This window comes from Anarhichas minor, unplaced genomic scaffold, assembly GCF_050575085.1.
Source record: "Anarhichas minor isolate MPS153535 unplaced genomic scaffold, ASM5057508v1 ptg000012l, whole genome shotgun sequence".
Classification (NCBI taxonomy): Eukaryota; Metazoa; Chordata; class Actinopteri; order Perciformes; family Anarhichadidae; genus Anarhichas; species Anarhichas minor.
In genome coordinates, this window is record NW_027466458.1 from 7,326,027 (window position 1) to 7,470,205 (window position 144,179).

Below are 144,179 nucleotides of genomic sequence, written 5' to 3' on the forward strand. Positions count from 1 at the left end.
CATAAATTCACTGACATATTATTAAATGACGTCATTACATGCTCTGCTACATTGTCTTTGAGTCTATTCTGGCAGACCAACTCTGTTCTGTTCCATATCTTTAGCATTAAACTAATGGCTGCATGCAACACTGATTACTGATCTTTGGACTTTAGATCACCGACGGCCCAACGGCCAAAATAATGATCAAATAATGGCACATCCTCAAGCAGGGCTCACATAAGACAAGTTCAATGAAGCAGAAAGATGTGGAGCTTGTTTAATGTTCTTTTATTTTCAGTTTACCACATTAACGGGGAATTACAAATTAGTTCCAGCAGTGATTATTATCTTCACTCAAAGCTTCCAAATCTGTCTCTGTCTGTCTGTCTGTCTGTCTCTGTGTGTGTGTGTGTGTGTGTGAGAGAGTGTGTGTGTGTGTGTGTGTGTGCACCCGATCTGGTGGGCAAAGTCATCTATGCAGAAACATTGTTTTTCATGGAGTGGACACGTTTGAGATTTTGGGCTATTTTGCTTCCATAACATCTCGTCTTCTTTCAGACTCGGGAACTTCTAAATAACTTTTTATTGGAGGGACCTTCCTGAAAAAAATAAAAAGGTAAAAATATGGGAGAGACAGGTCAAATTCAAAATTCTTCTTATCAATGGATAATGTTTTAACCATCAAAAAAGGTATTGAAAATATATAACCTGTTAACTGAGGTATGCCTTAATGCAAAGGGGCAGCCCTGTTCATCTGGTAAATTACATTATCTCTATATGTGTGATTTCTATGGATGTAGAAATGACAGCTGTGCTTGCTGTTCTGTATCCACTAGATGGCAGCATGTCTATTTAGCGCCGCTGTGTGAGAGACGCCCTGTGGGGAAACACTGATCCCCTCCTGAACAGCCTCAGAAAGCTGATCCTCTCAGCAGATGTCTCTCATGAGTGGAAGCACAATTCACCTCCAGCCAAACCTCAAATTCCGCTCACAGAGTGACAACCTCTGCTCCTACATCCTTGACTCTGACAGTATTTTTATCAAGTGCTATATTAACAAATAAACTAAATTCTTGCCACGCACAACAGCAGTGCGTGTGCAGATGCGTGCAAGCTTGTGTTGTATAGAAGAGCATACATAGTATGTGAGAAGTATAGTGGGTGCAGTGTATGTGCAGGTATTGTTTGTACACATACATGCATATATGTACCCATGATGGATGCCTGAGTGCATTGAAATGTGATATTATGCATGTCTTATTGAGAATAAAAGATTGAACAATAGAGAAAGAAGTGGGAGCCATGAGTGTGTGACAGTTGGGAAGGACATCTTGAAGAGAGACAAATGACAAAGGAGCTCTTGAGGGACGGACAGAAGGTTTAGGACCTTGTTAATTATTGAAGCAACATTTGCTGATGTGCTTCAGTCAGCATGTGTCACTTTACTTCCCTGCCCCCTCACACACATAAACACAAACACACCAACTAAATAGTCAAAATAGATTGGTTGGTCCAGAGTGCGTCTTGTTCCGTACACAACGCTGAACTAAACGGGTTAGAGAATTAGTGATGCTGCTATGAATGATGCTATTGTTTAAAGGGTCAATCGTAAGCCGATGAGAAACAATAGATGTTGTGTAAAAACTATTGATTGTGTCCTTTGGCAACTGTGTTTTGACTGATTCTGTTACAAAAGGACAGCACAAGCAGATAGATTGCAACGGAGAGAGTGAAATGGAAATTGGACATGACATGTAGCCCGATACGCTTCTCTTATTCTGCTCTTTGTCAAATTCTACCTTTCCATTGTTTGTAAAGGTGATCATTTGGAAAAACACACTTTTTGAATGTGTAAAATGAGTTCCCTGTTGTTATTCTTATATTCTTTGCAGGAACATCTTTCAGTGTCTTTTTTTATTGTATTTGGTCGATCTATGCACGGTGGTGCAGCATGTTCTTTGATCTTTTCTTAGCACCGAGGCAGCTTTTATTCAGGTGGAGAACGGAGGTTAGACCTGACTGGACGGAGCACGGTGGGGAGGAGCAGGATGGGGGGGGGGATGGGGACATCTTTCCTGTTGAGGATTCTTGGTGGAAGTAGGTCAAAGGTAGGTCAGCTTCTCCCTTCGCTGTAAGACATTCCATCCAGTCGGCATTATCAAGAGTTATGATCCCTGTTTGTCCATCCATCACTTTTCTAAAGGTAGACTCTGGGTCTCCACCAGCTGAAGCTAATTTCCATGTTGACGGAAGCCAGTGTGCTATGATTCAAAAAGACTTTCACATAATGTATCCCGACATTTGGACTGTATTTGTGTAGGTGTGTGTGTGTGTGTGTGTGTGTGTGTGTGTTAAATTAAGACAGAGGGAGCAAAGGAGCACTTCCTCATTCATGTGTCTCTCATTGCTGAGCACTGGAGGAAGTTTTACTACTGAACGTATTACTGTGATCATGAAAGCAGGCTGTTTCATGTTCGAGGTGCTACTTATTGCGATGAGTGAGTGTTTTCAAGGCCAGATTGTGGACCCGTTAAATATACAGTCTCCTCTCTGTATCATTATCGTACTCTCTTTCCTTCTCTGTGAAACCTGCATGTGCAATGCTCAGGAAAACTGAGAACTTTGAATTATAAATCAGTTGTACTGATCAGGTAGAGAATGCATCGCCCCAAGCCCCGTAATCAAATCCAGTTGTTTACACGCTTGATATCAATCCTGTAGAACCAGTTGTATAATACTCCGACAACAAACTTAGACTTTGGGAGAAACAAAATGCAAAAGTCAGAAGCCTCTGTCTCATAAAATAAATTTTATATACGATTACGTTTTGATCACGTTGTGAGTGGCTTGTCGACACCAACAAGGGACTGTTAAAGACCACGCTGTTGTGTTACAGCTGTGCTGCACTTCCTTTCTCCTGATAAAAAAGGTAGGAATCATAAAGTTTGATGATTTCAATTATAAACTGGCAAGTATCTTGCTGGGTTTTGCTAAAGTCTCATTATTTTGCACATAAAAGTCTGATTTTGCACATTTTCTTCCTTTGGTAAAAAAGCAAGAGAGGCAGAGCTCCAGTGGAGTTATCAGCAGAGGGAGTCGACAGATGAAGAGTCAGAAAACACATTTACTTACAGTGTGAAACTGATGGAGACAAAAGAAGATTCCTCGTCTCCCGAGCTGACCTCGGTGGCAGCCGAGCTACGACTCGAGGGCGGAAACCCAAATAACCCGGCCATGAAAATAAAAATCAATGCAGGAAGCGGATCTGTTGCCAGAAGGTAGTCCTCCAAGGTCAACGGCCCTCGGCCGGCCGGCTATCACATCACACGGTTTCCACCCGGTCACACAAATGTAGACAAACAGCAGACATGGAAAGAGAAATGCCCGTAACAACATTCACTGCGCCTCACATCAGCACTTAGCTTGTCGCTAGAAAAAAACTTGCAGCATCGTGAATCCATTTCCTGCTCATGTTTGGATAAAAATAACCCAGCGGGATGCATCAATTTTCTGTTTGTTGTGTCGTGGTATAATAGAGGCGTAGTGGTCAAATATTAACTCTTACGTCAGTTTTTAGAGCTAACACTTAAAGCACAATTACCGATTTGTTTCCTGGCATTCCTGTATATTCTTCAGTTGGAAAGTCAGAAGTAAAGTGCATATTTGGAGGTTACTGATGTGCAGATACAACCATCAATGGTTATATTCTCAATCTTCTGTAGTTTAATCTGTCAGACAAGAGAAACAAATCTTGGCATGTATAATACTTTTTGCTAACAATGCAATGTGTTGCATTTTACAAACGTGAAAATTCTGTTTATTGTTGAGTGATGTGATGCAACAGCCGTCAGCGATGACGCAAAAAGATGATTATATCTAAAATCTTGATTTGCTGCTGACTATAGAGTAAACTATTGAATGTTTATCATGTTGGGAGTGAATGAGTTACTGTGGACATACGTTAGGCCTTCTTCACAGCACACAGCACAGGTGTAAATAATGAGATGAATGGTTCCATGTAGCTGCTTCAGTTTCATGCTGGCTCACTGTCACACTGCTATGACTCACTGGGTCACTGAACAGGGCCGTCGTTAGTGTCATTGGTAACACCTGTGCTTTCCCCACAGTGTCTGCTGTGATTAAGGCCTGTTTGATTCAGCTGAGTCCTGCAGTCCCATACTTAAATACACAAACCTCACCGGTCAAATGAACTGTTTCCTTGTTTCCTACACCAATCAACAGACTGTTCATTGTGATACAGGTATCTGATAATTAATGTATAGTGTGCTGCAGAGGAGACAGCTGTATGACTGAGTATATTCATTTTGGATCCAGACAATGAATAGTAGAGCATATAGAGAAGCAGGCCTCCTGTCCATCATTCCTCCAAAATTCCCTATTTAGGGTGATGACAACCTCATAACATATGTCAACGGACATTCTGAGCTTCATTCGAAAAACCTCGTGGCATAATATCTGGTATAGATAACATGAAGGCAGAATGACTCCGTCAGATTTCTCCATTGGCTTAGATTGTGTCACAGTTTTCTTGATTTGACATTTTGTTGTATCCCTGAAGGACTTTTATCGATGCTGGAACAGAAGACTTTAATTTGGTTGAATTGTCAGCAGTTAGATCTTACAGTAATGAACCAAATAAACCGAGCAGTTTAACAAAAGTACGCTCTGCTTTAATATCCTGCTTTGCTGAACCCGTCGTTTCTACTTTTTGGAGCAATAAACTCAGCGGCACACTTGTTCAGCCTCTCAGAGGAAACCTGTGGAAGACATAATGAGAGACAAGGATCTCTAACTTAATGTTTCAGTAATTACTTAAGGTCAGGCAAGTAATTAGTTGGGGCCGGGTTAGAGTAAAGTCAGGAAACAGAACAGTTAAGGTGAAAATGGGATAAAGGAGATTAAGAATGTGTTGGGACTGAAGTTTCAAGTAGATTTCAGCAAAAAATGTTAGACATGTCCATCAAATACACTCTAGAAATCCTGTTTGCTCTTCCGAAAAGGTGTCTCATAGAAACTGTTAATTTGTAAAGCTGTTTGTTGATGTATTTATAATGCACCGAGAACATGTGCCAGCTTGCTGAATGGAAATGTTGGCGAGAGAGTGGGAAAGGAAGAGGAAGAGATGCTGCAAGCACTCAATTTCTTCGGAGTGGCTTGAGAGACCAAATTTGACTCGTATTTATATCGTCTCTTAAAAAAAAGCAGATTCCAGTTTAATTGTTGCAATTTAGTTGCTTGCTTTGTCAGATGTTCCACATGTAAGGTCGAGAGTGAGAGAGTGTTACACAGTTATTGAGCTCATGCACCTCTGGAGAGGTCACAGCTTTCAGGGCAGAAATAGAAAAAGACATTTCTCTGCAGAGTCTCTTTTTCAAACAGCACAGGACAGTTAGTATTTCTTCTTCTTTCCTTTGTGTGTATCTAACTCTGGTACTATATATACTGTAAGTTTCCAATTCACACCATGAGTCATCATCAGTAATGATCTTAATTCTAACAAATGGAACAGTACGTGTAAATGTTAATGCCAGCCCAACATGTTTTAAGCTATGCAACCCCACTGACAACACACACAGTGTGATTTCTGGCTGGTGAGGTGGACAACTCGCTGACGGTCGAGTGCGACATCGTGCAGCACATCAGCACTCAGCTCTTTTCAGCGAGCTCACTCCCTCAATTACCGTGCAAAGGTCAAGGCACGGCAGACCCTGAATATGCTTATCTACCGGGATCTTTGAAGGCTGCACAGGTGAGCACTCCAAGCTGAAAATCAATCATAGGCCACATGGGAACACCCCCCCCCCCATATATGGGCCAACGTTCGCAGGAGAGTGCCAGCTACTGTGCCATGTAGTCTTAAAACAAATACTACTCTTGAATACGCTTGCACAGTTGTAAATGGTCTGTTGACGTTGACTGCAGTCCAGGTGTTATTGTGTGATTTAGTGTGGTACCCTAATTTACATTTGTGGTGTACCTACTGAACATGATTCACCTAGGAAAGCCAGGTGTTTTGGAAATAGCTGTTTATGAATGCTGCTGCTGTGCAGTGTGTTAGGATTGGACTTGTTCCTTTTAGCTGCTGGTTTGCTGCAATAGTTATTGTGAAAATGTCCAAATGCAGACATCAACGGCTTATCTTTGGAAGCAGGAATACTAAATTAGCTGGATAAAACTATTGAATGAAACCCATTTCTGGAATATGATACTTCAAATGACCCTTTCTGTGTTTTATTCTGTACAGTTATTCAGCTAATCTAGTTATCCAGATTCTTGAGACAGGTATAGACATGGCAGCTGTTTGACTGCTTTGGCAGCAGGATAATGTATCGTATCAATGCTTAACTTCAACCTTCCAAAAATCATGTGACTGAGAAACCAAACTTTATTTCATCACTGAGTTGATTCAAGATAAGTTAAAGACCATTTGATTGGTGGGTAACCAGACCAGTGCATTGTGGGGCTCACAGCTGGCTGCAGAGGACTCTTAGTGAAATGTGTATACTGTATATCTATATATACCTGTATCTATACCATCCAAACTTCCAAATGTGTTTAAATGATGACTTCATTCTGTTTGGTGTGCTAATAGCACATCATGGAGCCACAGATGTCTGGAAGATCATTTTTAAGTCATGGCAGTCTCTAGAATACTACTCCAGTGTTATTAGAGCAAGCTCACTCACTTCAGTTTAGAGCAGACCTTTGTTGACAGCAGCCGTGTGGGAGATCGGACCGTGGAACTGCTCAAACTGCAAGACAGCCGAGGAGAATTTCTGACACGGCAGATATCCAACCGGAGTGTTTGAGTGTCGCTAAAAAACTAAAACAAAAAATCTGGCAGACATTTGTAAAATGAGTCAGGGGCCAGCAATCCTGGGCTAAAATGTGGCTTAAATCCTTACAGTGTCTTTGTGTGTAAGTGTGCTAACGAGCTGATAGGAAACAGCTGTGTAGGCAGGTAACAGCTCACATGGCACAAAGGTAATATGAAGGGACTCAGAGGCAGAGAGAGAGAGAGAAAGAAAAAAGGTAACAGCAGCTCATTTTAATTCTGAGCACCAAGCCCTCGTAAAGGTAATGTGACGTGGTTTATTGCATCTGTTTCATGTTTGTTATGTTTCCAGCTCAGTATCACTTCAACAGAAAAGCTGCTTTAGGTTGAGCATCGGTCTTTAATGCTGTAATGTTGTACAACGGAGCAGTATGCGACGTGTTAACAGACAATACGATGCAAAGGTCAGAGTCTCTGTCAGCAGCTAAGGTTGCATCCCCGGAGAGATGTTTTCCAACTAGACAGAATGAACAATACCTCTTCGGGGGCTTGTAATCGTGACTCAGCGCCGCGTACGGATGCCGGCCTCGCTGCATGTAAATGTGACTGCTTCTGTCACCCTGACTGACATTCTGATTCAGCAAGACCTCTGGACAGCCGTGTGGGATGATGCAGTCAAAGCCACACATAAGAAGAGAACACAAGAAGCTTTCAGTTTGCTTTAGTTCCAGGGAAACAATATTGCTTTTTATGCAGACGTATTATACGACAGGCCCATTACTAAGTAAATGAATGGACTCACTCAGTGACTAAGTGTGGTGTCACTGCTGAATGCTGATTCGATCAACCTTTGGGTTTAAAAGGGTGGATGATTGTTGTCAACCTTTCAGGACAAATTACATGAATTTAAAATGATTGGGGCAGGATTTATAATAATAGAGCTGAAAATGGAACATTTATAACGTAACCTTATTAACATATCCTGTTTAGAAATCAAGAATATTTGAACTGCAAACTAGGAATGTCAGACTTTACAAAACATATGAAAGAAATATGATTTTGTAGCTGTAAACTCATGCATTAATGTACATTACTTGAGCTAAGAAAAGCATCGCCACATTTCGTTTGCTTGGAATTCCCCCCGGACATAACGATGTTATATATATAGAGCAAAGTTGGAGCACGCTGTCCGTCTGAATGGATGTTGTGGGGGGGGGGGACTCACAGAGGGTTAACTGACCTGACTGCTGGAATATGATTCACACTCTGCTGGGTTGAGGCTCCACATGCAACGGAGCAGAACTTTCCTCGGGGCTGGAGGCGCCCGCAGTGCACAGATTGCCTGTGTGTTAGTGTGTGCATTTCTACATGTTTGTGTCATAAAATATTTGCATGTGTCACATGTGTTATGTTAATGTCAGTTGATGAGATATTCTCTCCATTGTTCTTTGAGGTAAAAGCGACCCTACTGCAGCGGCATGTGCAAGCCGTCACGCATACACACACGCTAAACCTCCTGAACCAGCAGAGCAAGGATATGGCTTTATCCTGTTCTGATGAGCACACAGTATAGTTCTCCCAGGAGTGATGAGCTCATGTGATTTACCTTTTCCTCTAAAAGCCTTGCTCTCCAGGACTTGCGGTACAGTTCTAACATATTGACTGCATGGCAAAACCTCCTGGGAAGACACACAGCGACAATGACTTTCCATCTGAATGCTTTGACTTCTTTTCTTTTTGATTATCTGTTGCTCTGCTTCATCTGAGAAAAGCTAGAGAGAGAGAATCAGGGCCAGTGAGAGCAAATGAAAAACAACTGTGAGAGAGAGAGAGAGCACAAAAGATGAACAGACCAGAGGAAAGAGATAGAGAACAAGAGGAGAGCAAACGGAGGAGTAAATGGTAATTTATGGTCGCCATGCACCGCAGCTATATCCATTCCGAGGGCTATAACGAATGGCTGGTCCCTGGCACTGACACTCGGCTGGAGCCTGGGCTGATTGAGCTGTGATCACTCCAGCAGACTGCTGCTGCCAGCAATGCAACACTAACCTTAGCAGATGACATCTAAACACAACCATAAATTCACACCCGTGGTAAGTGCCGCCCTGCCCCGCACCTTTATTTATCTCAGTCTTCCTTAGTGACGCCCTGTCATGTGCTGAGCTTTCTCTGTGTTTGACTGTCTACACCTGCTCCACTATTGCTGTTTTCACCGTAGACTGTTAGGATTAGTGTGTCTGTCTCCATCTAAGTGTATACTGTCAAAATCACACCCTTAGCCTGGCCTAGGGAGTGGCCCTCGACTACTTCCGCTCTCTTTCGTCCTCTCTCAGGTGCCATCTTTTCTTCCTCTGTCCCTATCTTTCCTTCCCCGACTGTATATGATACCCAAGGTCAGGTTCCCTCTGCTGCGTCCACGTCACTCATACAGCACTGCTATAATTATCAGCTTGCACAGCAACTGCCGACCTCTATTCATACTCATTCTCTGTGCAAGTTAGATAAGCTCATAGCAGAGTATTATACAACACAACAGTCTAGTCATTCATCCATCTCATGGATTTAACAAGTAAAGCCAAAGCCAATGTTATGTGTTCTATGCTGAGGCCTGTATCACTCTGAGTTACCTTCATATTGGACAATTCTGCACCTCACAATTTACATCCAGTGCAGATGTTCACCTGTCAATGCAGGAAGTAGTGTGCTCTCTCTGTTGCAAAGTGGAGAGGAAGGCAATGTTCACACCACGAGCAACAAAAAGCAACAAAATGGCAAAGCCTGGCCAGCTACATTGTCGCCAAGTTGCCATTGAAGTGTTGATCGTTAGCGTAGTTATGTCGTTATTAATACAAGACTGGTAGTAGCACTGGGAACTGGCTACTGGCATTTTTTAGGAAAAAAAATTTGAGACCAGTTTATCTTTGATTTGTAGCATGTTATGCAGTGTCAGGCGTCAGTTTGTAGCTTAATGTCACCGTTTTCATATAAAACATCTTGTAGCGTTGCTGTGTTTCAGTCAGTAGCACATACAGCGACTATCTATAAATATATACGCAACTTTTTCTTACTTACAATAGTTACTACATCGATGACAAAGTAGCAACAGAAAAATGGCAACAAGCTGAGATTGGTGCAGCTGTACAAGTTGGTGTCGAAGCCTTTTCAAAGATGGAATACGTAACATTGCTGTTTTTGAGGCTGCATCGCTCATGAATTTTAAAACTTCTTTTGCCGTTGAAGTGGCATCAGGTGGTGATGTTACGGTTCAGATTGCAACCTACTATTCAACATGTTCAACTGTTGTCAGATTAACGTAAAGGGATGCATGTCGGAAAAGGCTTTAAGCCGACTGCAGGAATAACAACTTTTACATTTCATTGTATTTCACTTCATTATATGCAAAACACATTGAATTAACTACTCAGCCCCTGCACAGCTTCTTTGTCCACTAAGAATCACGTCAGAACAGATACGTCACAAAAACAAATACAAAATGGCAAAAAATATATAGTATCTGTATCTTGTCAGCCCTTTCAAAAGTGTTGAGCCCATGATGTTCATTTGTCTCCCACTGGATTTGGACATAAATGTCAGGGACTATCTTTCATCCTGGTCAGTGGCATTCAATGACGGAGCTTTAAGAGAGGAGGGCGCCAGAGGTTGGAGCAGGCACCTTGCTCTCCCCGGTCTGTCTGTCTCTTGTTTTATTTGTGTAATATGTGTTCTGGCCTTGGTCCAGAGCAGGGAGGTGCAGCAATAATAGGATTATGAGTGAGCCCAAAACTTCATCACCTGTCTGCTGCAGTGCCATGGGAGATAAATTGACGAGGTGATATATGGTTTGATGTGACACGGGGAGCATGGTAGTGTGTGAGAGAAAACTATAATAATACAGTTTATTAGGGAGATGGAAGCAAATCGTGCATAACCTTGCTGTCCTTTTAATGGTGCTACAGGGATTATGTGTGTGTCTGTACTTGTACAACTATCTTTGTGAGGACTAATTTGAGTTTTAGTGAGGACATTTTTGGAAAGTGAGGACATTTTGGCCAGTCCTTTAGGGTAGACCTTCAAAGGCCTGTTTAGAGTCAGACATTTTGTTGTGATGGTTAATGTTTGGGTACAGGGCTAAATAATGCAATACCTTCATGCACAAATACCAAATACCTTCCGTACAAAGGTAGTACATGTACATGGTTGTACGTGTGTGTTTGTATTTGTGTTTGTGTGTTTGAGCCATTGTACTTGTTACATAGTGAGGACGCAACACAATTTAACCAACAGAGGGAGGACATTTTGGTCGGTCCCCACTTCTTCAAAGGCATATTTCATAGTTTTAAGATTTTGGTTAGAATTAGTTTTAGGCTAAGGTTAGCGTTAGGGTTACAGTTGCGGTTCGGCATTTAGTTGGGATGGATGTGGTTAGGATCAGGGACTAGTGAATGCATTGTTTTAATGACGGTCCTCACAACGCGCGCGCGTGTGTGTGTGTGTGTGTGAGAGAGATAGAGAGAAGGAGGGGAGCAATTATTTCAACAAAAACAACACTAATTCATCTTCCTTATAATATAATTCAAGGGATATTGTTTTCTTTCATGAATACTGAAATTATTTTGCATGGTAGTTCAGATAAGCAAAAACAAATGATACTTAGCAAACATAAAAAATAATTCAAGTTATAATTGAGCAGCAGCTACACTCAGGGGCTGAACCTAATGATGTTTTTAATCTAAAACTAATCAGCACGATAAAACGGGGAGGACAAAAACAACAAGCATGACTGACTTTCAGGACTGATTGATTTGTTTTCAGTCATTCCACATCTTCAACATTGTTTTGAAGAAATACTTATACTGATATCATAGTACAGACATAGTGCAGAAGTGTAGATATAATACCAACATTCTATGTGTGTGTGTGTGTGTGTGTGTTAGATAAAAGTGTTTATTTATTTTTTTTACTTCTTGTCCACTAAAATGGTTTCCAATCCCTCTTTACGTCTACACGGTCATGATCATGTTCTGACTTCTAGTCTTCTTCCGGTAAATGTGAGAGGAATGTGTTTGAGCTGTGATGAACACGAGGAGTGATCACACAATACTCATGTCGATGATTTATTTTAATACATTAATATATGTATATGCTTTTAAGCTAACAAATAAAATATACCTAAATAATAAATATACCTTGCCACAAAAGGGGGAGAATATAATAATGAATGAGAGTGACTTAGATAGATGTAGATATTACAAAAACAAGTCACAGTTCAAATCTTAAACATTAAAGAAAATACGGCCACTAAATAATCAAATAAACTACTTGGATGTCCCGACAACAGACATTTCTAATGATGGAACCTCCAGTAACATCTTACATTCACTCAATTTGACCGGCAGAATGTGTCTCAGTCTTGCTTGAAGACATACCTCTTCACTTACTCACCTAACATCTTACTACGTCTATTTTTTTCCTCCTTCTCTCTCTAACTCTTTCAAAAATCTCAGATTAAGTTTATCAACCATAACTAAGCTCAAGCTTTGGATTTGTCCACACATACTGTACCATATTTCTTAAGTGATCCACGTTTAATGTGTCTTTGTGTATTTGTTCCTCCTTGGTGTGCACCTTCCAGTGGCTTATAGGCTGACTCAATACAGCAAGCAAATACAACGTCGTGCCAAAAACAATTACCTGACCTGAAGATCCCACTCATTCACCGAGCTGACGTCGCCTTTGAGGAGAAAGGAAGCTGACATCTGAATTTGCATCTGAGTGGAGTTACTGGCTGGTAGAGTGGAGGGTACAGCAGCTTCTCGCCCCTGTCAGAGTGGGACTGTGTTTGTGTGCGTGTCCGAACCGATCTGTGTGTTGCAGCTCTGAAGAATGCCCAATGTAGCCTCTACTTGAGTGTTAGCACTGGATGGCTGTGCTGGAGGAAGATAGAGAATAGAGATGAATAGGAACAGAAAGGTAGGAAAGAGAATCTGAGAGGAAAAACAGTACCGGAGAAACGTTAACCAGAACATTGGATCTTATTCGTCCACTTTTTTTATAATGTGCTTCATCCATATGGAATAGCATAAAAAAATGTGATATATATGCTTGGAATATATGATGTCATGGCCTTATTTTGTGCTTTGAAGAACACGGTTTTCCATGCATGTGGGAAACCAGCATGCTCCAACAGGACACGTCCCTCTCTGATGTATCCTTGTTACTGCTGGTGTTGCTTTCCTGCTCACGGTCGTTTCTATTAAAGGATTAATTTCCAAGCTCAAATTGCAATAAGATACTTGTAAACCATTTATACTTGTACTGCTATAGAAATGCTCAAATGTAAAAGAATCAAGCACAATAGTGTTAAATTGCGAGGGCTCAGTGCCGACACAGCATTTTTTATGTCTGTATATCAGGGTGGGAATGCATCTTTGGGCCGCGTTGTGGATTAATTTCTTATTGAACAGGACGCTCTGCTTTCGTTGAGCTGCACCACCGCAGCGTTAAGGCCAATCTCTCTCGGCCTTAATCAGCCTTCTACCTCAAAACACCGTATTCTTTTCTATTGGTCGTTCATTTCGTGGGAGTTCACTCTCGCCCACAGGAGCAAAAAATCAATACAGCCCGAGCCGAGCTCAGTGGGTGGACAGAAAATGGCTGTTTCTTTTTCACTGACCACAGATGATGTTGGAGAAAAGAAAGTTCTGCAGTCACAAATGTTCCTCGTCATTAACCTTTTCTACACATTTCAGTGACTGAAACCCGTCTAATTCACACCAAAAAGAGAAAGAAACCTCTGAGACACACTCTCATTACATCTTTTCTTTCTCTCATCATTAAAGATGTCACAGCAAATGCACAAACAATTGTATATTATCTAATTCATGAATATAAGTTTAATAGATATCTAAAAATTATTTTTTACAACTTATTCACCTCAGATTTGTGATTGCATGATAGCGTATAGCTGTAAAATGCTAACTGAAACGACACCCTCATTAAGTGGGACCTTCCTGTCGGGGTGAAGCCCTGTGGTGAGTGTGTCTTGTTGTAATAAGAGCTGGCTGTGTGATGAGGAAGAGGAGAAGAAGAGATCAGGACACAGAGATCAGTCTTAGACACAAAGGGCAGAGGACTGACTCCAAACAGCCAGTTAAAGGCACGGAGGAAATGAAATGTAAATAATTCAACTGAACTTAAACATGACCTTTCGTAATATTTAGTCAGAATTAGGTCAGGATCTTTTGAATAGGTCAGTTAAACTTTTGCTCCAAAAGTCATGAGATGAGGGGAATGACAGGAATGTATTTAAATGATGAAACGCTTAAAGCTGCAATCTTTAAGATGTCAGTCCTGATTATGAATTGCTATTTGAGTGAGTCTGAAGTCTTCTGTTGATACATGAGCTTCAAGTTTGCAGAACAGTTTTGTGTATACAAAGGAGAAAAACTGTAGTTCAACATGTTTTCCTGTGCATGTGGCCACAGACACCCAGTTTGTATTGCTGCAAAGTTATAAATATCGCAATACTTTCACCAGTGGGCCGTAGGCTCCATCCACCATTGTGTTAGCTTATTTGGCTGTAGTGATTTAACAGACATTTTTCTCAATCCGGTCTCAAATCTTAGAGACTGCTGATTAAGGAAGTTACTGCGCCCAGACAAGAAGTAGTGCCATAAAACTACAACTTCTTGTTTTTACACTTTGGTTTTTGTAAAAATAAACAAACAAGAATAAAGTGTTAATTGATCTTTGGAGGTGCTGGTTTGGTTACCTTTAGACAAAGCCAGGCTAGCTGTTAACAAGATGAAGTAAAGGTTTCAAAAGGTAACGGGCATTTACTGTAATAGGACAAGACATTCACTTTGAACACTATAGCAACGTTCAGACATACAGTACAATAAACAATTTTTGCTGGCTTACCAAAAACAACCTCTTCCCCTCTTTCCTCAATTGCTCTTTAGGCTACAACAGGTAAATAGGATGTGAAGGGATTCGCTTCAGCAGGGGGTGGAGGATGGGGGGGGGAGGGTGTAGTGTCAGGACCCTTATTATAGCAGACAGGCTATCTATGTGCATCCTCAACCCAACCTGATCTGTGACTGAATGGCTGGTGCAGATGGGGTCATCCTACATCCTCCTGTTGTCACCAAGAGGACAACATCCTCCTCAGTAACTAACATCCCATGAGAAGACAGAGAGCAGCAGAGAGAAGCAGAAAGGAACAGGGGGGGAGATATCAGAGGTCAGAACAAATGTTGTTCAGAGAACAAGATTACCATGAACATCCATGGAGAGAGAGAGGGTGGAAGTAATTGTGATAATAACAAAGTGCTTTACAGTGACGAACATACAAATACAAGAAATAAAGAAGCTGAGAAACAGTTAAAATAGAACACATCACAAATCGACTAGTTTAAAAAAACAAAAGGGATCTATCAAGTTACAAAATGTTCACGTCTGGGCTAAATGAACAAACATTTAAAACGTTGTTGGGGTTCAAACAGGGCCCAAGGATTATTTGTGGTAGTCGAGCCTTTTGATTACTGTGGGGCATTGTGAGATAATAAACATGGATAAACTGCTAGGATTTGAGGATGTTGAGTAAAACTAAGTGTCATCAGCATACAACTTGATCTCACATAAATACGTGAAATAACCACCATCTTTAAACAGCACATTGCATGGCAGCGTTATGTAATGGTTTAACAATGATACAGAATATTGTGGTTTTGGACAACCTGAGCTATAGAAGGAAAATAAAAGAGGATCATAATGGATAGTTACACCGCAGCTGTCAAGAGTAGATTAGCAACCTTGATAAGAGCAGTCTGATTGCAACGTAGTGCCCAAAAAACAGCAGTAAACTGTGGGACACATGGTCCACATGGTGAGGTGGTCGGGCTAAATTCATTGGTCAACAACATGTGGGAATGTAACGCGGAAGACTGCAATTTGTTTCCCATTTGCTACTGACAGTCAACGTTTTGTAACAAACAATTGGACCAACAATTTATTTTGTTGTTTAACTTGAAGGACTTGCTATTAGTGGCTGAGGGATGAGAGATCTACTTTGGATCTACTTTGATCAATCAAGGGCGAACAATACTGAGCCAGATGTCAAATTAGTAGTACAAATACAGTAGCAAGAACTTTTGCAATTTTGTGGAGACAAACAAAGTGTTGTGGGATGAAATGTGTTTGGAGAAAAAGAGGTTGAGGTTCAGACAAAATGAAATGAGAGAATGGAGAGAACAATAACAAATGTCCCTTCCTCAGGTTATTAATCGTCCTTCCCTATAATAGTAGTTACAATTTAGATTGCAATCCATTTATCATTCCTAAATACATTTTGGAATTGTCAAAAGATTTCCTTTTAGTACGAATGCATTTCACATTGGACTAGATTGCGCCCACATGTATACAGCAGTTCAAATACTTTTCTACTAAACTTAAACTTAGATTGTTTATTTATTTCAGTGAAAATATTTTCCTCTCCACCTGAAAAGACCTGTCGGTGTTTGCCAGGCAATTATTTTTAACAATTTGTTACCAATTAACTTGCGTGGTTAGAAAAAAGGACAAATAAATATCAGTGTCCTTGGTTGAGCAGATATCCCCCCCACCACAAAGTCAGCTCCAAACCATGTATGATAAGGGCAGTATTAAAGCTTAATAAGGTTATATGTAAATGACTGCATTATAAGGTCAAGCATCATTCTCATGAGAGGGAAGCCAGTCTCGTGGGTTTTTAATATGGAGGAGACATCTTTTATATTGGCTCTGTAGTGTAATTATCGAGCTTTACCATCATTTTATAAAGACAGCATCACAGGTTCATTTGTATGTTCACGTCATACATTGTACAGTGTTTAAACGTTGGTGTCTGCAACATTTTCCCAATAATGTCTCTGCAGCTCTCAAGCTGCAAAGTGCTCTCCTTTTAAAATGCAGTTTAAAAATGTGTGCCAAGTGCAGACAGCAGGTGTATATCATTTCAATAAATCTGAGTGAAGGAGACAAATTCATAGCTCTCTATCACGACTCTGATGGATGCAGAGGAGGAGGCAGAGAGCACTCAGAAGTCTGTCTGCAAGCCCTTTAACTCACCGGCTGTCTGCACTGTAGGTGTGGTGATGCTGCAGGAAGAGACAGAACACACACACACACACACACACACACACACACACACGGAGACGAGGCGAGTGCAAACACACGGGCATCCACACACATACATGCGCTTAAGTGCATTTGTGCAGACAGGGCATGTATATTGAACATAACTGCTTTGTTAAGCACACAACTAACACTCGCACATCCTAACACAGACAGTGTGGAAGCCGGGGCTCAATTGGAACCCTCTGGATGACAAGAGGAGATGATGTGTGGAATATTCCTAACGGTTGTCATCAGCTCAGGACGCCAGCGTGGTGGTGGGGGTGGAGAGACAAATGTAACGGTGGCAGGTGGTATTATATTACAGTGCCGAGGAAGACAGTTGAGAATGTAATCATTAGATATTACTACTTAAAAAAGAAATTCCATTTCTTTACTAATTATTCCACAGCAAGAGTAATATTGTGACTCAGCGGTGCCATTAAAGGTATCTTTAAATAACTGCAAACTGCCGCACCCTCACACGACACCCTCTGAATTTAACAGAAATGGAAATAGAAAACGAAACTCTGTGTTTTAACAAGCAGCTATAGCCAATTCCTTTGAGCCAGGTTAACCCCTGCTAACTCTAGAGCTCAGCTAGCTCGGCTGTGATTGGATCACTGAGTAAAGCTTACGAAGAAACAATGAAAGCCAAGAAAAGATTCATGATGTGATAACTCTGTTGCCGATAAGTTGCTACTTTATTAACAGTGCTCACCGGCCTTGTTTCATAACTAGGTATCAGTTTTAACTAATAATAAACTGGACATACTACTGAGGTGAAGACCTTCGCAATCAGTGCAGAACGCCATGAAAAAAGAGAGCTTGAAAGAGAAGTTCAAACCCAGCTTACTTTCTCACCTCTGCACGCCTGGCCAATCACGGTTTCAAAGGATCCATTTACTGCCCCACAGAGTGTTTGAGGTTGTGGTTATAATCAGTGGAATATTACATTTGACAGGAGCAGACATGTGCTTGTGTATGAGGGTACATGCTGAGAAGAGACAGAGGTGTTGCAGAGTAATAGAGACTGTGCTGGAAACAAGGACAGGGGAGAAGTCTTCGTTTTGCATTTGCTTTCTAATGGATTATGGATTTATGATATTATAGCCCAAGCAAAACAAACATCACCAGAGGTAAGTCAGCCTACTTCACCAACTCTTAAAATGATACCCCAATAAATGGCATGTTATGTCCCAGCTTTAGGGGTAAATAGATACCAATAAAACTAAAGCAGGTCCCAGGGGTATCCAGGCCTGCGATAAACTAATGGAAACCAATCGCGTCTCTCTCATTAAAGCGATAATCAATTATGTCTGCTGAAGTTGTATTGATTGGAAAACAGTTTGATTGACAGCCATGCTAAGCTCAGGGGCAGCTAGCGATGAGTCATGGTGAGTGGGACTTCTGAGGCGTCCTCGGTGTCACTTGTCATATCCTGCCTCCTCGCTTTGATCCGGTGGGACACTGCAGGTCACATGTCGTGACACTGTCTGAATGATCCACAGAATGATGACTGGATTCACACGCTTACTTACTGCACTGTGGATTTATCGGAAGTAATTTGATGACTATATGAGCAGGGGAAGTAGGTGCACAGACATACAGGTTTACAGATTTTTAAGCTTATTTAAAAAAATATATGATGTTCCTGCACTTCATGTGTGATGTTTGATCAGCACTCTTTCACCCAGATAATTCTTGCTTACATTTCCCTTGATCTATTGCCACATCATCCGCGGTCTCTCCACCTCTCTCCTCCCTCCATCTGTGTGGAAGCTTAATGACACCGATGTCTCCGCCCACGGTTTACTCTTGAGAAAGTTGCTTCCGCCCACCTGCGGAGACACTTTCCCTCAGTAAGTTATTAAACACAACTCCCCCAGTCATGACGATATTGGCTCATCGCCTGTGTGTTTGGTTTCATTTCCCTTTAATAAAACCAAACAGAATTCCCCGAGGTGCGGAAAATATCTGTACACCTTTGGAGTGTTTGTGTGTGTGTGTGTGTGTGTGTGCGCATTTGGGTCATTGCCCACTGGCCCTCCATATTGTCTTGTGTGGGTGTAAATACATAGTGATGAGTGGAGGAGAGAAGCGGAGTAAAGGCACAGCAGTGGCTCAGGTCAGGTGGAGGCATCGCAGAAAGCTAAACAGCAAACAAAAACATACAAATCTGGATATTTTCGTGTCAGTGCAAAGCTCGTCCCTGTAAAAAAGTTAGGTTCTAAAAGCAAACGTTGGCAAAAGTCCAACACCTAAGACAAACAGCCTCCTATTTTAAGCAGCAGCACATTAACAAGCCGTGAGCTGTGTCAGAGCACAATAGCGTTTATCGAAGCCGTCCTAAATGTTCTCCTCTCAGCCAAATGAAACCAGACTGCAGTCTGCCATTGATTTCCCATCCTGGATGGTGACTAACTACCTGAGGGCTGATGTTATTGCTGAGCGAGGATGTAAAGTTTGCATTAACCGTTGCTGTTGTTTAGCACTTCGCAATTTACAGTATTTAACGGGATGTTTGTTTCCTGAGTTCAGTAGGAACTGACCTCAAAATGTTTTCCTCTTTCTGTTGGCGTGTGGAGACAAGCTTGTTTATGGACAGGGGAGGAGAACGTGTGGTTACTCTCTGCAACAAGGTAGAGAAAACCCTGAGTCACTCACAGTCCAAAAGTCTGTCCAATTTCTTCTTAAGTACAATAGTCTCTGATTGAGTTTTTTTGGGAGCTTATTGTAAGCTACACTCATTTTCTGTTAGTGATTGGTTCTTTGTTCATTCATTAGTTCATCCCACAGACTGCAGCCACAGGTGGGTCACATGGGATTTCATTAGTTCCAATTACATTTGAATTTCTTCCATCATCTTTTATTTAACATTTATATCTGTGCTACACGTTTTAGCCTCATGAGGGAGCCTGAATGTTCGTATTGTTCTGATAATTGTATAACATTGAATCCAATATGAACGGCTAGCGTACATTTTGTTTGCTTTACTGATGAGAGGAAAAACACGAGAGGTTGTTAACTCCGATTTGTTAAGTATTTACCATGTTTCTGTTTTCAATAATTAGCATGAAGCAAAGTTGTGATTTATCAAAATTAAGCATCGCGTTAGTTCATCCACCCCCAGCTGTAACCAGTTGACAGCCGGCCGATTGAATCGTAGCTTCCAATCGGCCACGCACCAATCACAGCCCAGCCTCACTTCAAGGAGTTTCATTTAAACATGACTCCCTCCTCACTGATCCTTTCTACATCGATGCTGTTACAGACCGTAGTGCTGGCAAAGCTTTGCCTCCTCCACCCTTTAGTTCAGAGTTCATCTTGCATAGCAAATGTTTGAAATGTATTTAAACTTTTTTTAAAAAGCTTGGTGCTCCCCGTTTTGCCTTGATAGCTGCTGGCTAATCCGGGGAGCGTTTAAAGAGCGGAGCAATCAGCGCCAAGTTTAACTGTATTTCCATTTGTTGCAATAAATGGTTAAACAATCTATGACAAGAGTGTTCCTGACTGATCTCTTGGAAATGGCTAGTTTACCTATTCTAGATAATATCAGGTGATGTGGAGATGTCAGTAAAAATGGTCACGCACGTTAATTTACGAATAAATCTGCCTCTTGTGAATCGGGTCGCAATGGTTTGTCATTTTTACAAAGTGGGTCCACAGAAACAAGTTTGATAAATAAATGTCTCTTGTGCATTTCCTGCAATTACCACAATTTCCTTTAAATGTAATAGATATGACATGTTATCATGAATAAAGTATTTTCCTTGATTTGCATACTTGAATCTCTGTGTTCATGGGAGACATATGCAAAGAGACAAAGAGGGAGAGAAACTCTGTGTCAGATGCTTTGTGTATCCCATCACCACTAGTACTCCCCTGTTCCCAAAGGCCCAGCGGTGGCTCTCAGTAGCCGCCCCTGCAGGTGCCAGTCTGAATATTCTCATTAAAGGGTTTAATGTTGTGCATTCCCCGAGTCCCAGTACAGAGTTGCGGCAAGCGTAGCAGGTGCAGAGTCAGACGCTTATCCTTTGAGCTAGGTAGGGAGCTGGTTAGGCAGGTAGAGGGCCAGACAATCAGCAAGCTAACGGTCGCCAAGCCAGCAAGAGCAAAGTTTAGCCAACAGATTGTTGCTGTAACTTCTCTTAGCAACGAGAGAGGTAAGCCAGTCTGCCAGACAATTAGGGGGTTCAATAGTGTGCAAGGCAGCTATCCGAATATGCGAGGAAGCCAAGCAGACAGGGACAGGAAAAAAACTGTCGAGGCAGGTGTAGAAGATGTCAGAACGTCTGTCCACTGACTTGTCAGCCTAACTGTCTGATGTTAGTGTGTGTGTGTGTGTGTGTGTGTGCGTGTGTGCGCGTGTGCGTGTGTGTGTGTGTGTGAAGATGGAATGGGGGCGCACTGCATAACAACACTTGAGGGAAATCACTGTCAGAGTGCTGGAGACATGTGTCAGCCCTGACCCCGGAGGATGACCATTCGGATTAGCAGGGATGCATCATGTTGTTGCACTCTGTGGTGCTTGTGGGCGTGGAAATGTGGAGGGCAGCACTGCTTTGGTATCTCGTCCTGTGAGCTGGATATAATTATCAGCCTGCCACTACAATGACAGAGCGAAAGCTTACTCCCAAATTATCTTCATGTGCATTGGTGATCACGCACATGTGTGGGCTCGTGACAACAACAGATCCATGTCCATTCCATGTTTGTTTGTTTTGTGAACGGCTTCTAATATTTCGTACAAACATCACACACACAAGCAGGTAATTGGCTTTGTTCATCCATATCCTCCACTTTGCTGCTATATGGATGTTTGCTGTCAGTGCAGCGATCTCCTCCACCTCTCATGTGAGGTCAATGCAGTATGTCAACAAAATGTTTCACACCTGAAATCATGTCTGTGGTTAAAGCCAGCTTGAGAGATTTTAGCCTTGTTGTCTACGATATAAAGTACGTAGATACACCCGTTATGAATTTTGAAGCTTCTACAAAACATCATCACGCCAAATATTAGTCAGCCTTTAACTTCATGGTGACCTGAAGTCCAGCGACGGTGGCGTGGTTCATTTATAGCTCAACATCAGCTTTTTACTTCTGGCCATTGCATTTATATTTAAATAAATCATAAAATTAGTGTTCATTTGTGAAGTTTATCTTGTTGAACAAAACCTCTAAGTATCATAAATGTTTGTTAGCCACAGAGCTGTCTGATAGGAGAGCTTATGTATTGTCAGACGTCAAATGACAAGCTGTCAACGTCATCCACGTTCCCTAGAAATAAGAACATTTGGCGCGGTTGAATCTTGATGAAAGAAAGACATAAAAATAGATAAGTCAGGCTAGATTTAAGGTCAAGTGCAAATGGTATAATGTTGAAATGCTTGAAGTCCCGGCAGCCTGAGCTGGTGTTTCAGTATGCTGCCAGAGCACTGCGTCTGAATCTCCATAGACGAGGTGTCAAATGGCCTCTGCAGTAGTTACTACCCAGCCTGCACTGTTACTGTTACTGTTACTGGATATCTGCTGCTGTCACAGTGCGCTCTGTACGTGTGTGTGCATGTGTGTATGCAGGGAGGCTTGTGTTGGTGCCTTATTGTGTACCTGCCTGTGCTTGTATTGATGCTATATTTCATGTGCATGACAATATTTCTCTGTTGTGTGTTGTGTGTAAGACAGAGCTGTGTTTGTGTCTTCATTAACAATGTTTTTATCTTGTGAAATGTTCTTATAGTAGGTGGAAAATGTGTCATTTGTCCTTGGAATACACTTTCATGTGTATGTGTGTCGCCTGAACCTGCCTGTCGCAAAACCCTTCCTCTGAAGGACCATCAAATATCTATGCTCTCTTCATGTGCTTACTGGGAAATATGTTTGAGTTTATGGACTTCATTTCCCCCTCCCTTTGAGAGAGGCAACACGTCATAGAAGTACATCAACTGTGGCAGACTGTGTTGGCCCTGATGGTGAAACAGACAATAGCCGAGCCTCTTATAGCTCCTCTAGAGGGAAATACCCTCAAAGGTTAACAAAGGTCACCTCTTAGACGGCTCTCACAGTCTATTAATCACGTTAAGATGATTACGTAAAGGGAATTATCTATCAAAGCAGGCTCAGGCGGGTCACAAGAGTAATTTAGGCTTCTTTTAGAACGGGAACTTTGCTGGAAACGCTTTTCATGGGTTCAAATAAGCCCGGCTTCTCTGACAAAACAGAAGCTGCTAGAACATCACAGAAACCAGATGTTCAAGGGTGGAAATACCAGCTATGGTTTCTGCTATAGGTCCCTACAGTTACATTCTATGTCTTTAGAGTCACAGACCTTTGTCTCTGTGGGAATAGATCAATACAAGTATAGTAAGTACAGCAGACTTTATTTTATTTGGCATTTAAAGCTATTAACGCTCAGTAATTCCAGATTCAGATTGTGCAAACAAATCATGGCTCACTAGTAAACTGGCGATATGATGTCTTGTCTTTCTTGTTTGTCACACTCTGTTAGGATATTGATGATGAGAATGCCTTCAGAGTTCAGGACGATGTGTCCCAAAACCTGCCTCTCCTCACCCGGAGCCATCAAAAGCGGGGAACAGGTTGGGGGGCAGTGCTGTCATGGATGAACCGGGGAACCCACCTCAGGCAACGTGCGTCCCGGAGGGCCCACTGAACCTGAAGTGCATCAAAGACATTTAAACGGTGTTCAGGTGATGCTGAGCCTCCCTCTGGACGTGAGCTGATTTTGAAACCAAATCAAAATCTTAAAGATGAGTTTTCAAGTGGCTCAGATATTTGAATGTAAAGACAACTTGTCCGGGGTTAACAGTGGTGTGCTTGGTATTGCTAGCTAATGTAGCTTGTCCAAGTTTCGGTTTATTTCTCTCAAATGCTAATATTTGTGTCGGTGTTGATGGTTCCAGGTATACGGTGTCTTCCTATGTTAACATGTGTGTCTGTCTCACAGCACAGGAGACCAACTCTGTCCTCACCTGGGGGTGCACCCCGTCTGTGGGAGACAGCCGGCTGTTCCTGCTGCTTCACTGATGTCATCACCACCCCCCAGAGCGGGGCTGCATGCATCCGTCTGCACGGGGCTGATTGTCGGGGCATCCTCCCTTTCTCATCTTCCTCCTCCACCTCTGTGCTTCCTCCACACCATCCTTGCTCCATCTTTGAGTCCCTGTGGTGACAGTTTGAGTTGACATTCCCAGACCTCCAGAGGGCTGTCAGCAGGACATTGTGTTCCTCTTTCATACAGGAGGAACTGATGAAAAGGGAGACCACCCACTGTGCTGCATTTGATTGAACCCACAGTGTGGTTAAGTCAACAAGTAGAACAGTACAAGTAGAAATAAGCAACGTTGTGATTTTGTGTGTTATTGTCACAGTTAGATCATTTAAATCAGATTAAATTGAAATGAGAGATGCTCTGATGTCATACTTAGCACAGGATTACAAAACAATCTGAAACAGAAGCATGTTTACAATATGAACCTAAAAATCATCAGCTGTGGCTTCTTTGCCTTCCTGCCTGCGGATTTCAGACACACAAACCATGCCCCCTCTGTGTTTATTTCCCTTTTTTCCATCCCCCTCTTCCATCCCCTCTTTCTGTCCCATGGGTTGTTTGCCTGATTGATATAAAATGCATTGCTTCTGAATCTTTAATTCTCATTAAACCAAAGTGTTCAAGGCCTATATAATGGCTAGCAAATTTAAAATTGTCATCAATTATCTATCTAGACCTCTCATTAGAGATTCTGGCCACAGTGTTGGGCTGCTGCTGTCCCCGGCAGGACGCTGGCAGGACCGCCTCCACTAATGAGGAGAAAAGTGCAAAGTCATGGAGAGGGGGAGAGGGAGCGCCACACATTTCCTCTCTTTTTCTCTCATTTGTTCATTTTTATCTCTCTCTCCGTTGGTGTTAAAGTTGTTACATTACGCAGGCAGAAGATAATGGCGGTTATGAGCTATTAAACGTACTGGATGTAGCAACTGGCCCATCTTGACATGAACTGCAGATTTTTTTGATATTTAAAACCATGTTTTCTTTTCTCTTAGATTAGCTATTGTCTATTGAGTGAAGTGATTCTTGTTGCCTGGTCGCCTCTTTACTTGTTTCACAGTATTTCACTCCTCAGCGTGAAAGTTTTGAAGATGCGTCAAAGTCATTCTGAATCACAACAAATTACCAGATCAATCGGATACATCAGCTGTCGGCTGTTTCCTCTGCTGACTGTCACCGACTTCTGGATTAGGTCGAGCTGCCAGTTTTGGACTTTCTGTGCAGCGGTTCGCCATGATGGGTGGACAATGTTTTGTCTTGATTTTTGCTCCGGGGACTGGAGGGTCCTCTCAAAATGCCGATCAGCGGCCCTACTTCGCTTTGTGTCCAATGAGAGAAACACACATTTATGCTCTCTCTGTTACAGACACACTCACAAGATTGCGTTTGCCAAGCCCAATCAACAGGACCCCTGGGGAGCAAGAAGGAGAGAACCAAATTCAATCAGACTATTGATTTGAGGGTGTGTTTGAAAATGGAGAGGGTGTGTGTGTGTGTGTGTGTGTGTGTGTGTGTCTGTATCCTCACACCCATCACCATGTCAAGGCCCACTTTTGTCTAAAACAACCCTACAAGTACTTCTATTTAAAGGTCTATCAGCAGCTGGTGCGGCTGCAGCTGGAGAACTCTCTTGTCTTCAGCCGCACAGCGATTGTTACATCCTCCAGGATACCATGTGAGTTAAACTGAGGCTGACACGCTTCAACCCAAGCTTTGCTGAATATCAGCGTTACTGCAAAACATCGCGGCGAGGGCCTCATTTACAAAAGTCCACCCTGGTGTCTTAGACACTAACGGGTACGTGTGGACAAACCTGGACAGACAGCTGGTATCTAGACCTGAAGGAGCGGTATTGTGATACGCTCTGTGTTCTTTTGATACAGCCTGTCTACTGCTATTTGTTTCGGAGATAGAACAGTTGCTTGATCCGTTTGTTGCTTTGGAGCCTCCGAGCCTGAGCATGTTTTCAAATTCACCTCACCTCTTTGACCCCAGATCAGCACAAAGCTTACCTGAGTGCATTTATGTAAATGTGACGCTAACCTCAACTGACAATATACAATAATCCATCACTGTGATTGATCTGTACTGATTTCCTTGTTACCCCTTGTCAGGGTATATGAGGTAGGATGAAGAGGCAAAAAGTGTGCCACGATAAATGTTATGCCCCCCCCCCCTCGGAATGAGACAGCAGCTTACGTATGGAGGAAGGGGAGCGAATGATCTCTTTCTACTGGTGTGCAGGTGGTGTGATACATCTCAGACCCCAGTGGCCTTTTTAAGAGCAGCTTGGCCTGTTTCTGCAGACCCTCCAGACTTTCTGAGTCTCTCTCAGGGAGAAATCGGCAGGCACCATCCTGAGATGCACTCCTTATATTCTTAGGCTTAAGCTGTACTGTATATTCAAACATTACGTTCATATCCGAGGCTTTGTTAGTTATCATGTTACTTCGCTATATTTTCTACATAAATATACCAAACTGCTGTTCAGGCCTTGCTCTACAGTGTGGCACTTTTTCCTTCCCGAAAGATGGGATGCTTACTGTTCAGAACAATAGCAGGGTATGCATGATGTTTTTGGGTCCAGTTTCCTCTATAGAAATAAGATTATATACATAGAATAAACTAAGAGTAGCAACTCAGAGAGGCCACAGGATGGAATACTGAGAGTTCTTTTGATCATTCAATCAACAACCAGCCTGGCTCTGTGCCCTGCAGCACCTCTGACGCTGATAGATGCTGGATTTTGGAACTTTGGAGAGCCAGGCTAGCTGTTTGCCCCTGCCTCCAGTCTTTATGCTAAACTAAGCTAAGATAATTGCAATGCAAATACACAAGAGTGGTTTCGATCTTCTGAATATGTGGATTTACCAAATGTAAATACTATTTATGTTTTTCGTGGTTTGGGGGATGAGATGCGAGCCATGAATCGGTTATATAGTCAAGGTTCAAATCCTGATGGAGACCTTTTTTTTACATCTCTTTCTTTTATTTACTCTCATCTCCCCACTGTTGCTATCTAATTACAATTAGAATATAAAGAGGACTCAAACACAATGTACAATAGTGGCATAGTGCTGTGATAGCAGTAATATTCAAGACAAAGGAAGATGGTGCACTGATTTATTTTCACAAATGCTCGTGCTCACCTCTCAAGGCTGATGCATTTCAAGAGTTAAAGCCCTTAATGGGCTGCTCTATCATTGTCTAAAACAGAGGTCTAGGGGGTCCGCGGAGGTACTGCAGGGGGTCCGTGAAATTGTCGGTTAATTAGACAATTTAAAAAAAAGATTTTTTATTTTTATTTTTTTCCAAACATGAATCTGTCCATTATTTTAATAGTTTTGTATATGCAAGATAAGATGTATCTTTATGCATGGCAGTGGCACTAATAGGCCATCGCTCATTTTTGTTTCCACATTTATGTTTAAAATGAAAACATCAATTTGAATAGCTTCTATGCATGATTATCATGCAATTGACAGACAATGTTGATGTTGGCATTGGTATCAGCTGACGAGATATGTTTCTAAATGGCAGTGGCACGGCCCCCCTACTCACTGTACCTTGCACATGTTTAAAATAAAAACATGAATATATGAACCTGTGTATTATTTGAATAGCTTAGTATTGAATGCATAATAAAGAGGTATGTTTATACATGGCACTAGGCCCATTTAATATAAAACACAATTTTATACAATATATATAGTCGGGGGTCCCTGGCCTGAAAAACGTTGAAGACCCCTGCTCTGTGAGCATGTGCTGTCATGATGACATAATGTGACCCCTGAGGTGAAGGTCACATCATGGTTTCCAATGCTGTTCATTCCAATTGGTTCCTTGCTGATGCTTATATGGCAACATCTTCATTTTGACAAAAGACGGTGGCATAGATGTCCCAATGAAACAGTCGTCATCCACATGAGTTACAGGTCAGACAAGAACAATGTACTTTGCCCGCATGCATTGATTCACAAGGACTCGTAGGCATGGCACTGCATGTTCATCCTATTCTCTTGTTTACCTCTTAAGACTGGACACAAGGGGAAATCAATACTGCTCTCTGACAGGTCCGTAAGTATTTACTGGTGTCGAGGTTCAGTGGTCCTCCTCTTGCTACTGTCTCCATCTACCCCACACAAGTTTAGATTTTTGCCCGGGCCGAGTCACTCCATCACTGGGCCTCCTCTCTGACATACACCCCCCCCCCCCCCCCCCCCCCCCCCTTCTCCTCCCGCTGCTATTAAACATCAGGGTGGCAGGGTCTTTAATCGATGTAGAGCCAAATGGGGCCTGGAAAAGGCCATTTAGCCGGGGTTGTTGACACTGCTGCTCAGACAAAATGATAAAGCTTCTTGTTGGAGATAAGTGGAGGCAGCGAGGCTAGCAGAGAAAAGGACTGGGGGATCTGGGGGATCTGGGGCAGGGCCCACGTACTTTATGTATGTAGTGTGTACATGTATGCATGTGTGTGCCACCTTATGCTTTCAAAGCTTGACTGAATGAATACTCAAAGTGTCCAAGAGTCACTCTGGTAGTCTGGCTAAAAGGAAGACCGTGAAGCTCCTGAAGGAAAGAGCAAATCAAGATGAGTGAACTGTCCAAACAAATACACAGCAGCTTAACAATGTCTGAATGCTGAACTTTTAAAAATAGCACCTTGCCTCTTGTCGACTGCATGACCACACACATTGAGCCGATCGGGTCACTGTGGTGTCAGGGCAGCTTGTATAAGGCCAGAGATCATCACAGTTTTGGCTCTGCTTGGGAGCACGGCCATGTTATCGTGGGTCAGCGCCGTATGACCCTCTGCGGTGAGGATCCAGGGGAAATACAGATGAGCACAGCATGCAATGCTGCACGCCACGGCACACCATGGAATTGCTTTTTTTGTAATAATAAAAAGCAAGAAAGTGTAAAGAAACAAACAATTTACTTCAGAATTTGTCAATGCTTGAAATTGTTATCGTAAAGTCAGCCATCAGTAGTCTCTGTGTATCATAAATGAAGAAAAGCATTAGAGACGACGTATGGTCACAATTTCTTCATGTTTATTTCTACCACAAACACCATTGTTCAGACAGGAAGGAAAATATGATCTCAGTGCTGTAGGAAGAAAGAACGATACGATCTCAGTGTCAAAGGTTGAAAGGCCAAGTGTGAGGGAGACACAGAAAGACGAGGCAAGCAAAAAGCCAAACTCAGACACAGATAGCCCACTCGATTGGGGGGGTTTGAGTGTGAGGATGGAGCATCTGCTCCTGCCCAGTGGGCCTCCCAGCTCGTGCAAGCAAACACGCACACACGCTCAGAACCAAACTGCTGCTGATTCTAATGAGGCCAAGGCCTGCCGGGCAGCAGGGCGGCTGTTCCAGTGTGTCTCCGGCTCTCTGATTCTTGTCCCAAAGCTCCTCACACGTCATCCACTGTTTCACACCATCCACACTGTTTTACACTCAACCTAGTCCCCCCCCCCAGCGTTAGAGTAGCTTCACATTTACAGACTTGACAAGACTGGACAAGAATAGAGAAAGACCTGGATTGAAGACGATAGAATACAAAAGAAGAAAGTCGTTAATTGCGTTGCTTTAACTTCCTCCATTGTGTGTCATCCAGGGCTGTAGCCTCACAGAGCAGCTAGCGTGCTTGTAAACTCTTAGTCTTGTTACGCCAGTTGTAAGAAATCAAGATTTTGCCCTGGCAGATTGATTTGTTTGTTGCTACCGAATTTCCCTGAATTATTGTTTATATTGTTTGCAGTGTCATTCCAGAAGTTGGAGTGATGGAGGTATAGCAGCTGGCTGAAGTATGAGGAAAACAAACCGCCAAAATGATTAAATGAGTAAATGAATCTTGTGGGTTATTTTCTACTTTAGTATCCATGCAGGCTCACTGATGTGTTCCAATGTTTGCCACCCACGTTATCTCATCCAAACTCCAGGTTATTCAGTCGCTTCGAGTCATTCACTCCAACTCTATTTTCTTTTCTGTCTCAGAGTCTCTCCATCATCAGGAGGGATAAGCCCAAACAAATCTGTCTAAAGCCTTTGCCGGGCTGATGCTCTCGTAGGGATGATACCTATTCCCTCTCATTTCAAACGACACTAATGGAATATCGACGTGTGTGCAGATTAACAGATTATTGTATTTGTGTGTGTATGCTGGGTGGGTAGTGCACACTCATATCAGTGCATTTTTTAATCCAACTTCAGAGCATCTTTTATCATTTCTGATCACTCAGAATGAATCCTGTCCTTTTGCCCTCCTACCTTAAACTGGTAAACATTAGCATGACCTGCATGCTGCATGAGCTGCATCATAGCCGCTTTGTTAAGTCCCCTTGATTCCTTGTGGACCGACTCAGATCATAATCCATTACAGCTCTGGGAAAAAATACAGTAATATACAGCACTTTAACCATTTGTTATTTTATTTATGTATTCATTATAATTTAAATATGATATTTCTGTCAAATGCATAGATGTATAGTCCCTTCTCACTCACCATATTTGCTCCAGTAAATTCATCTCCTTTGTCAGACATCACGGCAGCAGTCTTTTGCAGATGGTTGTTGGGGTTTGGCTATTTCTAAAGTGATAATAAAACCACAGAAAAGGGGGACTTGTGGGGAAGGTGAGTGTGGTGTGAACGAGGGGACAAAGTCATCAAAAATATCCCCAAGGAGCCGTCTCAGCCTTTATTTCAAGCCTCGTAGCTAAACTAATATAGTGAAACGATCTAAGATGGCCCTTTATTTCTCACCGCCGTCTTCTGGGTGTGTGCGTTTGTGTGTGCCTGCACCCTTGTGGCTGATCATTGTGAGGAGATGGTACCCCACTGGTTTTAGCATTTTGTCCATAGACTCCCTTTCTGCTGAAGATTAAACTTTACTGACCTCACAAAATGGCACCACCATGGAAACGTTATAGCAAGTTACGCTCTGGCATCATTTTGTGTTGCTTAACCATCAAATGCTGAATTCCTTAGATTGAAATCTTAAGAGATCATTTAAATTCAAGCTGATCATTAATCAGAGAGACAGGTACCGACATCAGAAGCCAACTAAAGTATCTGTCGTCTCTTTGAAGTGAAACTGGACACATGGAGCTGCAGCTTGGTTGTCCAATCTTCTTGTTAAATTGGGTCAAATGATAATGAAATTGCGCATATGTGCGGCTGGGTTGGATGGCTTATTGCTGGCGTCATTGCTCTGGTAGGGACAGTCTTCCATTCATTTGATCCTTGACAGAGACAGATTGAAAGTCATAACGTCCGTCATTAGAAATTCACATCTGCTGATGATTTTTTTTGCTACAATATCTGAAAGATCAGCAGGCGATTAAGCAGTAAATCATCAACCAGAAGCACTCTTCCTTCGCCGGTGGATACTGTCTTGTCATTGTACCAGGTGCTGTTCGTGCATCCAATACATGGTATGCCTTCCAGCAAATCAAATCCACATCCTTCAGTAGCTCTGAGTCCAGCTGAGGCCTCCTCTGTCCTAGTTAGCGTCTTGAAATGTATTTCTCACCAGCAATGATATAGTTTGCATGTTGGTTTCTCTCTGGTGCCTCAGTTTTCTCTCAAATTCTATACTGACATGTACATCAGCTGGAGAGGAGATTCTGTTCGGAGGTGTGAATGTCTGTCTAATTGTGTGTTGGCCATGACAACGTACAAGATTGTATTCTGCCTTCAGTGTGTGTTGAGATACACAAGATATTAAACGGTTCTTAATTCATGCTTGAGTTATTGGATGGTGGGGGATGGGATAAATTAGGAAACAAACTACCTTGCCATGATCTGGGTAGTTCGCTGCCAGGTTATATATATATTTATTTATGTGTGGGTTCTTTAAAGAACCGTTTAAGGAAATGGTTCTCTAAAGAACCCTGGTCTGGAAGGTTATTTGTGGAACCAGAAATGGTTCTTCTAGGGCATCACACCGAAGAACCATTTTTGGTTCCAGATGGCACCTTTTTTGTTTCTGTGTGTATCCTGAAAACACACATCATTAAATTGTTAAAATTTTAAGTTAGAATTTGAAATTAAATGTGTGGATTGCAACTTATGAAAACACGAAGGCAGAAAAGATCATGAGGCAGTTTTGATCTTTCAAAATGAATGAAATATTTGGTTATATTTGGCCCATTGGGAGAAACAGGCTATAATCCAAACATTGGCATGTTATACAGAGCAACATTGTATTGGAGTTGTTCTTGTACACACCTGCTAAATGTAAGATCTAATTACTCTTAGCGCCATCACTATGTGTTAAGAGCGCTAAGGCAGCAAATAGGTTTGCTGTGGAAATGGCTTCACTATGTTCCTTTATCCTGCATTACTGAAAATGATTGTTTTCTTTAAGCTGCTCCATGTTGTATTCATTACCATCAAATACTAGAAATAGTAGGAGAAAAGACAAGCAGACTGACAGAACGTCTTTCATGTGTCTGCACAGCCTGTATTGGCCATTAGCTACATTAACTACAATAGAGCTGTCATATCGACAGAGTAATCCGATTTGAGTGGGTAATATCCACTTACTCTGTTAAAGAAATGAATGATTAGTGGCAGACACACACACACATATCACTTCCTAGCTAGCAAGGTAGAACAAATGAAAACAAGGCAGCAGTAGAAAGGATGTGGTCAAGAGGTCACAGAAGTCGAGGCAGTTTCATGTGGGAGGTTGGCGTCCGGCCGCTTGTTCTCACCCCTGTTTTGATGAGTCAGTCCTGGGTCTCTCTCTCTCTCTCTCTCTCTCTCTCTCTCTCTCTCTCTCTCTCTCTCTCTCTCTCTCTCTCTCTCTCTCTCTCTCTCTCTCTCTCTCTCTCAGCTCCCACCTCTGCCTGCCTCCACTGCTGTCACTGCATATCAGCATTGTGTTACTGCTAAAATCTCACTTCACCATTCCTGACTCTGCTCACCCACTCAGGAGACAGAAACAAAGAGATACAAAGAAACAAAGAAATGAAGAATGAAGGGAGAAACAAAGCCAGAAAATATCAACAGTGACCGGATGAACACAGATGAACTAAGATTACAACAAAATAACAAAACGTTGGTCCAAATGTAAGAGAATGCATTATTTACATCGTGTTTGCTAAAAGAGAATCTACGAAGCTTCACCCTATTTGCGAGGGCCATGCTGTGCGGGACATTCTCCACCTCCAAAAAGCATTGTACATATTGTGCAGGCATATTGGTGTGGAGGAGAAAATGTAATTAACTTTTATTCTACACCAAAATCTCCCTGACAGCAGACAGAGTGAGCACATCACCAAAAGTCTCGGGGGAAATTGGAAGAAAGAAGCAGTTTTCACATAAGATCCAGCACTGAACTGCAGCCATTAAGCTCTCCTTCACTGGCAGGGTGCACATAGAAGGCAGGCAGTAACAGGAGCTGATTGCATCATTAGCTGCTGCCTTTAGTAAATCAGATGCTAATTACACACAGATTGCGACTGCAAATAGAAGGAATGCTCTCTGGCGCTGAGTCTTTGCACATCAATCAACTCATCCGTCCATCAGTCAGCATGATCAAGTCATCAAAGCCCATAACATGAGTTAGTGTGCTGCCTCATTGCCTATATGCTTTATTGGTTGGATAGTTTTATTGAACGTTAGACAGTTATACTTCCTGCAGCTTGGCACCCTGAAGCTCTGCCTATAGAAGACATTTTACACTTAATGTAAGATGTATGGAAGGTCCACGGCATTTCTATTTCGGGCAGTCTGAATGTGCCAACAACTGGGGACAGAGCTTCCTTACAGCTGTAGAAATGGGTCCTTTACCTACACTGAGAGTTGGATGAACCATACAGAGCAAACTGCAGAATGATTTGCATGGTGGAGCAAAATTTAGGGTTTTTTTTCAGTCTGAACTTTTGAAATATGGGTCCTAAGAACAAGAACATAACAATAACTAGCAGCCATCGTGCGATGGGATCACACCAGCCACGACGCCATATCGGACCTGGGGCAATTTGGGGAAATATACATATTTTCATTCTTGTCCACCAAATGTTCTTCTATTTTCACCTAATTCGTGCTTAATATACATTTGGAATTTCATAAACAAAACGTATTCATTTGTTTTGTGGTATATGTGGCACTTACTACCATGAGTATTAAATGCATTGTGGAATTGCAATGAAATTAAGATGACAGGTGAACACATCTAGGTGCAGCAATCATGCAAAAATATGTCTGCATTATAGTGATGCTGTAGAAATGACTGATTTTCCCGGACAGTTGCTTGGCTGTCTCATGTAACCCCATTGCAGCGCTGATCACATTATCATAACAATGTGTGTTTTAATGGCGCCAGCACTGCATGACAGATTTAAACCGTGTCCCTTTCTAACAGTACCCATCATACACAAAAGTGTCTCCACAATGAAGTTTGTTTAATAAGTCCTCCATCCCAGCTAAGATATGGGACGAGTAATGACAGATCTGTTATCTCTTTTGGCCATTAGCCTGAGTGTGTGAGGTTATTAGAGGATGTAATTAACTCCTATTGTACTAGAGACGGGTCATTAGCAAACCAGTCGAAGGCGCGTGTAGCATCGACGCAATTTGGTGGTGACCTACATGGGGTGAGAAGTTAAACGGGCTTTTGTGGTGAGACTGCCAGGCTGTGTCGATGCTGCGTTTACAGCAACGTGTGATCACAAAGCAGCTGTGTTTCTCTGATCGCCTACAGAATGCAGTTGAGGTGCATTGTTTCCTCACTTCGTATGCAGATGCAGCATTGGCAAAGACATTCATCACTTTACAGAAATGTTTGTACTGAGAGAACACGCTGCTTTTGTGAGTCACAGATATGGAAAACAATGAAACAAAAAGCCTGTCCAGATCGCATTCTTGTGTGCTTTTATTTAAATCAGCGTCGTTTAAGGATGCTCCTCGTTTCTTTCTGTCTCCAGAGAACCAACTGTCAGCGTGCAGGGAGAGTATCATGAGTGATATTCCTGTTCCTGTACTGGCCTGTCTGCTGTGGTTTATGTTTTACACCAGAGAGCTCACTGGGACGCCACCCATTTACTTAAATATTCAGGTTCTTTCATAGAAGGGATATTTGACACTTTGCTGTGTTACAGTAAATCTTAGGGAGGATCTATTTGTTTGTTTCCGTTGTATCTACTGTAGATGATGAATCATTGAAAACCCCATTGAAATCCTCCTGCCGCGTGAATGTAATAAAACCCCAAACATCCTGGCAGATGAGCTGAGGCTGAGTATTTGTACAACAAGCCAATCCTTGTCAAACAGATCCCTGAAGCCACATTGGGCAAGAGACATGGTCAGAAGGCAAGGCAGGCAGCTGTCACAAACTGCATTTCCCAAGGTGCTCTTTGTTTGATTCATGCCCAAATCTCACTCTGTGCAAATGCACGTGTTTGTGGTGGTTTTTGCTGGGATTAGCAGATGTATTTCATGTGTGACAGAGGTATTAAATGTACTTCTGAAATCATGAACGTACTGACATACAGAACCAAGTCACAGGTGGACAAAGTCTACCCCTTTCATTTAAAGGATCATTTTTATCGTCACATATCGTACAATTTGGCCGTCACTCCTGTCGACAATAATAGCACTTACTCACCAAGAACTAATTGCTCACAGACAATCATACAGATGTTATACAACCCTCAAGTTAGCCAAACCTACTTGAAAGTTGGAGTGGGGTAAAGCTCAAGGAGCGCAGACAAAGGAGAGCGAGACTCTGAGTCGAGAGATATGAACTCTGAGGACGAAGTGGAAGCAAACCACTCTCTCTGGATCAGGAAGCATTGCCCATGTTCATGTAATACTCATTAGAGATACAAACTGATAAGACTGAACCCCAAACTCCTTCTTCCTCGTGTCAGATAAGCACCGGTTACGTGATTTTCGTCCACCGCTACTGACTGACGGACACCTTTTTGGGGTTTTCCTTCACATTGTTTTATGTTTGCGAGCTCTCAGGGCTTCTGTGATCGTACTGTCCAATAACTGAAACACATTTTATTTGTTTAATTCTCCCCTCGAACTACGATTTGTTGTTTAGAGTAAAACAGTAAATCCAACGAGTGTTTGTGTTTACTGTACTCACATGCATTTACACATTCTTGTTGTATGGTCTGTTTTTCTCCACGTGCTTGCTGATGGCTCCCATAAAAGTTCTCATCTTCCACCAGACTAACAGCTCCCAAGTCAAAGTGTCATATTTGACTTCAGCTGCACGCATTTGCATGTAGAATGTGTGTACTGCAGCAGTTCGTTGTGTTGGTGGTTTGGTTGATCGACCGGTCATCTGGCTAGATTACATGTCTCATCTCCGCGTTGATAGATTATTGTGAACTTGCAGTCTGGTTATCGTCGGCTCTGGTTTCTTCTGGTGTCCGTTGCGCGAACAGCCGACATATTTGGTGTGGTGTTTGTGGATTTACCCTTGCATCGGCTGGGTATGCAGATGGGGAGGATTGACCTGCTGCGACCTTGGAAGAGTGCCCTGGCGGAGGACGACGGCGACCTCAGGATGGGCAGGACATGCTGCAATGCAGCAGAGCAGATCAGTGGCGCTGCATGCTCTCACACGCACGCACACACACACACTCACACACTTTCAAACATAAACTGCAGCTCACAAACACACTTCACGCTCGCAAACACACCTAATTTACATAAATACCATTAAACAGCACAGTTGCACACAAATCAATAGAAACACACACACACACACACACACACACACACACACACACACACACACACACACACACACACTCTTTCTTTTCCTGGATAAGCAGTCGAGGGCGTGTCTTAATCAACCTGCCACTGTCTGGCTGGCTGAAATGCACACACCACCCACATGACTCTGCATATTGAGCAGCACGTAAACAGGCACATGCTCACACACATTTACTTCCACACCTCTTCATAGATGCACACATGTACACAGTCTGTGGGTGCACACACACACACACACACACACACACGAAGTACTTGGATGTGGAAGTAGCAAATGAGCGATCATATAAAGTATTGTATTACACTTCATTTACAGCACTATATAAACACAATTACACACTAAAAATAATGCACCGATTCCAACATTTTTACAACAGCACCAAAAATAACTTTCCTTTTTCTCTGCATGAGAGCAACATCCTTCTTATCACACAAATAGCCTATAAATCTCTAAGTTTTTTTTGTTTCTTCTTCGCACTGCAACAACAGTCACTGCTTTACAGATAAGGCGATCACTCAGTTCCAGCAGGGCGTCCCATAGGAGGACAATATGCAGCAGCAGTGCCAAGATGTCTGATTTAAATACCAGCACAGCACCGACCCTCATTAAAGAGACTTTCTGGGGCAAATAAGCAAACCCTCTAATTACTCTGAGCAATGACATCAAACCAGATCAGTGTGCTTTACTGAGTGCCCTGGTAATACTTAAACCCAGTGGACGACCTAATACACATTGGTGTTTGTTCTGGCGTACCCATACCCAACCAAAGCCATGACTAGATGCCTTACTTCAATGCAAATATTAAAGGACAAGTCTGCTGATGTTCTTTATGTTTTGTTGTCAACAAGTCCCATTGAAAGACCAAAACCAACAATGAATTAATCCCGCTGACAAGTATTGTCTGTGTAGAGCCTGATGTATCTGTTGCTAAGAGCTCCATGTTGTCTTAAAACTATTAAAAACACACCTGTGAGCCACACTGTTGGATGACATGTCCCTTTATTATGGTGAACATGGCCGCTGTAGTTTATTTGAGTCAAGCCTGCATATGCTGTCCTGTAGCTGAGATAGCACATTTTTGGTTTTGTTCTTACATGTTCAGCTTTACCCTTTGATCAAATCATAAATACACACACACACACACAAACACACACACACAATGGTGTCGGAAATCCTTAGTAGTGTAGCAGATGTTGTAGCACAACTGGATTGAGCCTGTTGGGCAGGATGTGAGGGAAGGTGACGGGTGCAGAGGAAGGGGAGCTGGCTGTTACAGTTCCACCGACTTAACAGGAAATTCCTCCCAGTTTGACCTTATTGTTTCCAAACTGACAGGATGGGACATGGCAGCGTGTGAGGGTTAGGATGTGTTTTTGCTCGATTGTTTAAACTTATAATAATCTCTATTATCATATTGGTTTGCACATATCCAAACAACTCTCACTCTGCTCCGTTCTTTTGTCATTGCTGCTGTATGTGACTAATAGATTTCTTTCCTAACATTATAATCGGCTTCACAACGTGTCCAGTGTGACTTTTGGCGGCAGGGTCAAAGGTCAGCACACACTCACCTGAGTCATTTCAGCACACGGAAATAAAACCTGAACAAGCGATGCACTTTTACATAAAGAAGTCTGTTTATTATTTGTTATATATATATATATATATATCATATGCATCTTCATATAATAGTTCTAATACCAGTAAGTCAAAAATAATAATCATATTATATTTATATATAGATATATAGAAAACTAATCCAATAATCTACTTTTTACTTGGACTTTACTTCCTTGTAAAAAACAACATGGAGAAACGTATAATCTTCTCCCCAGCTTCAATATATAGGCGCTTTAAGGGAGCAAAGCATATAATACAAAAAAGAAAAAGTACACCTGAACATTGCATCTTATAGAACTAGAACATCTGTCAGCAGCTTGTAATGATGATCATCTCGGTTTAAGACACAGGAAGAGGCTGTTTTCTTTTCTTTGCTAGAACATCTTTGACAAATACACTTTTTGTTTGTTTTTAAATTCAGTTGAAATGTCTGAGAACATTGAAGACGACGGCAATCATGTGATCGGCTGGATTTGAGAGACAGAACATTAGATTACACCAGTCTCATTACACACTGAAGATGAGGGGTATCTGAAGATGAAGGGGAGGAGGCAGAGTGGTTAGACAGTCAGGGGCAAGTGTGGGAAAATAAAGGTTTAGTACAGCAGGGTATAGAAATTTAAATGGATGTGCTTCTCCGCTAATGATGTACATTTGTAAACAGAGGGTAGCAGCACAAATAGCGCACTGTCCTCTACATCTTCTCTCACTGATCGCCAGCATCCCTCCCTTTCTCTGGGTGCTCTACGGGAGGTAGCCGTGTCACAGTTGGAAGGGAGAGATATCCACTCTAATCCATTGAGCTGCAGCAGTCTTTGCGAGATTTACCAACCGTACTAATAGCATCCCCCCCCCGAAACCCCCTCTTCTCATAAACTCTCGATATGTAGAAATGAAAACATGGAGGCAGGCTGTTTTCAGGGCTGTGGACGTGGAAGAAGCCATGGACGGCGGGCTATCCGGAGTCGTGGAGGATGGCGTCCACTGGCTCTCGTGTCTATCGAGGCCAGAGACGCAGGAGGGCTGCACCGCTGCCACCTCTGCTCCGTTTGAGGAGCCTATCTGGTCAAGTCGGGGTCAAGAGGAGGCGTCAAAGCTGCACAGGAATAGAAGAACAAGAAGAAGAGTTCTCGTCATTACATTGAAACTTTTGTGGGGCACTATTGACTGATCGACTGATTTGATAAACAAGAAACACCAGCGGATAAATGCACCTGAGCCACTGTATGCCTCTTTGTTTGGAGTGTTTGGCAGCAACATGGTTTCATAGACCGTGAAGAACCTTTGAGGGATTTGTTGTGCTTGGATTGACACGCGTATTTCATGAGATGTTTGATGAGTATGTGCGGTATTAAATTAACTTATTGTTGATCATGAACCTATTGAGCCCTTAATGAAATCAGGACGACACCTCTAATCTAATGGAAATGACTCAGAATGCATTATTCAATTCCATGCTGATTAATACTCAACCATCAGCAATACAAACGTTCTGTTTTTCACAGCAGACATTTTGACTTGTTATTGTGTATGAAAAGCAAAGGTGTTACTACTGTAACAACATTAGCGACGGCTCGATCAGTTCTATACAAGTGTCCCAGGCGGCCGTGACAGTATGGAAGGGAGGTAGCATGCACAACAACTGAATCAGCTAAATGGAATCTAGATTTTGACCTGTAAATGTGAAAATATCATATGTGAAAAAGGCTTTTTTACCTGCGTTCCAATGCCAGAAAAGTAGGTCACCTGACTCTGATACCAACACAATAATGGAGTTTAACCTTAAAGCCAATATTCAATTCTTACAAAAAGCCTGCAGTTGTATATGCTAATAAATTGTTAGTACATGGATTTTGGTCCAGAAGCACCAGAGCCAAATGGATTTTTTACAATCTGGCAACCCAAAACACGCTCTTGGCTTGTTCCTGAACTATAAAGCATTAGCAAATGATTTATTAACCATAAATAGAGCCATTAGCAACAACTTGTCAGATAGATAGAAGTCCTATGAAAACAAATGAAACCGACAGAGTATAAGTGAGCAAGATGTTCATCACCGGAGGCTTTTGTGTTGCTTATCAGTGACACATCCTTTTGTTCCCGCCTGCGTCTTTCTCTACCACAGCGCAGAGCCCGGGGACGGCCATAGGACCTGACTCCAGCACATCCTCGCCGCTTTTCTCTGAACTCGCAAACTATCTACCGACATGAAGTAGACTTTCTTCTGTTCCTCACCTGAGTCGTTGATATTTTTGTGTGAGATAAGATGGAGTGGGCTGAAAAAGCACAGGCACAGAGGGAATGACGAGGTGAAAAGACTGATGTGGAAGAAAAGGAGGACGCCGCGTTCCCTGGTTGAAAAGAACACCGTATATGAGAGGATGACGGTGAGAATGTGTGTGGATTATGCATGTTTGTTATGCATGTTTGTATGCATATGATTATGCATGTTTGTATGCGTGTGTGTTCGGGCTAGTGGGGGCGTGACTATCCACTAGGGAGGAGGTATGTCTTGTCTTGCAGTCATTAAATATTAACACAGCCATCTCGCCCTCCCACTGGGACCTGATTGAAGATGGAGGATGGCACACAGGGTCACCCCTAACTCTGTAGTCCCACTGTAAACCCACTGTGACTACACCTGGGCCAGACCAGAATGCAAACGCATTAGTCATCTGGAGCTGGGACGCTGGGCTAACTCAAGGACTGACCCTGCAATGACATGGGATCACAACAGAATGTGAATCTGAGCTATTGTGTCACCTAATGATTATCAAGAGAACAGAGTAAACATATTCTATTATCCTGTAAAATCCTGAGAGAGCGATTTCTCATTGTCCTCACGAATACCCTCCAACCCAACTGTTAAATGTAAAAAGGTTTCAAGACTCCAGGTGAAGGAAGCCCTCTGTATGGTACAGTAGAATAATGGGAGCTAATTACAGGATTATGAGCCCTCGTGGAAAGAGCACACAATGACCGTCATTGGCTGTTCTTCTTTTTTCAAAGAGAGGGGTCCTTACCTGTCCCATACCTTGACATTTCTACAGTTGTTGGTGCAGCAGCCGGCTGATATCAAAGCTGTGACAAAGAGAGAAGAAGAGAGAGACGAGTTTTAAATGTGTTGTTTTGACAAGAGAGGAGTGCCTCGAATCGAATCGAATGACTTGGAGCTGACGTCCGTCTTTTCATACTGCCAAAAAAATTGAAATTTAGATGTTGGAGTACTTAAAAGAAATGTATTAACAGAAAGATATGTAAAAGATGGAATTGGTTCATTATTGTCCCAGACACCACTTACGCAAAAACTGACTGAACCATGTACCGTATAAAGGAATATTTTCACAGTATTTTCTTTTTTTTGCCGAGAGTTTTTTTTGCCGAGAGTTAGTTTGTCAACAGATTAAACAAAAGAGATATAACGTGTTAATAAGTGAGCGTTAGAGGTGCTGGGTGGCAGAGGTATTTACTTCGGACACAGCAGGCCGTTTCCCCTAGCTTTCATACTTTATGCTAAGCTAGGTTTATTGCACTCAGGCTCTAGCTCCATATTTAATTCAGACATTGGTATCAGAATTCTCATCTAACTCTAAGGCTAGAAAGCAAATAAGCGCATTTCCTTCTATGTGTACAGTGAGTTATATCTCATAGGCTTTCATCTTTGTCTTCTATAAACTCAAAGAGTTTTGAGACTAAAGTAGCAGTCTAGATGTGCAGGTAGATGAGCTTTTAGAATTCGTTGAAAGACATCGTGCACTCCCTCGGCCTATGGCCACCACTTAATGACGTGTTGTATAGAGCAGCATTAACAACGTCTCCACATTCCCCCCTCGTCTGTTTCAATCTCTGCTGCAATGGTGCAAGTGACAGCGAGCCGAGTGGCAACAACCTTCACGGAAAATGTGAACCATAATGTACACAAACACACACACACACACACACACACATCTGATTTATCAAAGTGTATCAACTGTAGGACTGGAAGATTACCTGGAGACTACGGGGGGCAGACAGCGAGAGATCGGATCAAGGATTCATCTTGATAGTTTCAACAGAAACATGCTCTTTCACACCGACAACTGTAAGACATCAAACTATATTGCAATAAACATGATTGTTCTTTTAAACACACGGCAGGCTCTGGATTCCATCTTGACATCCCTGACCCAAAAATCCTGCGCTGTTTTATTTCTGCTTGGCAAGAAAAACTGTTGCTGTCAAACCAAATAGTATTAATGTAAAGGTGTACACGACACACAGCATCCTCCCTCGTCCTCTCTGGCTCTGGGAGCACTTCTGGTCAGAACTTGGTTTGGTTAAGCGGTGGAAAAATGCCTTTGTCTTAAAGCTGTCCAAGCTTTATAAATATATATATATAGATATATATATATATCTATATATATATATATATATATAGATATATATATATATCTATATATATATATATATATATATAGATATATATATATATTACCCCTCTGTACCAACTTTGCCCTTCAGAACAATTCTTTCATCCTTGCCCTGCTTGATATCTCTCTCGCTCTCTTTCGCTCTCCACAAACAGTTTCCTCTCCCATGAGCCTATGATCATGTTTTCAGCACATTTCCTCTCCTTGGCGCGAACATCTCTCATTAAAGATTCATGACGCTCTTGTGACCGCCGAGTTCTGCGAAAGATTCCGGTAGCCACCTTCACTGAGTTCCCTGCCCCTTCCCTCGCCTTGTTTATTTCCGTGGGGGGTGGGGGGGGGGGGAGGCAAGACAGCACAAAGAGACATGAAAACTCCTTAAAAGAGTCGGGGGATGCAGCGGTGGGCTGCGGGGTATTTTCGTTTGGAGGTCAGGATGTAAGGAATGGAATTGATTTCACGGCTAAAGCAGAGCTCGTAGACCAGATAGAGAGCGGTGAATACATGATCACATGTCACACGAAGACAAACAAAGACACAGGAAGTCAGTAGGAAGTGTAGCCGATAGCTGAAAGCAGGACTTTGTCTGAACATGCTCTGATAGATCGATGCAAACATAGAGTGGTCGAGCAATTGGATTGATGCCAGAGAGATGAAACATGAATTCATGTTGGTTATATTGATGCAAAGAATGAATATTAGGCCCGCATTACAATGGGATTAGTTCCAGATGTGTTCCAGATGATTTTTCATAATAAACACATGTCTGCGAGGCCTTGTCATCACCCCGCCATATGACGGCTGGCGCCTCCCTGTTCTTGAGCTCATCACCTTGTCTGGGACACCGCGATCGGTTTCACACGTTTCATATTTTTGTCTTGTTGCATGATTTTTTTTTGTGTCGGGCTTGTCGCTCTGCACCTCACAGTCGATGCACCTGCAACGCTTGCAGTCAGGAATCAGAGTACAACGACAACAAGAAACGCACAGTTTAAAAAATCAGCCAGTAATGAAAGACGCCGCATGAAATATTCAAACAGCCGGCGGAAACAACACAGTTTCTTGTTCAACCTATCAAGCGAACTCAGTTCTGGGTCTTTGGACTCGCCCGCTCAAGCACAAGAACAATTAGCTTAAATGGATTTTCCGTCTCAAGGTCTGCAGTCACACACAGTCACACACACAGGTCACAAGATTACAACCTGCTGTCTCGTGATGGAGCAGTGCTGTTAACACACAGCAGGCATGTGCCAAAATCCAGGAGAACTTGATCAATGTCCAATAAAACTTGCCTTGTGATCTCTTCAAGGAGAGTTATACAGGGAGAGAACATACAGAGCGCTTAGACGGCGTTTTGTTGATTTAGTTATAAGCAGGACGTTAAAACCAAAATTGGATTTAAACGGGATGTGAGAGATGTGTAGAGGAAAAAAGGCTCTGTGTGGGTCAGAGCAACAGGACATAGATAATGTGATTACTCAAGAATAATGTGGGGCCTAAGCTCCTTTAAATTACACCTCTGTACACTAGAGCTCGAGTGAAAGGCTCTAAATTTCCCCACAAAGAGATGTGAGAGATTGGATGGGGAGGAGCTGCTCCCACACTGAATACATCACTGTTCCGGACGGGGAACCCTGTTCCCTGCTGCCAGGCACCAGTTATTAACTCTGTATAACTCATAATCTTAGTTCGTATAAGAGATTCAAGGCTGTTTATTACCAGATCCAATGTCTTTTGTTTCATGAAAATTGGGGAAATACGTTTGAAAATTTTAAAGTAGGCTGGGATCCAAAGCTCTGAAAAATAAAATCTTAATGAGTGGTGTATCTGTATAATTTGTCAAAACCAGTAAGCACGTTGTTATTGATGTCAGAATCTAGCCAGTAAAGACAAGAACCTGCTTTCCTCACGGCTGCTCTCTCAGTCCTCTTTGATCCGTCAAACACCCCCCCTCCCCTCCCTCTCTCAACTGATCAATGCAAGGTAATTTCACATGGCCATTCCCTCAGATCTCCTAAAAATCGGCGACATAAATAATTCAGGCCGGCTGGGCAGGACAGCCTGTGGAGATGCTCGGTAGATCGGTGACCTTCCGTTTAGCTACAGCAGTCAATCAGAGCATCGGGGAGACAGTCGGGGAGACAGTCGGTCAGTCAGCGAGGCCGGCTGGCAGCAGAGCTACTTGTCTTGACGTCCCTCGGCCAGCTACAGTCAGTGCTGTTACGTGTGACTCTGGACGACACGGATAAGCTCTGAACGCATAATACAGAGATTATGAGCGGCCGGAACACATTTAACAAGAAAACGAGAAAAAGAAAAAGCAGGATATTTATGGATTGAAGTCTGTGCTTGGTCTCACAGAAAGGCCCCAGTCTTGTAAAGGCTGAACTTCCAAGTGGATAGCAGGTCTGGGGTTCTTCATCGCTTTGGTTGCTTCTGCTGCACTAGATCGTAGCACCGATATGCTTAGTGACTACTTGGGTTGTCAATCCTGGATGAATTAGCTGTCAGTCAGTGTTGGAGAGACCCTGGTGGCTGGTCTTTCTTATTCAAATCAATAAAAATGACACTACGGGTAAACTCCTTTGTGTAAAGAAATAATAACATCGAGGTGTCATTCACTGAGGCTGGCCTTTTCGAACTCAAGCAAAATGGCTGCCTGAGGATGTCCTAAGCCCGCCTGTTCCCTGCAATCATCTTCAAGTCAAACGCAGATCCGCCCGCCCCTTTAATGTAAGACCCCCGACTCGACCCGTGATTAGACACACAGGCTACACAGCCACTCAATTTAAAGAGCTTTATTTTTACCTGCACCATTGGAGCATGTAGAATCATGAATTAAAATCATAATCAACTGGACCCACTTTGGCAGAAGCTAAACTGCGATGCTACTCACTATGCTGACATTAAATTGCTCCTTGAGTCTGAGGTTGCTGTGCAGAAAAATAATAAAAAAATAATAATATTGTCCACAGTCCCTGGTGTAAGCCAGGCTCTCCCTTCACAAGCCAAGAAAAAGTCTCTTTCCCCGGCTACGCTCGGGGCTAGCATAGCGAGCACACTCAGGTAGCACGCAATTAGAGCCATGCTTTAATATTATCTGATTTAGATTTCAAAAATACTGCACAATCATTTTCATATCTGATTCCTCCAGACAAAAAGCATATACATTATGTTCTCGCCTGCTGTACCGCATAGTTCATTTTTACCCATCTGGGAATTTATAGAAACATATTTTTTAGATAACTGTTACCCGACCCGGTGCAGGACTCTGTTCTCCAGACATTATATGTAATGTAATATGCCAAGCTTAAAGCCGTTACACTATTGTTACAACAATGATAGGAAATGTTACAATGTTGCATAGCGGCTTCAAATGGCAGTAAACGGTAACTTTTGAATACCCAGAAATCATGTAACACAAAAGAACACCAAATGACAAAAAAGGACCAAAAACATCTACAGTTGGTGAGTCGAGGAGTGGTTCCACATTTTGGGATATATACTCACTCGCTTCCTCACAATGTCTTAAATATGGAGCTGGAGCCAGGAGGTCATTAGCTTAGCATAGCATAAGGAATGAAAGCAGGGATAAACAGCTAGCCGGGCTCTGTCCAATCTTCTCAAAGCGGACTTCTGTTTAATCTGTGCACAAACAGAAATGAGAAAACAACACTTTGTGGTTTTATGTGGAGTCTTTATCTTAAGCTAAGCTAACCAACTCCTGGCTCTAGCTCCATAGTTCATGCAAAACAATGAGAATGGTATCAAATGTAACTCTTGACAAGAAACTAAATCAACACCTTTCCCAAAATGTGCAACAATTCTTCATAAGAAACAGCTGAACTCTTATTGAGCCTTATTGCCCATTTGGATGTCCTTTACGCATATTTCGCCAAAATCACTCGCTGCTCGTAAAGGAACAGTTTTATTACTGGTTAAAATATCTTCATTGTTATATATTTCTTTTAGGCTAGGTCTATGGTCACAAAAACCCTTCTTGGTGTTGGTTTAACACCTTTTTGTTATTTAAGCTCACATTTATCGTCACATTAGACTCTGCAGAGTATGAAAATACAGGAACAAGAGAAGGAAAGCTGTCGTACTGTTATAATTAATGGTCGTCTGTCTACTGTGTCAGAACTATAATGAGTGTGAGGCTGAAGAGATGAGAGTAGAGCTGGATAATTGGAGCCTAGCTAAAAGGGCTGTGTAAGTGTGTGTGTGTGTGTGTGTGTGTGCGGTTATTTTGTCTTTGCGATCTCAGTAATACAGACAGACGTACGCACATCTATATCAAAAGGGAAAGACTAGTCACGTGCAAAGCCATGCATGGAGGAACTGTAGACGTCACATTTTGAATACTACCAGGAATTATTGTGTTTTGTAAGTGTGCTAGAGTTTAAAATCTTTGTTCTTAAATCAACCATTTGTGTATTTCATATTTAAACCAAAGAGATCAGCAGAGCAGGAAAAATAATACATCAGAGAGATTTCTAGAAGCTATGTGCTGGCGCAACGTCAGCCCTTAATTCTTCTTTACATCTGTTGTCCTCCGTGTTCAAGCCCCCTCCAGCTTCTACGCGGCTGTGTTTTCAGTTACATTGGTGAGCTGCGCGTTCTGCTGTGACTCTCAAAGGGAAATCAATTAAATATTTAAGCAGACATTTGCTAGATAAACTGCTGTTGTCCTTTTTTTAACATGTCACCACCCATCACTTCTCAGTGCTGTTGAATAATACAACAGGCCGGGCATAGCGTGTAGATCATTGTGGTGTGTGTGAGTGAGTGTGCACGTGTCTGGGGGTTTGTGTGTGTGTGTGTGTGTGTGTGTGGCTCAGATGGGTCCGGATGAGACACAATATTGGTTATTGCACCAACTGTGAATGATGTTAGATTTCCAGCGACCCACGATTCTTTGCTGCTTCCTTTAGCGCCAAGGATCAGCATCTAATGGCTTCTGTCTTCTCAAGTCCCACAAGCCTTCGGACCTCGATGACCCATGTCCTGAGGCTGAAACTTGTTTACACTCTCTCGGACTCTTTTGTCTCCCCCCTCCCTGATGAAAACAACTAATCCTTCTGTAGTCGTGCATGTTAAAAGGCCCTTTGTATTAAGATAGAAATAATGCAATGCATTGCATCAGATACAGAAAAACAATGTTGAGGCATGTTTACTTCAGAACAATGCCGGGAAGTATAGAACTTAGGTACGATTGTGTCACGAAAAGCCTGAGAGATGAGCTGAAAACAACGGGGCCTTCGGGGTTACAATTAGGTGTGGACATTTACATTCTTCTGCTCTTTAAATAAAACATGTTTCACACGGCTCTTCTCGCATTAAAGAAGTTGAAATAGCAGCTTTAGCCCTCCATCATATAGGATACAAATACTGCATCCCATGATTGAAAACAGAACATAAATATAACGTTTAGTTGCAAAATAAACTGTAAATTCCTCAGTCAACATTTAGAGAAACTATTAAAAAAGTAACACACTAGCACAGAAAATAACCATCGAGTACAGTTCAAAGCAACCCAAGAAGTACTTCAATTCCATGTTTGACCTGCAGCTAATGCTCTCAGGAAGCCCGGTGAAAGATGTAATTAAATGCACCTTTTCGCTGTCAGAGTAAAGGAAATGAGCCGGTCTGGAGCAGTGGGGGGGGGGGTAATGAAATTGATTTCAATATCTCCGAGAGGAAACCTCACAGACCAAAAGACTTCTCTGGAAGAGAACGAGTAAGAGATAATGATGGGAATATGGCCAATCCTCTTTACGTCGGTAGGATAAACCCATTCATCCGCAGTAATGGAAGCTGCACACGTGCCTCGCTGTCATTCTCATCAGGAAAAACATTACATCAAATGCACATAATGCACAATATGGGCCGGAGATTAATGCCCCAGGAAATGGATAACTACATCCTGCGTGTTGGGAAAGGGAGGTATAAAGATGATGTCAGCTGCAGCAGTTTTGACTTGTTATGTTCCCAACATGTTATCTCACTTTCTATCCCTGTCTTTAACAGCTGGTGAGGCTGTAAAAACCATCACCATGATGGCAGCAGCAACGCAGCTCATCACCACAGCTTGATCAGTGACACAAATGCACAACAGACAGGCACCATAGATAAGCTAGCCGAGCATTAAAGCAAGACTATGCAACTTTGTGAAGAAGAATAAGACCCATTCTTCCTCTTACAGATTAAAAGTTGGACTCATAAGCACAAAATGCACCACGGCTCAATTCAATGCATTACATTACATTACATTACAGTCATTTAGCAGATGCTTTTATCCAAAGCACTCAGGGGTTTTGCCAACACCAATGTACCTGATCTGGTACCAGTATCTTCTGATGGCTAAGCTTTGATCCCCTTTTCAGACATGGGATACGTGGAACTGTTATGCAACATGAAGGAATCATGGATTTTATAAAGTATTTTGCTGTATAAGCCTTCATTAACGACCATCAGGAATTCGCTGGATTCCCTCGTAAATTTTCACATCATTCAATAAAATTAATTAGTTATGAAACAGTCTCAATTTAATAAGTATGCCTCTTAATGACCTTAAAATGTAGATTAGAGCCCATAAGCGAGAAGATTGACGATTTCTATATATTATTCTTAATGCTGGTCATCTTTGCCAGCGGGTCCGATTTCGGCGAAATCAGACGAAATCCTGCAGGTTCACCAGAAACATCTTCAGCTCAGACTCCTCCAGCCAGGAGCAGAGCTTCGCCTCGCTGCTCCACCGGTCCACGCTAGGAGTCAACATCGACACCACGCTGCTGGAGGCCCACTGGAGGGAAGGGAGGCACAGGAGAACCAGAACCAGGACTCTCAGACTCTTTCTAAAGGGACTCTGGTTCACAGAAACCCTATCGCTTTGTCCCCATGGACCGCCTACATCAACAAAAATGAAAGGTTCCTCGCAATAACTTTAAGTTGGGATGCTTGTTGGATGAAAAGCCAAATTATAAATTCTGGTCTGACTGTGATTGTCATTGTACAATTTTTGTTTCGTTATTTTTTTCCTGCACCACAAAATGTTGAAATTGCCTAATTACCTAACAGATTTTAATGATTTTCTTTGTGCATAAGAGATGATAATTAAGAACAATTTGAATGCACTTCTCTTAATTTGGGATAACATGCATTAATCGACATTGAGTCGTACAAAGGTGAGGTAACCTGAAGACTCACATTCATTTCTCATATTACTCTGTTAATGCTCCTTAACAGACTCGCTCAGGCTGAATGAACAATATGAATAACTCATTGGATCTATGCAAGTCATTATGGAGTAAACAACATCAGATCTTCCTTGTCACAAATTAAGACGCCTCAAAAGCTGCCAAACATACAGCCGTCCAGCTCACTCACCTCCTTCACTCCCACCTGATCACCTGATGCCTTCAGGCTGCCAGCTCTCAGCGTGACACACAGCTACGGCTGAACAACATCATCATCATGCAACATAGCTAAATGTGTTGCTGGTGACTTTGGGACTGACATGAGGTTCCCTCAGGCCCAGTGCTGCCCTCGTACATGGCAGCTACTCAACTTCCAGTTAATTACCTGGCCTAGCAAGCTAATTTCCTCTTAGCTCAGTGGGCCGTTCCCCATCGGCACGGCGTAAGAGGACAAAGACTGCTCTGCATTCCACTGGGTTTGCGTGTCTACCGGATGACTGGGGCTCCTGTGGAACATTTGTCAGATATACCTCTGGGGTTTGGGCTGCAGCGACGCCCGCGTGCACGCCAAACAGCCTCCTTCATAACTCACACAGCTACTTAGCTGTGGAGCTGCTGGTGGGGGGAAATGTTTGGGTGCATCCTGCAGTGGCCAACTGCTCCGCGTCTACATGAATACTGATCGAATAATCAGTTATGAAGATAAATCATCACATTTACATACATCAGAGTTCCAGAATGCTGCACATGCACACACATCTTCATCTTGATTATATCTGCAGTACATTATCGTTCTCCCTGCCTCCCCCTGATTTATAATTTAGGCTTGCCAAAAATAATTTTTGTTCTCTTGTTGGAGACATTTCACACTCCATTTCCCATTGACATTACTGTTGCCATGAGTTTTGTGCTGAAATTATGGGTAAAGGACCAGAAAAGTAGCGTGCATTGTTTGCTCCATCCAGCAGAAGCGAGCTTTAAAGAGACGAAGCTGAGGGCGGCTTGATTAAAAATGACAATGATATGCACCGGAGGTAGATAAAAAAAAAGCCTAATCATGCACTCCTTGGTTAATGGCTGCACTGATGGCCTACAGGGGGTGTTTGGGATAATTGGTCTCAGGTGTGATTACAAATTCAAATGCCATGATAGCATTTAAAAGGTAACATTTTCCCTTTTGCAGGGTTTTGATAAAGACATCCAACGTCTCCGATGGCCTCAGCCCTAACTATCTCTGGAGCTTCTAACCTGCTCTCATTCCTTCACTGTTATGCAAGATAAAACACATCAACAGTTGGTCAACAGCCAGTGGAGTGCCACGTTCAACCGGGTTGTTGAGTCCTTGAAAGAGGAGAACAAGACGTTTAGAAAGAACTGGGCGAAGGAGGCGAACCATGTCAAATTTGCCTTGGACAAAAAGAATGTGATGGACTTGGACGCAAAGTTGGAAAAGCCGTTGCTTGTAAGTGAGAAGGAGAATGTCACTGCGCTGGAAAATAAAACTCACGGCTCTGGAAGATCGGATGAGATGCGAGCTTGCTGCAAAGGAGGAGAGCTTCCAGAGAGAGCAGGAGCTGCAGAGACGGAGCAGAGAGATGGAGGAGGAGCGGTGCAACCAAAAGGAGGAAGAGATCAAGCTCCTGACACAGCAAAACGCTGACCTCCAGGTACATAACCTCAGCCTTCAGGAGCTCGCCCAACAAACTGACAAGGAGAAGGCGCAGTTTAAGGAGGAGGAGAAGAAGGCCAGGAAGGAAGGAGGTGGAAAAGATGCTGAAGGACAGGAAGGAGGAGAGGAAGGAGAAAGAGAAGAACGAGAATGAGAAGAGAGAAAAGGAGGAACTGAAAAGACAAAAGAAAGAAAAAGAGTTGATGGAGAAGAAAGAGAAGGGGAGGAAGTAGAAAAGAGAGAAGCAACATCCTTTCTCTTCTCCTCACCCATCCCCACTTCTACCCTAACCCCATCCTTCTTCCTACCAAACACGCTCCCACCCATTTACTCCCCCACCACCACCACCACACACACACACACACACACACACACACACACACACACACACACTCCAGCCCTATTCTGGCATATACCGTAAAATCACGGTAAAACCCAGTTATCCTACTATCACATACCGTAATCCAGTATACGGTAAGATACCGTAAGAAAACAGTACATTACTGGCGTCCCTGCTGCCAGTAAGTTACCGTTCATTTACGGTGAAATTGTTTAGAGTGCAGCTGTGACAAACATTTGAGTTTCTTCACGCCTCTTAGGCTGTGAGACTTTACAATTTGTCAAGGGGCTGCTTTCCATCCTTCGCCCTGGCAGACGAGCGAAGAAGAGGATAGAGTGGAGTCAGAGGAAGAGGAGAAGTTGAAGGACAAGGAGGGGAAGAAAAACAACCAGTAATACACTAAAATACTTCCTCAACCCTCTTTCCTCAGCCCAGCCTGGCAAACAGAACAGCCTCCAGCCTCCTCCAGAAAGAGGTCTTTGTAACCAGAGTTTTCTCTCTGTCCGACAGCTGGTTGTTCACACTGGCACCCAATTAGGATGGAAGGAGAGAGAAAGGCAAGAGAGAGGGGGGAGAGGGAGAGAGATAGCCTGGCTTTCGCAGTGACAGTGGACAAGGAGAACATGATCTGAGGCCAAAGCTTCAGTGATGACTTCCTGTCTCAGACAGGCAGCAGCACTTTTCAACAACAGCCGGGGGAGCTGGAGAGTCTGAAATGATGCTACAATTATAGATTAATAGAATGAGAATGAATGAGGCAGTGCGATGATCCGTGCTAATTCAAACAGATAAAATAGCATAAAAATGCACAAGAATGGAGGATTATGCTGCCAGTGTCTGTCCGTTCTCATTAAGTCACAAATACAGTGGCCTTATAAGAGCTCAACACAATGCAAATGAAGAACCATCTTCACCCATGTACATGCTTAGCATTTAGAAAAAGCACTGCAAGAAGCTCACAACACAATGGAAAAAGTGAGGATGTGACACAATTGTTGTTGCCATCATGATGTATAAAGAGAACTGGATACAGCGTTGGAGACGGTGCCCCGTTTATCTCTATGAAAGTCAAGCCAAAGAAGTTAGACTTCCAGATATGAAATGAACCGGATCTTCCGCAACCACGGGGCCCATAGAGCAGGGGCCCATAGAGCAGGGGCCCATAGAGCAGGGGCCCATAGAGCAAGCGCACTTCTTTTAACCCAACTGCTCGGTCTTGTATTATGGTTTGGCCACGATGCACAATTGGCTTCAGAGTCCGGCTTGGTTGTCGTGGTGGTTAATGATGTTATTGACAGTCCGCTATCTTTCACTGTGATCACATGATTCAGATGTAATAACAAGCAAAAGGCAAATGGTCAAATCTGCTAACGTCAGTTGTCGATTCAGGAGGCAAAATGAATAGCAAGAAATTAGTCTTTTTTGCACGTCTGTGTAAACTTAAGTTCACATATATAGTTTCAGAGATAACTAAGACGTTTGAGTGGTGACCTGTCGTCATCATAAACTGTTTAGTGCCGCGCAAGGACGAAAAGCCTCACACATAGCAGCAGTAACTAAGGGGAGGGCGTGGCTTTACCAATGGTCAATTGCAGAGTTTTACACTGTGCATGTGCATGTGTGTGTGTGTGTGTGTGTGTGTGGCATGCATTGGCATCACAAGGGCAGAGGTTCTCACACACACACTGTAGTGTCTTTTTTTTCCCATGCAGCCTTTTCTTTTCCCCTCCCGATCATCTGAGCAGCTTAAGCTAATATGCAGAACTTGCGATTGCTGAAGCAGAAAACATGATTAAGTCTCTCCTCTTTTTGAAAAAGCCCCTCTGCAGTGCAGAGATCCTACAGGCTTAGCCAACAGTCTGGGTCAGGAGACTACAGTGTTCACGGCTGATTGTCTTTCACTAGAGCGAGTCCATCACATGGCAAGATGGACATATTTGATCTGCGTCTCAGCTGAGCTGAAGGTTTCATTGTTTATTTGTAGCTACTTAACAGGCTTTACAGGCGCATTATTTTATACGGGCAAGACAATATGTATTGCTATTCAAGTGACATGCAGTTATTGTATTTTTAATGTATGCACTCGGTACTCCCTGAATTCTCTAAATGCATTTTAGGTACACCCCTTTTGTGTTTTTCCGGGTCATGTACCGTTGAGATGAGACGGCTTCTTTTCTTCTGGGAGAAAACTGAACATTTCTATCATTTTACAAAGCAAAACTAAGAATGCTTCCAGTCGTTTTGAAGATCATACCCCTCGCCCCGGCTGTAAACATAACAGAATAAGTGTGATAAGCTGACCAAAGCATGCAGGAGCAGTTTGTATTAAAAGGCTGCAGAGGTCAGAGTGATGTTTTGCTTTCATCTTGGATTTTGTCAGGAATTGAAATGGCCTGAGCTTCAGTGCTGTCGAGTGGCACGTGTACATGAGACTTTCATTTGTCTGAATAAAACACTGCTACAGTGACACTGGATGGGACACATCCACCCAAATCACACACACACACTCACACACACACATACATGTACATCAAAAAAATGAAATAATACTGTGCAAAGGGCTTAGAGGATAATCCAAGTGAGTGGAGTGTACTACATCGTCACAGGAATCAAATTCCCTCTTCGTCCAAAAAAGGACATGGCGGTAAGGATGGGCCAGTGGATGACCCACGCAGACACAGAGCTGCTCTCTTTACTTCTACCTCACAACAGGCATGCATGTTTGAATATTTCAATCTGTCACCAAAATACAGCCTACATTTTGACGCAATTCATTTGGTATCAACACCACAAAAGCAAAATCTTCCACCTCCGGCTTAGTGGTGTTTGCATGTCTCCATCTAACTGTGTTGTGACACTTGAAGTTAGTGTCCTTGTCAGGTCAGTGGAGGCATGGCGTCCCTGTGAGGACATTCATGATAGAGATAAGCAGCCATTCTGACAGATGATATACCGTTAGGACTCTACAGCAACACACGCACACATTTCTCTCACACACAGGCTTAATGAAGTCTTTATGAACCTGGTTAAAGGCTATTTGCTGCATGCATTTCACTCTGAGCTAAGTTCACAACAGTTATGCCACACTTGGCAAACCACCAGACATGAGGGCCAGTGAGTGCCCTGTGCACTCACAACATTTTCCAATTAAGGATTTGCGAGGCATTAATGTGGCGTGGCCTTTTGCAGACATCATATGGGTTTCAGGTTACAAGAAGATTGAAATCTCATATGGAGCTACAGAGTGCACATAGAGCTAAAATAGAAACAGAATTATGATCCAACTCAAAGTTGTGTGTGTGTGTGTGTGTGTGTGTCTTCACAATAATCCGCTGCAATTAGTGGAGATTGCAAAATGGCTCGAGAGAGAGATGTTTACGAGACTGTTATGTGTGAGGCTACAGTGGCTGTATTGTAATTATTGTACTTCAGCAATTTAGTGTTTTAATTTAACAAAGTTGGGAGGACGTTTACAAAGAGGATGGTATGATATCCTGACTTTTAGTCTCCAGTATGGCTTATATTCAAAAAACACTACATCTCCCATAACGCAGCTCAATATGGTCTCTTTGTTAGGCCATCCCTGTCTGTTGTTTTTCGACCTCCACGACTTCATGTTTGTAACAGTCTTTCTGACACATTTTCAGTTTCCAAAACCAACGAGATGACCCTGATGACATCACAGTTACATCATCAGGCCATCAGCCATGACAAAGCTCCTCCAGAGCCACAGATTACATCATACAACTGTTTCAGAGGCTATAGTGCTCAACTGATCTTCATGTGTAGAATCTGCCCCTTCGAGTAGCACTTAAAGGTCACAATGAGATAGAAAGATGGTCTTTTTAGAACGAAATACATATCAAATCAATCGTTACAAATGACTTACCATTCAGTAACAATTATTATTATTATGATGTTTTTTGTACGAGACTTGTTTTATTTGTTTGTAATGACTTGCTTCCTGTTGCTGCCTCTTTGACCAGGTTGTCATTGTAAATGAGAACCGGTTCTCAATTGACTCATCTGGTTAAATAAATGTAAAATAAAACAAACAACAGCATCTGACTCCTGACATTACTTCATGAGAGGTAATTGAACTCCTTCCTGTACGTGTAGGATGTACTCCACTCTGTGTACACTGTTTCTGTTGCTCTTGTAATATCAGCCTTGTTTTGCAAATGCAGGCAGATATTTCACCTTGAGGAATTTGTCCTTTAGCTTCTGCCAGCTCTGTGCCACTCAGCACTTTTTTCCCCCGGACTCCAGAAATCATTATCAGCCACCGTGGGGTATTTAAACAGCAGCCAAGTTGGTACTTTGATATTCCTCCTTCTCTCTGACATCCTTAACTCTCACTGAGATCGGCACGACTGCAGCAAAGTCAGGGCGGTGATTCGTGCGTGTGTGTCGCAACGCTACAGCACACACTGATATCTGAGCGTGGTTCATTTGAGTCCAATCTGTTCAATTTAGATACAGAACGTGTAAAATAATGAAATAATCGGAACCCCGGATTTTCTCTCTCATCCACCCGAGCCAACCCACATTCCTCTCGAGATGCCAAAAAATCAATAATGCTGTACATTTTTTCACCGGTCAGAATGAGGAAGAGTTTCTCTGTTTTCTCAATCAAATAAGTGCATCGCATGTCACGCAGCAATCTTCCTTTTTTATTTTTACATTTTCGCAGAGACAAATAGATTATCTCCACTGCCAAATCCTTCTTGTGCAGAGAGACAATACGATACCAAACCTTGATAAAATGTTGTGTTAACTGTTGGTGCACTAGTGTGTGTGCGTGTGTGTGTGTGTGTGTGTGTGTGTGTGTGTGTGTGTGTGTGTGTGTGTGTGTGTGTTTGTGTGTTTGTGTGGCTTGAGTCTAAGTGAAACTTTGAGTGTTGCACAACGTCCTCCTCTGCAAAGTTTTTAGAAGTAATTAGAAGATCAAAACACGGGATGATCACATCACATGCAGTCACATTACAATGCACACACACACACACACACCTACCATTCATGCCATTGTAGATGCTCCGATGGTGTGGCGACAGCTCGTCTCCTGCCGGCCTCCTCTGCCCGTCTCTCACAGGGCTGCCAAACTTCACATGGTCAGGGCTCATACTGTACTGGTGCCTATGAGTTTCGGGGCTGCCCCCCTGGACCACGCAGCCCTTTTCATGGTGCTCTGAGGCCCCTAAATGTGCCTGCCTGGGCTCGGGGCTCCCGCAGCCAATACTGCTTATGCTGCTCCTGTGGTGCCTCTGATAGAGCTCCCCGCTGCCTCCCTGACCCAGGAAGTGCTGCCTCTGGCCCAGGAGGAGGTCAGAGCTGTGGTGCTTGGGGTGCTGCTCCGGACTGCGTCGGCCCACGTTCCTCCCGTATTTTTCCGGGCTGAGGCCCCGCATGGCTCGACTGTGGTCAGGCACGGATATGGAGCCGCAGCGGGGCCGGCAGAGCTGGGGCAGGGTGTATGGGTACTCCAGGCTTGTACTCCGGTGGCGCCCAGCAGGGTGCTCAGGGCTGGGCATCTCCCTGTCTACTCCGCTTATGCTTCCTATTCCACTGATGCTGCTGCACCTGGGTTTGTGCACAAGCTCGGGGCTCCCTTTTCCCCCACCGCTACCAACCCCACCCACCCCTGGAGCCAGGTGAGGCTGCTTATGTTGAGGGTGATCGGAGCTGTCAGCGCTCCCTGCGCTGGAGGTGCTGCTCCCATCCCCCACGTCTCTCATCAGGAGGCCCTGCCCGGGCACCAGCAGCAAACTACTCTGGCTGGTTATGGAGTTGCGGCATCCTCCCAGCCCTACACTCCCACCCCCTCCACTTCCTCCACCCCCACCTCCTCCACCTACCACCCCTTTCTCCTCGTCCAGCAGCAGGCAGAGCTCCTTCAGCTCCAGGTTCTCCCGGATTACCTCCTCCTGTCGGAGCTCCAGCTCCTTGAGTTTCTGGAGGTAGAGGGTCACCTCTTTGCGCATGATGCTGGCACTGTACCGTCCCAAGCGCTGCCACTCCCTGGATACACGCTTGCCTTTCTGGCGGTCGTCGTCCAGGAAGCAGCACAAGTCCCGCAGCTCACGGTTATCCTCCTGCAGCTTCTGATTAATATCCTGAGAGGAAGAGAGGGAAAGTGCAAGAGGAAGAGAGCGATTTAAACTGAGGCCCTAATCATTAAGAAGCTCTCATGAAAAAAGACAATGCTGATCAGGGCAGAAACAACACGAATGTGCTTTTAATTTGGTGCAAAATAAGATAATTTGACGCTGCAATCATAATGAAATACAATTCTAATCCTGTCTGTCTTCCCCACAAAAGCACTGACTCACTGTGTGCCATTCAATGTGAAGTACATAATATAGATTAGAGTGCTCTGCAGGAGATGGAGAGGCCACACACGGATATAAAACTGGGTTAGAGCAGTGAAATCACACGCCCCTAACATTTTACACCCAGCAACGTTTACTTAAACATCCCTCCTTCACCTCCCCTAGAGCTCCTTCCTCTCTCCCCTCCCTCTCACGCTCTCTCCCTTTCGCACCCCTCCAGCTCTTTCCTGTGTAATTAGGCAGCTTGGATGTGTGGAGAGGTGACGAGGTCTCCAAGAAAGGCAAATGATCCCCATGTGTTTCCTCTGAGGCTACCTCAGGCTGGGTCTCAGCCTTATCTGTAAATATTGTGGACATTGTGCCAGAGTCGTCTTATTAGCAGTGCAGAAAATGAAGGCAGTATAAAGGTTACTGAAAAGGCGAATGTTTGCATATACTTTCAAAGCAAATGCCACGTTGCTCTAAAGGCAAGATAGTACAGCACATACCAGATGTATGTGCAGGAACTGTCTAGGAATGTGAGGTGTGTGTGTGTGTGTGTGTGTGTGTGTAGCTCAGACAGAGAGATCTGGACGCCAGATTTGAGCATTGGCATTTGAATAGATTCTTCAGTAATCGGAGGATGACTTTTTACTTTACAGCCAAGCTGCAAGGATACAATTTGTCATTGATTTCCCTTCCCGTGTTAATTAAACTATTGTTGACCAAAAAAAAGAGAACTATTCGCCTAACTTAAAACTGCCCATAAAGCCCACAGGATCTACATTCATCTGTATCAGATTCTACAGGCCCTCACAATGGCACAATGAACTTCAACGATACCATCTATTCTCACAGAATGCTTGCAGACGCGCTCATTAAGCAGCAGCACATCCCTCATGCTATGCGCGTTCTCAGGTGCGCTCCAAAACTATGAGCTCATCCTTCACCGATGCGCGCCCCCTCACCTTCAGCCCCCTGATCTCGTTCAAGTGCAGCTGGAGGCTGCGATTGACCTCTCGGATGAGATTCCCGTGGTCCAGAATCACGCTCATCTTGTCGGCCTCGGACCGCCTCAGCCGCCGCACCAGGTCCTCCTTGGTCCACTTGAGCAGCTCCTCGTCAGTCAGACCGGAGATGTCCTCCGCTGGACTTTCAGTCTTCGCTATCGACAGCTGGAGCTGGAGCTGGGGCTGGGGCGGCGGAGTCGCCTTCTCCATTGGCACAGCTCCTCCGGCACCGACAAAAAAGGGCAGAAAATAGTCAGAGGCTCGTTGACAACCTCCGCTCGCATTCGCTCCCCGGTCGACTTGAGGTGGAAAACGGTTACCGGCAGAAAGTCCGTCGCATAGTTCGGCCTTTTTAGTCTTCTTCTGTTGCTCGCGACTCTTCCACTCTCTGCTACAGAGCAACAGCTGACGATGCCGGCTGAGTGCGAGACGGCGGAGAAGCTGCTCTGCTGTCTTATCACTGCAACATCCTCGCAGCCAGGGTGAACTGTGGCCAGCCTGCTTACGGTGTGAGTTGTCGCCTCGGTTTTGCTACATCCAAATTTGGAAGCTGTTCTCCAAACAGCTTCGGCGGACAGTCGGTGCACACACACACACACACACACACACACACATACACACCTGCAGGTTCAGCACACTGCGAAAAGAGAGAGGAGAGAGTCCGCTGTGCACGGCAGAAACACAGAGAGGAGAGCTCTCTCTCTCTCTCTCTCTCTCTCTCTCTCTCTCTCTCTCTCTCTCTCTCTCTCTCTCTCTCTCTCTCTCTCTCCAGGGGTTTAAGCTTCACCGAAAATGCTGCTTGGTTACAGCGCCACTTAATGTTCAGAGACACGCTAAACAAGCTGTCCGATATCTCTCCCGACCTGATGTATTGTTGAAATGTGTTGACAGTAAGATAGATAGGCTACACACAGTTGAATAAATACTTATTTAGGCTAAATCATCTTGGCATATAACAGCGAGCAGCAGGCTATCGATTCTGTTCTATTCTCCTCATATCCTATGAGTGCATTAGATAAATGATTTTTTTTCTTATGTAAATTTGGAGATTAATTCCATCACAACAAAATAAATAATTATTTGCTCTTAACATGACTTCATTCAGACATGCAAGAGTCATAAACCTCAGTAGGTCCCACAGAAATCATATAAGAAGAAACTAATTAATTAGTAACACTATTATTCTATAACTATTATTATTAATTATAACTCTCAATTGCAATATAGTTCCATTTCTACTGTATTGACTACCAACAATACCTTTCAAATACATGTAGGGTAGATTTAGAATTAAGGTAGAATAATGCCCTCTAAATAATAGTGGAATAGAAACATGCATGTAGGGCCATTTAGTTCAGTAACTTCATTTTCTACTATTAGTATGACTAGGTTTAGATTAGTCACCTCTCTACGCAGTGAGTAGCTCAACAAGTAGTGAGATAGCAAAGAGTGGAAACAAACACTGGTCTAATCACACGTCATCACACTGTACAATAATGTCATCAGATAACCTCTACAACTCCCTCACTAAGCTATTAGGGGAGATACCGGCGTTGCAGTAGGCCAACACTGTGAACTGCATATAAACTACATGTCCCATGCTTATCCTCTTCCCTTGCGTGCGCATAAGCACGCCCTATCGACGTCACTGATAGAAGAGCCAATAGGAGACGCCTGAATTTGGAGTAACACGTCGTTTTAGCAAAGTGCAAAGAGCCGGGTCTGGTAGGGAGCGATCCCCTCACCGTCGTATTCCTGTCCTGTTCATCCGTCTGCTTTTACCTCCAAATGCTGTGATTTCTTTTGAACACAACAGACTATTTTGCTCGTGTCTAGACTTGAGACCAACCTGATATAAGAGGTAAGCACCCGACCTAACTTTGCCCGAATGTAGGCCGCTTCCATTCAAAGAAGGGACAGGAAGTGGGTCGATGCTACATTCCGTTAGCTAACCCAGCCGGACGCACAACGAAGCGTTAGCTTTTAGGGGTTTGAGTGACGGATATTTGGCAACGACGGTTAACACTAACGTTTACCGTGGAATTGACGTGGTTTCTACAACACTATTGTTACTCGTAGACGCAGCGAAACCGCCGCTTGTTCATCTCGATGTAGAAATACTGTTCACGCCAGTTAACGTGTCTTAACCTTCACTGGTGGGTTCACCAGCAATGATACGTGGCCTGTGCTATCTAATGGAAGCTAACCGTTGTAAACATCTTTCAAAAATAGTGAATATTTCTATGATTTAATACAATTTCAAGGTTGCTTTGTACTTTCCCCTCAGAGTAAACACCACACAATCAACCCCACTTCCCCTTTATCACATATGGGCAATTTACTTTTCATTAGGTCAACAACCTTGTTGATGCTCCTCAGGTTGCTTGTTTTGTCCGAGTCCGACCAATAGTAATTGATGATTCATCAATATTAAATTAAGTGAGGAATGTAATTGGTAGGTTCACGACTGTGTTTATTTGTTGTCTGGCCTAAGATCATATTGTACCTCTGAAATCTTATACCCAGCTGACAACACAAGATAGTTACTTTGTTTGTTTTGTGTCATCTCATCAAATGCACTTTGTTCCTCTGATGGCGATGAGAAACAGGCAGAGTGTACTGTTGCTACAACAGGATCTAGTGTGACACTTTGCCAAAGGTGTGATGTCTCACTGACATAGGCTAACAAAGGTATAACCTAACAATACTAGTGGGATTCCTCTACTGTTCCAAAACATGCTGTTCAGGTATGCTTAGGACAGGTGTGTGCGTCATTCTTTTGTATATCTGCGTCTTATTTTAGAATGGGAGGGGAAAGGAGCACCTGTATAAAGATCGGCTGTCTGCAGCCAGTGGAGAGCAGTACACTTGTTTAGTCTGCCATTGTCGGAGCGACTGTGTCCACTGCTTCTATTGGACTTTAAAATCATCACCGTGATCTGTTGTGCTCCGTCTCTGCTGAAGCTCGGCGATGGCGTCCTACCAGGAGTTCATCCAACAGAACGAGGACAGGGATGGGGTGAGATTCAGCTGGAACCTCTGGCCCTCCAGCCGCCTGGAAGCCACCAGGCTCGTGGTCCCCGTCGCCTGTCTCTTCACACCGCTCAAGGAGAGGCCTGACCTTCCGCCGGTCCAGTACGAACCAGTTCTGTGCAGCCGGGCCAACTGTAAGGCAGTGCTCAACCCACTATGGTGAGTTAAATGGGAACTGATGCCCCTGCTTACAGATGTGAACTTGTTAATGTTTGTTTTAACTGCAAGTTATCAAAAAAACAAGGATTTGAGTATTCAACCTTTTATTTTGACGTGTCTTTTAGCCTTCTTTTTTTAGACGGGAATTGCGTTCAACCATCTGTGCAACTTTCTAGTGCCGACTATGTTTATTTCTTCATTTTAGTATTCCTCAAGTAAAATAAAATGGGTTGCAGGGAATTTGGTGCTTTGTATAAATAGCTTTTTCCTGCATCAGCAAATACTAGGTGTGGTACATGAGAGTTGCAAATGGGCATATGTGTCACTCACGGTTCCACTCCTGCCACATGGGTGGATCCTTAACCCAATTGTTTTGCTCACTCCTTCACAGTCAAGTGGACTTCAGAGCAAAAATATGGGCGTGCAACTTCTGCTTCCAGAGGAACCCCGTAAGTACTGACGTTCACAGCATACTTTCATTTGATATCATGCAAGGCCGATAATTTGGACTCGCTGCATTCCTTTATTGAGGTTGCTAAACCGGTTCTGTGTCTCTGCAGTTCCCTCCCTCTTACGCAGGCATATCAGACGTGAACCAGCCAGCGGAGCTCATGCCACAGTTTTCTACCATCGAGTACATAGTACAGGTAAATACTACATGCATGTCTGCACTCTGACCTCAGCCCTGTGCAAGGAGATTGTATGTACTCTGTTGTGTCCCAGTTGTGGGTCAGATAATCAATGTGTTCAGTGTCATCGAGGGGAAAAAAGGCCCTGTACTTAGCCACTGGGATCAACACTAATCAGGTGCAGCTAATATGGTACATTAGTGAAAGAGATTTGTCATAATCATGTTGTGTTTTGATATCTTAAGTTCTACAGTTATTGAAATAAACAAACATCCTTTGCTTTGCAGCCAATGTAGTAACTATGCTAGTGTAACTATGCAGAGACAAAATGTGTAACCTTCCCCTCTCACTTATTTACAGCGTGCACCCACAGCCCCTCTGATCTTCCTCTATGTGGTGGACACGTGTTTGGAAGAAGAGGACCTCCAGGCCCTCAAGGAGTCCCTTCAGATGTCACTCAGCCTGCTGCCCCCCAACGCCCTGGTGGGCCTCATCACATTCGGACGCATGGTTCAGGTTCACGAGCTCAGCTGTGAGGGGATCGCCAAGAGCTACGTGTTCAGGGGCACCAAAGACCTCTCCTCCAAACAAATCCAGGTCGGTGGCGCCAAAGGAATGAGGCAACTGAGATATGAGACAAATTAGGGGATTTATGTGTGAAAGAGCACAACTGTAATAACGTTTTTTTCTTTGGTGTGTTTCAGGAGTTGCTGGGTTTAACAAAGCCAGCAGCATCAGGACAACCAGGTCGCCCTCTGGCACCTCAGGATGCTGCCGCTTCTTGCAGGTGAGGAGGAGCATCAACACTCTCCTCTGGTCTTAGCCAGTTAACGGTAGCTGTTTAGGAAAGGTGTATTTTAGGAAACGCACCTCGCAGCTCTTCTTTGTCTAAGGTGTGCTTGTGTTCAAATACAGGTTCCTTCAGCCCGTGCACAGAGTGGATATGAATCTGACTGACTTGCTCGGTGAGCTTCAGAGAGACCCGTGGCCTGTCCCGCAGGGCAAACGGCCGCTCCGCTCAACCGGTGTTGCGCTGACTGTTGCTGTCGGCCTGCTGGAGGTAAAGTCTACACACACGCGTGCAGAAGCTCAGATAATATTGAACACAAAGTTTGGATACTAATAAAACCGGACTATGAATATCTTGCATGTGGTGGTTTACCACAATTTTCAATCCAAATCCAACCTTATTCTCTGGATACAAATGAATTAGCGGTCCTGTAATGAGGCGCTTCACCGTCACCTGAACTTTGGCCTCTTCAACATGACTGTGCCACATGTAACTGTTCAGCGAGGCACAGACTGCCTGGTGACTATCTCCTGCAGGAACAGTACGTGAGCTTTGTCGGTTCAAAGGCTCGTTCCTTGTTTGCCTTCTGTCTGTTCCCTCCACCATTACTCTCCTCTCTTGTCCTACAGCTAATCTGAGCGGTTTATATAACTGATGCAACAGATCGTTCCCCCCCGCTGTACTCCCCTTCAGCACATAGGAGACGAGGCCTGATTAGAATACATTTGGTTCTTTCAGGGACTCCAGATTCACTGATTTGTCGAGAGGCATTTGACTTGATGAATGAGTCATTTTGCTTAAAAAGCAGAACTGCACAAAGTGGTTAGCATCCACCATTAGTTGGCTTATTTGTTTGATTGCGAGTACACTTTGTCCCTGTATAAATGAATCACTGTTTACGTAGAGCTTAACAGCTGATTTCAGTGGCTCTGTGGCGATGTGGCGATGTGGCATACTACCAAAGGTCTGTTTCTCTGACTCGAGACTCTTGGACTCTGGACTTAGTTGGACATGTTGGCTGTGAGGTCTGCCCTCTGAAAACTGATTCCCTAAAAGCACTCGGCAGACCTCTGATGCTCTCTATACATGCATTCAGTTAAAGCTAGGCTTTGTAATCTTGAGTACACTAGATTTTTGAAATAATCCAACCGACAAAATCATCCCAACTGTTTTCCAATGATAGCAGCCAGCAGCACTGACAGCCCGTCCCTCCAAAGCCACGCCCCCAAAATGACTACATTGAACGTAAACAACAAACATGGCTATTGTTAATACTCACAGCTGTTTAAGACTCTTCATCTCTTCATCCTCAGGGTACGTTCCCCAACACAGGGGCTCGTGTGATGCTGTTCATCGGAGGGCCCCCCACCCAAGGCCCAGGCATGGTGGTGGGAGACGAGCTGAAGAACCCCATCCGCTCCTGGCATGACATCCAGAAAGACAACGCTCGCCATTTGAAGAAAGCCACCAAGGTGAGCCGGTGCATGAACCCTCTGCAAGTCTTGCCATTTGCAACAGTTCTTGTATTTGATGGAACTTTTCGTTTTACAGTTTGTTGTTGTAACTGACTTTTCTTCACTGACATTAACTCGTCATTTCATGTCTTTTGTCTGCTTGTTTGTTTGTATCACACAGTACTATGAAGCCATGGCCAACCGCTCAGCAGTAAATGGCCACTGTATTGATATCTACGCCTGCGCCCTGGACCAGACGGGACTGCTGGAGATGAAGTGCTTATCCAATCTCACCGGGTACGTACAGCACTCACTGTTTGATTGGTTGAGGGTGCGGGATTATATTAGTCTAACTGTTGGGGATGTGTGATTCTGTTTTACTTTTCCTTTTATTTTAACGCATAAATACCCCTTTCATAAAAATATGTGATTCTAAAGAAAAGTGTTCTATTTCATTATCAGGGGCCACATAGTTATGGGAGACTCCTTCAACACATCCCTGTTCAAGCAGACCTTCCAGAGAGTCTTCAGCAAAGACTTCAATGGAGATTTCCGCATGGCCTTCGGTGGTGTCCTAGAAGTCAAGGTATAGAAGTGATTTAAGTCATCTGAGTCACGATGAATATCGTTGTATCTTGTATCAATCACTCAAACGTCGTGATTCTTTTCAGATGGCTCTGTACTTGCGTACTTATGTCGTGTCTTTCTGTCTTCTTAGACATCAAGGGAAGTGAAGGTTTGCGGGACCATTGGACCGTGTGTTTCACTCAACTCCAAGGGCTCTTGTGTTTCAGAGACTGTGAGTCGCTGCCCAGCAGTCAAATTCCTTCCTTCACACAATTGTATTGTAGTGCGAGAGCTGTTGTTTACAGGCATCCACAACAATGTGTTCTCTGTCTCGTGTAGGAGATGGGTATCGGTGGCACGAACCAATGGAAAGTGTGCGGTCTCAACCCCTCCACCACTTTGGGCATCTATTTTGAAGTGGTGAATCAGGTAAAAACCTTATCTTGTGAGCTCTGATGGGATTACTGCAGGCAGACTAAAGTACAGTCGCTAATCATATCAAACAAGTGAATAATTGTGATGGGATGAAGGCTTTCTTTAGTGAAACAATGACTTATTTTTGTGTTGTTTTCCTTTTGGTAGACGGCCATCTGTTCGGCTCATTCAAAGAGAGAAGTGATTGACGATAGTAGTCTGACTGTCTCTACTGTTTTGTGTGTGTGTGTGTGTGTAGCACAATGCACCAGTCCCCCAAGGTGGCCGAGGGGCGGTCCAGTTTGTCACCCAGTACCAGCACTCCAGCACACAAAGGAGGATACGGGTCACGACCATCGCAAGGAAGTAAGACACCATGAACCTCTACTTCACTCCACGTCAACCTGGAACATTATCATCAAGAAGCTAGCTTAGACTGTCCAGTGAATATTCACTTCACGCACCTAGAGTCAGTTTATTGTGTTAGTGCGTTACCCATGCAAGGAATTTGGCGCAGCAGTAAAACACAGAGACATATTTTAAAATGGAAAATATGAAAATTGACAGGCGTTGGCGATATAATGAAGCCTTCGGAAACCTGTTTGTAAGTGCTTCATTCACACCACACCCATGCTCACCTGCACCTTTCTGTCTGTCCCCACCTAAGCTGGGCGGATGCACAGTCCCAGATTCAGCACATCGAGTCGTCGTTCGACCAGGAGGTGGCCGCGGTGCTCATGGCTCGCCTGGGAGTCTTCAGAGCGGAGTCGGAGGAGGGACCAGATGTCCTGCGCTGGCTCGACAGGCAGCTCATCCGCCTGGTGAGTGCCGCTCCCACGCCTCCCTACCTCCGCTTTGTGATGACAATGCATAGTTGGCATTGTTTGGATTGTGTGCTATAGAGCCAATCCGTATTTGCTTACGTATGATGTGCCAAGTTATGTACGGTTTGTGTTCAATGTTTGAACAGTGTTTTGTCTCCCTTGGTTTCAGTGTCAGAAGTTCGGCCAGTTCAACAAAGATGATCCGACATCCTTCAAACTGTCAGAGTCTCTGTCCCTCTACCCACAGGTGAACCTATAATAATAACAATTACTACCCAATCATTATAGAGCTGATTAGAATATGACTTGATCAATAATTATAACACTGTAATATAAATGTAATTGACTTGCGCTAGGCCATAAAATAAAACTAACTTTTTCCTCTCCTCCACCTGCAGTTTATGTTCCACCTGCGGCGGTCGCCCTTCCTGCAGGTGTTCAACAACAGCCCCGATGAGTCGTCCTATTACAGGCACCACTTTGTCAGGCAGGACCTGACCCAGTCCCTGATCATGATCCAGCCCATCCTCTACTCATACTCCTTCCATGGACCACCAGAGGTCAGCCTCACCCCCTGCACACCATTATTATTATTATTATTATTATTATTATCAGCGTTAGAGGAGCATCGGGACCTTCATAAGAAATGTGTGTCAGTTATGTGGTGCTTGAGTTGTTCCAAACTGTGTTTTTCTTCGCAGCCCGTCCTCCTGGACAGCAGCAGTATCCTGCCAGATCGAATCCTGCTGATGGACACTTTCTTCCAGCTGGTTATTTACCACGGAGAGGTGAGACCGTTATGTCCATTTACATCTCCAGCAGGACGACATTTGATTTATCCCCTTTTAGATCCAAAAATCTCCACCTGTCGGGTCATTTCATGACTTTCTTTCTAGAGGATAACGACGCATTAGCTGATACAGAAGGCTGTTTCTTAATGCTGTCAATTTCCTTTTTTGTTTCCAGACCATAGCCCAGTGGCGTAAGGCCGGCTACCAGGAAATGGCCGAGTACGAGAACTTCAAACAGCTGCTGCTGGCTCCGCTGGACGATGCCCAGGAGATCCTGCAGACGCGCTTCCCCATGCCGCGCTACGTCGACACGGAGCACGGAGGCTCCCAGGCTCGCTTCCTGCTCTCTAAGGTCAACCCATCGCAGACCCACAACAACAGCTACGCCTGGGGACAGGTACGGCATTATACGCTACGACTCCATGCTTCAGAAAAAGATTGCTTTTAAAGGTCCACAACATTTTCGGCAGACCATCTAAAGACGTCGGTGGATTTTCACTCATTTGTCTCGCTCCTCATGCAGCTTCAGTGGAAGTTATTTACAACCTCCTACAGCGCTTTCATAACGCATCAGTACAAAACTACAATTTATGAAAGTTTCTGAAATTTCTCATTTACTTCTTGCCTCCAAATGAAGTCTTTTAAACCCCCGGATTGTCTGTACCCCTGGGGGGGAAGTTTAAAGTCAAACTGTTGGAAAATCCAGGTCTTACATTTGCTAACCTCTGAATTTAAGTGTGGGAGATTGAAAGCTGAAAATAGCATCAATCTCTTTATTTCCCAAGATAAGAACTATACCCCGCTGTTTATAAACACTGTGAATACATCTACAGCGCTCCCAGAATGAGGTTATGAAGAGAACAAGGCCCTGCGTAAGCCAATCTTGGTGATAAACCAGTTTTGCTCCACTAAAGTGATCATGGGATCAGAGTTATGTGATGAAAAGATCTGTCCGCTAAGTGCGTAAATCACTCGGCCTCTGTTTGCTTCCTGTGCATCTGTAGGAGGCGGGCGCCCCGATCCTCACCGACGACGTCAGCCTGCAGGTCTTCATGGACCACTTGAAGAAGCTGGCCGTTTCCAGCTCCACGTAGACGTCTCTATTCCACCACAAAGAGATCAGACATTCACGTTACGACATCGGGATCCATTAACATTTATTTCCCCTGCTAGTTTTTAAATGAGCCAAACCCAGAGAGTCCACTGTATGTGCTTGATTGTGTCCTTTCTGGAGTCGTGTGTGACATATCCACGCTACAACACAAACGGGAAAGAAAGAAAGGGAGGGGGAACGACACATTCCTAACATGAAAAAGAAGTGATATTTCTACTCATTTTCATTAACTTGTTATTTATAAGTACTCGAGACTGTCCTCATGTAAGCAATATCAAATACTCTTTCTCTTTTATATTTGATATTACAAAATAATTAGACTAATGATACGTTCTCTTGTTTTATTTGTCCTATAAATATGACTACTGCATCAGAGTTGGTTAAATGTGCTGTCCAAATACGCTGCTTGTATGTGATAACATTTTCTCATGAATAAATTCTGATGGTACCTTCTGATGGTGAAGTGTTCACAGGGCTCATCGGGCGTCACACCGATGGTTGTTAATCACAGTTTATTTGACGTATAGATTTAAAATCCTACGTGGATTATACCTGTTTTTTCCAAGAGAATTCCCTCTGAATAATCAGGATTAATGTTCTGAGGAATTGTGGTCCATCACATCAACTCAGCTGAGACCGACTCTGTTTTCAATGACGAACATTGAGCTTTATTTGTTACTTCATAAGGCACTCTATAGTTTAGTCCTCATCACCATCTGGTATTTTGCACCCGATGATTGCCCAAGTGTCGTCCTAATCAGACTTCAATAGACTGAGTTTGTATAAAGGTTGTTTGATTTAGATCCTAATGCTATCCGTATAAAGCCCTGTCGGCAGGAAACAGTCCGTCTGTGTCGTGTGTCCTCGCACCAGCATGCGCCGCCTGTTCACAGAGCATTTTCCCCGGGATAGAAATGTATAAACTGAGGTAACCAGAGACGCTCAGTTCATACACCAGGCATCTGTTGGTTGACGTGCAGCAGAAGGAGAGGCCTTGCTCTTTCAGGTCTAGCATTGCAGATTTGCACGCAGCATGTTGCTACAATAGTAGGTGGCTCTCCCTCAGCAATTGTCTTTTTTTTTTGTTATTCATTTGTTGCTACTGTACATAATGCCTGCACGGCACGCAATCCCAATCATAAAACCACTCACACACACCATCTACTGTCGCTAAGCTGATTTCAGAGCACCCAGACAGTATGATTTCGAGGATCAGTGAACGGCAGATTATGAGGACTAATCCTTGGGGGCTATCTGTTTAGAGGCAAATTCTACTCTGAGCGGCTTTAAGCGGAAGTTGCCACTGAAATACAAATGAAGTGTGTGTATCAAGAGCTTATGCCTTATAATGTTGAACTCTGAAGCCACATATGCTCCGAAGGTATTCAAGGCCAAGTAAAAAGAGATGCGATGCAGCGGCTCTTAATCTGCTGACACAGAGACTACTGCACGATGCCAAAAGCTCCTTTTAGGTCTGTGCATTGTTCAGTTGAGGTCGGTGCAGCTGCGTGAGATGCGATGCCGTACATGGATATGAAATGATCTCATAAAGGGAAAGCAATCATGGCTTCATTTTAATCTGTGTCTCTACTCGTGTCCGTCTTGAACCACGCGAAGGAATGCGGCTGTGCATGTTCGATGACGTTCAGCGGAACAAAAGAACATTAATATTTCTCTCACAGTGATCATTCATGATGCTCATGTCCGTGTGATTCCCAGGCTTAGGCAAAGCTGTAAGGAAATGTGTTGTCTTATTATCTCCTATCAAATCCTAACGGATCAGTTCTAGTCCAGCAGCCAGAGCAATCCATTCTGCTTTCTGTCCCAGATACCTTATGTAAGATTTCTATATGGAATATGTCAGAGCACGTTTATATAACTATGATACACAATGCTGTAGTCACATGATGCCTACCATAGATAATATAGTTCTGCTCCTTTGCTGTTTCGATTAAATGAGCTAAGACTTGAGTCTGAATGTATATTAATGTTGTATGTGAGTACATCGTTTTTAATTCCAAAAAAGCTCACAGCCACAGATGTATAATAGTCACCTAGGTGTGAAGTAACAGTCCAAAGGAACATCCCGTTTAAGAGTAGCAGTAATATTCATCTTTATATTGCAGGTTTCATCAAATTCAATGTAGAGAAAAAAGAAGCACGGAGAGAAAAGTCATGAGCAGTAACGTTTTATACAGAATATAACAGCTTATGGCCCACTAATGAAAGTATTGCAATATTTACATATTTGCAGTATTACCAACTGCATTACAGTTTTTCTCCATTTACACAGAAAAGAAATGGGACTATGCACACATTTCTGAAAGAAATTACATGTTCGTATGGATTTCTGGACACAGTCTGCAGACTCCAGACTGCTAAACTCCATTGTGTTCACTCAAATAGAAATTCTAAATCAAACAGGACTGAAGTGTTAAGTATTAACACTTTAAAACAAGACCTGTAACTGTTTGTGAGCAGCAGCTGCACAATGAGTGGTCACAATGAGATGGTGATTATGTACTGACAACACATATACATGTTGAGAATGTATGTAGCATTAAAGTGAGCTGCTGAACCCAACAGCTAACCTCAAGATTAAATACAGCAGATTATCCGAGTTAGAATCAAACATGTACGGATGACGGCGAATGCAAAGACGTTGAGTAACATTAGCAGAACAAGTCAGCAGACTGACTCACTAATGTCAGTTGCACACCAATGTCTATCTAAAGTTTGCTAACATCAGCTAATATTAGCCACCATGTGCTACCAGCCCAAAAGCTGGGTGATTCCAGGACACGGGGCGCTGTGTGTAGACGTAGTGTGGACTAACCTGGCAGTCTTACAGTGATTCTTCTCCTGGAATCATTTCAACCATTACCAAAGCTGTTCATCAAATTGCATTTCTTATTTGTATGCCTACAAGCCTGTATGATAGAGAGAGAGAGGGGGGGGGGGGGGGGGGAGCATCTGCATCATCAGAAAATCCCACACTTGATGCAAGCCAGCGTCAAATCCTTTGACAACGTGACACCCTATAGGCTGGACCCTCGTGGGGCATCGCGCTGGAAGAGAGAAATAAAGTCTTAATGTGTGACACTCTGACACACGGCTGAGCTCAGAGTGGGGATGCTGTCGGTATCCTCATCATCACTGGAGATGTCCGGTAACCGTGGAGCGCCAAACGGGACCGTTACCTCCACCAGGTGCGTTTGGAAGTTAACCGGGACTCGTGCATCTTCTCCACTTGGCTCGCACCCATGAACTTTTCAGTCCTCCGCGCGCCGCTGCATCCTTCTCACGGACAATGAAGACGACTCGCAAATGCAGGAGCCTTTTGTCGGTTACCTTGAACTTCTTCGCCATCTTCTTCTCAACGACCGCGTTCATAACGACCTACTGGTGCGTGGGGACCCAGAGAGTCCCCAAGCCCAAGTGCAGCAAGCTGCGGACGCACCAGTGTATCGACTACGGAGTGAACGAGACAGACCCCAACAAAGTGGTGTACAGCTGGGAGACCGGGGACGACCGGTTCCTGTTCCGACAGTTCCACACCGGCATCTGGTTCTCATGTGAGGAAAACATCCACGATGAAAGTAAGAGGAGCAGGTGTGTGTGTGTGTGTGTGTGTGTGTGGCCCCTGGACTAAAGTGTTATAGCTTTACTTTATGCCTCACCGTTAATGTGATGCTCACTGCTTGTGTCCAAAGTGCAATTATTTATGAGATGTTTAACTGTTACGTCACTGTGATTGGAGGGATATGTGTCCATGAAATCATTTCTGATGAGGAAATTATGAAAAAAGCTTTGATATAGAAAAAATGTTCTTTTTTAATTTTTTATCACTGTTTCAAACTATTTTAATACGCCTATATTTTTATTGATAAACTGATTTAAAAAACTTCAAAACATCTATTTGGGGCTATCATAACAATTTAGTTTAACTTTTCACTGATCTCTTGTTTTAATTAGAATAGATCATCATTGTCATCGCCATCACAGTTCACTTAACCAGACATCAGGCTTTTGTCTCAGCCTGCATAACCAGTGACTCACCAATCCCACTTTAAAACACAATCCCACAGAAACAAAATCATTTCAGTCATCTTAGCTCCTTCATTTGTCACAATGGAGCTCTCAGGTCAAGTGGAGATTAGTCGCTCTCTTTAATTTATTCCCTCTCGTGACAATTTGGGGATAATCGCCTTCCATTTATATCAGTGTGCTCCTCAAATTGCAGGGATCTAGTGAGAATTGTTTTTATCTGACATGGAAGGCAGAGCGAACAGCAGCACATGGGAGCTTCAGTTTAGAGTTTAAAAGGAGAGAAGAAGGACACTCACACACATTCAGTGTTCCACTCTGGGGCCTTAAGTGGCTGCACGGCACTTGATATAGGGACACAATTGTGATTGCTTCACAGCCAAAGGGAAGAGAAAGAGAAAGAGAAGAGTGGTATCTGGGAGAGCTTCATTTCTTCACAGGAAAAGTAATTTGGTAATTTAATAACAAAGGGCTCAAGGGGGGGGGGGGGGGATGAGTCGCCACGGTGTCGTGCGTCAGAAAGGGTGAAAGTTCAAGTCAAAGTTGGGATCAGAGCAGATTAGTCCTCAGGTTAGTTCACTGCAACTTGATTAGGACTTGTCCCCGCATCCATCTTCAAACTCAGTCCAACACCACTGAGCTTATGACTGTGACAATGTGTTAATAATTCATACGTTTATGGCTAGAAATGAACCGCACGTTGAGATTACTCCAGAAGGAATTCCCACATGCCCATCTCATCAAGTGTCTAAGTGTCTGTGTGTTGAGGAGGAGGAGGGGGGGGGCTGAGACAGCTTGAGTTAATAAGGATTATGTCACAGGGGCCTTGATGAGTTTTTCCTCAAAACAGCTGTTGCCACCCTCCTCCTACCTGATTAAAGTGTTCAACTTACAACAAATCCGGCGACATGCTCTGCTCAGCAGATGACAGAAGGAAAACATCTGCAGGAATGTGTTCGGGTTAAAGGGTATTTATTTATTCCATTCCGTTTGTTAAATCCACACGGGCCCTTATTACCTGTTTAAGGTTTGACAGGCACAGGTGTAATTAAAGTGCATCTTTCCTTTCTTCAGGATGAGGTCTCTATTCTATTCTATTGTAATTCTTTGTAAACCTGTAACTCAATAGAACAGGAACCAGATGTTAGGCGGCGTTGCCAACACACCAGCTGGTGACACTGAACCAGAAGCCCAAAAAGCTGCATCTCTGACATATGCCTCTTATTCAACATTCTGTTTATTCATTTTGGAACGTACAAACTCTGAACCTGCTGTTGCTGTGTGGTCATCGGGCAGGAGGTCATAAACCGATCCAGCTAAACACACCTGGACAGACGTTGGGGATTAAACCCATATTAGGATTTGGACTTAGTATCAGTTCAGCACTAAGCGCTTTTATTTATTCAGTTTAGTTTAATCCCAAACCGCTCTTCTCTGACCTTTTCAACAACTCACATGTCCTTCGAACTCCTCCACAAACACATTACTCACTTCTTTCTGAACTGCCACGGAGTGAACTCAACATAAAGTATTGGCTAAAGATTCCACCGACGCCGTGCTGCGCTAAGTCCTGACGATGTCTTTCTGCTGCAGGTGAGATGTGCAGAAGCTTCATCGACTTGGCCCCGCCGTCAGAGAAAGGTGAGTGTCCACTGCTCATCATCATCAAAAGTCCTCCAACAATCCCAACGAGGACACTTGTGAAGCAGTTACTATCTGTTCAGTGGAGTGTCTGAATGCTGCTCCACTAAGGTTAGGGAGGTTTATTGTATCGTATTGTATTGAATATCATATATTGCTCCTTCAAATCCAAAAGTTACACATTTTCTAAACAATTGTACCTATTGATCCAGATATGATGTATAATATCCACTGATAATTATCTGAGCTGTGGAGGGCGATTGTTACCTTGTACAGTAAATACTTACATAGTATCATGTTTGGTATGATTCTCTGACTTCCCAGTTCCCAAATTCAATAACCTAACTTTAATTCTGGGCATTGGCCGTTTAATATGAAACCACAGAGCCACTAATGAAGCCACACACATTCGAGGTTAACTTTTAGGATTTCCAGCTGCGTTGACGCTGTCGTTTAAAAAATAAAATACTCATTTCGTGTCTCGCTGTGAGACGATTCAATGGGATCAAAGACGAGACGAAGACTGCAATGGAGATGTGATTAGGCTTGGCTTGATTCATTGGAAAGCTGAATAAGATTTGGAGTAGATTTGAGAGCTCTGACATCAGCATTGGACCACTCAGACATGTAACATCGGCCCCTGTTGCTGCCAGAGGAAACACTGAAATGTTGGAATAGATATACAGTAAGTCCACCAAGACCGATATTAATATAACAAAAGAATAATTCACAGTTCAGTATAATTAAACAGCAGTACATTTAAAATGACTTGTCAACTACCATCTGTACTATGGATTTATTGTAACATACTGTAAACATACTGTAAATGATATATGTCATGTGAATATTTGACGTTATCATAATCAAACGGGCCCATTGTGCAGGGATGCTGTGGCTGTCGCTGGTCTCTGAGATGCTGTACATTGTTCTGCTGGTGGTGGGCTTCAGCCTCATGTGTTTAGACCTGGTCCACTCCAGCAACGTCATCGATGGACTCAAGCTCAACGCCTTCGCCGCCATCTTCACTGTGCTCTCAGGTAGCCACGCTTTATGTATTATTAACTGACACTTTAGTGTTTGTGATTCCTGTTTACACAACTTGATAAACGACATGCACAACTTATCATGTCCTGTCTTGATAAACATGATGAACTATTTAGATGGGGATTCAAGGCTATCAAGATTGGCACGTCCTTATTTTGTTTACATACATGCATATTTGTGCGTAGATGAAAAGGCTTTACTCCAAGTCTGTAGAAACAAATCATCTTATTGCTGAAGAGTTCTTTGTGTGTATTTTTTATTTGAACCACAAGCCACGCAGCCATCTAACCATCTACATATTGTCTGCATTACTTCAGGTCTTCTTGGCATGGTGGCTCATGTGATGTACACACAGGTCTTCCAGGTCACCGTCAGCCTCGGCCCACCTGATTGGAGGCCCTACAACTGGGACTACGGCTGGTCCTTCTGGTACGACTGGTAGTTTACCAATATCACGTGAAGCACTGCTGTATCAATACAGTTCAGTCATCTCACCCGTTGATGAGGGATTCCATTCTGCCTGCAGCAGCCCCCCAATAGTGGGTTGTAGCTCTGCTCTCACCCCAGCATCGCTGTCTCTAATGAAACCAGCCCAAAGCTCTCATGTTACGGCAGGATTAGGCTTTGGTGTCCAAAGCCCCAATGCAGGCGTGATTGGCATTGCATAAGGGGATGATATTTCACTCCTTTACAATACGCACAGGATGCTGACAATTTGCTTAAGAGGCTAAACAATACTTGACCTTTAGTGGGCATTAACCAACCCGCATGAAAAGTACATGAGACGATGATTGTCTGATCTCCCGTGTGGGCGGCATGCTTGAGGGGAGCAGAAGGACTTTGAAGTGATTCACACAAATCTCCACAAACAAAAAATATTGAGGGTAAAAAAGAAAGTCCAAATGCAATTTGGATTGTTTCGCTACACGGAATTACAAAGTGAATTTCTCTTTGTTGTGTTTTCTATCAGCATGGCCTGGGCGTCCTTCACCTGCTGCATGGGCGCATCAGTCACCACACTCAACTCCTACACAAAGACCGTCATCGAGTTCAGGCACAAACGCAAGACCTTCGAACAAAGCCTACGCGAGGAGCACGCGCGGGAGGCTTTCGGATATTTACGGGAATGCTCCCTGCACTCCATCTCCAAATCTGTGGAGGTTTATTCCAGCCAGACCCTGAAGAGTGGCAGGAAGACTCTCACACCTGCAGACTCTCTGGACCTGAGTGACATTGCAACATCTTTAGGGGAAGAGCAGTGCTGAACATGGCAGGACAGCTAGGTGGTGGCGTCGCTCTCGGTGTGGCAACGTGATGGATGGAAGCGCTGTCGTCCATATGTGGTCGGCATTCAGTTTGGGACGAACAGCTGACAGGATTTCAGGGATCCATCATTAGCTCCTCCTGATTCGCTGCCTTAACCGTGGCTCAAACCAGCTTCAACTGGAAAGAGTGGACATGAGCTAATCTCACGGATGAAGGTGCTGTCGCTGTTTGTGTAACCTACCACGATGTAGAAGTAAAAGAAAATGTGAAGTATACCCATAGAAATAGAGTGAGGGCCTCTCGCGTCTCCTCCTCCTGCCAGCAGCACAGCCTCGCCTCGCTGCTCCACCGGTCCCACTGAGAGCCAACACCGACACCACGCTGCTGGAGACCTATAGGCGCTGGAGGGAAGGGAGTATCAGGAGAACCAGGACTGACTGTCAGACCCCTGCTGCAGTAACATGAGAGGTTTTGTAAATGGACCCTGGAACTCAGAAACACGACCACTCTTGTCAACAGGACCCACCAAAATCAAAACAAAATGAAGGTCCCTTGTAGTAGCTTTAAACATGTTTCAGTCAATCAATAAATCAATGCAAAGACACTGGTTACTGGTTTTCATTCATTGTGAAATAAAGACACAAACGATTATTTCAAATGATGTTTCCTACATATATACATGTAAACAAGTATCTTTGTACACAGAATGACTGAGGGAAGTTGTGCATCATTTTTCTGTTACATGTTTACAACCAGTTACTTTTATTGTAATTGTATATTAAGCCCAAACGAGCATTTGCAACATCATACTGTATCAGGAACAACTACAGAGAAACTTGTTTCATAGAACCTTCACAGTATTTTTAAATCGGGTACACGTTTCTATTGAAAGCAGAGTATTTTTTATAGATCTTACAACATGTCTGGAGGGATCTTTAGTGTAACTTTGGAATCACTGGCTGAGATCAGAGTTTGAGAAGACAGATGTGTGATAATACCTAAAACTCAACAGCTAATCTGTGGCATTGCATACATAATCCCTGTAGAGGGCAGTGTTGTCTTAACAGACTGTTTGCAAAATTACGTTTCACTCAATTTCTACTGGTGAATGTATTCTTTATTGTTCAGGCATTTCTTACAATATAATGTGATGCGAGGGTGCATAAAAGTTGCCTTCTTTCTTTTCACTCGATATCAACAGAGCCGTTGTGTTTTCATCCATTAAGGTGTGTAAATGACAGGAGGTTTAGTCTGTTTTAAGGGTTCATTGGATGTTTTGTTGTTGTTCTGCCGGACGTTGCGGTAGATCAGCAGCTCAATCAAGAAGAGTGTTAACAGGTTTGCCTCATTATTTCTTAGTTTTATTGAAATTCCGGGGTTATGTTTAAGCCATTTGTTCCAGTCAACTTTAAGTTAATAAAGGACTTTTCAGTGCCACACCCTCTCACCTGCCCTTCATATTGGATGGTGGCACAACAAAAGGACGGTGACAAATACATTTTTGACTTTCTTTTATTACGTATCTGGTATTAATCTACATTTCACAGAGAATATAATAGTATTAACAACTTGTGTTAATGATACAGAAGTTACATTAGGCACAAGATCAGACCTAATGTATATGTGTTATAATACCTATTTATCTTACAAGGCTTGTATACTGTTTTAGAAACATAATTAAAATATATTGGTAAAAAATATTGCATAAAGAGGTGGACCTGCACTCTCTTCTAGCCCTGCTACAGGAGAAATCTCAGCACTTTGTTTTTTTTACTTTACAGCAGGATTGAACAACGCAATTCTGGAGAAATTACCTTAATCATTGACTTATAACTGATGCTAATTTATCTATGGTCGACAACTCAAATCCAAGTGTGATTTCTGTCCTCTGTTGTTCTTTCAGTCGTGTTCCTTCTCCCCACAGTAAGATCGACGGCTCTGGTCAGTAGCCGTCGTCGTACTCGTTCTGGGCCTGTTGGCGGGCCAGCATGGCCTGTATGAGGGCGCTGGAGCCTGCCGGAGCTGAGTTCTGTGGGGGAGCTGGGACCCACGGAGGCCTGTCCTCTTTCTCTGCTCTCTCTCTGGCTTGCACGACTTGCATCATGACACTTGACACAGAGGACGGCAGGTCATGTGCGTCATCCTCTCCGTCCTCCTCTGCTCTTTGTCTGGCTTGCATCGCCTGTGTGACGACGCTGGATGTGTTGATAGGGCTTTCAGAAAAGCCTGTGCTGTAGTACTCATCCCTCTCTCGACCCTCGGCCCTCTGCCTGGCTTGCATGGCCTGTGTGAAGGCGCTCTGTTTATCTTCATCCTGGTCGTCAGCTCTCTGGCGGGCCAACATGGCCTGCATCAGAGCGCTGGAGGTGGAGATGTCGGAGGGAACGGGCACTCCACCACTGCTGTATCTCTCTTCCTCCTGTTCAAGCTGCTGGCGAGCGAGTAACGCCTGAACCATGGCGTTTGAGTTGGACTGACCGGTCGAGGAGTGGTCATCTGGATGCCGCTTGGAGTGCTGAGGACAGGAGAGAATATGCAGCGAGGTTGATAACAAATCTCTGTGTGAAAGGTGAACAGTTACCGTGAAATCATCTTCACATCAAACCTTTTTTTGATTCTTCTGTTTGGATTTTTTATCAGGCTGGGACTTTTGGAGGTTCTGGAGCTTGTCTAACAAGAAGGACTTGTCTTTCCCTTCCTGGTGGGAGAAAATAAAAGAAAAAAGAGTAAGAGAGAGAGAGAGAGAGAGAGAGAGAGAGAGAGAGAGAATTATTTGACATGCAGGCATACCAAAAAGCAACCAAGCAGAAATACACATAACAACATTTTAATGATGGTTTTTAAAACACACTCACATTAACAATCCGTTGTCTCAGTAGACCAATAAGCTGCTTGCGGCCCTGAGTAACTTGCCAGAAGATGAATGTAATGACACTGAGAAAGAAAACATGATAATATGAATGACAAATTATTGTAGACACCATTTGCATAAATATGCTAAATGAATACATCCACACACAAGCACACTGTGTGCCCACATTGTTCAGTCTATGATTTAATATATACATCATGTGTGCAAGCGTTGTCGTTGTGAGCGAGTTAGCCTCGTGATATCAGTATTTAGCTCAAAGCACCGCTGCTCCTCAGTATGTAGACGTTTAGTTGATGCTCTGCAAATCCAAATCTAACATCTTCTGCTGTTGAAGATCATGTGATATGATTGCAAGGTTAAGAACATCAACATTAAGAGTGTCAGGTCTGAGCAGCACATGACACAATACATTGCGGTGGGGTTTTTCTCCTGGGTTTGATCTGCAAGACCAGAATGAGTGAAACCAACACAATCCATGTCACACACTTACACGATGATGAGTGAGATAAAAAAGTAGATGATTTCACTACTGATGACATTTTTGTAGATCCAGACGGCCCATTGAGAAACAGAGATATTCTCCAAATGATCCATCCACACTCCAACCACACTGAAGGTGTTGTTGAGTCCCCGAAAAGGACCGCACTGCTCCGAGGGAGTCAGACTACAGCGCAGGACAAGGTGCACAAAGCAAGACTTGGGTTTGTACAGGTAAAGAATGCAGCATGTATCACAGACTGGTACTGTTGGGTTTTGTTAGAAGTTTCTTTCTTGTATAATAATTAACTTTACGTCAGGTTGTTAAAGTGATACCAAAGTTTATAATATTCAAAATAGGTCAAGTCCCTGTACCTCCAGGCGGTGTATGCAACCATGGACAGGGCTCCGACAAAGAAAGGGAAGAAGAGGAGGGCGATGAAGATGGTTTGCATCTGAGCTGCTCTGCCCGACCGTCGCGGAGGCTGGCAGTTCTGGACCAGGCTGACCTGGGTAAGCGGTAACCAAACACACACACACGCACACACACACACACACACACACACACACCAACACACACTCACACACATGAACAAAGACATGTAACACAAACACCATTTTCCACTCATTATTATTGCAATACTCTGCCTAAACATCAAATCTGTTTCACAAGGTCTGAACACAAAGACCTCATAAGAGCTTTGAAAAGCATTGCTTCAAAGGTCATTCAGCATGTTCATAAAACATTCAACAACGCCAGATCACATTACCAATCATATTAAATGACTTTACTCTGGGATTGATTGACCTTTCGTGGTACAGAACAACCAAAAGGTTTACTCCACAAACCCTCCCTGCCTTTACTATGAACCATCGCATGCTGTCAGTGTGATGAAAGGATTTAATTAAATTATTGAACCAGGTGCACAAATAGCGTAACATGAGCCTAAAACATTGCATAGAGCAGCTCGTGCATTCTATCTTCCTATGGCCGTGTGTCATCATGGCAGTTCAAATCACCAAGGCCTCTCAGCTTTATGAACCTGCATTTACCTTCTTTACGTAAAACAAAAGGAAAAATTTGAGGATCTGGATGGCAGGCAGCAGAGGAGAGAAGTAGATTCCAATCCTGTGGGGAGATAATAGAAGGTAAACTTACTTTTATAATAAATTAGCTCTGAGAGCAGAAGAGACAACACAAGTCCTGTGAGTGAGCTCTGACTGTAGATGTTGTGGTAATCGTTGAATGTATTGATCTCACCAGGCCAGAGTCTGTGCGTAGATGAGTTCGAGGACATTTCTGGCTACGTCAAACTCTGGAACCCCGAGACGAGGTAGTAGTCTCGTCCCAATCACACTGTTACAAAGAAATGATGCTTAGTTTAACCGACTGCATTTCTATGATTGTGAAGAATAAACTGAAAGTGTGTAACTCACTTGCTAAGAAACTCTCCAAAGAAGGATCCCAACAACAGAAAAAGGAAATCAACAATGACCAGACGGTACAAAGCCTGGCCCACAATGGACTCCCAACACTGTGGAGAACACAACACTTCATAAATGACTGTCTATAGACTGACATAACTAATATCGGTGTATTTAAAGATGGCAAGAAAGGGTTGATCCCTTTTAAACATACTGAAAACTTCTTAGCCACCACATTCATCCAGTAATGACACAAGACGGCCAGAATGGATATCTTGAGGAACACGTTTCTTTGGGAAAAGAGAAACAAAGGATTATTAATGTTTAAAGGTATAGTTTGACTTTATGGGGAATATGGCTATTTGCTTTCTTGTCGAGAATTAGTTGAGAAGATTGATACCACTGTGTGAACGTACAGTAAATACAAAGCTGGAACCTGCAGCCGGTTAGCTTAGCTTAGCATAAAGACCAACAACAGGTGGAAACAGCTAACCTGGCTCTTTCCGAAGGTGAACAATTCTTATGTGTATTAATGCTAATTGTGGTTTTAGAGGGGAATAATCCAAATTAGTTATTGAGCTTCAGAGGAGCTGCGCGGCAGTTTTTGTTACCTTTGGACAGAGCCATGCTAGCTATTTCCCCCCGTTTCCAGTTGTTATGCTAAGCTAAGCTAAGTTAATCAGCTTCTGGCTCCAGCTTCATAATAAATAAACAGATCTATCAATCTTGTCATTTAATTCTTGGCAATAAAGCAAATAAGTGCATTTCTAAATGACACATTCCTTGATCATATGTCCTTTAATTCACATGATATAATGTGTCCCCGCAATCTAACCTGACTACCAGAGCGTAGATCTGTCTGCGCTGGCTGGAGTAGTGCTCAAACTTGTTGAAGAGGGAGTAGAAGAGTGGGACAACCAGGTTCATCAGAGACACCACAAAGGGGACCAGGAGAGTCTCTGCCTCCTGAAGCAGAGACCAGTTGGCAGCATCTGTTGGCAGCATCTATAAAGATAACAGATGGAGGTCACTACGATAGCAAACACTGCGTGCAAAGAAATGAATCAAACCCTGCACTGCCGGTAAATCACCTGACACATTACTGTAAGTTACGAGCTTATGACACATGCTGATTCAGATCAATACTTTACCATGCCATAAAGTATCATCCTACGCACTTTATCCACACACGCAATCAAAGGGTTCAATAGATTTCTCTGTTAATACTGCTTTTCCAATTATTTTCCAGACAGAGAAGAAACCTTTTTTCTGTTCTCTGTAGTCTATGTCAAACAAAAACAATTAGTCCAATTTAACAATAAGACTAATTATTCAATCTTTACTTGTGTACCTGCTTTTGGTATTGGCAGAGATAATAGATGCTAGCTCCACAGCCGACAGCCAAGCCGGTGGAGAGGAGCCAGGAACCCAGATAAACCCCAAAGTGCTTCAGCTGTTCAGAGAGGGTTAGCAGCTCCCTCTGGGCCTTCTCTGACAAAGACTCCTGAAGAGATGGCAAGAGGATAATCGTGGCTATGAAAAATAATGAGGCTTCGTGATTTGTCTTTAAACAGGAATTAACCTCTGACAGAGCAGAGTGTAGGACATTTGTTCAAGGCTTATTGTGCGCATATCAATCTGACTTCCAGAATGTAACTACAAAGTTTAGAGTAGCAAGTTGAGAAATATGAATTAGTGGAAATGTACTGTATAAACATGTAGTTCAGAGTGGCTTGTTTCAGATATATTTCATCATATGGAGGTGAAAAGATCCTACGATAAAACGACTCTCTCTTCCCCACCTGGTGTCTTGAGTAACAAAAGGTATAGTCACATTGAGTTGGACGCGTAGATTGTTCTTGCGCTGTCTCACTGCCCTCTCATTGGTGATACTAAAGTCCCAGCTGCAGAGAAGCTGCCATGCACTGTTTGAAGTTGTGTCTAGTACATAGTTTTTCTTGAATGAGCTGGCCATGCTGCGAGAGAGGAATAGGAAACATTTATTTCTTTGCATTCAAAGGGCTGTTAACCTGAATGACAATTAGAAGGGCGAAGGGAATATGCAAAAAAAAAACAAGCATTCTAGTTATACAGAAACTGAACTAACCTGTAGATAAGTGCAATTCCACACAGCACCATGTAGACTGCAATAGTGAAGAAGTAGGCCAGCTGCATGTTGTACTCCATCAGGCCATGCAGGATTTCATTGCTGTAGCCACCGTAGTACATGACGGTGTAGTGGAAGTAACCCTGGAGAAGCCAAAACACATTTACTATGCATTGGGAAAAAAAAGTTTTTTACTGACCATCTATATTATATCTCGTTTTATTTTTATTACATTATTATTGAATGATTTTTGTCCATTTGGGAGCAGCGCAACAAGCCGTAAACAGAACACTGACATATCACCGAATCAAGTTATTATGGCTGACGTGTTAGCAAACAGTTTCCTATTGACACATCCAACAAGCGCGGAGTAACATTAACATTCATTTGGAGCTGTAGTTGTGGCCATCTGACAAACGTACATTCGATATTCCCTCTCCTTTTAGCTCTGTTTTGGTCTCCATAAACTCTTTAGCTGCTAAGTGCTCCCCTATGTTCACCAGCTAGTTGCTAACTATGTCTGCGGTTGGGCCTGGGCAGGTAGTGCATAGTTGTTTTATGTGAGGTTTTTGTTTGTTTTGCTGAAAACAGCTGCCTGTGGTGGGAGTGGACCAAAAGATTAAAGTTGCAGAAAACCCAAAATGAGCTGAAAGACGTTAAAAGGCTCAGTAAAGCTGAGGGCACTGCTCGGGTGATAATTCTTTGTGTGGTCATTAATACAAGCGACTTATATATGTCACACGTAGTAATTTCATCCACTGTTGATATCAAAAAATATTGATCAGAGCAGCTTTAAATTGCACAATGATTTGAATGCAATGAATTGGTTTGTATTCGGGATAATTTGGATAGTTGTGGATTTACGAGTCTGAACTTACAGCTCCAGATAGTATCTCCAGTCCACTGAAGCTCACATTGGGAGGTATGTTGGGAGAGGGGTCGTAAACGAGCAGCGGGATGGTAATAAAGCCAAAGTTGACCAGGAACGAGAAAATGTTGAACATGAGCAGCCACTTGAGGAACACGAAATAGATGAGGACACTGGTGCCAAACTTGCCACCAATCTCTTTCATGATGCCTTGCCACAGCTCCAGGGTCTGCCTGGCTGAGCTCATACTGTAGCCACACTTGCGGAAAGACTGAGAGAGCATTGTGACATGTAAAGCACACAGTAGGTTATATCAAATGTCTGTACTCACAGTGAGTTGTTTAAGTATGGTGTTTACTTACCAGTGACACATTCTCAGAGCAGTCTGTAAAACCTGTGAACTGACGAGATTGCTTGGAAGACTTAAACGCCAGCACGTGACTCCTGTGGAGGTAATTTAGAACAGTATTTGGTGTGATAATGACATTAGTACCGTAAAAGTCTATATCCCCTGATGAATTAGATCAATTGCGACACAACGCCGCAGAAAAACTTTTGGACTTTCTGTCATTTCAATAGTTTCTTGTGAAATGTACCTTGAAACAAGAGAGCAGTGTGCCTATGTGTGTGTGTCTGTGCACAAATACTGTAGGTATATTTTCCTCCAGTGATCTCTATTGCAACACAGTACCACCATGTCTTTGCAGACAGAACTTTTATTGTATGGCTCTCAGCAGGGTGTAATGGTTAACCTGAGATAACACTGACAAGGAAGCTTATAACCTTTGACTGCTTGTCAGTCAAGACCCACCTGATGTGTTTCTTCTCGTCAAAGCTCATTGGAAGATCCCGAATGGCCCGAATTCGGTCTCGTGTTGACAGGGCAACGAGCTCCTTGACCAGGTTCTGTTCCTCTGTCACACACAAGATGACAAGATAAGACCTCCCTGTGATCTGCAGGCTCCCATCCAGAATGTACATCAGGCGTCACTCTCCACATCGCTACACGCTCTTACCGTTCTCCATCTCGTTCCTGATGGCGTCCTCTGTGAAGGCTACATTGGCAGGATCCCCGTTAGGAAACAGGCTCATCCTTCTCATTGTCACTCCCCTCCATCTCATTGTCATGTGACCTGGACGTACGGACATGAAGAGAAGAATGTGCTTCGCTGATGGGCAGTGATCGTCAAGAAATATTCCTGAGAGCTTGATGCATGATGGTGAACTCACGAGGGGTGACATCGAGGTTGGCTTTTTTAAATGTAACACTTGCAGCTACTCACACATGTAAACATTTACTCTCCCACCACAGCTTGCCATTGATTTACTTTTGTCTCTTTATATTTTCACATCAACTTTGTGTGTATTTTGTCCACTGTAAATACATTGGTTGAAAGTACAGCTGATAGCAGTGCACTTCAGTGTGAGCTAATGTGGGTGCTATTGTGCCACTGAATTTACATTATCTTTACTCCTGATAAAAAACTATGTAGCTGCTGACACCACAGCCAGAGTCAGAGGACTAAAGAGTGATAAAGTTGCATTCTAATAAAACAGGGAATCTACATCCATGTTAGCGGCTCTGTGAGGACAGTGATGCTTTGAGCTGGACCGCAGCATGCTAACATGCTTACGCTATAATGTTGATTTTGAACTGGTATGTTGTTGTTTACCACGTTCACCACTTTATTTTAGCGTGCTAGTATGCTACCATGTCTCTTCATGTAACATACATTCAAAGTTTTCCACAACCTTTAGATTATGTCCTTCAGACTAAGACAACCCCCTTCCCTCTGTTTTATTTTCTTTCCCAACTTCCTTGTCTTCCTTGTCACTTTTATGTGCGTAGCCTCCATTAATGATTATCCAGAAGGACTTTGCTATGGTAACTGATCAGTCAACAGGTCAAAATGAACGTCACATCTACTTTCAATTTGTGTTTTGTAATGCACTTAAAGGGGATTTTCATTTAAATCAATTTCATTTAAATAAACATCTGTTAAGTCAACGATCTATCCCAGGAGGAGGTAACAATGGTGACTGAGCCTACGGCCCACTTGTGAAAGTATGGCAATACTTAGCAGTATAAAACACGGTGTCTGTGGAGACACTTCTGTAAAAATGCTGTATTACAGTTTTTCTTCATTGTATACACACAAACAGATTGAAATATGCAGCTCATGAATCAGCAAAAAGACTGCTAAACACTATTACATTATTTTCTCTCAAATAGAAATTCTAAACGAAATGTTAAGGATTGACACTTTAACAACTTAATGTGTGCGTGTTTTCAGCGATACCATAGCAGAGCTTACAATAACTGCGAAAATAACCTATTATATATGAAGCAATATTAGTTTCACCATTACCTGACGTTGGAGAAGAAAGGCTGACAGGAGGTGATTGATCATGCTGCGAGTCAGGTGGGATTTGGAACGTACTGTGATCTGAATAGAAGTGAGGAGATACAACAGAAGTATCAACAGAAGTGTCACTTAGCAACATAGAGGCAAATGATGTTGGTTTGTTTCTGTGATACAGTACAGAGAGTATATACAGATATCAACATGTGCATGCAGACTTAGTATTGTTCCGTAGTTCAGCTTGGTCACTCACTGAGGTCATGCTGCCATGACGGACTCTCTGAGTGCGTTGAGATGAGGCCCATGGGAATGCTTTCCCTCCCCCTCCAGCTCTCCTCTTGCCAGCCCGGCACTCTCCCCACAGCAGCATCCCCGCCGGTCTGAACGGTCGAGTAATGTTCGTCCGGCCTCTCACCCCTGGCGTAGGGGTTAGTGTGGTGGGTTTTACTAGGAGACACAGAGACCACACGGAACCAATAACGTTACGTGACAGATAAATCGTTTAGGTCATACAGTTTGTGTTATTGAATACTTAAGAGCCCAGGGGTTATCAGTTCAAGAAAGTTGGAACTGGAATTGCAAGATCATTATCTGTGATAAAGTGTCATAGATATGGCTAAAATGGAGGTGATTGTTTTATTCCTGTGGGTCATTTTAAGTATATAATATCCTACAAGGAAGTGCAGGATTAGGTTTCCACTCTAGAAAATAATGTACTAATATATGTGTCCCTGAAGTTTACTGTCATGTCTTTTTTCAGAAACTTTTCTTATTAATACCATAACATTTTAAGCCAAAAGCTGAAAAATGAATTGAATCCCTCTTACAGCCTGGGAAGATAAATACCACACAGCTGCTGTTCCTTGAGGACATCCTGTTCATTCCCTCACTGTACATAACATGCCCTTTGATTACAAGTAAAGACACAGCACTCACTCAAACACACTCTTTGATAAATTAAGGTTTTTCAGGATAAATGATTCACTGATGAACATTCAATGACAAAAGCACATTTTATGTTTTATTACCACAAACCTTGGATCAATTTCCAGAGTCTCGCTGTCATGGTAGGCAGGGTTGAATAATCCTCCGTTTCTGTAACTTGTCATGAGATCTGTCAAATCGATCCGTTCCCTCTTCTTTGGAGACGGCGACGATCCTTCAGCTCACCCTGTCGCAGTCACTCCTCAATATGTTGATGTTTGTATAGTCCAGGTTCAGTAATACACTGTCAAAAAAACTTGCTCTTTATATTAAGTTATAACGAGAAAGATAAGAGTATATGCCTTCATTACTTGATGTATTGAGACTTCAGTAGCCGGCTAAGTCAACTTTAATACTGCCCAAACAAGTATCACATGTTGAGGCCAAGTGCCTGTCTTTGCTCAGAGTGACGGCTACATGGTCGGGGGGAAGCGTGTGTAATTGAATCTCTTGTTGCCATCCTCATCTGTTCATCATTAATTCATACAATAGGTTTGGTTTCCACCACATGCAGTAGTCTACGGTTCTCACACAGAGTCACTGAAGGATGGCAAGATAGGAAAATCTGAATAACAACGAACAGAAAACTACAGTCTGACAAATCAACAACGGATGTTAGAGAGAAAAAGCTCACACAGTGTATATATTTGCTGCTATATTTGCAACACTGTGCAGATGATGAAAGTTATTGACAAACTACATTCTGGTCTGTTCTCAACCCCTGCTTACCTGGTAGTGTCGTGGTGGTGGGAGAATAACAGAAAGAAGTCCTGACAAAAGGCTGTAGAGTTTGAGGAAAGCGGCTTCTAGTCTGTTTTGACCTGTGAGTCGGCCTGAGAAACACCATCAGTGACAAACAATGAAGGACTGTCTGGTTACTAGGGAGTGTGTGCTGAGCTCATAAAGGTAAAAGTCCACTGCCTCTGGATAGGCCACGTAAATCACATGTGGACACTTTGTATTGTGACAAAATAATTAAACCCCTAAGGTTGAAAGTTAATTGGTATCCAGGACTTAAGGTGGGATGTTGTATCTGCTGTTGGTTTACCTATGGTGGTGCTCAGTTATTGAAGTTGTTAAGATAGACATGGCAATAAATACAGTAGATATATATATAAATAGTATTGAGTTGCATTATGGGAGATGTAGTGTTTTGACCCATTTAGCAAACAAAACGCAAACTGTGCCGCATCTGTTTTAATTAACCTGGTTTTAAACAATCTTCTTTCTTTTGCAAGAGCCCAGATTTTTTTGTAAGAGCAAAACTAAAACGATGAGTATAACCCTTTAATAATTTTAGACTATTTTAGACTCTAAGAGGTTCAATTTCTCTTTTTGACAATCTAAGACAACTTTATACATGTAGAGGGGGGTTTAAAAAAGGAGTAATAAACATATTAATTATTTAAAATAGACTGTAGATTTTTAAACCAGTCAAATAAGACGGAAGAAAATAAGAAACATACGAAAAGGGTACAGTAAAATGCAAGCATAAAGGTATAAGGCAGAGGGTTTGAGGTGTGAGCGGCTCCTGATCCACATGATCCGCATTCAGGAAGTGGTCTGTGGGACACCAGGGGAGAGGCGGTGTTGTCTTCCTGACAGCGGAGAGTCCACTCACAGTGGAAACAATCACTTCTAGGTCAATTGTTAACTAATACAATTCATTAAATAGCTTTTTTAAAATATTCTTTTCCAGTAAAGGGAACAATGGAGGTCGACTCAGGTAAAGTTGAAGTTATAGTGACTTGTGTTTGCAGCTAACGTCCTTATCAATAAGTTAGCTCGGTTAGTTCAAACTAACCGCAGCATTAGCTAACCAGCTAATGATGCTAGTTAGCTTCAAAGTTGAGAGTAAGAGCCGATAACAACAGGCTGGCACCTGATAGTGAATAGTTTGAGAAAGAGTCACAGTTGAAGGAGTCGTTCGGTTTGCGGTGATAAAACCCGCTGTTTGCATTTTAACTTGCTGACTCTGCTTCTTGGTTAGCTTTTAACTGGAGCTGGGTGAACACAGAGACAACACGGTCACTGTTTGTCTTAATGTTGCACTACTCTCTGGAATGTGATGATGACCAGCACACTAGTGCTTAATAAAACATAAACACAACCCTCTTGTCATTTTAAACATTGTGACGCGTCTGCTTCTTACAGTCATTGTGCCCAGCATCCATAATAACACTGATATCTGACAACTCAGACATATTCAGGCCCGCTCAAGATATTAACACACAGTTTATAATTAAATATAGAGTCATAACACTACCTCCCAACATGTCCGTCTCAATTATGGGAAGTCATTGTAACACATGAATGATGAGTGAATTGTACACAGATGTTGGCAGCTGTGTTGTTGTTGTTGTTGTTTTCTCTGTCTTGGAACATTATCACCATCTTGTCACTACGACTATAATTTCCTTCAGAAGCGGTGAAAGATTATCACCTTTCAAAATGTGTCAGTTTTAATCGCATCATAACTGTTGGAGAGCTGTTATCAGACAGTAGCCTTGAGCACCACATTATCAAATATGATAATATCTAATCATCTATATTTATGTGTTCTAGTCTTCTACACTGATCACAGTGGGAGAGCCAGTAACCCACTGTTGGACCAGCTCCCCAGCTACCAGTCCCTGCTGTACCGCAGGAAGTCGTCAGCCGCTTGCCCCAAACGAAGAAACAGCACCAGGGGGGCGCGACTCGGCTCCTCCAGCAGCGGGAAATGGGGCGCGAGCACTGTCGGCAGAAATGAGGAGAAGCAGAAGAGTCAGATGGCTCAGAGACCCGTAAGGGAGCTACCCAAGACCATGGCCGAGAAACGCAGAGACGAGTACGAGACCCACTACCGCAAAAGAGATGTTAAATAGACCTATGTTTAAAAAGTATCGTATCTCAACAAACAATGTGTTTTGACTGTTAGAACACAGCGCTTGGAGGAGAATCGCGAGCTCAGCAGTTTTGGACAGTTGAAGCTCAGCACCCGCAGGTGTCTGAGGAGGCTGAGGGATGATGTCCATGAATGGCTGAGCTCCCTGAAGCTCTGGAGGGGAGACATCCACATGATAGAGGGTGAGAGATAAAAAGACAATGAGATGGACTGTCCTGAGCCTCAGAGGCATTCATTGATTTCTACTCAGGATGGCACACATGAGTAAACACACTTCTGTGCACCAATTGTGATGTTGTTGTCCCAGAAGTTAATTTCTCCCTCCGTTCTCCTTTACGCTCAATAGGGATGTTCGGCACAGGAATCCTGTCCTACTTCTCCTTCCTGCGCTTCCTGGTCATGCTCAACTTGATCATCTTTGTGCTCATGTTCAGCTTCGTCATGTTACCCATCATCATCGCCCCGAGCGATTCAGGAAACATCACCTACAGCCAGAATGACGGTGAGAGAGGACGCTCGCTTGTTTCAACTTTGAGCGTAAACTAGGCATCGCGTAGTCTTAAGCTTGTTTCGTTATTTTTCACTGCAGGAAGTGTGTGCAGTGTTTATCCAAGCAGCACCCGGAGAGGTCTGGTCATCTTTCATGAGCACATCACAGATCTGCTGTCTGGGGGAGTAAGTCGTTTCACTTAGAGTTGAATGGGTTCTGGACGAACGAAAAACAAGTTTGCATTTGGTTTCTTCACTCCCCTTCTGTGCTTAACCTGCAGGGCTTTCTGGAACAGACCTATCTTTTCTACGGCTACTACAAAGTGGACAAAATACACTTCTCAAAGGCCACTTACAATTTGCCGCTGGCCTACCTGCTGGTCACGATAGCCTACCTGTTCCTCAGCCTCGTCTGGATAGTTAAAAGGTAAAACAAAAAGACAAAACTCATTAGGAATGAACTGGAAGTTTCTGGAAATGTTAACACACTTCGAATTACTGTTCTTCAAGGTCTGCCACGGGCTTCAAACGTAACCTGATTCAGGATGAGGATCGCTTCCAGAGCTTCTGCAACAAGATCTTCGCTGGCTGGGACTTCTGCATCACCAACGAGAACGCAGTGCGGCTGAAGAGAAGCAGCTTGCTCTACGAGCTCAGGGTCAGCGGCTCATTTCTATTCAGCGAGATGTTTTGTGGGACGTGCTCCGATCCGAGTACAACGTAAACCTAAACAGCAGCATAGTGAAGGAAAATAATAAAGCTAAATGTAGTGAAGAAGAAGTATAAGATTTCGAGCTCTTCTCAGGCATTTAGACCAATTTTTTTTCTCTTTAGTTGTTTGTTGCAAATGTTTAATCTTCGTCTGTCTGCCTCGTTCTAAAACTGCACAATCTTCTGTCCCCAGACGGATTTGGAGGAGGAGAGGATCAAACAGAAAATAGCAGATCGCACCCGTAAGGAGAGATGTCGGATTTACCTACTCCGCCTCATTCTCAACCTTTTTGTCATCGCCGTGCTGGCGAGTTGCTTCTACAGCATTTATGAAGCCACCATCTTCTCCCAGAAAGTGCAGATGGATAAGATAAAGGTAGTGACATGTTGCTGCTGTCCTTTGACCTCCACTTCGGCCTTTCGTTATTACCCTTCTCTCCGAGTAACTGCTCGTCACAGAGTCTTGGAACCACATTTTGTTTGATTGCAGGAGAATTTCATCGTGGATCTCATCTACGAGTACCTACCCTCAATTGTCATGACCTTGGCCAACTTCATCACCCCCCTCCTCTTCTCCGTCATCATCAACTATGAGGACTACTCTCCTGCGTTCGAGATCCGCTTCACGTTGATGAGGTACGGCTGACTCACGCATCCCTTTTCTCACTGCTGAAGCTGTACCTGATGGCACGAGGAGACACGCGGCGTGTTTGCCATTAAAAGATGCAAACAAAGAGGAACTAATACACGTCTGTTTTGTCCTCTTTGTCCCCAGGTGTGTCTTCATGCGGTTGACCAGTATTGGGGTTTTGCTCTTCTCTCTCTGGTCTCAGATCACTAAATGTGAAGAGGACCCCTGCATCTGTGGCTATAACCACAAGCTCTACTCTGTAAGTCACTTTCCTGCATTGCAATACACAACAGGGACGTCCCGTATTGGGGCCGATAAAGACATTTTACAATCGATCGGAACCCGTTATTGAGCATTACTGAGCCCGATCCCATCCTTTATTTTACATCGGCTGTCACATACGTTTTATTTTACCTAGTGCAGTCGTCATCAACTCTCCCCCGCTCTGCTGACCTCCTGTGTGTGTAAGAGCAGGAGAGAAACAACACACTCCATAAACAACATCAAAATGACACTATGTATTCAGGTTATGTAACTCGTTTATGTGCACTCATTCAATGTCAGCTCAGTATTACAGTATCTTGCGTTTTGTTGTCATGTAACGTGCCTGGTGTTCACCACGGGCGGAGCCGGTAAGAACAACTTATTGTTATCCGCACGAAAAGTGTACAGACGACGAAAGTACACACTGCCTGTCTCAGTGTAAAGCATGAGCTATTCAGTTATCAATCGTAAACATCCGATTGATTTTAATAACTTAAATGTGTTTGGAAGTGTGTACTGTGCAGCTGTATTATCTATATTTATCTATAATCAATATTAAATGACCTGAATCGGGATCTGGTCCCTTCGTTAGTGAGTGAGCACCACATCTGTTCAGTCCTTTGTCACTCCAATATGAACAGTGGAGCTGATGCTGGTCTGGGTCGACCTCCCCACAACGCTCTGGTGATGTATTCAAAGCACTTCTTATTTTCCTGTTTCCTCGCCGTCCACAGTGTTGGGAGACCCGTGTGGGCCAGGAGATGTACAAACTCACCATCTTTGACTTCATCATCATCGTCGCAGTCACCATCTTTGTGGAGTTTCCCAGAAAGTAAGTTCTCATCTTTAATCATCTCGACTGACTCTTAAGGTGCTTCTTTCACACCTGTAGTTCATTTGGACCGAACCGAGGGAAACGTTTTTACATTGTTGCATTTCTTTAGTTGTGGTCTGGTTCCTGTTCTTAATGCATCTCAAGAGGTAGAGACATGTTACTTTTATAAAAGTATTCTGTCTGTCGACGTCATCGTCTTGCCTTTCCTCTGGTCTTTCTCCCCCGGTGTTCTTCCGTCATGTGTGGCCGTGTCCTTGTGTTGCTCCCCACTCCTCAGGCTGATAGTGAATTACTGCGACTGCGGCCTGGCTAAGTGGTGGGGCCAGCAGGAGTTTGCTATTCCTCAGAATGTGCTGGAGATCGTCTACGGTCAGACCATCTGCTGGATCGGCACCTTCTACTGCCCGATTCTGCCGGCCATCTGCACCATTAAATACTTCTTTATCTTCTATATCAAAAAGGTAGGTCTATAAATCAAACTGTTTGTTGTTTTTACACAGATCAAAATCAGAGTTTGTGATGTTCTTCTCTGCTCTTTGTTTTAGGTCTCGTTGATAACAAACTGCCGTCCGGCCACACGTCCGTTCCGAGCTTCCAGCTCCAACTTCTTCTTCCTGGCCGTGCTGCTGATCGGCCTGGCTCTGGCCTGTCTGCCCGTCACCTTTAGTGTGGCGCAGTGAGTAATGCACCGTCCGCAACCATGTTGTGTTTTATCTTCACTTCATTGGGCCGCGTCTTCTGAACTTCACCGTCAGAATAAGTGAAGCGTCGCTCATTGCTGCTGTCTACATGTGCACAGAATAAACTCTTCCTGGGCCTGTGGACCGTTTGTTAACTACAACACGTCGTGGGAGGCGCTGCCAACGACAGTAGCTGAGCTGCCTCACGGAATCAAAACGCTCCTCTTCGCTCTCTCGTCAGAGGCCTTCGCTGTGTCCTTCTTCGTTGTCACGTGGTACGTCCGGTATTCCAGCATTTTAACGGTTGATAACGAGTGGTCTTTTCTCTCCTTCGTTGTAATTTTTGTCATTTCCCCGTGCAGCTTGGCCATGTTTTATGTGATCGCACTAGCTGGAGCTCACAAGAGAGTTATCAACCAGCTGAGGGAGCAGCTAGCTATGGTAGGTCTAGTTAAGTTTATTTCACCTTTTTTCTATTATTTCTCTTTTCTTAATCATACATCGACCCGGCTTGATCAGCATTTGAGTTTTTACAAAAATAAATTGGGATCTACTTTCTGTGTTTTTTTTTGTTTTCCCAGGACGGCCGTGACAAGCGCTTCTTGATCCAAAAGCTGTGCCAGGCCCAGAGGCTCTCGGCCATCAAATCCCCGGTGTCCAAATCCCAGCCCCGCAGAAGCAGCAGCAGGAGCAGCCCCAGCTATCACACCAGCTTCTCCAACAATTTCAATGAAGGTGTGTTTCTGGCACACTCGCAGCCTGACTCCTCCACACACGTGTGAGGCAGGAGCCTGATATTACACACCAACAAAGCAGAGACTGGACAGACGGACCGGATTTTAAAACCAAAGTAATACCTTAAATGATGTGAGCTGCTACAGACCGGCTTACATTAATTTGTTGTGTCTTTTCCGTGTTCTTTTGTTGACAGTCTGACTATCATGAAACTATTAGGAGGCCACAATGTTCAAGTATTTTTAAACTCAGATGTTTTCTGGTGTTTTTTTGCTGTGGCGTGCATCTTTTCCTTCTGAGAAGGACTTGCATCACTATAACCACTGGAGTTTGATGAATCATTCTGAATTGTATGCACTTTAAATGTATTAACACTAGTGTTTTCTTTCTTTTATAACTTTTGTGTTGACATTGCAGTGTGTTCATGCTGCGTCTTGTGTGTTTTTACCATTTGTCACTATCAGAAACACTGTGGGTGTATAATAATGCAAAGAACAAATGTATTTCAAAATACTAATCTGTAATCATGTCACCATTTAACCATCACTGTGACTGTGTATAAAGTCTACATCATATACACTTCCCTCACCTACCAAACAAAACGAAGAATCGTAACGACACACACACACACACACACACACACACAATTCTTTTCTTCCCTATTTTCCAGTGTTATGGGGGATTTCCAGTGATTTAGTATAAGTTACTTGGATACCATTGATAGAAAAAAAGAATAATCCAACTCGGCGGATACCTCTAGGTATCCTTGTATTCAAGTGGATGGATTACAATTTCATTTCACTCCCAATACCTCTGATAAACACTGTTCTATATCAAATTAAATGTTCTGACTTTTGCAACAATCCTTGAAAAGTGTGGATCACTGAACATGTAAATCCACATTTAAGTTGGGAAAGGGTGGAAAACTGACCATTTTTGTTACTCACATATATAACGTGTGTGTAAAAATACTATTTTGGTCAGATTTGGGTAATAAATGCTGCTCTACTTTATTACGCGTTTTGTATAACTGCGGTGACTGGAAAATAAATGCTGAAATTTGTCAAAACAATCTTCAATCTTTTTATTTCCTCTTTTTACCTCATATAACGGTCATAACGGTCTCGCTGCTGTACTACCTCCGAGCCAGCAGAGGGCGCTGCTCCCGGCGCTTTGCTCTCACAATGACAGCAGCTCAGCTGGTACGGAACCGGAGGCAGCGTGCTGTTGCTCATCGAGAGATCAGTCAGCTAAAAAAAAAAAAAAAGAGATGTTGAGAATTACGATCCGGGCAGACGTGGGAGCCCTTTGGCTGTTATGCTGCATCACCTATACCCAGTTCTTCACCGTGTCCTCCGATGACATAGTGGTGGCATGCGGGGGGTTTGTGAAATCCGACGTTGAGATCAACTACTCCCTGATCGAGGTGAGAGTGGCTCGCTAGCTGCTAGCTAACAGCTAGCTGGTTCATCGTAGTAAGCTAAAGGTTAGGCGGAGATTTGCTTGACTGGCAGTTTGAATGAAATGACCACGACGGCGGTTCACGTTATCTCAACGGCTGCTTTCTCTTTCCTCTAGCAAACACAACATTGAGACAATGTCTGTGACGTTGTTTTTACGTCAATGTAGCTATCTGCTAGTTTGCTACTGCGGACGTTTTCTCTACGCGGTCACGGTTTACTGAAACCCCCATTATGTTGGCATATATTACATTACTGTTATACGTTATTTGTGTTAAACCTTAAACCCGTCTGTTGAGCAGGAATACGTTAGTTGCTAACTAGCTAACAGTCCTAATCCTTGCTCATTCACAGGCTCCATCGGATTAGCCATTTGCCTAATTGGTGACATTAACTAAATCCCAGATAGACTGATCCGTTTGTGAATGACAGCTGATACTAATTACTCAACCAATTAGCCAATCAGCGTCGCATTAAAGCGACAGAGACCGTACCCCTGTTATAGCAGATAAGGTTTAGGTAATAGAATGATTTAATGATCATGGTCTGTCTTCTTTCGTGATCAGATCAAACTGTACACCAAACAAGGTTCCTTGAAATATCAAACGGATTGTGCGCCAATCAATGGCTACTTCATGATCCCTCTCTATGACAAGGTATGAGATTCACTCCGTTGAGAACTTCTAACTTTCTTTTTGTTCCACTGGTGAGGATTGTAATCTACAGACGTGTCTCTTTCACACAGGGAGACTTTGTTCTGAAGATCGAGCCGCCTCTTGGGTGGAGCTTTGGTAAGATTATATAAACACCCACATCCTCAAAATTGACCAAATCTCGTTTAAGCCCAGCTGTTGTCCACGAAAATGCTTCAAGGATGTTTGCATTATTTATGTTCTTGCTTCATCTGGGTCTTAACTCTCACCAGAGCCAACCAGTGTTGACCTCCATGTGGATGGAGTGAGTGACATCTGCACAAAAGAAGAAGACATCAACTTTGTTTTCACTGGCTTTTCAGTCTCAGGAACGGTGAGAAGTCTGAAGGATTTCGTGCCTCATTAATGGACACATGTTGTCCTGAACACCCTAAAAGCTTCTCTGCACACCTTCAGGTTCTGAGTAAAGGCCATCTCCTGGGTCCGGCTGGTGTGGAAGTCAGACTGACCCGAGCGGGAACCGAGGAGAGACTTCAGAGTGTCGTCACACAGCCTGGAGGAAAGTAAGTGGCTCTCACCTGTTCTTTTTGTTAAGGCTTCACACGAGTTACTCTGCAGTAAACATGTGTCTCTTAAATTGTTCGCTATTTCAATGGCTTTCCTTTTTTTGGTCTTCCTAAAACAGGTACACCTTTTTAAAAGTACTCCCTGGACATTATGACATCACAGCTGCTCATCCCTCCTGGACTCTGGAGCAGGTCGGTACCTTCACTTCAGTTTGTCATTAGACCTTCTCAACACGCACAGACTGTATAGAAACATGAATGTATCACGTGATGTCGCCAAAGCCTTTTTTAAGGAAGGTTTGAGTTCAGGTGGCGGTCTTTCGGTTTGCTTTGTCATTCACTGGAGATAGAAAGTCTGTGGAGTGATGAGCTAGCAAACCTTCCTGTGAACCCAACATTAATTATCTTTTTTTAGGGGGAACACTGGGGATATTTTGGGGGAGATTTCACGTCAACAGTTTATGCCACACAGTAGTATAAATCAGCTCAGCAGTTTGTCAAGTCGTTCTTGTCATAAATTAAAATAAATAGGACATTATGGTGGAACCATATGATGCCATTCTCATGCTCACTTATGTCTCAGAAGATGTTGCAGCAATTTTTGGAGTAAAACCGTTTATTACAGAGATCTGGTGCAAAATTGAACACTTTTCTTTTTTTTTTTTATCACTTGTGAGTTGATCAAAAGGATGATAAATCCCTCCAGAATACCGCAGTAAGAAACCAAGTCATGCATCCTCTGAATGACAAAGGTCTTTAGTTTGTGGTGGTAATGTTTCATGAGGCTGTGATTGTCCTAGAGGTGACAACTCGCACTACAACAACACACTGCTGAGTGGAGACGTTTGGGACAGAGTTGGAATAGATCAGCAGGTTTATAACGAATGATCCCATCCTCGCTGTAACTTCCACGGTGACCTTTTCCGTCTTCCTACAGAGCACCACCTCAGTGCTCGTGTCCAACGCCAACGCCCCGGCTGTCGACCATCTGGTGGTTGGAGGCTACGATGCCTCGGGAGAGGTCCGCAGTGACGGAGAGCCCATGAAAGAGGTCACCTTCCTGCTGTACTCGGCCACAGTCAAGAAAGAGGTGAACCAACATTATTATTTCATATCTTTAGAAACTGCGAGGAGTCAAAATGGATGATTTTGGATGAATTATAACCACAAAACTAAGTTACTGCTCCATGTTTATTTTATGTGTGTCCAGGATGTTGGGGGCTGTAACACATCTCCAGTGGAGGGGGCAGATTCTGGGGACAGCTCCCTGGTCTACCTGTGCAGCGCTCTATCCAGGGAAGATGGGACCTTCGTCTTCCCCTCACTGGCCAGCGGCGAGTACACCGTGGTAAGCTCTCTGTGAAGAGCAGGGGAAGGGTCGTCGCCATTTCTAATTTCACTTAAAGCTGTAGTCGTTAAGATTTCACTCCTGGTTGATTTGGCGACACCAATGGCAGCCGCAATTAGACTTCATGATATTTTAACTTGAACATCTCTTGTAAATAGATGATTTCTGCTCCTGTGACCTCCTTCCCTTAAGGTGCCCTTCTACCGGGGAGAAAGGATCACGTTTGATGTCGCTCCTTCTCGGATGAATTTCAAGGTGGAACACAACAGCTTGAAGCTGGAGGTAAAGAATACAATTATATCTCAATACTAGTTTTAGTGTTTGTCATTATCTTGTGACTGCGACTACATTTTATCCACTTTTTGTCATGTGACGCCGTTTCGTTTGCTTTTCACGCAGCCCATCTTCCGTGTCATGGGCTTCTCCGTGACCGGCCGAGTTCTCAACAGTGTCGGTGGGGAAGGCGTCCCCGATGCCACGGTGTCCCTCAACAATCAGATGAGAGGTAGCCGTGCTAGAAGACTCCATGCTTTAGTTTGAAAAGCAACAAAAATATCTTAAATATTTTGTGGAAATGCTCATTTGTGCATTCATTGGTTCATACGTGTACACGTTTTAACACTACAGCTTACTCTGCTGTTCTGTCCTCACAGTCGTCAGCAAGGAAGACGGTTCTTTCCGGTTGGAGAACATGACGGCTGGTACATACACCATCCGCGTCAGCAAGAAGCTCATGCTGTTTGAGCCAATCACAGTGAAGATCGCCCCCAACACACCCCAACTTCCTGAGATCATCACAGCTGGGTACGTCTGGCCTGAATACATTCTCTCAGCTTTGTATAACCACATTGCTAGTTAGCTTGATCTAAACGCTTCTGTTGGTCCGACACCAGGTTCAGTGTGTGTGGCCAGATCTCCATCAGCCGCTTGCCGGAGGGCATGAAGCAGCAGGGCCGCTACAAGGTCACTCTGACACACCAGGGCCAAGACAAGGCCTCCAGCAAGACCGTCGACTCCGACCCACAGGGGGCCTTCTGCTTCCAGGCCAAACCTGGAGACTACAGTGTCCATGTAAGACTGGCAGCATCTAGTTTAGTATGCCTCTGCACCGGCCACAGCCGGGAGCTGAGACATAAAGCTTTCAGGTTGTCCGTCTCAAATTCAAATTCACTCATTTTACTAAAATATTTCAAAACTGACATTTGATTAACCCACAGTTTGAGTTAATAATTAAATGAACAAGAAGCATCCCTTCAACTCTTGGTTTTCAGATTGCCAATATTTGTCTATTTACAGTATATAAAACATATATAAGATAATAATCTTTATCAAAAACTAAGGGAAGCGCAGCAGTCCAAATCTTTTACAGATATTCAGAAACGATCCAGAATAAGTCAATATTATTATATTATTACTACACTAGAGATATGATTGATTTCAGTGCTTACATAGTAGATTAAAAGCTTTGATCTCTACAAGGTAACTTTGGTTATATTCCACCGTGTTCAGGTATCGCTCCCTGAGCCGGAGGTGAAGGCGGGCCTTGCTCTGCAGCCTCAGGCCCTGGAGGTCTCCCTCGTGGACCAGCCCCTCACAGACCTACTTTTCACCCAATTCATGGCTTCTGTCTCTGGGAATGTCCACTGTTTAGGTGAGGACCTGTTCCATTTACATTTGTTTTTAGAATACAGTCTTTGTCAGAAGTGTGGCTTCAACCCCGTAAAACTACGACACCTTTCCACTGAGCTCGTGTGCTCTGACTGACCTCCAGCCTCCTGTGACGACCTGTCGGTGACCCTGCAGCCAGTGAGTCGGCAGGGAGAGAGGAGGACGGTGGCTCTGACTGGCAGCAGTGACATCATCGGCTTCTCCTTCGACGATGTTTTACCAGGAAAATACAAAGGTCAGGACTCGCCAGCAATAACACAAAACATCTGTAATAAGAGCAGTAATAACAATTGTGATATTAATTATTTTATTCCTCGCAACAACCTGTTTTTATTCAGGGTTAATAAGAAATTATAAACTGGTGGTTGTGAGTAGTTGCAGTTGTGTAAATCAACATTTGAGGAGAGCACAAATGCAAAGTCAGCATGCAAGTTTTGACTGAGAGAAATCAAACTGACCACTGTTTATGAGCTGTTTTCCTCCATCCTATTCATATTTCTATTCAGAAATCCAATTACTCTCTAAAGATTGTGGGGAAATAAATTAGTAATTACCAGCTTCCGGTCATAATTGATATTTAGCACCAGCTTTCAGGAAGCTCACATTATTCAATCAGGTTCTGTACCTTCTGGTGCCGCATCCATCTCACCCGCTGTTCAATACACACAATGTGTTTGCTGTGCCTGCTAGCTATCTGCACACACAGCATCTTTTCAGGTATGTTTACTCAGCTTGTATTGTTGCCGGGCCCAAGTAGTGAAAGAAGTTTACTTTGATGATGTCATAATGATAATTATAAGATGAGCCTCGACCTGAAGTGATCACGGCTTCAGAGGGTTTTAATCCGTTTCAACAGACACTCACATCTGTTCTGTGACTGTTAGTCTGTTGGTTGATTATTAGTTGTTGTCTCTTGACCCGTCAGTGAGTATTCCTCATGAGGAGTGGTGCTGGAAGCACAAGTCTATGGAAGTGGAGGTTCTGGACTCTGATGTTTTGGGGGTGGAGTTCAGACAGATTGGCTACATCCTGCGCTGCTCCCTCTCCCACGCCATTACGTTGGTGAGTCATCAGTACCCGGTGTGTGTTGTGTTAGTTGTTACAGTTGTTCTTCAGACTCTAACTGAATGTGTTTTTACTGCACAGGAGTTCTTCCAAGATGGCAGCAAACCTGAGAACGTCGGCGTGTACAACCTCTCTAAGGGAGTCAACCGCTTCTGCCTCTCCAAGCCTGGTGAGGTTCATTCACCTGACCTCTCATCAGCTAAACATAGCATGAATTAGCATATGAAGAACATTCAAATATCAGTGGACCAAGTGTCCCCTTGTGCATAGTTACAGCACAGTGTGTTGAGCCAAAAGGTCTTACCTGTAGAACTGCAGCAAAGTCATTAATCAACTACAAACTGCTTGTCCAGGTGTTTACAAAGTCACCCCTCGCTCTTGCCACCAGTTTGAGCAGGACTTCTACACCTACGATACGTAAGTCTTGAGATGCTGCTTCCATTTATTCATGCTTTAAAAGATGCTCTCCCATGCAGCTCCACCAAGTGTCTAATGTTAACCTGTGTCCAACAGCTCGGCGCCCAGCATCCTGACCCTCACCGCAGTGCGGCATCACATGACCGGGCTCATCACCACCGACAAGATCCTAGACGTCACAGTTACTATCAAGTAATGACTCAACGCGGTTACGCCGGAGAGCCTGTGTGCTAATATTAGCTGCTGGTCATCCTTCTGCGCATGTCCAGCTCATATGTTTTTCCCCCTCCCTCCCCTCGGTCAGATCATCGATTGAGAGTGAGCCGGCGCTGGTGCTGGGTCCCCTGCGGAGCCTGGAGGAGCAGAGGCAGGAGCAGCAGCTGCAAGAGATTCAGCTGCGCCGTCAGGAACGAGAGCGCCGCGCTGCTGAAGAGGACGGAGGTGCCAGAGACGATAGCCCCCCGATCCAAGAGAAGGCTGACGAGCTGACCGGCCCCTTCCACTATGAGTTCTCCTACTGGGCCAGGTCAGTACTGTACTGCTTTTTTTCCAGTTTGTACTCTTTGGTCAACCCGAAGGCATGAAGTGCAGCAGCTTTTGCGTCATCCAACTCTCTCCCTTTACTCTCTGGCTGCACCGTTTCTCATTGGGCGAGAGGGAAAACAGAGGGAGTTTCCAATTGGAGCCATCTGGGCCACAGTATCTCGTCAGCTATCCAACACTGTGGGCTGAGGCCCTGGGCTAAATGCCGCAGTGGTGGGTGGGGCAGTTGGAGCCTCACACCAACGGAACCAGAGCTTCTCTGAGCAGATCCAGAGGCTGACCTCACGAAACGATCAGAACCACAAGCAGTGTTCACAGCAGCTTAATACCAACTGTGGAGTGAGCTCCTGCTGAACAAACTAACAGTCAAGGCCAGGATGTCCAGATGCAAGCTGTGGGCGAACCACCACACGCGACGGGTGGATAAGATCTCGGCCTGAGTGGAGAGCATGGAGTCATATCCACTTTGTTTACTGCCACTCGTAGTCAGGAAGGATTTAAACAGAACTCCTATCACTTTGCAACCTTATTATTAGTAATAATGCTGTCGTGTCTGTGAGTCTTGCTTAGTCTTGAACCCATGTGATGAGTGAGGTAATATCGACTGTATGACTGTACAGGGCTGGAGAGAAGATCACAGTGACGCCCTCATCCAAGGAACTGCTCTTCTACCCTCCTGAGGTAGAGGCCACGATCACTGGAGGTAAGTTCTCACACACACACTGTATTCTAACAAACCTTCTGTCTATTTGTGTTCCTTGTTAAAGCTGCTTCCTAAGTCTTGTATTCTTGAGAAAAGTGCGTGCATGCGTTGCCCCAGCTTCAAACTGTATGCGTGGAGAAAGAACAGATAAATAACCTCTTACCTCTATGACCTAAAAAGTAAGTACACTGTCTCGACAGAGTCGTGTCCGGGTCGGCTGGTGGACATCGCAGGTCGCGCAGGTCTCTTCCTGGAGGGCAAGGTGACACCAGAGCTACAGGGTGTCGAGATCTCCATCACTGAGAGAGGAGCTGCTGCTCCACTCATTACTGTGGCCACGAATGAGATGGGAGCATACAGGTATGAGAACCACAGTCTTTGTGCAATCTGTGTAATATTTACTGTACTATTATGTTATTACAACATGTGTATCATTTAGGTTTGTATTGTGATCACATGACACACAGTATACAATAAGCCTCCTGTCTGCTCCTCTCTGTCCCTCAGTGTGGGTCCGCTCCACAGCGACCGGCAGTACAACATCAGTGCCAGTAAAGAAGGCTTCGTCCTCAGTCCTGTGGAGGGAACCCAGGGAGATTTCAAGGCGTTCGCTCTGGCTGGTGTCACCTTCAAGGTACAATGTGACCAAAACTGACTCCCGTACATATTAATCCCAGTATTCAGCAGCCACTTTCACATCTGCACTCATTTAGCTGACACTCGTGCCATGATTGAGATCTATAACCTGTACCCCCCCCCCCCCCCCCCTCTTTCCCTCTGTGCTTTAGATTAAATCGGAGGATGGTCTTCCCCTATCAGGTGTCCTCTTGTCTCTGAGTGGAGGACAGTTTCGCTCCAATCTGTGGACTCAGGACACCGGCCTGCTCACTTTTAATAACCTGGTACGGATCCAACAATTCATTCATTTGCTTTCTGTGGTGCAGCGATGCTCTAGCTAATGTATGTATATTTCTGCTCTCCAGTTGATAAAATCACTGTTTTTCTCTCCTCAGAGTCCCGGTCAGTATTACTTTAAACCCATGATGAAGGAGTTTCGCTTTGAGCCGGTGTCTCAGATGATCACAGTGGAGGAAGGTCAAAACCTCAGCATCGACATAACTGGCATTAAGACCGCTTACAGGTAAACAAATGTACTTTGGTTTGTTTCACTGGTCATGAAATGTCCCCGGCACGTGATTCTGATCGGTGTCACGGTCTCGCACTGTGTTCCTCAGCTGCTACGGAGCAGTGCAGTCTCTGAGCGGGGATGCAGAGAGGGACGTAGCCGTGGAGGCGTTGGGGCAGGGAGAGTGTAGCCTCTACAGCGAGGACACCGTCACCGATGAGGAGGGTCGCTTCAGACTCAGGGGTCTGTTGGTGAGTACACGAGGACAACAGACCCCTGTTCAGGGGCATCACAGACTCGTACAGCGCAAGCATATCTAATATCTGAAAGGCTCCACTGTTACTGTGTCTCCTAAGCCTTTTTACAGCACACCTCATATGACTTAATGAAAGTCTTGTTTCCTTGCAGCCGAGTTGCAAATATCTAATTCAGCTGCGAGCAGAAGGCAACGACCACATCGAGAGGGCCTTACCACAGCACCGCGCTATAGAGGTAAGAAGCAAAGACACTAAAGGCTTCGCTTGTTCCACACGGCACGTTTGTAATACGACTGTTTTAATACTCGGACAGGATTTTACAACTCTCATCACTGCAGCAAGTATTTCATCTTTAGTCACGAGGTAAACAGAACAACCTCACCACAAGGTCCATTTAGTAGCTGTTCTGAAGCTGATTAATTCAGATGATCTTCATCAGGAGATGGATTTTGACTAATTGCCATGGAATAGTAGACTTTAAGGACTTCTCACCTCTGAAAAGTTGAGCTTCAAAATAACGGTGGGAACCCTGTGATTATAACTTATCAGCAGCCTCATCACATGGGTCCTTTCTGTACGCAGAACAAAAGCAGCGGTAATCCCGTTGCACTGTTAAACCTCTGGGTTCATCATTTTAGCTCGTCTGAAAAGTGCAGGCTTCCTAATCTCTCGGGCACGGCTGGAAATGCCTTTAATTCCACTTAATTCTCTGTTATTATCACAGCGAGTGACTTGTACAAAGCTTCATCCACGGGTCACAGTTGGAGTGAGCCCCAGGTTGTATCTGTACACTAAGCTCTGTGTTCCCCTTCAGGTCGACAGCAGTGACATTGAAGGGGTCAATATCATCGCCTTCAGGCAAATCAATCAGTTTGACCTCAGTGGAAACGTCCACACGTCCCCCGAACATCTCGCAACACTATCGGTAGGTTTTATTATCCCTACGATCTACTTCGGTCCTTTTTATGGAACTGACGTACAGAATTAACGATGTAGAAGTTTTACTACTTTTTACTCTCCTTTCTCTGTTCAGGTGAAGCTTTACAAAAGTGACAATATGGACAACCCAATCAACAGCGTCTCTCTGGGACAGTCCCTGTTCTTCAACTTCCCTCCTCTGGACAGAGACGGAGAGGTATCTGCTTCAATTTCTGCTCATTGAAAAACAACGTTGTGAAGCCAAACTCCTGAAACCGTTTCCTCACAGTCCTAAAACCAAAAGTCAGATTGTCTAGTCTACATTATTCGGTGGTTAGAAGTCTCCTTAATGTGCAGAGCATGCATCTGAAGTCTCCTTAATGTACAGAGCATGCATCTGAAGTCTCCTTAATGTGCAGAGCATGCATCTGAAGTCTCCTTAATGTACAGAGCATTCATCTGAAGTCTCCTTAATGTGCAGAGCATGCATCTGAAGTCTCCTTAATGTGCAGAGCATGCATCTGAAGTCTCCTTAATGTGCAGAGCATGCATCTGAAGTCTCCTTAATGTACAGAGCATGCATCTGAAGTCTCCTTAATGTACAGAGCATGCATCTGAAGTCTCCTTAATGTGCAGAGCATGCATCTGAAGTCTCCTTAATGTACAGAGCATGCATCTGAAGTCTCCTTAATGTGCAGAGCATGCATCTGAAGTCTCCTTAATGTGCAGAGCATGCATCTGAAGTCTCCTTAATGTACAGAGCATGCATCTGAAGTCTCCTTAATGTACAGAGCATGCATCTGAAGTCTCCTTAATGTACAGAGCATGCATCTGAAGTCTCCTTAATGTACAGAGCATGCATCTGAAGTCTCCTTAATGTACAGAGCATGCATCTGAAGTCTCCTTTCTCTTCCTCCTCTAGAGCTATGTGCTGATGCTGTACTCCACGCTGTCCCGCTCCCAGTATGACTTCATTCTGCCTCAGGTCACCTTCACCTCCAATGGCTACCACAAGCACGTCACGCTCACCTTCAACCCCACTGTAAGAGGCTTCTTTCTAGCCCACGGTTTAACCCACAGAATACTTCAATGATTGTGTTTTCTGCTTGAGAATATGATTTAGTTTTTAACGCTAAGAACCTACAGTGAGGTAAACTGTGCAGATATGTTTCTGTTGTCGTTGTCTCGTCTCAGGTTGTGTGTTGATGCGTGTGCTTTCCCACAGCGTAAAGTGCCTGACCAGGATATTGCCCAGGGCTCCTACATCGCTCTGCCCCTCACTCTGCTGCTGCTGTTAGCAGCGTATAACCACGAGAAGGTACATCTTCACCTCCACCTGCTGCAGGCAATACGTTCAAAGACCCTTTCTTGCTCCATTACATTTCTGATGTATTTAGTTTGAATAAACCTCACTGGAGTTTGGCTGCATCATACAAAGGCCTACAATGTAGGAAACACCGCTGCATTAACAACCAAAAAGAAAGATTTTTCTGTTTTATAATCGGTACTTTTTCACTTAAATCACAGAATTCCTTTCAGAGAGTTTCTTAATATTTCAAGTATGAGACTGTTAATCCAAAAAGCGTTTGTTTATGATCTTTTGCGGCCCTGTTCTGCAGGTGATCCCCCTCCTGTTGCAGCTGGTGAACCGTATCCAGGGAGTGAGGAGCATGGCCCAGGCCAGCGGGGACAGCGCTGCTCTGGATGAAGCCAAACGTCAGGCGAAGAGGCCGAAGGCCAGACGTACATGAGGACACAACCGCTCGGCTCAGAACACATCTTGGTGCACTGAATGGTTCACTTGCAGCCTCGCAGAGCGCCGTGAGGTCGGCTCCTCGAGTTCACTAGATGAACCTCTCGATGGTGGGAGTGGCTTATTGTGGGTGCTCGTGAACTATTTAGTGCACTAAGATGTGATTTGGAGAGCGAAGCCCAACACGAACCACTCGACGCGCATCACCACCACCACCTCATCATCAGCCATTCAGACTCACTGGACTGACTGCTGACATTTTACAGGTTGTTTTCTCCAGAACTCTTTGTTTAAGAAAATTGTTAATATTTGTGATAGAATATGAGCCATTTTTATACCTTTGTAATTTATCTCGGTCAACTCCAATCTGTTGTTTGTGTTTTTAAAGCACTCGAGTGCTTTTGATATCAGTTCTAACACAGATCAGGACTGTGGGGCACCGTGGAGGACCGTGTGTCTTTTGGGTCGATTCAGACGATACACGAAGAGAACTTTCATCAGAATTTGTGAAAGATCTGATAATAACTTCCAGTATTGGATCGTTCAAATGTAAAGTTTAATTAAATTAACTGTAAAATCAAATAACAATCTAAGATTTTTAGCTTGTGAAATGATCAGAAATATTTGTTTTGTGTTTCTGGTTAAAACATGTTTAGAAATATTATTTCTTTTAAACTTCATTTCACAAGCTCCAAATATTTTTGACTTTTCTTTGACCCAGTAGACTTGATGGTAAACTGAGTTGACTTCTAAACGCCACCACACACGTGGGATTGTGTAAACGTTCACTATGATTGAAAGACAGCCAACGCCGTTGAGCTAATAAATGCTTTATGTCATCGTCAACCACGTTATATTACTTACATGTAAACGCCCGCGAGTTACTGTAACGCACTCCTCTTCTGATGGTGCTTTAGCTGTTGAGTGTGACGCAAGATGGACTTTCTGTCAGTTTCAGCTCAGGAAAGTGTTCGTCGAACGGATGCTGGAGATTTGGGCTTGAATACTATGTGAGGAGACATTTTGTTTTTTGCTGCGGGGGGGGGGGCTGTAGGGGATAACAGATAGTTGATTAATTTATTAACATGTCTAATCAGATGTGAGTGATTACCTAGTTTGTTTCTTTGGGGGATATCCTTCAGACGTGTTTATTTGTGAAAGATATTCTATCAGATGAAGTTTGTGACGAGTTAGCAACATTAGATTTAAGAAGACTGACGTCCACAGAAGGAAACATGAATTAGAATATCTACAAAGGTCATGACCTTGAGTTAAACTTAAAGAGATGAGACCGAATTGTAATTTCATAAACTCATTGTCTTACCACTGAGCTGTGTGATGCACTGTGAAGACTCTGGACCCCAATTATTGTTTCATTAATCTTCTCTCAGTTGTGAGACTGACTATTCACTGAGTTGAAAAATATTCCAATAAATCCACATTTCGGGATAGTTGATTAGTTTGTGAGAGTGGGAGAGGGAGGATGAAGAGGTGGGAGAGGGAGGATGAAGAGGTGGGGGGTAATTGTCATTTGGTCAGAATCTGTTTTGTTTTTTTGTTGAGATAATGAATAAAGTTTGACTGGAAGGAAATAAACACAGGAAATGACTGTTTCATGGTTTGGCCTCTAGGTGGCAGTGTAAACTAACGTATGAATATTTTACATAAAGTATTTTTGCCCCACTGCCTCTCAGTGGCACTAGGTTCAGACCTCTGCAGATCAGCGGGTGTTGTGATTAGATCAGTGGAGCTGGTGGAACATGTTCTCTGTAGGGCTGAGCCACATCCACTCAATCTCAGCAAACATCCCAGAATGATTTAATGCAAAAACATTAAGGATTCAAACATGGATTACTACTTTGCAGTTAAATATTTAACCTTTATTCCAACATGAAAAAAGCAGTAAATAACACTGAGCATATTTACCGCAGATATCATATTTTACACATATTACTGGGTGATTCCATATTTCAAAAACACAAATATTGACAATTTGTATAGTTTATTATTTATTGTATTTGTTGTGGGGCCCTCTACTGACCAGCCGCCACTGGATTAGATGGACTGTTTGTTAGAAGGATGATTAACAAATCCTCTCCCAGCCTGTCGCGTTACTGCTCTCACATCTCAAACTGCTGAGTCCATCACAGTTACCGTGTTAACGACAGATCCGCAAGCTCAACGCTTCACCTCACGCCTCGATGGTTCAGAGCGTCACGACATAAACAGTATTGTTCACGCTGTACAATGTACAATGTCAGTTTAGGGTCATCACCTAATCTCATTGGTCTACTTGTACAAATGTGTTGTGCTGCGCGTGAGTTCATTGTTTGATAGCCGATGCTGCCGAACACGTGAACACGTGCAATGCAACTCAGCGCACCGAAACGTCAGCTTGTTGCATTGTCCATCGTTAATGATGACAGTTGAATAAAGGAAGTCGGAAACGGAGACAACTCGCCTTCAAAGTAAAGGTTGCGCGTTTTCAAACGTGTTTGCTTGTAGGGCTCCATGAATGTATCGAGCACCGGTTTTTACGTGTGGAATGTTATTTACAAACGAGAACACACTTCTTAACCTTAAATGGTATTTGTAATGTACTGAAACATTCTGGTCATTTTGAAAGGCCGTCTGTCTGTAGAAAGGAGGACTGACAGCAGCCGTGCAGAAGTAACGCTGTCTGTCCGGACACTACCGGCATGAGAGACGCAGCACGTGGCCCGGGCGTGAAGGGGTGACGCTCCTATGAGCTGTGACGTCATGTTATAGAACGCGCCATAAATGCATTCTGTGACCTCACGTCACACTTCAGCTGAAAACCCGGTTGTGATCTGATTGGCCACAGATCAAATTCCGGGTTTTGTTACACTGCGATGCCTGTCACTCCCCCTCACGTGTTTAAAACAATTCACCACCAAGAGGTAAATGTTGTGCTCACCTCGACCACAAAGGCAGAGAACAAGTCAGACCACCTCCCAGGAAGAACTAAAGACAGAAGATATGAAACCGGCAGAGACGGAGTCACCACCAGAAACCCCAGAGGAGGTGTAACTATAGCAACAGTCTTTAGCTCAGTGGCCGAGCTAAAGGATGAAATAAGTGGGAGTCACATTGTCAGCGATGCGCCTCCATCTGAATATGGGTCCCAGCCCACTGGACAAGTTCACCTGGTCCCACTAATGACTGAAAGAGCACATCTAATTGAATGTTACATTCAAGGCAAGCTGACTGAAGCTTTGTGGGACTCTGGATGTGAATTCATAATGGTGGATGAGAAATGGAAGGAGGAAAATTTGCCAAATGTGCAAATCGATGAATTACCATGTAAAACAGTCATGACAGCGATTAATGGACAAAGTATGAGCTGTACCGGCATGGTCGCCGTCACTTTCCAGTTAGCTAATGAAGCTCCAGACACAGAGGTTACGGTCAACATGCTCGTCATGAAAGATGCCAGCTATAACCCAGTCATCATCGGCACCAATTTAATGCGTGTCATTGTTGATGCAAAGTTAAAACAGTCCAACACAACTGCGGCTAATAAGAGGCCCGAGCTCTTTGGAGAGACATTTCTAATTGATTGTTACATTCAAGGCAAAATGACTCGAGCTATATTGGACACTGGAGCTCAGGCAACAATGGTGGATGAGAAATGGAAGGATGAACAATTGCCAAATCTGAAGCTCTCTGAGCTCTCTGATCTCCCTGAGGTTCTTCAACTCACTGGAGCAAATGGACAAAGTGTACCAATCATCGGCTGGGTCCAAGTCACCTTCAAGTTAGCCGCCAATGGAGCTCCAGCAACAGAGGTTACTGTCCCTGTGCTTGTCATGGAAGGTGCCTGCCTCGGCAGACCCATCATCGGCTCCAACATACTACGTGTTATTGTTGACACGGAGTTGAAGCTGTCGAAATCGCCAGAAACATGTTGCTGCATCTGCAAGTTCTTCACATCTGTTGGCAAAGACATCGCCAACTTCTGGAGATCTAGAATCTTTCACTTGCAGACGACACAACAAACCCTGTCTGCAAGTGAAATATGGTGCGTTATATGTATGGGGCAGGACCTGAGCACTGCTGCAGAGAGAAAGAAAGAGATGATAAAACCACCAGAAAAGCATAGCACCATCTGCAGGTTCCTCTCATCTGTGGGCAGAGCCATCTCCAATGTCTGCAGATGTAGAAACAGGGTTGGTGTTATGAACTGTAACTGAAGTGTGCTGTGTGCGAGTTGTTCTCCGGGCTGCTCCGGTTTCTCCCACATTCAGTGAAGAGTGAATCAACCAAATGACAAATAAATATAATAAAACAAATAAAAGCAAGATAACTTCTTCTCCTTTCAAATAGGAAATTAAATTCACTAGAAATAAAATGCACCCTGGATTAGTTCAATCCACTCACAGGTTTTGCTGCTTACAGGCACTTCGACCAGTAATCTAAGGTGGCTAATGTTAGCTGATGTTAGCAACCGTTATGTTAATGTGTTCACCGCTTCAGCATTTATCAATATCCCATATGCTCGGCTTAACAACTATTCCACTGACTATCATTATGAACTGTGTCTGTTGTTCTCAGTGACATTCAGCAGCAGTCAAGAGTCATTTTTCATAACTCGTATCACAAAATCAGTTAATCTTAGATTTTTGTATATTAGGACTTCTTCCTGCTCCCAGACTCGGTGAAATCGTACAGCTTTGTCTTGCTTAACCGGGGAGGGCTGTTGGACATTTGGGAGAGGAACAGAGCTCATCATACTTGTACTGCAAGTGAGGCTGTGGCGTCATCTTTTGGCAAAAGTACATCAGTAAATAAAAAGTGAATGAAGTTACAATACTGCCATCATGTGGAGGATTCCCAGACAGCAGCCTACATGCATCGTCTTTAAACCCACACTAGTTTTTTTCAAGGCTGAATAAATTGCTAAATGCACCACAAAGTGATGTCCACACCATGTGAGGTGTAAAGCACGTTCAGCTCATCTTGTTTTCAGTGCATGTGATCCAGGTGTCCAGCAGTTGATGGCTTTCACCTCTGACGTAACAAGCAAACATTGAGGTGGCTGAGCTACCACCGACTGTAGACGTCTGTAACATCCTCTGGGTGCCGTCTGATGAGGTCGGCCTATGATATGAAGATACGCTGCTACAGGTAATACATTGGGAAACATTTGGAATGCACTTTTCAAACTGTAATTACTCTATAGTGTATCATGCATGACTCTTATGAACATATAAAGTCACCAAAACACTCATCATATACCTCATCAGACTGCATCCAGAAGACATTATAACTTGCGGTACCAAACAAGGTTCCGAGAGACATCAAAGGGATTGTGCTCCAATCAATGACTAATGATTGGACGAGCTATAAGACTCACTCCTCGAGTACTTTTATCTCTTTTTTTCACTAATGATGATCATAATCTATAGACTTGTTTCAAGATTGAACATCCTTAATTATAGCAGTAATAATAATTGTGATATAAATTATTTTATTCTTTGCAACAACCTATTTTCATTTATGGTTAATAAGAAATTATAAACTGGTGGTTGTGAGTAGTCGCAGTTGTGTAAATCAACATTTGAGGAGAGCACAAATGCAAAGTCAGCATGCAAGTTTTGACTGAGAGAAATCAAACTGACCACTGTTTATGAGCTGTTTTCCTCCATCCTATTCATATTTCTATTCAGAAATCCAATTACTCTCTAAAGATTGTGGGGAAATAAATTAGTAATTACCAGCTTCCGGTCATAATTGATATTTAGCACCAGCTTTCAGGAAGCTCACATTATTCAATCAGGTTCTGTACCTTCTGGTGCCGCATCCATCTCACCCGCTGTTCAATACACACAATGTGTTTGCTGTGCCTGCTAGCTATCTGCACACACAGCATCTTTTAAAGCATAAATAAATGGAAACAGCATCTCAAGACTTACGTATCGTAGGTGTAGAAGTCCTGCTCAAACTGGTGGCAAGAGCGAGGGGTGACTTTGTAAACACCTGGACAAGCAGTTTGTAGTTGATTAATGACTTTGCTGCAGTTCTACAGGTAAGGCCTTTTGGCTCAACACACTGTGCTGCAACTATGCACAAGGGGACACTTGGTCCACTGATATTTGAATGTTCTTCATATGCTAATTCATGCTATGTTTAGCTGATGAGAGGTCAGGTGAATGAACCTCACCAGGCTTGGAGAGGCAGAAGCGGTTGACTCCTCATCTTATAATTATCATTATGACATCATCAAAGTAAACTTCTTTCACTACTTTGGCCCGGCAACAATACAAGCTGAGTAAACATACCTGAAAAGATGCTCTCCCATGCAGCTCCACCAAGTGTCTAATGTTAACCTGCGTCCAACAGCTCGGCCCCCCCAGCATCCTGACCCTCACCGCAGTGCGGCATCACATGACTGGACTCATATTTGCTGCTGATCTTTCAGTTCCCTTGTCTTTAGCTGCAGACATACCAGCATGTTATGTGAATGATGAACGAAAGATAAGATGTTTCTAAATGAGAAGTTGTAGTAAACTCCTCTGTTAATGTCCACAGGCTTGTAGCTTTTGGCTTTTGATCGAATAACTAGATGTTTTCTTACACATCTTTTGAACTGACACGTGTCACAGCCCGGCTCATAGACTGAAACAAAACTGGGAGAGAATGAGCTGGCGCCAAAAGTAGTATTTTATTTGTAATGCCAAAAACACGCAACCGCACTTTCACAAGGTCAGCAACCGTGGTCGCGAGCCCATCAGCACAGGTCTTCCTTCCCCCCGGGCTGCCAACTGGAAAGGGTATTTAAGGATGAGCCACGCCCCGGCACAGGTGAGACTCATCCTGGTAACGATCCTCCACTCAGCACCTGTAACAGATGGAAAAACCGGCACCTAGTGTATGACAGGAGGAGGGTCGTCACACATGCTTTGAAACTGTTCCCACTGTGAGTCACCTAAAGTTGTCTATGGAGAATGCATCAGGTCTTTTACCTCCAGATTTCTGAAACCCCAAATAACTCCGATCACTTTGAAACTTGATTGCTCTCTCTCGGCAGAGTCGTGTCCAGATCGGCAAGGTGACACCAGAGCTACAGGGTGTTGAGATCTCCATCACTGAGAGAGGAGCTGCTGCTCCACTCATTACTGTGGCCACTAATGAGATGGGAGCATACAGGTATGAGAACCACAGTCACAATCTGTACCCGAGAGACCAACCAGTTTGTGCAGTCTGTGTAATATTTACTGTACTATTATGTTATTATAACATGTGTATCATTTAGGTTTGTATTGTGATCACATGACACACAGTATGCAATAAGCCTCCTGTCTGCTCCTCTCTGTCCCTCAGTGTGGGTCCGCTCCACAGCGACCGGCAGTACAACATCAGTGCCAGTAAAGAAGGCTTCGTCCTCAGTCCTGTGGAGGGAACCCAGGGAGATTTCAAGGCGTTCGCTCTGGCTGGTGTCACCTTCAAGGTACAATGTGACCAAAACGGACTCCCGTACATATTAATCCCAGTATTCAGCAGCCACTTTCACATCTGCACTCATTTAGTTGACACTTTCATCCGGAATATATTTACTACTTTCAATGATTATGTGGTTTGAAGTGAATATGAAATGACACAATGAAAAGCCGCTTTTAGTACCTGTTCTGTTTTCACAAAATACAATTAAATGAAAAAACTGATGATAGTTGAATCACCTCTCTGCTTTGCTGTGTGCTGTCAGTGTGTCACCTTTATATTGCCTTTGAAGGGTGTGCAATTATCTATAGAGACTGTGAGATCCTGGCACTAATCATCAGTTAGTTTCTCCTTTAGACTGTGTGATGAGTTGCTTTGAAATCTTTTGTACAGCAATTACAACGAGTTCCTTGTCCCTATTCATCCTGCTTTTGTACATCCTCTCTGGAACAGAAAAATAGAGACATTAAACTCACCTGTCAGCCTCTGAAACGTTGAGCTTCAAAGTTCATCGGGGCATCTCCATTTGCTGATGAATTTCATGAGATATGATCAAAAGCTCCAGAACAGCTACTAAATGGACTAACCCTAACCCGCTACTTAAACATGTCTCTTAATCCTCCGTTCCAAACAGTAACACAACGTTTTCAATGTCACAGTGTTTTTGCTTTCTCACGTGGAGCTGAAAGCTAGATCGGAGGGTATGGAAAGCTTTTACAGTTGAGTTGTTCAAATAACGGTGGGAACCCTGTGATTATAACTTATCAGCAGCCTCATCACATGGGTCCTTTCTGTACGCAGAACAAAAGCAGCGGTAATCCCGTTGCACTGTTAAACCTCTGGGTTCATCATTTTAGCTCGTCTGAAAAGTGCAGGCTTCCTAATCTCTCGGGCACGGCTGGAAATGCCTTTAATTCCACTTAATTCTCTGTTATTATCACAGCGAGTGTATAAAGCTTCATCCACGGGTCACATTTGGAGTGAGCCCCAGGTTGTATCTGTACACTAAGCTCTGTGTTCCCCTTCAGGTCGACAGCAGTGACATTGAAGGGGTCAATATCATCGCCTTCAGGCAATCAAAACACAATGTAGGAGATAACAGATATAGTTGATATGGATATAATTTATTAACATGTCTAATCAGATGTGAGTGATTACCTAGTTTGTTTCTTTGGGGGATATCCTTCAGACGTGTTTATTTGTGAAAGATATTCTATCAGATGAAGTTTGTGACGAGTTAGCAACGTTAGATTTAAGAAGACTGACGTCCACAGAAGGAAACATGAATTAGAATATCTACAAAGGTCATGACCTTGAGTTAAATTTAAAGAGATGAGACCGAATTGTAATTTCATAAACTCATTGTCTTACCACTGAGCTGTGTAATGCACTGTGAAAACTATGGACCCCAATTATTATTCTGTATTTCATTAATCTTCTCGTTTGTGTCTGACTTTTACTGAGTTGAAAAATATTCCAATAAATCCACATTTATGGATCGTTGATTAGTTTGTTGGGGTGGGAGAGGGAGGATGAAGAGGTGGGGGAGGGAGGATGAAGAGGTGGGAGAGGGAGGATGAAGAGGTGGGGGAGGGAGGATGAAGAGGTGGGAGAGGGAGGATGAAGAGGTGGGAGAGGGAGGATGAAGAGGTGGGGGAGGGAGGATGAAGAGGTGGGAGAGGGAGGATGAAGAGGTGGGAGAGGGAGGATGAAGAGGTGGGAGAGGGAGGATGAAGAGGTGGGGGAGGGAGGATGAAGAGGTGGGGGGTAATTGTCATTTGGTCAGAATCTGTTTTGTTTTTTTGTTGAGATAATGAATAAAGTTTGACTGGAAGGAAATGAACTTGCCTGTTTCATGGTTTGCCTCCAGGGGGCAGTGTGAGCTAAGATATGAATATTTTCATAAAGATTTGTAGATCCTTTAATTAAGTGTAAACTTCAAGCAAAACTACAGAACTAATAAACTTAATTCTTGATTAAAAGAAAGTGGACTACAACGAGACTACAACGAGAAAATCAAGACGTAGTAGTTTGACTTATCGCTTCTCCCAGCAGCATATGTTATAACATGCTTTAGAGTACATTTAGGGTGCAGCCAGGACAAACTGATATTGGGCTAAAAGAGGTTAAAATGCTCTGATAGTCGATATGTCTCTAAAGATCCACTCCACGGATTCTTATCCAAAATCTTACTGTTCTGATTTGTGATGGAAGTTAGGAGGGAAGAAAGAAAATGGCTTCTCTGTGTGGTTTGAAAGTGTCAAGTGAAAAAATAATAATAATGTAATCTAGTTTCCATTGTCAGCTCATAACAGGGCAGACACCTCATTCATCAATAGTATAACCACAGCTAATGACAACGCAGCCCGACACAGATCTGGTGTCAGGATGCTACGATATTAGCCACACATGTGTTTGTGCTAGCTGGACTGTAGCTGAGTGACACTCAGGTCCAGCCAATTAGAAGGCTTCCTGTTTTGGCTGGATCATCCAGTGAATAGGCCGTTTTCACAGCAGCTATTTTGACTTGTCATTGCAAGGTAATGGTGTTAATAATAATTATGGCCCATTTAGGTGGGGCAGGGCCCTGATATTGTGTCAAAATGACTGCTGTGAAAAGGACCTATAGCGGTCAATAAAGCTGTTTCCTTTATCTGATTACAACTAATACAAATGTTGTTGTTTCTTGCTTGTTGTTCAGACTACCTGTTGGTCAGTGGCAGTACATTTAGCAGATGCCAGATTGTGAGCGGCCCTCTTCTATCACCCGATGTACAGCCAGTGTTTCACTCAAACAAATGCCAAGTGTGTTAACCGGTGTCTCTCAGCTGAATGCAACTTGGTTGCTTGACTGTATTCAGACAAATAGAGCTGCCCACTCAGAAAGACCTACCGGTAACTCATCTAGTGAAACTAGTCTGATGAAGCTCTATAAAGTAGAGCAGCCTATTCTGTTGGCCAGGAATATCTACCAGAATGGCCGACTGCCTTTATATCGTAGGTAACATCATGGGCGCGTCCTCTGGAATATTTTCTTTGGCTTCTGAAATGGACTGCACATGCGCTCATCACATCATATCGGTACGTCATTCTGAGCGAGCAGTGGCTTTACTTCACAGATCAACGGCAGCCGGTCAAAACACGAGTAAAAAAGCCCTGGATTTAACTCCATCAGTTTAAATAAATGCTCACCTTTGTTTGTGTTACCAAGCCGAAGTTCACCAGATAACACGGTCACTCGTTGAACCGAAACACCGGCTTTGCACACAGATGAACACCCTAGGTAGACATCGTGATGTGAACTATAGTTCAGCCGTCATTCTCAACCAAGGCCGACTCCTGCGTCACTTTCTCCTCAACAAGTGCCAATAACAATACTGTTGGAGCCAAAAATGGTATTATAAATACGACTGTATTTCTTTATGTGTACATTGGGTGGCGCTGTATTCCTGTCCGGGGCTCGGGTATATAGGTCCTGAAATCGCTGTGTTTGTCAGGTGTTTGACCCCGGAAGGGCAAAAGGTTTTGACCGCGATACTATACACATTTTACTGCATCGTGAGAAAGAGTGGCTTTCTGTACATTGTTCCACGACGAAAATAAATGTGCTATCGATCAGCAAACAAAGGTCTCTGTGATGTGTCAAAAGCATCACACCTCACAGATCGTTTAGCATAGCTTACCGCAAGCGCGTCAACCAGGCTACTCCGAGGGAGGAGCACCTCAGGAGCTTACAGCCACACGACTGGGCTTCTTTAGCATTAGTCAAAACCTGGTGCCAACGTTGGAACTTTGTGTGGAAAACATCGGCAGCCGTGGAGTATTCCAGCACGACGAGGGCTGCTCGGATCGGTTCGGGTCTCTGGCAAAGGTTGGAGGACGGAGCTACGGGGCTAATGCTAACGCGGCCGTGGAGCATCGGACCACCGGATCATCGCCCGGCGCCAAATGCACAGAGAGGTATGCGTAGCGCTACTCTGTTTATGGCCATTTACATTGTGTGCACACATAACTTGGCATAAACCCAATGCATTGGTTGCCGAAGCGTGCGGACAAGAACAATATACTTTGCATTTGACATTTTGACAATTTATCATGGAGAGCCGCGAGGCGGCGTTGGACGAAACTACCGGGACTGGTGTGCTAACTGAGGGTAAACCCAGCACTATGACTGGTGGTGTTGAAACGCAAACCCGTGTAGTTAAGCTCACTACAAAAGCGCTTGCTAACAAATTAGAAACGTTGCAAAATGGTAGAAAAGTTAAACTAAATAAAGCAGCCACCATAAGAAAATCAATACAATATTTATTGTCTGGGGATGATAAAACACAGGTATCAAATGTTCTTGGAGGATTGATTGAGGTGTGTGATGAAGCAAAATGCATGCATGAATCTCTGTTGGGTTTACTACCGTGTGATGAGAGGGAAAAACATGAAACATGGTTTAAAGCAAAAATGCTGTCTAATGATGAATGTATTGCTGCTACAAAACTGTGGGTTTCATCCAATGAAGGTACTGTGTATGAAAATGGTAATGTTGAGGACGGTATTAATCCAAATGACAGTGTTTCTAATGCTGGTAGTAAACGTTCAAGTCAAAGGAGTAATAAAAGTGGTAACTCCAGTACCACGTCCTCTGCACGGATAAAGGTGGAGGCAAGTAGAGCCGCACTTATCGCCCGCACATCAGCTTTAAAAGAAAGACATGCGTTGGAGGAGCAGGAGCAACAGCTGAGGAGGAAAAGAGAGCAGCTTGATTTGGAAACCGAACTAGCTGCTTTCAATGCTATGTTGGCAGTATATCAGGCCTCTGATCGGAAAAGTTGTTCTCAAGGACCCTCAGATGGTATGGCTTCCTATTTCGAACGGGAGAAAAGGAAAAAGGAATCTGTCAACTGCTTAAACCCTATGGCAAAGGAATACAAACCGGAAGGAAAATCAAAGACACAAAACGACTTGACAGAATGGCTGTTACCACCTGATAACCCACGATCAACGGATGTGCGACCAAAGGAAACTGAGCAATGGGTTAAAGCTGCTCCGCAACATCAATACAGCCCCAAGGAACAACAGCAGGAAAATAATATACTGGGAACGCATCAGTTTCAGTACCAATTGACGAAGGCTCAGTCAGAGGAAGAAAGGCATTCTACAAACCACCATCAAATCAGTCTAAATCCGCCTGGAGATATACTTGCCATCATGCACAGGCAAAATGACATAACAGCAGCTCTGGTGCACCAGCAGCATTCATCATCACTGCCACCACGACAAATTCCCACATTTGAAGGGGACCCTCTCCAGTACAGAGCCTTTATCAAAGCCTTCGAACAAGGAGTAGAGAAAAAGGCAGGAAGAGCAGATTGTTTATACTATTTGGAACAATTTACAGGAGGACAGCCAAGAGAACTGGTGCGCAGCTGCCAGCATATGGCTCCGGAGCGTGGCTATGCAGTGGCTAAGGGACTTCTCCAGGAACACTTTGGAAATCAGTATAAAATTGCAGCTGCATACATGGAAAAGGCTTTGGCATGGCAAACGATAAAATCTGAGGATGGCAAAGCACTTCAAGCCTATGCTTTATTCTTGCGTGGCTGCTGCAATGTCATGGAGGAGCTCCAGTACATGCAAGAACTGGATATGCCTGTACACATGAGAGCCATTATATCAAAGTTACCATTCAAAATGAGGGAGCAATGGAGGACCATAGCTCATGGCATTATAGAGACAACTGACCACAGAGCTCACTTCATGGATCTAGTCACATTCATTGAGCGTCGTGTCAGAATTCTTTCTGACCCTCTGTTTGGTGACATACAGGACCCATCAACCAGTGTTACTGGGACAAGGACTTATGACAGGTTTAAATCCCAGCCCAGCAACAGAGTGAGGGGAAATATTGTTGCCACTACAGTAACCTCTATGGACTGGCCTGAGGAAGCTAGGGAACCAACATCAGATACAGGGAAAGCCGAAAAGGCTGGATGCCTGTGCTGTGCCCATAATCACCCATTGGAGGAGTGCAAACAGTTCAAAGGAAGGAAGCACAAGGAAAAAATTGACTTTCTGAAGGAACAGGGAGCTTGCTTTGCATGCTTGTGTGTTGGTCACATGAGCCGGGACTGCGAAAGGCGCTTGTCTTGCGAAGTTTGTGGTAAAAATCATCCCACCGTGCTTCATATCAAAAGGCAAATAACAGCTTTGGAACAGTTAAAGGAACCATCTACTGACCAGCCAACTTCACTGAAAACATGTGGACATACAGGGGCTGGTAAGGACCATTGTGTTCTATCGATTCTCCCTGTAAAGGTGAAATCTGCAAAAGGAAATCACATTATCAAAACGTATGCCTTCCTGGATCCTGGTAGTTCAGCTACATTCTGCTCCGAACATCTAATGCAGAAGCTGAATATTACAGGCAAAAGAACCAACTTTTTGCTACAGACAATGGGGCAGGAAGCAGTTGTTCCAGCGTACACCTTGAGTGGTTTGGAGATATCTGGTCTGGACAGTGATGAATTTTATACTTTACCAGATGTTCTAACCCAGAGAAACATGCCAGTCACTGCTGATAACATGGTGACTCCTGAAGAACTCACTAACTGGTCGTATTTGTCAAAAGTACACATCCCAAGCATAAAGGCAAGCGTGGACCTTTTGATTGGAACTGATGCTCCCAAGATATTGGAACCTTGGGAGGTCATCAACAGCCGTGGAAATGGCCCGTACGCTATCAGGACAGTGCTAGGATGGGTTGTTAGTGGTCCGCTGAATGGAAACAGTGGTGCTTTAGGGGCAAAGACTTCCTCTGCTACGGTGAACAGGATAACTGTTTGCAAATTGGAACAAATGCTGACCAATCAGTACAACCATGAATTCAATGAAAAGGCTGAGGAAAAGGAAATGTCCAGAGAAGACCTCAAGTTTCTGGAAACCATGGAGCGCTCATCAGTACTTCAGGATGGGAAATATTGTTTGAAGTTGCCCTTCAGGAACCAAGAGGTCTATCTGCCCAATAACTTTGCTGTGGCTAAACAAAGGATTCAGGGTTTGAGAAAAAGATTTCTTAACAATAAATATTTACACCAGGAGTATGCAGGGTACATGAATACGCTCATCAGTAAGGCCTATGCAGAGCAAGTGCCTCCGCAAGAACTGCATTGCGAGAAAGGGAAGGTGTGGTACATTCCCCATCATGGCGTCCACCATCCAAAGAAGGGATCCCTCCGAGTGGTGTTCGACTGTGGAGCCACGTTCCAAGGAGCATCATTGAATAGCGAACTCTTGCAGGGTCCTAACCTCACCAGCTCACTCCTTGGCGTCCTTACTCGTTTCAGACGGGAACCTGTTGCATTCATGGGTGACATTCAAGCCATGTTCCACCAGGTGAAGGTGGCTGAAGAGGACAGAGATTTTCTTCGTTTTCTCTGGTGGCCAGATGGAGATGTCACGAAGGACCTGGTTGAATATAGAATGACTGTACACCTCTTTGGGGCTGTGTCATCACCCAGTTGTGCAAGCTATGCATTGAGAAAAACTGCTGAGGATAACCAGTCTGAGTTTGCGACTGAAGTATCACAATCTGTCAAGCAGAATTTCTACGTGGATGACTGTTTGAAGAGCTCAGCTACTGAAGGAGAAGCTATCCGGATGATAAGAGATCTCATTGCTCTGTGTCGAAAGGTGAGCTTGAGGTCAGACAATGGTACCAACTTCATTGGGGCAGAAAGAGAGCTAAAGGAGTCACTCACTGCTTTGAATCATGATCGGATTCAGGGAGTCCTGTCACAAGTTGGAATTCGTTGGAGTTTTAACCCACCAGCAGGTTCACACCATGGTGGGGTGTGGGAACGGTTGATCCGCCTGGTGAGAAGGGTTCTCAGCTCCGTTATACGTCAGCAGAGCTTGGATGATGATGGGCTTCATACAGTGTTCTGTGAAGCGGAGGCTATTTTGAATGATCGTCCAATTACCAAGCTCTCCGATGATCTCAATGACCTGGAACCGCTCACGCCTAATCATCTACTTCTCCTGAAGGGTAAACCAGCTTTGCCACCTGGAGTGTTCGAGCCTCATGACCAATATGGAAGAAGACGATGGAGGCAGGTGCAGTACCTCTCAGATCTTTTCTGGAAGAGATGGGTGAGGGAGTACTTACCCTTGCTCCAAGAAAGACAAAAATGGAACCAGAGGAAAAGGAGTTTGGTCGCTGGAGATATCGTGGTAATCATGGATCCTTCAGCTCCTCGTGGTTCATGGCCACTGGGCAAGGTTCTGGAAGTTTTTTCGGACAAAAAGGGACTAGTGCGTTCGGTGAGATTACAGACCAAATCTAACATTCTTGAAAGGCCAGTCACAAAACTATCTTTGCTACAGGGAGTGTAAATTGATTTGTCTGTAATGCACTTGGTCATAACTTAACATTTTGGCTCCTTTGTTGTATTTTGTTTGAATTGTTATGTCTGTCTGGGTTAACAATTAGGGGCCGGTGTGTTGGAGCCAAAAATGGTATTATAAATACGACTGTATTTCTTTATGTGTACATTGGGTGGCGCTGTATTCCTGTCCGGGGCTCGGGTATATAGGTCCTGAAATCGCTGTGTTTGTCAGGTGTTTGACCCCGGAAGGGCAAAAGGTTTTGACCGCGATACTATACACATTTTACTGCATCGTGAGAAAGAGTGGCTTTCTGTACATTGTTCCACGACGAAAATAAATGTGCTATCGATCAGCAAACAAAGGTCTCTGTGATGTGTCAAAAGCATCACACCTCACAGATCGTTTAGCATAGCTTACCGCAAGCGCGTCAACCAGGCTACTCCGAGGGAGGAGCACCTCAGGAGCTTACAGCCACACGACTGGGCTTCTTTAACAAATACTGTTGAATCTCTTTTCACCTATAGAATAGACACATCACACAGACTGAACTCTTTGTCCCTGCTCTCCTCCAAAGAGACTATAATGAAATCATCTCAGCGTTAAGCCACGCGTCTCCTGCTGAAGTAACTAAAAGTAAGTTCATTTACAATGTTGGACAGTAGTGACATATTTCAACAATGTTTTTTACTGGTTATAGTTTTTGCTGGTTGTTCAATTGGATTTTATGCTGCGTGTGCCATCTGGTGAGCGTGCGTGCGTGCGGTCTATGTGGCCGCCGTGCCGTGTTACGCCCAGTGTTCGTCATGAAACTCTGCCCCCTCTCTCTGCTAACCTCTGATCAACATGCGTCTGTTCTGTCCATATTCTATTCCTTTCTACTGGATACTGAAATTTGAGCAATTGTCATTTTAACAGCAAAAAAAAAACCTGTTTTGTTTGCATTCAACAGCAACACCTGCTGTGAGGGTTTGAAGTGTGACAATGGCCAATACTCATGGGTCATGTTGATGTTGTTGAGCATGAGGGCCAGTGAATCTTAATCATGTTGAAATGACAATAATAATTCATGATGACAATAGCTCATGTGAAATACAGTTAACAAGAAGCTGACATATTCACATTTAGTTTCTAGCTCAACAGACTGGTTGTGTGTTAGCGTGTGAGCCTGAAAGATAAATGTCTGTTCATTTTGCCAAATGTAGGACCGAGGGAAGGGAGAGGAGTCAAAAATATCACCGCATGAAGCCTGTAAATACTGTTCAAGGCTGGTATGGCATCCGCAAAGAATAACAATGAAACAATAATAATTAATAATATTGTAATCTTGAGTGCTGTATGTTAGTAATATTTATTGTTAAAATGACTTTCCTTCAGATTCTCAAGATCAAGATGCTTCAATAATGCAGCTTGTGTCTCGATGCGTGGCCCCTTGACGGTAGCTGAGACACAGCGCTGGGCTCGTCTCCTGGCAGCCAATTAGTGTGAGCCACTCAGAGCAGCGTCTGTCTGGAGCGACCTGAGGAATGAAAGGAGCAACAACAACAACAACAACACACATCAGGGTCAGCAGTTCCATCCCTCCAGTTCAGACTGAATGGCAGCTTGTTTTTTCTGCCGCAGCCATTTTGACGATTGTGATACAATTCAATGACATTCTGGTGTGATTTCATGCAAACGACTGTTTTTCATGACATGTTTTACTCACTGTCGTTACCGCCGCTTTCAGAGCACTATAGTGTGCTTTACACAGCCGCTAACCAGCTCCTGAATTGTATTTCAGGGACCTTCCCAGATCCTTGAGGGCTTATAAGAAGTCCCCATCAAAGTGTGGATTAGTGGAAGCTTTTTGAACCAGATCATGTGTATGTGTTGTCTCGTGAGAAGTTTCCACACCTACAATACAACTGCTAAATCTTTCCCACACACAACCTTTTAAAGGATGGTTTGCTGTCTTGCTGTAAGTGAATCCAGAGTTTATTAAAATGCAGATGAGGTCTTATCCAAATCTACACAACATCATGGCTGGTCCTGTGTCTGCTGCATTTGCATCAGTGTGTCACCTGACATACCCCCTCTCCGTTCATGTCACCCCACACTCCAGTGGCTGGCTGCCCAGCCTGAGTCACCCCTACCAGTCATAATGCATTGGCCAGGACACAAGTCATTGTAGAGCAGCGGAGGGAGGAGGCGGAGAGGGGCGCAGCACACCGTCTGTGGCACATTTACCAGACGTCTGATGAGAAGGCTAGAGAGAGCGAGAGGAATTGAATATTCATAGGCGATGATGACAAGACGGGCAGCGGTGAGGATGATGTGTAATAATATCGGCTGGTGTGTGTGTGTGTGTGTGTGTGTGTGTGTGTGTGTGTGTGTGTGTGTGTGTGTGTGTGTGTGTGTGTGTGTGTGTGTGTGTGTGTGTGTGTGTGTGTGTGTGTGTGTGTGTGTGTGTGTGTGTGTGTGTGTGTGTGTGGCGAAACGACCCAGACGGACTCTGTGCCAGCTTCTATCAGACCGAGAGGTGTGTCATGTCACCCTTTTATAAAAGCTAATACCTACTTGCTGTGTGCCAGATGTGATGATGGCTGAGGTGGCTGCGCCCCCAATAATGTAATCAGAGAGATCAAAAGTGCACAGAAGCCATTAAAAGTCTGGCATCATTCATGCACACTGTGACTCAGGATCAGAATATTACGGTTCTCTCAGGGCTTAGTCACACCAGCCATTAGGAGAGCAACATTTCAGAATCAGTTTATTACAATTAAGTCACCATGTTCGTTGTGTTTGCTCGTGGAGGTAAAGTCAATGTACGCAGTGCTTAGAGCCAACACACTGGATTCAACTGTGGTGAACTTTGATTTGCACATTTGTACTGTTGATGAATTGCAAATGGTCTTCTTAACAGAGCTGACCTTTGAGGACAGGGAGAGCCATCGGGTCAAAAAGGAAGGAAAGAATCGTATTAGCTGTGTTGCACATCCAATTTGATATTACTCTGCTCGGCTGGAAGAGTGGACGGTACAAATATACGTTCCCTTGAATTTACTCTTCAAACTTAAAGCTGCAATCATCAGTTTTTTTATGTTGCCATCATTTGACTGCTTGTATGTGAAAGGGTTTGCTTGTGGTAATGAACCCACACAGACTCTGCATCCCCTCACCTCTACAAAGCTTTATAACGCCTTTCAACACATAGTTTTGGTTCTCCGGCACGCAATTTGAATGTTTTATTTCACTCTCATCAGCATCATTTCCAGTAGCAGCTGGCAGCTGTTTGAGAGAAAAGCCTACAAACCCACTGTACCCTACCTGCCCAGCACCAAACAGTGAATATATTTGGCAGCTAAAGGAACAGATATTTCTGAGAGCTAAAAGAGAGTGAACGCGACTTCCAATTACTGTTAAAATTCCTCTGTGTGTGCTGGATGTCTCAAGTTTGCCATGTCAAGTTAAAAAGTGACAATATAGCAGAGTTTGTGGATTGTTTCCTTCATTGCAGGTTTAATGTACTGTACAATAGGCGACTTGCTTCATGCTTCATATTTCGTATGGGCACATGAAAGATACAAACATCACAGCAGCTTCTTTAATATCAATAATAACATAAATTAACAATTTGCTTCACACTTTTCTGTTCTGACAAATTAAACGAATACCAAGACAAGATTACATCAAGCATCTTTGGTCATGTGTGTCGATAATAAGGTCACTCCTTTAAGACACTTTTAATCCATCAATTTAAATTAATTTAAACAATGTAGATTAACCTGAAGTGGAATGAGTTTGTAACTATGCACCATTTCCTCTAAAATCCCATCTGAAATTAGACAAATTGTCTCATGAATGTGATTTTGAAGGGCTTTAATTTTGAAATGCTACATCAGAATGTCCTGGTTCTCTCTGCGTGACACCTTGAGGTGGTCTGCTATTAAAGGTCAAATAAGAGAGTGTAAAATGTTGTCTCTCTTGCTTTGCCTGCACGTCCTCCCTTCTCTGAGAGTCAGTTGTTCCAGTCTTACCCAGACATATGAGCGCTGACGTCTCAAACACATCTCCCCCGTGTGAGCCTCAGCGCCTCTTTCCCGAGCAGTTCACAGTGGAAGTGAGCCCTGTACGAACACTGCCTTCTAATCCTCTGCCTGTCCACAAATCTCTCCTTGAACACGTGTTTGAACACTGACCACTGCCACTGGCTGTCGTCAACATGCCGTCCGTTCCCCTTCCCTCCATCCTGCACAGGGTCAACAAGGTGAAGCGTGCACACCCTCCAGCCCTTTCCAACCCTCGCGAGGTCTCGCTGTGCCTCGCCTGCAATGCTCAAACGCCTTGTGGATCAAATGAGCGTTCAGGCCCGCTCGCCGTTCAGCAAGGTCTCTGTAGCTGCCACCCCATTGGCTATTAGAGATTTTTGTTGGCAGGCACGGTGATAAAAGCACAGACATTATGGTAATAAAAAGGCTGGCAGGCTCTGGAAAGGACTGACTCTCTCTCTCTCGCTCTCTCTCCCTCCCTTACTCTCTCCATCTCGTTTTGTCTCATATCTCCCTTCCCTCATCGCTCTCCTCAGCTCTTGGTTCCGATACACTGGTGCCGAAGTCCATACTGTCATCTGTACGATCAACGGAGCCTGACGAAAGGGGAGGAGGAGTGAGACAGAGGGGGCAGAGGGAGACAGAGGGGTGTGTGTGTGTGTGTGTGTGTGTGTGTGGGGGGGGAAAAGTCGATCAGACTGGAGTTGTAGTCCTTGAGCAAAGTCACGTTGTGGAGGAGGACAAAAGAGGCGGGAATGGCTGCTGACACCCTGGAGGAAGCCTTGACCAAAGGGCTTCCATACACGAAGACCTTTCCTTGGTGCATCAGTGGGATGAGCTTTGAATGTTAAATATTTAACAGCAGCTTGCATCGCTACCAGTATCGATTAATGGCCAAGCAGTCATTAAAGCTGCCCTTCCAGACCAGGTGTGGGCCTGACTTAATGCAAACACAGCACAGTGATCGAACAGTTTGTGTGTGTGAAACGGTTACAAATCAAAGTTTTCCCTTTATCAGAAAAACTATTTATTATATTCAAATGTGCCGCATATCTTGCATGGATTCCCACAAATGTCCTGTGAAATGTGTGCTCTGCTTTGGTTATCTATGTTCTACACAGCCAGCGAATATGACAGCGCGATTCTAATGATGTTTTTATTAGTTGGTTTCAAGGCACAGCTGCTCCACACATTAAACAAACAAACAAGATGTTGTTTCTGGACTCAAAGCCAGCATTGCACGCATCTGTTCGGGACCGTCATAAGCTATGGAGTCTATAGTTGTGGTGTCAGGCTCTGGAAAATGTTTCAAAAATGATTGAGGATAATGAAACCAGGAGGAGAAACGCTGGATTAAAGTTTCCTCATCTCACCCTTCACACTTTGCTGAGCAGGGGATGATACTGATGATGCTGCTGGATACGACACACATGTTTTCATTAGGCCGATATACCTTTTTTGATTAATTGGATTAATTAAGTGGGTGAATAGTCAGCCAAGTGATAGCATAAGAGGGTTTTGTGTGCAAATTTAATTTGATAGGTGTGCGGTGCATACAATTAGGAGAACTGTGTAGATGTGTCTGTGCAGCAGATAGGTAGATAGGGTGTGTGTGTGTGTGAGGAGAGAGTCTTATCCTCACTGACCTCCACTGTTGGTTAGCCCGAGGATGAAGAGATGACACAGTGGGAACGGGTAAGCTAGTGTGGGCGGCCTTTGGTGCAAGAGGGAAGACACATGGATGGAACATTGTCAGAATTCAAATGTGCCGTGTGCAGCTTTTACCATCAAAAAATCATTAGCACATTAATTTGGATTTATTTTAGCGTGAACAATCAAAGCTGAGACGATTGGTCGTATCTACAAGCCACTATGCTGCATTTTACATAAGACCCCGCTGTGCTGAAATCTGCATGACCACAGTAATATGACACTGCTCAGTGGAAATGGAGCTTCTAGAGGGGCTTACAGCAGCACATCGTGCAATGGGCTGTTAACAGAAGCTCAGGTCGGTTAGAAGTGTTTAGCAAGATTTGTTGAAACGGCAACAACAGAAGATGTTAGCAGTTAGACTCAATCGACAAGAAGCATCCACATTAAGTGCTATCCCATGAATAGGACAGGATGCCCTCTGGGCACTGGTGGTGGTGGTAGCGGAGTCGAGTGAGGAGCCGAACCTCGCTTCTTCTTTTAACCTTTAAACAGAGCCATGCTAACTGTTTCCCCATGCTTCTATACGCTATACGCTGACTGTCTCCTGGTTGTAGCTACTTATTTAGCAAACAAAAATGAGTGGTATCAAATTCCTCATGAAACTCTCAGAGAGAAAGCAAGAAAACATATTACCCTCAAAGTATGGCTGTAAAAAGGCTCCAGGTGCAATCTTAAACCTGCAATAGCTGTTTCTGGCCACATGGGGGCAGCGGAAGCAAGCCATGAATACACCGATATATTATAACATTTTAAGTTGATATAATGAAATGGTTGCGTATCACATCCAGCAGATACAGAGCCACATCATTCACTGTCTTCTGAGAGAACCATCTGGCTCCTCAGCTGCTAAATGCTCCACTACACTATATATATGCTCAGCAGCTAGTTGCTAACTTTGCTGCTTGGCAATGTGCAGATAACGTGAGTTTCAAAGCCTTTTTTTTTTTGCTGAAAAGCCTGCTGTGACTGAATACGACGCTATACGAATGCAGTGACAGTGAACCAAAACAGTAGAATTGCTGGCTTGACAGCAAAACAATGAGCTGAGACTCACGATAAAGCTTTTCATAGCTGAGGGGAACTGCAGATTTGTGTAATAATGCTCAATTAAGTCTTCAATGTGATCCATTGTTAATATAAAATCATTGTTTATACCCGTTTTAAAAGTGTGTGTGAGAATGAAAAGGTAAAGACTGAGTCATATTTTTGTATCTGTGCATGTTTTCCAGAAAGCTTCCGCAATCAAAGCGGTAAGCTCAGTGGTCTTCACTCAGCCCTGTGCCACTGAAATCACGTTCACGCAGGATTGCGTTGGAGCCAAACACAAGAGCAGGTGATTTCGCTGATTAGTTCCTCCCCTCTGACTGAAGGTGTGCTAATCAGCGAAATGAAACGCTCAAGTGTTTGCTACAGACGCGTGGCTCTCTACGGCACACCGTTTGGTCTACTACCGACTTTATCTTCATCTCACCTTTTGATCTTGTTGCATCAGTCCATCTTCCATCAGTTTATCTCTTTCTCACATGTTCCTGTCACCCGAGTGCTGTCATCTTCACATCTCTCTGCCCCATCCTTCCTGTTTCTCTTCTTGCCATCCCTCATACTGAAGCGCATGCCTTCTCTTCCCGCTGTATGTGAATAATACATGGCCTCTGAGGCTTCGGATGCGGAGGGAGAATAGGATCCCTGGCCTGGGCTGTTTTTTCTGTCTGCTCACCTCCTGGGACCCTCACGCTCACAGCGGCTGGCCAGCTGCTGTGAGGAATACTGAGTGATCTCCTATAACACACACATAGTCACACCGTTAAAGGCAGCTCACCTATATGCAAACCTTTTTATATGCGTGTGCATGAGCGCGAGACCCTAATGCAAATAATATATCCGAAACTTCATGATCTGCTGCCTGGTTGTGATGTAGCTTTATCTTTCTTAGGATAATGGTCCATCATCACTTGTTGTCTCGGGTAATTCATTATGCATATCCTGAAACCGCATTGGAAAACATCTGCTCTCAGCAAAACATCCCATAATGGAACACCAGCTTCTGGGTCCTTTTAATGAAATGACAATTACGAATTCACAGGTAGCTTCTCTTCCCCAGAAGCCCTTTTGAAAACACGACATCATAACAGGGACAAATGAGAGCAAGTCTCCGTCTAATTGATAACCTCATTACCTATATCTACCAAGCTATTAACAGCGCCGCGCTCTGTAGCGCCCGGGTCACTGGGTCACCACCGGGACTCGCATATGAGAGCAGTCAGCATTAAATTGGTACAAGCTGGCTGGGCCTCCGTGTGCTATCCACTAGCTTTCTGCTGTCAAATGGCTCTGCCGGACACGCATCTCAACGGGGCAGCGCCTGCAATCAGCTGCACTTTGATGATACAAACAGAGAGAGGGGCACACAGGAATGTTGGACGGAGGGATCTGGCGATGGAGGTGTCAGGTGTCTGAGGTTGTTATCACCAAAGCTGACAATGTCTTTGTTCTTCCACTTTGTGAGATGTCTGGATGCGCTTCAGGAGAAGTATTTGAGGGAAAAGACTCAACGAATCATGCAACTTTGTGTCCCATATGTGTCTGTAGGTAGTGCACTGATGTTGGATGATAACATCTGACCCGGGGCGTTCATCCTCTGAGCTCTGCAGTTAAAACTAGTTTGTTTGACGGCTGGCTGCCAATCAACACACTTAACGTTGTTCAGGTTGGTTCACAGGCTGCAGACACTAGTATATGTTTACACATCGTGACTCCAGAGATGCATTTCACTCAATCACAGACAATCATTTGCTTACTTAAATCAGCGATCAGTTGTGCTGAACCTACATTAATTGATTTTTTTTGTAGAACTCATATTATCACCTTAAAGTTGGTTTAAAGTTTTTATTTTAAAGTCATTCCCCTTTGAGCTCAGCTTTGGTCTCCATCGAGTCCGTAACATATAACATAACATCTGGTTATGACAACTATTAAATAAATATTTTCTACAAAACTATCCAGAGTAAAACAAGATGTAATACTGATACGCTTTTATTTCCATATCTGATCCTTTTTAATATTAATTATTCATGCTGTTGGAAATTGACTGCAGGGCTTCATGCCTGGTTTTTATTGATTAAACGACAACTCGGCTGCCGTCTTGATGGTTATTTTGTTAACTTGATGAAACGGCAGCATGTGGTGTTCTTGTCCATGTGGCACACATCATCCGAGCGCACAGAACGGCCGACTTCATTCATCCTAACTCGAGAAGTCAAAAGTCAATGTAGTGAAATTGATCAAAGCCGTAGTACTTTGACACTTAATGAAGCGTGACTTTCATCGACGGTTTTCTTAGCAGACAACCAGCAAGATCCTCAACAAGAGCTAAACATCCATTCAGCCATGCACCTTAAAAACATCAACGTGTATTATGGCAGTAGATTAAAATACGCAATCTGCAGCAAATCATGTGACAATGTTGATCAGTTTAGTCATAAACTATACATTTCCAAACTATGAAGTAGTATTCTCTGTTATACCTTATACATCTCAGAAAGCTTAACATGTTTGTTTAACTCATCAGATTCTTTCTATTTACATCTCTTTATGGTTGGAAAAGATTTCACAAGTGAGTTTTGTTGTTGTGACCACACAACTATTTGCATAATACACGTATGCTGACAGACAGCTTTACATCAAAGATTAAATAAATTGCTGCTAAAAATATCCTGAAATACTCTTGACGGGAACTTTTGGGATCTCAGTTTTGGATTTGTACCAAAAGATGAGAATGAATGCCACAAAACTATGTTGAAGTTTATCTTCCTTCACTTTGAAGCTGCACAGATCAACTTTTTTAACAGCTGATATTATGTGTAGTGTGAAAGGCATCGCTCATGAAGACAAACCCACAGAGAAACACCCAACTCTGCGTTTCCCCTCCGCTCTACCGAGCACTTGATGCAGAAGCTCCCCTAGTGGTCCCATTTCCCCCCCTTCTTCTGGCCTGATAACCAGACTGGATTTCCATCGTTCAGCAGTCGGACAGCGATATAGAGAGTGATCCTGCCCATCCTGCCCATCCTGCCGATGTCTTCTTCAGTCAAAAACGGAAGCAGAAGCTGTCGTAATGTTAGCGGCTTCTCGGAGCAAATACTATTCCTGTTAAAGAGTTAAAGTTAAAGAGTTGTTGTTTCTGGATCCATCTCATCCACGCTCGTCACGATTTATTTCAAGTTTACAAGTTTCTTCTATTAGTCATTTTACAATGAAAGGTAAGTTGTAGTCGCTTCCCTCTACACACACAGCAAACGTATATTTAAATTGAAATATAATAAAATCAAACAATATATACATACTTGTCTACATTTATAGCTAGTGAGACTTTGGTTTATAGTGGGAATGACAGTAATGCAGAAGGTGTTTTAATGTGCAAATCCAGCATAACAGAAAGTTCCATGCAATTTATAGATTAATAGATACAGTAGATAGATAAATAGTAAGAAAGATGATGGGTCTTTACTTAGCTCTGTTTGATGGCATGTTCTCTAACAAGAGAAACGGCTGTCAATGGGCACAACACCAGACCTATGGACCACTGAACAGACTGGAGGTGTGGGCGTCTGTCATCGGGCTATGCTAGCAGGCTATATAGTGTGCTATAAAGTGAGCCATTGGTTAAACACAATATACATCCATTTACATGTTGACAGTGAGAGACGGGGAAGAGCTTGCTAATGGAGCCAATTTTGATCGTCCCTTTCGACGTGCAGTCAGATTTGGACGTGAACAGCGGTGGTGGAGTTATACAAATAAGATCAACAGGATGCTTAGCGAGTGTTTCCTGATGGACGCCCACAGGAAGGTGGACTTGAGTGGCAGCTTGGCAGCCAGTGGTGGAGAGATCCATCATGTCATGACAGGAAGGAGAGGGCTCTGACGTCTAGGCCTGCCCTGAGAGGCCAGCGCCTGTCAGCTTAATGAGGCTCCCACTGACAGGTGATGTGGTGGTAAGATTGTGTGTGTGCGAATGTTCGTGCGCGGGTGTGGATTTTCACAGAAGTTGAACAAGTGCCTCGTTAGCATGACTTCTAAAGCTGAAATGTCTGTTATTGTATCTAGCATGGCTCCGTGTTACTCTTTGATGTGTTTTCTTAGGCCATGTCCACACTACTCCGTTTTTACTCCGTATTTGCTACGTTTACACTGAGCGGCCACACTACGCCGGAGTTTTGGAGCACCCTAAACGGAGGGATCTGAAAACTCCGGTGAGGTTGGAGGTGTTTGAGAACTCCGGGGTTGCGTTTGCGTGTGGACGGTCGGATACGGATGTGCTTAGAAAAAATTACGCCCACACCCGTGTTCGCTACTGGATTGGTTCTTGGCAACCATGACGTCTCCGTCCCTGATTCGTCACACTCACTATCACATGACCCGTACCCGGAAGAAAACAAACTGGGCTACCAGCGATTCATTTCAACATGGATAACTAATTGCAAGCGTTGCTGCTAGCACAACAGCTAGCAGCAGCTATGCAGTAAAAGTCTGCATTTCTGTGGAGGAAGCAGCTGTTATTGGAGTGATTAGCGAGCGGCGTGACCGGCATCAGCCCTATGGAGCAGCTCGTTGTTTTTAGATTCTAATGAGAAGACATGCTGCTCTAACGTTTTACTTCTTCCGTTTGGTAGCCTTGAGAGACCTTAGTCTGTAAGTATGTATTTATGGAGCATGAAAATATGTACGTAGATATATTCTATTCGCGTGTTTAGTATAACATTTGTGTTGTATTAAATGCTAATCGCGGTTAGCATTTCTCCATTGGCGGTAATGTTAAAATTAGCTTAGAAGCTAGCTAGGCGGACATGTTACATGTTGGCTATATCATGGATTGTTGTTTTGTATTCGTGTAATGTGTATAGGGACAGTTCGTAAAGCCATATTTCATATTGTGCTTCCACAGTTTTACAAATAAAGATTCACACTGAAGTCTTGAAACTCTTCTATGGATTCCATGGTCTTTATTTCACGGATCTACTGTTAGCGATCTGCTAAGCTTTCCTGCACGAAGGAAGAGCAGAATAGAGTGAGAGACGTGTGTTGGACACATGTATGGACCCATATTCTAGTAAACGTTTACGTGTAAGTGTTGATTTTAAAGTAAATTTGATGTGAGAGAGATAGACCCGCACCGCTGTAATGCTAATCGCGGTTAGCATTTCTCCATTGGCGGTAATGTTAAAATTAGCTTAGAAGCTAGCTAGGCGGACATGACGTTCAGAGCTACTAGTGAGAACAGACATCAACAACACGGAGGAAACGAGTGAGAGACCACATTGATGGACCCATAATCTAGTAAACGTTTATGTGTAAGTGTTGATGTTAAAGTAAATTTGGAGAGAGAGAGACAGAGCGAGTATTTTTTTTTTTTTTAACTAAGCAAGCAATTCACTTCCTGTTTACACCGTCACGCGCATGCCCAGTGTAGTTAATGGTCACGTGCTGTCCGCCTTCGACGGCTGCCGTGTGGACGCAGATCAACTCGAGAATGATGCTGAAACTCCCGTGTGGACAGAGATCGTTTCTATTTGACAAATCTGCATCCAAGGAGAAACGGAGTAGTGTGGACAGGGCATCAGTCTCCATTTGTATCTGTTAGACTTGGGAGATGACCGAGAGGATTGTTTTCCTCCATAGTTCAGCACGGCCCACTCGGGATATTTGTGCAGCCACTGAATCCCACCCGCATCTAAATCTAGAAAAGTCTCAAGTTCCCCAAAGTCGCTCTAACCTGACCGAGTTACTCCAACCTGTGTGAGTGCCCCTGAAAACTTATATATAACTCTTTAAACTCTTCTTCTCTAACTTCCTTTTCCCCTCCAGTGCACCTCCCTGCCTCTGAAACTCCCTCACCTCTTCCCCTCAAACCACCCACTCATCTTCCTTTCCCCATGTGAGGGTATTAGGTTCACACAGTAGAATATAGATGAATCCAGCATGGACACCTCTATTGATTTCTCCCACACCACACACACCAGGGATAATGAAAAGGGTTTTCCTTGCTTCCTCCCCAAGTAGCCCTGCGTCATATTTCTTCTTGAGGTCTTGAAGTGGAAGACCAATTGAAAGAACCGGGCTTGATTCCACTGATGCGGTAGACTGCGCTTGTCTGATATGTTCACCGTAATCAGTGTAAGGTGTGTAGGCTTGTACTGTAAACAAAATTAGGGGAACAGACGATAACATCTGTTTGTTTTCTATCAATTGGCCATTAGCTGAACCCTGTCCTCTCAGCTAGTGATGCTACGCCTATTAGAATTTCTAGCTGGAGACTCAGTTTTTCCAGCTGAAGTGACGACTGTTGATAGCAGATTTGATGAGCTTTTATCTAGCTAATTATGCTAACAGTAGCTCCATCCGTTGGATGGAAATGCTGTGTTTTTAATGTGTCCAGCTGACCCATATTAAAACACTGTAAAGAGGTCCTAAATGCACTTATTGCTGGCAGTTGATGCAGGCTACTGTTAAAGACATGGAAATAAAGGAGACGCGTTGTACTTGTTTTGCAGTGTATTGTAGAGCTAGTTATGATCCCGGTATATTATGTATGATGAGGAAAATGTTTCATTCCAACACAACCCTATTGTGTGCTTAGCTTACATCCTTTTTAGGATTTTCAAACAGCATGTTTTCACTTATAACATTAAGAGAAGGCTTTGTTGAGGACTAATGATGATTATGTGTATTAGAGGTAACATTGTCTGAAACCCACAACATCTATTCTTCAGCTATAAGTTGTCAAGAACGTGATATCATCTAAAAGTTATTGTTGTCATATTTTGGCTCGGAATCTATCATCCCACAAAATACCCCCAGAAGACAGTAAAGCGTTGAGACAGTATTTTTTCATCATCATTATTTTTGGTGTAAATACAGTTTACAGTGACTGTCGTTAAGCAGCCAACTGGGAAGTTTATGTCACTTTGATACTGATTGGATGGGGATTCAAGTCGTACAGTGTAGACTGATGGACTGCCCGGAGCAATGGTGGCCATTTGGGAGCAGCGAGGGGCTGATTTCTCTTCTTTTAATCCGGTCACACTGGGCTGGGCGTGTCCTCATTTGGTTGTTCGTAGCTCTAATGGCAGCAACACTCTGGAGGACTTAATTACTACCCAAGCAGCGCTCAGAGATACGATTGGAATGTTAAAGCCACTTGCCTTTTAATTGCTGCCATTTCTTCCCCTCCGTGAAAAGAAGCCTCTCTTTTGAGTCCGTGTGAAAGGAGTTTGGAAAAGGCCAGAATAGAAAAGACCAAAACAAACAATGTTACAGTAAAGCTAATATCTGTGGGCACATTATTTCCTGGGGTGTGTCAGTGTCTTAGATCTTGGTATTGATTGAGAGACATCACTTGGAATTTGCACAGTGTCAAACAGCGTATGTGCTTAAATATGTTGTGTCTTTATTGATTTATTCATGAAGCTCTGCTCAGATAGGATATTGAGCGATTCAGCCTGCGCCACCGGCACAGACTCCTCATGTCGTTCTGTTTCTCTGCACCCAGAGGGGCGCCTGGTATCCACGGTGCTGAAGGGGAGAGGCTCCTATCATGGGAACATGAAGAGCAGACGCCCGGTGCGTGCACGTGTTGGTGTGTCGGTGGCTGCAGGCTCGATCTCTCGGGCTTTCCTTCTGTGACTCTGCATCAAACGTGCGGATGAGAGCGGATCGGCCCTGACGAGCGATCTCAGGTCAACACTGACGAGCTAAGATTAGATGGGGATATACGCTTAACAGCATTCGGTCACATGGTTAATAGGTTTTGGTGATACAGAGGTAAAATAACCCAAAAGGACAAGCAGAGAGGTGGAAACCGCCGCTATCGTCTCCTGCTTATTCTCACCTGACCACATCGCATTTCAAGGGTACACGTCCTGCGTATTTAAAAATAGCATAAACTGTCCATGTAACCTCATTTAAGAACTCCCCCAGGGCTTGAAATCATGAAATGATTTATCAGAGTTGACACATCAATTTCTCTGCGCTCACAAATTCTGCTGCATATGCTCGCTGCATATGCTTTTGCTCATGAGATTATTTCCCTATGAACGCTGTCACAGATGTACATTTTGACAAGTTCTTTTTTTCCCCTTACAATAGGACGCTGTCACTTTTAATCAAACCTGCACATTTATCAGTTTGAAGCTTTGAATGAAAATCCAGCCCTATTTATTACTGTACTGTACATAATTCTCATCTGTATATTAATATTCAGTGGAGGAACATGAATCTATCATTCAGTCCCCTTTTTATTTTTAAGTATAACACTATTCAGACTCTCACTAATGAAAATCTTCCATTTAATTATATGACGGCTGCACATTCTTAAGACAGACGACTGATGCATATGTGACAAGCTTATTAAAAATCTAAGGACGTTCATATCCAGTGTTATGAAGTCCAGTATATGCAGAGAATGTTTGATGGTGATATGTAAGTGATTATAGTACGTTCAGTCCTCTCTGTCTATCACCTCTCTTATCACTCTTTCGACCTCCTTTTATCGCTCTTTTGCTCTCTTTCCCCAGTCGGCCGTCTCTTGGGTTCGTATGAAAGAAGTTTGGAAGACTGGAGGACGGTAGTCAGGGTTTAATTCCTGTTGGCTGTTGGTCAGCCATGGACCTTTCACTGTCACAGATTTTACAAATCTCCTTCCATAATGTCAGGACTGCTGCTCCAGAAATGTGGGATTTAGCTGTAAGGTTTTCTCAAAAGGTCACCTGAGCCATTCCCTGTTATGTTATATGACTTTTATAATATGCTTCTTCACTGATATGATATGTATTGGCACCATATAGGTGGACCGAGTCCTTAAGTGTTACAGTTATTGATTAAAGGGGCGAGTTCAGGTGATGTCTGTCCAGTATGTGTGACATGTTAAAGCTGCTGTGTTTGAACTGGACACACAAAACTGGTTCAAATATTTCCTTTAATAGGACAATGATTGGAAGAAAAAACAGTCCGACACTAATATATTGTTGCATTGAAGATGTTAGTTTGTGATGATCAAATGCATAGTTTTTTCCTTTACTAGTAAATGAATTCCTAGAATTCCAAGAAGGCTTTTGGAAAACACGAATGCAAGCGGAGATGTGAGAATATACTGCATGTGACGGTAAAATGAACTTGATAATGGGTATTCTTTGGATATTCATTTGACACCTCAAACACGTAAATCGGATTGCTGTAATTACTTGAGGAGGAAGATACATTTATGATCCAATTTTTAATGAGTCATTTCTTTTTGGTTTTAGAAACTCTGCAAACCATAATATTCAGACCTTCTTACGGTTTATAAACAAGGATGACGTTCACGAGTGTGCAGACGCAGTTTGGCAATGGGAGTGAAATAGCTTATCAAGCTATGCGAGGGCATTTCAGCAAGGGTTGGTAATGTTGAGAAACTAGCAAGAGTACACGAGAGTTTGATAATTATCCAACTGAAATACACAGCCCAGTCTTGCCAACTCTTTTCCAATGAAAGCAAGCCGCACTAGATCCTAAGTGTCCGTGTCAGCAACTCTGACAGCCCGTCCCTTTAGGCCTCCCTCCGAAGCCACTATACCCGAAATGTATCATAATACACATAAACAACGAACATGGATATTGTTACTCACAGCTGTTAATTTAGCAGCTTGAATATACATGAAGCGTCACGATGCTCCTGATGATGCTTTGGCTGCTGGATTACTGAAGACGGCCTCTGTTCTGTGTCAGTGTTTGTTGCAGGCTATATACGGTATATTCTGTGTAGACACAGCACACAGTATCTTGGAACATAACTCTGCAGCGTTGCAATGAACCTTCTCAAGCTGACAATGCATCGAGTGTGTGAACGGTGTGAGCATATTTGCATTCAAACAAGCTCATGCATAAGAGCTTGTTGGAACTGTGGGTAAAATAAGACCTGGATGAAAAGTATTATCCTGCGCATACGGTAACAATCATGTAACACAGCGGGTTTGCATTTATGTAATCAAGAAATTATCCTTTTTTTTCCATTGCAGCCAAGCAGAGCTGTCTGTGCTGTATCCTTGGTCTCAACAAAAAGTAAAAAAAGGCGTTATTTTGACTTCCATAGATATTATGTCTGATAACATCTTTAGGTAATGACATTGTCTGGGTCTCAGTGTTTTTTAAATACCGGGCCTTTTAACCTTCCACAAACTTTTAGTAATTGGCAGACCAAACAAAGAGCTCAGAGTGTTTGCACAGAGATGTTTTGCTGTGTGTGTGTGTGTGTGTGTGTGTGTGTGTGTGTGTGTGTGTGTGTGTGTGCGCGTGCGCGTGTGTGTGTGAGGCTACAGCATGCCTATTCATAACGCGTGTTTATTTCTCTGTTTTTGAGCTGAATGTGAATATGTGTGATTGGACACACAAATGTGAATGCATGTGCACATTGAACGGATGCGCTGAGAAGTAATTGGTTTGGTCCGCGGAATCACCAGTGGAACAGCAGAGGACAGGAGGAGAGAGAGAGAGAGAGAGAGAGAGAGGATGCTTTGCTTCAGCTCATTAGCCAACGCCTGTTAGCTTGGAAATAAATTGGTTGAGATTCCACCACTGGAGATGCTGATTAGTTCATTTTTCTCCTCCCCCCCGACTGATCCGTCGTAGGTGTAGAGAGGCAAGGCCGCTTCTCTCTCTCTCTCTCTCTCTCGCTCTCTCTCTCTCTCTCTCTCTCTCTCTCTCTCTCTCTCTCTCTCTCTGTCTCACTTACACACATGCCATCTGAGGCCAAGCATGCATACACTCAAATCAGCGGCCCATGGGTCCCCGGAACAGATGTGATTGAGACAAGTGTCAGATGACTTGCAGCCTGCCACAGTTCAAAGGTGACCTCCACCTGCAGTGTCTCTGCCTGGCTGGGCTCACAGCCAGCAGTTGGGGCTCCATCAAGTGCGGCTGACAGAAAACCTCCAGGAGCATGCAGGGTGATGGGGATTGTTGCTTATGAGGAAAACCACACAAAAACAGTCTGTGTTGCTGGTGGCTCTGCAGAGATGTGCGGTGCTTTGCCAGCAATGGTTCTTGTCTGCTGATCCCTCCTAGCACATGCGGGTTTGAGACATCGTCCGTGTCATCGCATCGGCAGTGGATAATGCCGGTATGAAAGCTGAAATTTGGATCATTTCTTGTCCTTTTTAAAAACCCTAGAATGTGGTTAACAATCTTTGCATGCTGTTCAAAACACCGGCTGAACACTTAACCAGCCTGAAAGGGTCATTGTCCTCCCCAATGAAAGCACCTCAATTTGGAAGGAAGTGCAATAGAGAATGGAGATGATTTTTTAAAACAAGTCTTCGCTGCAGTAATTGACTAGAATACGTGTTTAGCTGAACAATTACCCAACAGCAGTGGAAAAGCACCAAAGCACTTCACCGTCAGGCTGTTTTTGATGAGTTTTGTCAAGACTCTCTGTACATGCATGCTTGTTCACCTCCTCACACCCACTTACACACAGCTCATCAGAATATATGCATTAATAGACATCAATAGACACGCTGCATGCATGAACGCACCGCTGAGCACAAATGCGTGATCAGGTGCACATTCAAGTGATCATTTTGTGTACAGACACATGTGGCGGAATGGGCCTGTTTAAAACTACATGGCCAAATGCGCGCACACACACACACACACACACACACACACACACACACACACACACACACACACACACACACACACACACACACGTTAATGGTCAATCACGGAATAGCCTGTCATCTTTCTCCCTCCACCGCTCCGCCCTCCTTAATAACATCATTAATCAGGAGTGTCAGCGCTGAGATATGGGTCGATAAACAATTTGGTGCAACATGCCTAATGGAAACCGGAGTCATTTAATATATTCACCTGCTTATAAATCCTACAGATTAGACCCTGCTGTCTGGAACCCGCCCACCAAAGCTATTATGCAATATTTTCTCTAACATGGGGAAACATATAAATGAGTTAAAGACATCTGTGCCAAACCCTCGGTATGGACTCCAGGGTTTTCTCACTCAGCATACCTGACCTCAACACCTGTTACACACCTCAAAGTCTTTCAAGGTTGATTGATGTCTTTGATTCAAGTTTGATGTTCATGGACAAATTACCAATAAAACAAATGATTTTTCTCATAAATAATCTAGTTTTTAACAACCAATGGGCCAAGCAGTTATTAATGTGGCGGGAAGGCGATAACCTCAGACCAATAGGCCCCATGCATTTTAAATAATCCGATAGCCCAAGTTCTTCGAGGTGTGATCAAATAATAAATCATGAATCATATAATCAATGATTATATAATCAAACAAATACATGTTTTTAAGAAACCATAGATTTCTTAAACTAGAGATATAAAACGTAGTGATGCTGTGTCAGCGGGTTCGGGCTGAGTTTACTAGAAATATTACGGGTTTGAGGACCGGTCAAAAGTGACAAAGTAGCATTCTGAGTGAGTTATTAATATCTGGAACTAATTAATATCACTGCATGCAATTTTCCACCTTCTCTTCCCCTCTTCCCCTCCTCTCTCTCTCTCTCTCTCTCTCTCTCTCTCTCTCTCTCTCTCTCTCAAACACAAACACACACCGTGAGCTTCGGCACCTGAGTCCACTTGTCTGAGTCCTTGTCTCAGACCTCAGTGACAGTTACTATAATGCATAAAGTTTGGCGGTTTGCAGGACACAGGTTCGGGTGTCTGATCAACGCATATTTGTGTCAGTTTTGGTGTTAGTCGCCTAAGATTTATTTAATCTATCACACATTTTTTATTATTTATTTCTTATTCTCAAGAAATCTTATTCCTCAATTTTATAGATTGCAGAATAAATCAGCAAATCAATTAGTCAACAAAATCATATGGGTGTTGGTCGACTACAAATGTCTAGAACAGCCCCAGTGGGAGTGAGTAATAAAAATATGATGGCCCGTGCATCACCAATAAGAAGTGAAAACTTGAATGGAGATATCCCACATGCAGGTTACGGGTGATTGGTGACTCTAAATTACCCGTAGATGTCAAAGTCAGCTGGGATCGGCTCCGCTCCCCCGAGACCATAAAAGGATAATCAGGTATCTCTAATGATGGATAGACCACAGCACTTTAAATAATGTGTTATTTATTCATTGATAGAATTATTGGAGTTTCATTTGTCAAAGATAAATAGATACAGTAAAGAAAAACTTTACTTTGGTCGAAACTACTCCGGCAGCGTCTGTGGTTGATGATTCATTTCAGACACGGGCACAAAGCCGTGATGGGAATAGAATCACACTTTTTGCCCACATCACACCCTCGCACATGGATGTACAAAGTTGTGCACATAAACCAGCGTGGATTGAAAGAGGCCAAACTGGATTCTGGATCTCCGTAGTAGCTACATGGCCAATAACACACACACACACACACACACACACACAGAAGCGGAGCATCCAACTTTGTGGGTAACTGGTCGACACTCTCATGCCAGACTGGTGGGGGGAAGAGTGTTAACTGGATTAGTCATACACAGTTTCATCTCTCACTCTGTGTGTGTGTGTGTGTGTGTGTGTGTGGTTTTGTGTCACACATCCGTGGCTGCTGCCTCAAGTATCTCTTGCTGTCACTATAGCAGCCTGCTGTGCTGTGAGGCTGCCACGTACAGTTCCTTCATGTTTGATAAAAGATGTAAAATATTCCCC

General features: G+C 43.6%; 5 protein-coding genes across 5 annotated transcripts; 3 read left to right on the plus strand and 2 right to left on the minus strand.

Moving 5' to 3' along the window:
- Positions 1-39,444: 39,444 nt before the first annotated feature.
- On the minus strand, positions 39,445-59,512 carry ccdc85al (coiled-coil domain containing 85A, like). Its single transcript, XM_076090599.1, has 4 exons — positions 59,261-59,512; positions 56,999-58,097; positions 41,391-41,448; positions 39,445-39,463 (listed from the first exon to the last, which is right to left on the minus strand). Exons 1-4 carry the CDS (start codon positions 59,510-59,512, stop codon positions 39,445-39,447), a joined length of 1,428 nt encoding a protein of 475 aa, XP_075946714.1.
- Positions 59,513-61,000: 1,488 nt separating this feature from the next.
- On the plus strand, positions 61,001-69,530 carry sec23b (SEC23 homolog B, coat complex II component). Its single transcript, XM_076090598.1, has 19 exons — positions 61,001-61,163; positions 62,267-62,494; positions 62,886-62,943; positions 63,055-63,141; positions 63,484-63,720; positions 63,828-63,910; positions 64,039-64,183; positions 65,227-65,385; positions 65,549-65,664; positions 65,830-65,953; positions 66,086-66,166; positions 66,274-66,363; positions 66,608-66,714; positions 67,016-67,169; positions 67,342-67,419; positions 67,571-67,732; positions 67,874-67,960; positions 68,139-68,360; positions 68,968-69,530. Exons 2-19 carry the CDS (start codon positions 62,274-62,276, stop codon positions 69,055-69,057), a joined length of 2,301 nt encoding a protein of 766 aa, XP_075946713.1. The 5' UTR covers positions 61,001-61,163; positions 62,267-62,273; the 3' UTR covers positions 69,058-69,530.
- Positions 69,531-72,387: 2,857 nt separating this feature from the next.
- LOC142948658 (germ cell-specific gene 1-like protein) lies at positions 72,388-77,074 on the plus strand. Its single transcript, XM_076090792.1, has 5 exons — positions 72,388-72,676; positions 74,718-74,765; positions 75,650-75,802; positions 76,127-76,238; positions 76,780-77,074. The coding sequence occupies exons 1-5, from the start codon at positions 72,388-72,390 to the stop codon at positions 77,072-77,074; spliced, it is 897 nt and encodes a 298-aa protein (XP_075946907.1).
- Positions 77,075-78,839: 1,765 nt separating this feature from the next.
- On the minus strand, positions 78,840-88,296 carry tmc5 (transmembrane channel like 5). The gene is made up of 20 exons (XM_076090793.1): positions 88,223-88,296; positions 87,441-87,634; positions 87,194-87,271; positions 85,841-85,957; positions 85,636-85,738; positions 85,187-85,268; positions 84,835-85,095; positions 83,957-84,099; positions 83,684-83,825; positions 83,201-83,353; positions 82,685-82,854; positions 82,064-82,139; positions 81,862-81,959; positions 81,686-81,781; positions 81,478-81,553; positions 80,800-80,933; positions 80,438-80,611; positions 79,931-80,009; positions 79,681-79,773; positions 78,840-79,590 (listed from the first exon to the last, which is right to left on the minus strand). Exons 1-20 carry the CDS (start codon positions 88,294-88,296, stop codon positions 79,018-79,020), a joined length of 2,916 nt encoding a protein of 971 aa, XP_075946908.1. The 3' UTR covers positions 78,840-79,017.
- Positions 88,297-89,755: 1,459 nt separating this feature from the next.
- LOC142948521 (BOS complex subunit NOMO1-like) lies at positions 89,756-109,485 on the plus strand. The gene is given in 48 exon segments (XM_076090600.1): positions 89,756-89,897; positions 90,737-91,001; positions 91,092-91,240; positions 91,405-91,560; positions 91,648-91,733; positions 91,829-91,974; positions 92,058-92,205; positions 92,452-92,634; positions 92,749-92,894; positions 93,034-93,148; positions 93,888-93,985; positions 94,266-94,449; positions 94,534-94,664; positions 94,788-94,943; positions 95,031-95,109; positions 95,250-95,444; positions 96,595-96,632; positions 96,634-96,829; positions 97,430-97,519; positions 97,609-97,654; positions 97,789-97,889; positions 97,973-98,079; positions 98,202-98,274; positions 99,020-99,172; positions 99,293-99,430; positions 99,623-99,712; positions 99,830-99,935; positions 100,084-100,234; positions 100,324-100,501; positions 100,940-101,081; positions 101,202-101,333; positions 102,024-102,160; positions 102,245-102,332; positions 102,517-102,580; positions 102,677-102,772; positions 102,885-103,106; positions 103,744-103,826; positions 104,027-104,186; positions 104,334-104,460; positions 104,615-104,728; positions 104,840-104,967; positions 105,062-105,203; positions 105,361-105,444; positions 106,024-106,134; positions 106,243-106,344; positions 107,050-107,169; positions 107,353-107,445; positions 107,747-109,485. Coding segments are annotated over 48 exon segments (5,997 nt in total). The 5' UTR covers positions 89,756-89,881; the 3' UTR covers positions 107,879-109,485.
- Positions 109,486-144,179: the final 34,694 nt, after the last annotated feature.

What these genes read in the sequence shown, in the direction of transcription:
- sec23b (XM_076090598.1), top strand. Translation starts at nt 62,274, where the DNA reads ATGGCGTCCTACCAGGAGTTCATCCAACAGAACGAGGACAGGGATGGG. An exon ending in ATTTTGAAGTGGTGAATCAG is followed by an intron (nt 66,364 to 66,607) that starts GTAAAAACCTTA and finishes GTGTGTGTGTAG; the next exon opens with CACAATGCACCAGTCCCCCA. An exon ending in ACAGGCAGCTCATCCGCCTG is followed by an intron (nt 67,170 to 67,341) that starts GTGAGTGCCGCT and finishes CCTTGGTTTCAG; the next exon opens with TGTCAGAAGTTCGGCCAGTT.
- LOC142948658 (XM_076090792.1), top strand. Translation starts at nt 72,388, where the DNA reads ATGAAGACGACTCGCAAATGCAGGAGCCTTTTGTCGGTTACCTTGAAC. An exon ending in GGCCCCGCCGTCAGAGAAAG is followed by an intron (nt 74,766 to 75,649) that starts GTGAGTGTCCAC and finishes CCCATTGTGCAG; the next exon opens with GGATGCTGTGGCTGTCGCTG. An exon ending in CATCTTCACTGTGCTCTCAG is followed by an intron (nt 75,803 to 76,126) that starts GTAGCCACGCTT and finishes GCATTACTTCAG; the next exon opens with GTCTTCTTGGCATGGTGGCT.
- ccdc85al (XM_076090599.1), bottom strand. Translation starts at nt 59,512, where the DNA reads ATGGAGAAGGCGACTCCGCCGCCCCAGCCCCAGCTCCAGCTCCAGCTG. An exon ending in ACGAGATCAGGGGGCTGAAG is followed by an intron (nt 58,098 to 59,260) that starts GTGAGGGGGCGC and finishes TCTTCCTCTCAG; the next exon opens with GATATTAATCAGAAGCTGCA. An exon ending in CATCTACAATGGCATGAATG is followed by an intron (nt 41,449 to 56,998) that starts GTAGGTGTGTGT and finishes TCTTTGTCACAG; the next exon opens with CTTTGATATCAGCCGGCTGC.
- tmc5 (XM_076090793.1), bottom strand. Translation starts at nt 88,296, where the DNA reads ATGACAAGTTACAGAAACGGAGGATTATTCAACCCTGCCTACCATGAC. An exon ending in ACTCTGGAAATTGATCCAAG is followed by an intron (nt 87,635 to 88,222) that starts GTTTGTGGTAAT and finishes TGTGTCTCCTAG; the next exon opens with TAAAACCCACCACACTAACC. An exon ending in TTTTGTTTTACGTAAAGAAG is followed by an intron (nt 80,934 to 81,477) that starts GTAAATGCAGGT and finishes CCGCTTACCCAG; the next exon opens with GTCAGCCTGGTCCAGAACTG.